The sequence below is a fragment of the Coregonus clupeaformis genome, chromosome 7 (assembly GCF_020615455.1).
Source record: "Coregonus clupeaformis isolate EN_2021a chromosome 7, ASM2061545v1, whole genome shotgun sequence".
In the NCBI taxonomy this organism is placed as follows: Eukaryota; Metazoa; Chordata; class Actinopteri; order Salmoniformes; family Salmonidae; genus Coregonus; species Coregonus clupeaformis.
Window position 1 is genome coordinate 27443486 of NC_059198.1, and position 108370 is coordinate 27551855.

At 44.6% G+C, this 108370-nt stretch overlaps 1 protein-coding gene and 1 non-coding gene across 2 annotated transcripts; one reads left to right on the forward strand and one right to left on the reverse strand.

Moving 5' to 3' along the window:
- Positions 1-21291: 21291 nt before the first annotated feature.
- Positions 21292-61816, reverse strand: LOC121569111 (protein shisa-9B-like). The gene is made up of 4 exons (XM_041879753.2): positions 60865-61816; positions 59221-59336; positions 31129-31287; positions 21292-21777 (listed from the first exon to the last, which is right to left on the reverse strand). Exons 1-4 carry the CDS (start codon positions 61383-61385, stop codon positions 21371-21373), a joined length of 1203 nt encoding a protein of 400 aa, XP_041735687.1. The 5' UTR covers positions 61386-61816; the 3' UTR covers positions 21292-21370.
- A 28252-nt stretch (positions 61817-90068) lies between these two features.
- Positions 90069-90144, forward strand: trnae-uuc. Its single transcript has one exon. It is a non-coding gene; the product is annotated as a tRNA-Glu (tRNA).
- The last annotated feature ends 18226 nt before the right edge of the window (positions 90145-108370 follow it).

A 108370-nucleotide genomic window follows, 5' to 3' on the forward strand; every position in this document is an offset into this window, starting at 1 on the left:
TAACCCTGCAGATAGCATTACTGGGTGATCTGAAAAGTCATAGTCAATCGATCAATAATATAATAATACTTTTAGCAAAAAAGTTTATTTTCAATTTACAATCTGTAGAAAGAATAAGAATAGAAAGGTTCAGAACTTTTGTAAAACATCACAGTACATTTGAAAAATATATGGCAAATAGAAATCAAATATGGATGGTGTTAAGAGATAGATGGGTGGTGTTGAATGGAGTTGAAGGATGGGACTAATAACAACTGACAACAACTAATAACAACAAGATAACTAATAATGTAAGCACACTGTGTCCGTAATAAGTATATAGGTTATATGTTGAGAGCTTTTGTGAAAGAGCACAGTTAGAAAGATATGGCATATAGAAGCAAACCGGATGGACGTCATGAAAATGATCGGAGAGGTTGAGGGTAGAGGAAGTTCAGGAGTAAAAACAAACAAAATAGAATGATTGTAAAATTGACTGTGTCCATAAAATGTATATAGTATGTATAAGCTGGAAGTAAAGGCCTAAGCATTGTTGTTCACTTGTTTACTCCAATTAGGGAAGGGGTGGTGGGGTTGGAAAGTAATAAAAGGAAATATATTTTTTTAAAGGAAATGTATATGTATGTGTATATATGTATGTATGTATGTGTATATTTTAATGAGGGAAATAAGTATTTGACCCCTCTGCAAAACATGACTTAGTACTTGGTGGCAAAACCCTTGTTGGCAATCAAAGAGGTCAGACATTTCTTGTAGTTGGCCACAAGGTTTGCACACATCTCAGGAGGGATTTTGTCCCATTCCTCTTTGCAGATCTTCTCCAAGTCATTAAGGTGTCGAGGCTGATGTTTGGCAACTCGAACCTTCAGCTCCCTCCACAGATTTTCTATGGGATTAAGGTCTGGAGACTGGCTAGGCCACTCCAGGACCTTAATGTGCTTCTTCTTGAGCCACTCCTTTGTTGCCTTGGCCGTGTGTTTTGGGTCATTGTCATGACCTGGCTGAGGGAAGGAGGTTCTCACCCAAGATTTGACGGTACATGGCCCCGTCCATTGTCCCTTTAATGCAGTGAAGTTGTCCTGTCCCCTTAGCAGAAAAACACCCCCAAAGCATAATGTTTCCACCTCCATTTTTGACGGTGGGGATGGTGTTCTTGGGGTCATAGGCAGCATTCCTCCTCCTCCAAACACGGCGAGTTGAGTTGATGCCAAAGAGCTTGATTTTGGTCTCATCTGACCACAACACTTTCACCCAGTTCTCCTCTGAATCATTCAGATGTTCATTGGCAAACTTCAGATGGGCATGTATATGTGCTTTCATGAGCAGGGGGACCTTGCGGGCACTGCAGGATTTCAGTCCTTCACTGCATAGTGTGTTACCAATTGTTTTCTTGGTGACTATGGTCCCAGCTGCCTTGAGATCATTGACAAGATCCTCCCGTGTAGTTCTGGGCTGATCCCTCACCGTTCTCATGATCATTGCAACTCCACGAGGTGAGATCTTGCATGAAGCCTCAGGCCGTGGAGATTGACAGTTATTTTGTGTTTCTTCCATTTGCGAATAATCGCACCAACTGTTGTCACCTTCTCTCCAAGCTGCTTGGCGATGGTCTTGTAGCCCATTCCAGCCTTGTGTAGGTCTACAATCTTGTCCCTGACATCCTTGGAGAGCTCTTTGGTCTTGGCCATGGTGGAGAGTTTGGAATCTGATTGATTGATTGCTTCTGTGGACAGGTGTCTTTTATACAGGTAAAAGCTGAGATTAGGAGCACTCCCTTTAAGAGTGTGCTCCTAATTTCAGCTCATTACCTGTATAAAAGACACCTGGGAGCCAGAAACCTTTGTGATTGAGAGGGGGTCAAATACTTATTTCCCTCATTAAAATGCTAATCAATTTATAACATTTTTGACATGCGTTTTTCAGGAATTTTTTTTGTTATCTGTCTCTCACTGTTCAAATAAACCTACCATTAAAATTATAGACTGATCATTTCTTTGTCAGTGGGCAAATGTACAAAATCAGCAGGGAATCAAATACTTTTTTCCCTCACTGTATATATATATATATATATATATATATATATTTGTGAGAAAAAAAAACATATAGGGGATTGGAAGTGATGCAGACAATTACATTGATGGAAGTTACAATCTATCTGCAATATTAAATCTACCCCCTAAAAAAATAAAGAGTATTTGTATATTAGTAATTGATCATTAGAAAACCCCTTTGCAATTATGTTAGCACAGCTGAAAACTGTTGTGCTGATTAAATAAGCAATAAAACTGGCCTTCTTGAGACTAGTTGAGTATATGGAGCATCAGCAATTGTGGGTTCGATTAAAGGATCAAAATGGCAAGAAACAAAGAACTTTCTTCTGAAAGTCGTCAGTCTATTCTTGTTCTGAGAAATGAAGGCTATTCCTTGTGAGAAATTGCCAAGAAACTGAAGATCTCGTACAACGCTGTGTACTACTCCCTTCACAGAACAGCGCAAACTGGCTCTAACCAGAATAGAAAGAGGAGTGGGAGGCCCTGGTGCACAACTGAGCAAGAGGACAAATACACAATACAGTGTATGAGATCTTCAGTTCAGAAACACAGGGAAAAGTGAAGGCTACAGCGGGGGAAGTAGGTGCTTCAATTGTAACAAAGGAGGGCATTTCGCCAGAGAGTGTGAGGCCCCATATAAATACTGTGGTAAGACAGGCCATAACTCTCTTCAATGCAAACCTAAAGGAAAAGGAAAGAAAGAAAAAAGAGAGAAGCCTAACAGACGTCCATTCCCCAGCTTTGAGCATGAGGAAGAGGAAGATGAGGAGTGACTAGCCCTTGAGGGAGGAAGAGTAGATTCTAGTGAGGGGGAGACTAAGGAACCCATTGATCAAAATTGTGAGGTGTTTGAATTGGCTACTATTGACTTAGCACTTCAACAGGAACAAGAACCTTATTTGACATTGACAGTAATGGGTAACAGGGGCCTGCAGGACAGCAATCTGTGCAGCAGATATACCAGAGGGAGTAAAAATTGATGGGGAGAAAATTATAGTTCGATCCGCCTCTGGTCATCAATTTGTCGAAAGGTTATCAGCCCCAATAACCCTAAAACATGACCAATCAGGAGGAGAAACAACCATACCCGTCCTGATATCTAAGCTGTGTCCGGTAAACTTACTAGGACGTGATGTAATGACAAAATTGAATGTGGCTGTCGCTCCCACTGTGAGGGGAATGAAGGCACCATGTTACTGATATAGTCAAGACTTGTTAAGGGGGGGTAACTGATATTCCCCAAACCTTAATGGAACTTGCTGATGATGTGGTACCAGGCCCCAAAATGTCCCCCGATGACCTACACTGTACTCTCTGGTGTAACCAACAACCAGGTCCAGATTCAATCTATGAGGAAGCACTATTTAAAACCACAGAAAGAACTGTAGCACTAAAATGGTTTCACTATGACAACACCCACACAGCAGTGGAAGTGGAACTAGGGCCCCAAAGTCAGAGACTGTTAAGAGAGAAATGGAACCCACATGTGTCCCTAGCAAAGGAGCCAGCAGAGGACTGGAAAGACATGGGCCAGTGGGTATCCAAGGGTAAGAGGATCACTGATTGGGTCAACATTGTGAATGGAGATCAGCACAGCCCATCCACGGATAGGTATCGTCGGAAATTGAATTGGAGAGCCAATTCAATTCCCGTGGTACATTTAGATGAGGGTAGAGATTGTAGAGGATTTCCTGTGTGAAAAAAGTAATAGAACTTGGGTGATGAGAAATGTTGATTTGCATTGGTTAAGCAAGAATGGTATTAAATTCATGCTTTCTAGTTACGTGTATGCAAATATATTATTCATTTTGGTGGTGTGTGGATAGAATCTACTAATGCTAGGATTTAGTAAACGAAGCAGAGGGTAATGTGAAATGGATGTCTGAATAGTTTGGTTATACGACAGTGAGTTATGCAGATAGTTCACGTTGAACAATGGGAGATAGTTTTTACTATTAGGCTGATGGCGTAGTAAACATTTTTCGTAAGTTCTGGATTTATTAAACAATAGGATGGCAGCCCACATAATTGTGTAACGGAATCTGAGAAACTTGTGTTGCCAAGACCGGATTTGACAGACATAGCCTTATCAGAGGAGGAAGCGAAAAAGGCAGGCCTCAAACCACAGATACCCACACAGCTACATCTGAAAGAGGAAGTAAACATCAATACAGACTTACTGACAAAGAGAGTCAGTTGAGGGCACCAATGCAATGGTGACCAAATGGGAGAAGCTAGGAGCAGTCAATCAGGAGGGGATGTGGCATAAGGATAATTTACCAATATTACCTAAGTGATTGTTTAGATATGTGGCAATATTGACACATGGGTAGAGTCATGTGTCAACAGGGGGGATGGTAGAGCAGGTTAGGAAAACTGGTAGAGCAGGTTAGGAAAAGCTTTGGTAGAGCAGGAACAGGTTAGGAAACACTTAGGAAACACTTAGGAAACACTTTGTGGCCTAGGGTATAACGAATTACAAAAAAAAAAAATGTGTTCCAGATGTGTCATCTGTGTACAGAATAATCACCAAGGTAGACAGAGAGCACCCCAGGGGGGAATATCCCCTGGCAAAATATCCAGTTCAGCAATTGGAAAGTGATTTTATAGAGTTATCACGGAGTGAAGGGAAGAAATTGGGTACAATGCCTACCAATAGTGTTGATCACCATTAGAGTAACCCCAGATAAAGATGGGTTATCCCCCTTCGAGAAAGTTTTTGGGAGACCATATAGAATTCCCGAGTTAGGTAGACTAGAACAGGCAGTCATAGAGGCAGAAGACACATTGGCAGAACATATGAGGAGACTGTTCGTTAACCAAACCCATATGTCAAAGATTTTGTGCCTCACAGGAGAACTAAAGGAGAAGGTAACCCACTCTATCCAACCAGGTGACTGGGTGTTGATCCAATCCTTAAAGAAGAAAGACTGGAAGCAGCCCCGTTTGGAAGGTCCATATCAGGTCCTGTTGGTGATGGCCTTCGCTGTAAGAATCGCCGAAAGATCCAACACACTGCAAAAAAGGTAAACCCAGCTACACCCAACGAACAAACACAGAGTTAGGAGAAAGAACCGATCACCACTAGGGCTCGGGGGTTGGCTCCTTAATGAAGATTCCCCTACCCTGTCTGATCATCCCTGTGTGAGTTCGATAGAAGGTAAAGCAATGGGTTGGCCTCTGGCGTGTGACATGTTCGCAGGGCGAGGGTGGGGATTCACAGGTCTCCTGGCGGTAGGTAGCTGTCTGATTTTGGGGGCCATACTCCTAGCACACTCAAACCCGCCCGACCCGCCAGAAGTAGTAGTTAACCTAACTCAAGTCAGTAAGGACATGCCCGAGGAAGGTAAGAGCAGGCAGAAAAGGCAGCTTGACGTGGGGAAAGGGGAAGTACTAGTTACTGTAGGAAAGGACATCACCTTTGAGGTTTTTGCGGACCAGTTGGGGAGTTGGGGACTACTGGCTGGTAATATTGTAAGGGACGGTAGGTATATATGTATGTCACCATGTACATCCTGGGATCATGTAGTTGCTCATACCGAGAGGGGAGGATATGTGAATCTCCATACGCAGTACAAGGACAGGTGGAGTATCGTGAAAGTAGGGAATTACCAGGGATGACAGTGCGACCCATACAATGGTAAGTACTGTCTGAAAGTCCGAATCACGCTAAAACAGGTAAAGGCTACTGATGTGGGTTTGTGGTATATTGGATTTGACCGCAAATGTTGTGAAGATCCATTAGTGGCTTTCCGGGTAGAGATCAACCAAGCGGATGTTACAGTCCCGACCAGTGAAATATCTCCTTCAACTGAGGTGAGTGAGACTGGGGCCGTGGTGAAGATAGTGCAAACTATAGACCTGAAGGAAGTAGTAGAAGTGGAAACTGGGTATAGGGATCCAAACCTATGGTTGGAATGGATACAGTATACGGTAAGAACTATGTCCCAAGAGGACTGTTATGCCTATGGGACAGCTAAACCTAGATTAACCACTACTCCGTTCCCCTTGACGGGCCTTAACTCTCCGTCAGGTTTATCTTGCATAGGTAAATTGTTCAAGTCACCTGGGAATGTGGTGAAGGAGTCTTGTATTAACTTGCACTATCTGTATCCCCCGGTAACGAAGTCCCCCCGACCTAGATTACCTCCGTTTGAAGTCTCAGGGGAATCTTATTATTGTTTTTCTAGGATTGACAAGATAGGATATGGGGTAGGGCATCTTAGCTCCTGCTCCCACACTGAGAATGTCACAACTAAAGAGACCATGACCAATCTCTCCTCTTTGTTGCAGCCAGAGGATTTTAGGAACCAAAATCAGGCCCGTGCTGACATCTGGTGGTTGTGTGGTGGTAACAGACTATGGCCTAACCTACATGCGAATTGGACCGGAACCTGTGCGTTGGCCCAGCTGGTAATGCCTTTCACTCTCATCAAACGATCCAACATGTCAGAAACTGGTGGGTTGTCACGTAGAAGGCGAGACCTCCTCCCAGGATCCTTTGATGAGATGATGTATATCGATGGGATAGGAGTACCTCGAGGGGTTCCAGAAGAATTCAAAGCTACGAATCAGATTGCAGCTGGTTTTGAATCAAGTATTTTCTGGTGGTCAACAATTAATAAGAATGTGGATTGGATAAACTACATCTACTATAACCAACAGAGGTTTATTAACCACACTCATGATGCAATAAAGGGATTGGCTGAGCAGACATTGGCAACTAGCTTAATGGCATGGCAGAATAGAATAGCTTTAGATATGCTTTTGGCTGAACGGGGCGGGGTTTGTGTTTTGTTTGGATCTATGTGCTGTACTTTCATGCCCAATAATACAGCACCTGACGGGTCAGTGACCAAGGCTCTCCAGGGACTCACCACGCTGGCAAACGAACTGGATGAGAACTCTGGCATTGACAACTCACTAACTGATTGGTTTGATAACATGTTTGTAAAATGGAAACAGATTGTGGCAACAGTGGTGGGGGCAGTTCTGGTGGGAATGTTCAGTTTGGTGTTATGTGGATGCTGCTTAATCCCGTGTGTGCGAGGTCTTGTGTTAAGGTCTTTGGAAAAGGCAGTATCCCTGCAGATGGTGAGGTGTGGACCTGTTCCAAACTCAGATCGATGGAATGATGACCTATATCCTCCTGCTTTGGTGAATGATGCGGAAGATTCCAAACCTGAGGAACATCAATTGAATGAGACTATTTTTAATGTCTAGTGTATTATATTTTTAATGAAGATCGTAACGAAAATCCTAACCAGAAGTGTTATGATTGGAAGAGAAAAAATTGATAGTATGTCAGACAACTGTGTGAAATGTGTTGGAATCATAAAACTGTAAACTAGTAGTGTGTGTGCGTAGGACAAAGTTAAGATTAGGACATTGTGTTACTGTTTAGCAATATGAGTAGGAGGTAGGCCAGACAATGAAGGGGAAGGAGAACTGTCTACAGACAACTTGTGATAACTAATAACAGGAAGTAGGCCCCCCCACCCAAGGAGGAAGAAAACCATTAGGCTTGGAGGAGATTAGGGAACATGTTGCAGAATATGACAATGATTTTTATGTGTACAATGGGAAAATACAGCCCGCCTAAAGCGGGGTGGGATTATTTTACTGATGACGTGTGTGTATAAAAATGAATGTGCACCCAATCAAGGGGAGAACGTTCTCATGAATAAAACCTGATGATTGTATGCTGGGCGACTTGGTCTGATTATTAGAGATTTAAAACCTCTGGGATACAGACTGAGTATTACGTTCATTTTTGAAACATTGAGATAGAATTTCTCGTGACAGCTTGGTCCTTCGAGCCGGATATCAATATCCGTCTTCTGTCGTTCCGGGGGACACCGAAAACCGTGCACGGGCGGATGATACATCCGTATAGACAAAGACCTGCCCTCTGAGATTGGGGGATCAATACAGGCCGGTGACAATCTGGAAACAACAGAAACGGTGACGATATCCAACCAAATTGAGTCCCAGCTACAAGAATAAGGTCAGTAGTCTTTATTCATGGGTTTTGGGGAAAATTATCTGAACTTGCAATAACTGTTGTAATTCTTGTAAAGGACAGAGAATGATTACCAAAATCCTCGCGGAAGTCTTGCCATCGTGTTTTTAGACGCTTATCTAGAGAAAACCCAATGCGCCAGTATTCTAGATAAGTATAAAATACGAGTGGTATAGCAAAGGGGGGAGGGGGGAGGGGGGGGAGAAATAGACTCCAGGTAGAGAGGCAATTACCAAACATAAACTAGCCTTGTGTTGAGACCATCAAGGATTGTCAAAAGTATACAAGAAGGGAGTAAACTTTAGCGTTTTTAGACGTTTATCTAGAGAAAACCCCGCGCCAGTATTCTAGATAAATAGAAAACGGGGGTGAAACTTCAAGGGAGGAGAGTGTGATAGTGAGACGGTCTGGGATCATCAATAAATATCAAGTAAACGGAATTTAAAATAGTATGTGTGAGAAATAGAATATTATAAGTCATAAACAACTGTAGATTAGCAGTAACTCTATCCGTTTCATGAAACTGTAGCCGTAATTTGTCTAAGTACAAACTCCAAGTCATGAAACTGGAGCCGTAATTTGTCTATGTACAAACTCCAAGTCATGAAATTGGAGCCGTAATTTGTCTAAGTACAAACTCCAAGTTACCGATAGTGTTAACCAATAATCTTGTGTGAGACTTAATATTTGCTCAAAAGTCACATCTAAGAATAAATCCCAAAGACAGGGACAAAAATAGGTTGTGTGAGAAAGTAAGTAATTATAATTGACTATTCTGAGGAAGAAACATATAAGAAATTAATTAAAGATCTAATAAATTATTAAAAGAAAAATTGTAAAATAATTTAATACCTAACAATTCAGTTAGAGTGATAAAATAATTATTGGAGAGTTATGGTTTTGAGGGACGTCTGGACGCAGACAAACTCGAATCCATGGTAAAACAGATGCACAAGGTGTGTAAAGGCAGAGCAGAGAGAGAGCGAGTGGAAGGGTTAGATACGGCCAGGGTGTGGCTCTCGGAGTCTCGAAAGAGAGAGGAGGGTGAGAGAAAGAAAAAGGAAGTTAAAGAGAAAGAAGCAGAAAGTCAGAAAGAGAAGGCTAAGAAAGTCATTAGAGTACTAGGGTACAATAGGGGGGTCAAGGGACCGAAGGGTGGAAGACCCAGGTCCCTGAGGAGACTTGAACCCCCCAACAAAAGTCCAGTGGGGATTCAGAGCTGAGCTCAGGAGGGAGTCAGTATGAGTCAGGAGATGAGGGAGTAGGAGGGGGCCGGCACCCAATGATAGCCTTACCCAATTCATTGGCAGGGGCTGAGGGATCCCCGGCAACCTTAGATGTATACAGGGCATGGACCCAGAGAGATGTGGTCCGAGCCGTAGAAGGGGTGGTACACCCGAAAACAGGAATAGAGGGATTCAAGAGAGATATGGAAGGGCTCACTGCAAGGTTTAAGTTAAACACGGGGGAATTGGAAAGGGCAGTGAGACAGATAGTGGTAGGAAAGGATTGGGCAGCTGTGAAGGGAGACTGGACCCCAGGAAGGGGGGACAGAGTTATTTTACAGTGGGCCGTAGACGGAGAGAATCGGGATAAACTTAATCAACTATGTAACAATCTCAGAGATTACTACATGCTGATTTTTCTAAAGCAAACAGGTAGCAGATGGGCCGTATCATCAACAATTAAAAATAGCCTTTTTAAGCGGAATGAGGCCTGAAATTTCTCAAACCATTAAAAAGACCTTGGTGGGTTGGGGAGTGACATCGCTAGCTGAGGTTAAACGATATGCAATCCATCATGAGCAGAATAACAGACAGGACAGAGCCAAGAAAGAGCAGAAAGGAGCAGAGGACCTAATGGCCACTCTTGGGGAAATAGCGGGTAAAGGTAGAAACACAGGGAAAAGTGAAGGCTACAGCGGGGGAAGTAAGTTCATTTTTGAAACATTGAGATAGAAATTCTCGTGACAATATTCCATAAATAATCAGCCGTTTCCAGCTACAATAGCCATTTACAACATTAACAATGTCTACACTGTATTTCTGATCAATTTGATGTTTTTTTATGGACAAAAAAATTGCTTTTCTTTCAAAAACAAGGACATTTATAAGTGACCCCAAACTTTTGAACGGTAGTGTATATCAACTCATACACCCTGTGCCATGGAATCGGTACATCACAAATCTCTTCCCAGCTATTTTGCAATCTGTATGGCACAGATGTCAACCTCCTGGTCCTCAAATTAAACTGGTATACTTTCCTATTTATGCTATTTGTTCCTCTGCCAGTTTTGATCCTTTATATTGGGCAGACAGACCAGTTTCCTACCTCCTCCAGCTGCCACCTGCCTCCTCCATTTTTGGGGTAATGCTGTAATCAATTGGTTGTAATCTTGGATTGAGCAGACATTCCCATACAATTCTGATAGGTCCATGAAGGACATAACTTTACCATTCCAATTTACAATATCATTTAAAAACAAAATATACAAAATACCCCTTTCAAACATATTTTCCATAAATACAGGTATTTTATCAACCAACACATTTGAGTTCAACCATAACATTTGTTGTAATATATTTTCTGGGGGATGAAATTGAAATTGTAACCAGCTCTGCAATGCTTGTTTGAAAAAGAGAGATACTTTGAACAAGGTTTCATTTATTTTCTGCACAAAGGCAAAAATGCAAAAGGGATGAGCTTTTCTTAGTAATCTACTTGAGAACCATTTTGGGTTCAAGTAAAACTTTTGTATAAGTGAAGCTTTTAGAGAGAGGTTTGGTGCTTTGATATTTAATCATCTCAGTCCACCCAGTTCATATTCATTATATAGATAGGCACACTTTATATTTTCTGGTTTAGCATCCCAGATAAAGCGAAATATGTTTTGCTCATATGATTTGAAAAACGAGGAGTGTGTTTTTTAAAGATATACACGTAATATGGTTATCTAGATTTTCAATGAGACGTTGCATGGATCTAGCTTGCGGACTTAATATAAAGCTTGAGTCATCGGCATACATGGACACCTTTGTTTTTAAGCCTTGGATTCCTAATCCTCTAATGTTGATATTTGATCTGATTTAATAGCTAGCATTTCGATGGCCATAACAAATAGATATGGTGACAGTGGATACCCCTTGTTTAACTCCTCTTGACAGTTCAAAACTCTCTGAGAAGTAGCCTCTATTTACTATTTTACACCTGGGGTTGCTATACATTACTTTAACCCATTGAATAAGAGACTCACCGAAATGGATTTATATATAAAATCCAGACTTACTTTATCAAATACCTTTTCAAAATCCGCTATGAATGCCAGGCCTGGCTTCTTAGATGTTTCATGTTGTTCTATTCTGTCTGTTTCCTAGTCGTGTTGTAAAGTTTTGACTAACTTAAGAGCAATCAGATCAGAACCAGAATATCGGTTGGATCCAGTGTATACGGTAACTTCCATTCTTTTGGATAGACTTTCTGTTACTAACAATAACTTTTGGAACTTTCCCAACTAAATGTACAAGAGTATAGTTACTCATCCAATGTGTGGCTGAGAGGGAAAAAGCCTTGTCAATAATGCATGCGTACTGACATTTCATGAAGGTAGGATGATCAAAGAAGACTGGCATCCACCAGGATGTGCGCTTGTTTAACGGAAGGTCAGCAAATCAAAGCCTTGATGATCTTCGGTAGGAAACCAATTCCATTGATCCTGAGGTGCAGTCAAGTGCACCTACACATACAATAAGCATTTTGAAGTCACTCAGGTTCAAATTCAAGCACCTGCTGTCAGAGCATCAGCTTGTGAACACATTGTCCAAGGTGAACAAAGCAGATACAGTGGGGAGAACAAGTATTTGATACACTGCCGATTTTGCAGGTTTTCCTACTTACAAAGCATGTAGAGGTCTGTAATTTTTATCATAGGTACACTTCAACTGTGAGAGACGGAATCTAAAACAAAAATCCAGAAAATCACATTGTATGATTTTTAAGTAATTCATTTGCATTTTATTGCATGACATAAGTATTTGATCACCTACCAACCAGTAAGAATTCGGCTCTCACAGACCTTTTAGTTTTTCTTTAAGAAGCCCTCCTGTTCTCCACTCATTACCTTTATTAACTGCACCTGTTTGAACTCGGTTACCTGTATAAAAGACACCTGTCCACACACTCAATCAAACAGACTCCAACCTCTCCACAATGGCCAAGACCAGAGAGCTGTGTAAGGACATCAGGGATAAAATTGTAGACCTGCACAAGGCTGGGATGGGCTACAGGACAATAGGCAAGCAGCTTGGTGAGAAGGCAACAACTGTTGGTGCAATTATTAGAAAATGGAAGAAGTTCAAGATGACGGTCAATCACCCTCGGTCTGGGGATCCATGCAAGATCTCACCTCGTGGGGCATCAATGATCATGAGGAAGGCTCTATTGTAGCCGGCCGTGACCGGGAGACCAATGGGGTGGCGCACAATTGGCCCAGCGTCGTCTAGGGTAGGGGAGGGAATGGCCGGCAGGGATGTAGCTCAGTTGGTAGAGCATGGCATTTGCAACGCCAGGGTTGTGGGTTCGATTCCCACGGGGGTATGAAAAATAAAAAATTTATGTAAGTCGCTCTGGATAAGAGCGTCTGCTAAATGACATAAATGTAAATGAAGGTGAGGGATCAGCCCAGAACTACACGGCAGGACCTGGTCAGTGACCTGAAGAGAGCTGGGACCACAGTCTCAAAGAAAACCATTAGTAACAAACTACGCCGTCATGGATTAAAATCCTGCAGTGCACGCAAGGTCCCCCTGCTCAAGCCAGCGCATGTCCAGGCCCGTCTGAAGTTTGCCAATGACCATCTGGATGATCCAGAGGAGGAATGGGAGAAGGTCATGTGGTCTGATGAGACAAAAATAGAGCTTTTTGGTCTAAACTCCACTCGCCGTGTTTGGAGGAAGAAGAAGGATGAGTACAACCCCAAGAACACCATCCCAACCGTGAAGCATGGAGGTGGAAACATCATTCTTTGGGGATGCTTTTCTGCAAAGGGGACAGGACGACTGCACCGTATTGAGGGGGAGGATGGATGGGGCCATGTATCGCGAGATCTTGGCCAACAACCTCCCCTTCCCTCAGTAAGAGCATTGAAGATGGGTCGTGGCTGGGTCTTCCAGCATGACAACGACCCGAAACACACAGCCAGGGCAACTAAGGAGTGGCTCCGTAAGAAGCATCTCAAGGTCCTGGAGTGGCCTAGCCAGTCTCCAGACCTGAACCCAATAGAACATCTTTGGAGGGAGCTGAAAGTCCATATTGCCCAGCGACAGCCCCGAAACCTGAAGGATCTGGAGAAGGTCTGTATGGAGGAGTGGGCCACAATCCCTGCTGCAGTGTGTGCAAAACTGGTCAAGACCTACAGGAAACGTATGATCTCTGTAATTGCAAACAAAGGTTTCTGTACCAAATATTAAGTTCTGCTTTTCTGATGTATCAAATACTTATGTCATGCAATAAAATGCAAATTCATTACTTAAAAATCATACAATGTGATTTTCTGGATTTTTAGATTCCATCTCTCACAGTTGAAGTGTACCTATGATAAAAATGACAGACCTCTACATGCTTTGTAAGTAGGAAAACCTGCAAAATCGGCAGTGTATCAAATACTCGTTCTCCCCACTGTATAACTACAACCGCTGCCTCATGCTGACAGACAGACGGCTCACACTCCAATGTTCACCAAGTCCAAAGCACAGTGAATCCTCAGTGTACATGATTGGACAGAACTAGCTTGCCAGGGGGATCACGCTCTCGATCTGAAAGCAACTCTTAGATGTCTCCCTGTAACCTGACCTACACTCTCCCTCAGAATCCCTGTTTGTTCCTCTCAGATACATCTTCCATTTTACTCAATTAGTCTGGATTTAGCTCTAATTGTGCAACTGCAGAAAATATTGGTTTAAAAATAGATGGATGATAATGTGGTTTTCAGAAGGGAGGAATCTGCCAATTTTAGTCAATTTCAGGAAATCCACTTCCAAGCAGCCTTTTTCTGTAAATCATCCAGATCCACAGATGAAATTGCTTCTCATTTCAGGGATTAGAATGTTCCAATCAAATTAAATCTCCAAAGGCCCTGTGTGTGAGTGAGACAATAGAAATTATATAGTTTCAAAATGGATCCCCATTAGAGTTCTTCATGGGTCCACCCGAACCCGAATACCCAAGACCCGACCAGGGACCTGGAACCCGTGCGGGTCCGGGTCGAGTCCTGTTTGATTGTCATCGGAACTCAGGTCTATAGTTGATAGACCCGAGTGGACCCAAATGGATCCGACCAAGGCTCTGCATAGCCTATAGCATATTTAATTTATGCTAATAAGGTGAATTTATTGATTTATAGAAGGCCTAGCCAACATATAAAGACCTATTCATTCTCCAGAAGAGCTACTTGGCTGCTAGACATTTTCTTTCGGGTCTGGTCTAGGGTAAAGGCCGGGTCTAGGGCTGGTTTTCATTAGGTCCATTCGGGTTCGGGACTGATTGTTCTCGGGTCCGTTTGGGTGTGGATCCCTCTTTTTGTGTGTGTGTGTGGGCGGGGGTGTCCTTTCGGACCGGGTCTGATTATCCTCGGGTCCGTTCGGGTTCAGGTCCAACTTCTTGGACCCGAGAAGACCTCTACTCCCCAACCACACAGTCCATCCCCAAGGAGGTGTCACACACATTAGTCTGCATGTTTACTCTGCTGCTATTCAACAACATCCTATCTCAGTCATCTATATTATAGCACACATCGCAAACAGGGATTTGATTTTGAAGTCTGTAATCTTAAAACGACTCATGATGGAGAATGAGTTGCAGTGTAGCATCCACTTGGACTTTCCCTCTGCGGGCTGGGCAAGTTCTCCTGGGCACTATTTGTACTTTTTGCCATAAATGTTGGAAAGTGGAGTACATTTATTTTCTTTGACAGCCTACTGGGAGAGCAAAACCTAGACCGTTAGCAGTTCTGAATTACATTGGCCTATTTAAATGAACTTTCTGTTGAATCCATCAGCACTTGGGTGCTTTGTTTGAACAGTTCTCTGTCAAAAATAGTGAGTGGCCCACTTCCTCTCACCGAAAGGTTGTCCTTTTATTAGACTGGTCGTTCTGATCTGGAATGTTGCTTAGGCCTATATACAGTACATTCAAGCATACACACACACACACACACACACGTTTGTTCTGGGTCACTATATTATTTCAAGGCTAGAAGATGAAATACAATGCTCCTTATGGAAAGCCTGGGTGTCAGCATCAGAACAGAAGCGGTACATTCTAATACAGTAACTCCTGCTTCAGTGTGGCCTTAATTACTAGAACATTAACTATAGTAACGAGGCCAAGCCCACAGCAGGTGAGACAATGGCAGTTGGAAGGTTGTCTGGTGTCGTGTCATTGTCATTGTCATTAAAGAGGGTAAGTTTAAAAATGATAACAGGCTGTCACACTGTTGATATACAATGTCTTACTGGGTTTCTAGGTAAATACTCAAGTGTCCTGCAAAATGAAACGAAAATAGCATTGCTTTAGGACAAAAATATCCTTTACCTATTGCAAACCATATTTGCGGAGAGAGACACACAGTTCTGTTTCATTTGCTTAGCTTTTGAGCAAGGTGGTTCTTTGAATGTAGTTTATTGATAAATCAGTTTTACATAATAAGAACCAATGACACAGCCTCAGTATCCTTTATTACCCTTAACACCTCTTAGAGAATTACACTTAGAACCATACAGTGGCATTAGAATGACGTTTATCAGCTGCAGACATTTGAAATAAAAGGGATGACAAACAAATGCGCCAAACTCTAAAATTGAGCATACATGTATGGACATGAGTCATGGATGCCAAAGTAGTTCTGTGAACAGTGAAGTTTCATTGCGACATGATTAATCAGATGAGCAGTCTGGATTAGTCTGAGTTGGGACTCTGTTGGCAGCATCTGTGGTCTTGCTGAGACCAGATAATGGTTCTTGAGCAGATGTCCTTGTTTCATAAGCACAGATAGCAAAAAAATGTATTCCAGATGGTCTCGGAACACAACCACTCATAGCATTAGAATGACTGTGCAACCACTTGCTAGTCTAAGCAAAAGCCTCTTCCAACATATGGGAGTTAAAGGGATATTTCAGCCAAATTATGAAATTTCATATTTTTTTCCTTACTTTGAAAGCAGGACAAGGAGGGACTGCAATCGAATCCATGCTATGGGTTCTAATAGTTACTGGGAGTCCTGTCCTGCACAATGGCATCCCATTAAAGACATGGAAGGATTTCCTTTGACTAATTGTCTCATCATGCCGTCCAGGTGCCGACTACTCAAGTCTGAAGTTCTCTTGCACTAGTCAGTCACACTCGGCTCCAGCAGTTTAAACGACTATATCATGACATCCACAGGCTCAATGTCTGCAGGGATCCTACAGTTTTAGCCAATGGTAATGACTCAATCAGGGGAGTTAACTCTGTACAACTGTTTTGGAAATCATCAGTTAAACGTCTCAAAATGTTGCTCACTATCCTCGAAAAAGTTAAAAAGTCAGAACTTTACCCAAAATAACTTTATTGTAAAAAGTCTAATTTAATCTGATTAGCTAGATAAAGTTGGTTAAAATCAGTAGAAAAAAAGAATTATCTGTATCTAAACTTACCCCACTCAATGGCCAATTTGAAGATTGAAAAGAATGAAGCTGAGTGTCCCAATAGTACCTCTAAAGTACCTGTAAAGACCTCCTGTTTGAGCAAACCTTTTCTGTGGCCCTGACACCCTAGCCTTGCTGCTGATGGATGGTGTCGAAGGAGAACAATCTCCATAGAAAGGTCAGCAGAGTTCTGTGTTAATAAAACGTCCAGGGACAGATTGGACTTTAATGAAGAGCCATCCCAACATGAAGAGAAAGGCAGGGCTCTTCTGCTGATAGATGAGCTAACAGGGCTGCTAAATGATCACGCTAGACAGCCAGGTTAACTCTCATTACAGGGAGCAAGACGGGGCATGGGGACGACTGGGGTTTTATTAGCTAAGCTGACTGCATGGGAACACAATCAGTCTACACTGAATGGCTGCTAGCGGATCCTGTTCAAAGGAATCTCTGCAAGTTTACGATGATCTATGCCGCCTACTGCATGTTCACTAGAAACGTTAACTGGATGTGTGACCGATTGGGTTCGAACCCGGGTCTGCTTTGTGCCGCGTGACACAAGTGTTAGCCCTCAAAGTTAAATCATAGTAAGATCAAGAGCAATGCAACATTCAAATAATGCAACCATGGACATACTGTACCTCACCACAAAAATCTTGAGAAGAAACAGATTTATTGTAAATATGATTTTAGATGTGTACAATACAATGGGAGTTTCCTCTTCTCAACTTGTACACACATATATGACAAGTAATATTTCATTTTGTTAGAATACAAAATCAGTTGTGCTTCACAAATAACATGATCCACTGACAGCATGACGAAAGAGCACCATCGTCTTCCCACTCCTAAAGGTTGGAACCAAGACCACTGGCTGCATCATGAATGCAATTCAGCCTCAGCCAGGAGCACAGTTTAGTTCAATCAGGGTTAGGTAGAGAATGTTTTTATTTAGATTGAGAAATTAGCAAAGTTTGGAGATAAATAGTTACACAATTTCAAAGGACATGATTTAGAATCAATGGCATTGTGTTATTACTTTACAGTATGCCATAGGTAGCATGGTGACCAGTCAACTGGAATGTTAATCTACACATGTAGTGTGCATGTCTTATGCTATATCAGTGGAAGCTATTTTAGTGAGGGAGTTACATTTTACATTTACGTCATTTAGCAGACGCTCTTATCCAGAGCGACTTACAGTTAGTGAATACATTTTTCATACTGGCCCCCCTTGGGAATCGAACCCACAACCCTGGCGTTGCAAGCACCATGCTCTACCAACTGAGCTACAGGAGTTACACTTCACTACTACACGTATAAGTGTTAGGTTCACTCCATGACTAAAATTGTGACAAAATAGCTCATTCAATGCACTGTGGACGCATACAGTACAATAGGTGCACTCTATCTACAATCAATGGAGCTGTTGACCTTTGCACACGTTTTAACACTGAGAAACCAGATACATTTTCTGGTTATTATAGTTAAAAATGAACTCTTGTTGGATATGATATTGTTATTGAGAGGGTCCTTTGAAGTGGAACAGTGATTTCATTTCATGCTATACAGTATAATATTATGCATCAATCTGTTCATAGACCACTCAGTATTTGGACAATTAAATCAGGTGCACATTTCATTTGGACACAAGGCACAGACTTATTCTATGGCCCTACCAAAACATCACCTTAACTATGTACTGTACAGCCATACTAAATATGTCTCTAGATTTTTGACCTAAAGAATCAGCCCTTTTGCAGTCAATGCAAATCAGCAGTACTTTTCCTTACCAATTTCATTGTTGGACGTTGTTTTGTATAGACAAATGTAATACACAAATATACCTTGTATTCAATTTTTTGCATCACATCATTGGCATTCTGAAGTATTCTGTCTTATTGGTGCAAATGTTGAGCTGACGTGTTGCATATATGCCAAAAACAGCATACATGACTAGTCTAGAAAATTCAACATACAAGTGGATTGTGTGATGAAACAACGATACAACGTGTTGCAGTTTGTGTGACTGTGAGTTACGTCATGCAATAGCAAAATAAAGATTGTGAGATTGTGCCTTCCTTGTTAGCATATAGCAATCTACAGTATTGGTGCATTACGTTTCACTGACAACGTGATCACACACTCAACACATATAGTTGTGTGCCTGACTATACAATACATATCTGGTTAAAATGTGGTTAAAAATACAAGCACTTATTGTATAGTAGGCCTTAGCGAATCGGTACTGATGATTGTTCCCTTAGTCTAATCTGAAAATGTCCACTTGTGGTTTTTCATACTGTACCAAAAACAATTTAAAAATACTTTTTGTCCACCTCTTATACGAAAACATTATATTGTTGTAATGCTTTCTAAAGTTCTAAAAGTAGGGAATGTGACTCACGGCTATTCTTACCAGACTTCATGTGGTGAGTGAGAGAATGAACGACAAGCTACTGTCACTCCTCCAGCCATTAGAGCCACTTTGTCACCGGCAGACAGACTAATGGACAGTGGAAAGCCATGGAAAGTTGAGAGGCATGATTAAGACATGCGGACAAAGTGTGGGCTGCTCTTGAATCGCAACACATTGCAAATTGCATCAGAAGCCCTTTATTTAAAAAGGTTTTTTTGGTAAGTGTGGCATGCTAATGCACTGTGCTGCTCATGTGAGCTCCCAAGAATGGAGTGTTGGGAGAAAAATGTCCTATTTTCATCTGATTATGCACAACTAGCCCAATGGAAAAGACAGGCACATCTTGGGGGATGTGCAGGGCATTGACCTGTGTGTTTGTACATGGGTACTCTCAGACGTTTTAGTAGGCTACTCCAGCTATTCAAAATGAACACATTTTATTTTTATATGTGTATATCTTATAAAGTTGATGCAACTGTAGAATAAAAAAAATAATTTCAAAAACATAGGAAAATGAAAAAACATCAATAATTAGTACATCATGTATTGCAATTTCTCTTTTACAAATAGTTAAAGTTTGATTTGTGCATGCAATGACATCAACTCATGGTGATTTCAGAGGATCATCTCTGTCTTAATCCAGGGCTTGATCTCATACTAAATTAAATCAATCCACTCTATTTACCAAGGCTTTACCTTTTATGGCTGTTTCAGGAACATCCACAACCCTTTACCAACTCTCTGGGTAGCCGTAAAGGAGCCCTCAGTAGTTTTCTAGTGCCACAACAGTCTGAGCTGGGGGCCTGGCTGTTGGACATGCTCTAGGCCATGGAAAGATTTGCTAGTATTGATGGAGGTGGGTAAGAAACGGGCACCCCTGCACAACATGAATCCCATACTAATCAATTTGGGAATGAGCATAAATATATAGGCAATATATTCACTCATTTATTGGCAGTGACATTACATGTATGGGAAGGATACAATTCCTTCTGTGTTTTCTCTATCATTGTTCTAAGGTACCAAGGTAAACACACACACACAATGTATTGTCGAATGGAAACAGAAATAAAGTATGTTAAATGGTAGATGTAACACACCATTTTCAACTGACAGCTGTGGACATGTTTGCAAGATGAAGACATTTAATTCAATTCCACACCTTATGCGAGGGTTTATAAGACGAGCTCTTTGATTTGAACAGTATTTCATAGTTTTCTCAGAGAAAGGCACAGCCCTAACGTCAGAGAGAGCTGAGCAGGGTGTGTATGAGGTGGTGGCTACAAAACTGGTTTGGTGCAGTCTCATCCACCTCATGCTCGGTGGGCTCTGAATGAGTCTACAGTATACTGTCCATATCTGAAATTGTCACTGTTTCCCTATAGATGTAATCATGATTCCGAGCTCAAGGTTCCGAGCATGAGCATTACCAACAAGTTCCCCCACAGTATATACACTACACAACATCTGAGGAAATGTCAATCAATGTTGAGGAGAACAATGTATCTCTTTACTAACGGCTCCTCTGCGTCTAGATCTAAACCTACTGGCTTATCCGATGTGGATTCAGTGGAAACTATATGAGATGATACACATTTTCAGGCCCTTTGAGATCTCAGTTAATACTGACAATAGGAAAAGTATATTGCCACTGGGCTTTTGTACAGTTCCAGTCTCTTCCACCACTGCATGGCTCCAGGCTCACCCTGGCTAATCCGTCCATCAGAGGTCCATCATTGCTATGCTCTGCTCATTGATGTTATTAGTCTGACTTGCAGTATATGATTAGTTTGTATTAGTTGCAATATAATCATCAATACAGTGATGACCCAAACCTTGGAGGTTTGGAGTATGTTGTTGTGGTCACTCTCCCCCCACTGGCAGGAGTCCCACACATGCCCGTCTCATGCACAGTCAGTCAGCCACACATTAGTAGACACACAGGACCCCTAGAGAGGGGCACTCAATCCAGGACCACTGTCCTACTTCAGCCTCTACAGCAACCTTCTGACCAACTCTCTCTCTCTCTCTCTCTCTCTCTCTCTTCTCTTCCCCTCCCTCTCTCTCTCTCTCTCTCTCTCTCTCTCTCTCTCTCTCTCTCTCTCTCTCTCTCTCTCTCTCTCTCTCTCTCTCTCTCTCTCTCTCTCTCTCTCTCTCAGCTGGGGTTATAGTGGTTATGGTGGTTGGGTGGGCTCTCAGATCAGACAGTCACTTCTGTCTTGCTGTTGCTGACAAAGTAGGCCTGCGGGGGCATGTAGTGCTGGCTGCGTGAGGTGCTGTGCATCTCGTTCACCTGCTCTATGGTGCAGTGTTTCTTAGTGCCGTGGCTCTGCCGGCGGCCCACCGTCTCTGTGCCGTCCCAGTTCTTCTGGATCCCTGGGTTGGCGAGGGTGTTGGAGCCATAGGCCAGGGTATGGGAGCTGCTGTGGCCCTTGGTGCTTTTGGACTTGTGTCCGTTCTGCTTTAGGGAAGGCTGTAAGGGAGGGCTGTAGGGGTTGCTGGGCTCCTGCTCCATGCGATGCATCGGGTGCATAGGGAGACTGCCCTTGGCTGCCATCTCCACCATGTGCCGCCGGTTGGTGTAGAAGTTGTCATTAACCTTCTCCGCTGGAAACAGACATACACAAGAGCAAAAAAAACATCAATGAAAAAATATTGGAATGACAGCCATTTTGTTAATGTCATGCACAGGCGATAGCAAATGTTCCGGTCTTTGCTTTGGTGAGATTTATTTAGATTGGTTGAGATGTTGAAGTATTTGAGGATTTTGGTCTGTTTACGAATCTATCTTTATCTAAATGCAATATTAATGCCATATTAATCCTAAACTGGGGTAGATTACACATTTTCATGTGGAGTGAGGAACAGTTGAGAAAATGGTTGCTAAAGGTTTTTTTAAGGATACTGAGGTGCAAATAGTTGATGAATAATTCATTTTGCCTGAGCCGTGTTGAATGTAGTTGATATGTACTGTATATCATCATGCCAGTCGAATATACTATATTTTCCAAACATTTCCATTATAATTTGAAAACATGCAGGCTTTAGCTAATAGTAAACAACCCCCTCCAGATTGGTTGGGGAGTTTGCTCTTTTCAAAGCTGGCTGTGTGCACAGTTGTATTGTAAAATGCAAATGATTATGTCCCTGAGCCTTCTGGAATGTTTACGTGATTTCTATAGTATATTTTATGCTATGTGTTTAATATATCCTTTAACTATCGGACATAATTTGCCCATAACAGCCACTAACATTGTTACATGGTGTCATTTGATATGTCCAATCTGGTGCAGACCTGGTCTGAAAACAATATCCCATCACTAATTGTGGAGCAACACCATACTCTACAGCGTTAGTCATTTCCCTGTGTGACATTTCAGACATTCTAATTGAATGTCCTGCAGGTGACCTTTAATCTGTTTTGATACCCCGGCGGGCGGAGGGAGAGGCAGACGGCCTCAGCCTCAATGTTCTGGATCGGACACCGCCACATTAGAACGAGACTCGTCTCAAACGAGGGAGGAGCAGTGCAGAGCTCCCTCTGAACAATGTGCTTTCAGAGCATACACATCAAGGGCCCACAGATTAATACACATCAGAGAATCAGAGAGGAGGGAGGGGACCACAGTGGTTCACATAGACTCAACCCAAACAGTTTAGTAAGTTTCCCCACGGGCACTCATTCCTCTGTTCTCCCTCCCATCCCCTAGTGACCGGGCAGCTCTCGTTAGATACGTTTCCTCCCAGTCTTTATATCCCCTAATGATCCGTCTGCCGCTTGACGCTTTTTCACTAGATTAGCAGCAGTCAGAGAAGTTTCAGTTGATTGTCTATGATGTCACAGAGAGAATCTGGTGAATGTTCCACATGCCAATCCACATCATCCTCTGTTTGATTGTACCTCTGCAACGCTGACAGCTCCCATCTCGTCCAGCCCCATTTATGGCCAGGGGCTTTGAAGATCCTTTAATTGAATCGGGCAGAATCAATAAAAAGACCTCTGTTTAATTTGGGTGATAAATGCTATCACACATGTCTCCATCACTTCTTTTAATTCCCCATCAGAAGCAGAGCTGGTTTCTGATGCCGTCTCTCTGGTTTATTAATCCGAGCGTTTATCAGCTCCGCTAGCTTACTCGCCTGTTTCTCTTATTGGTCTATGGAGAAAACAACTGACTGTTTGAGGGTCAATCAGTGTAAAAAACCCTTAGAGATAAAGTCAACATGCTCAGATGTTGCTTTCCTGTGTGTCTTGGTTCTTGATAAGTCTAATGAATCATTCCCTTTTTCTAAATTTGAGAGGCATTAGTTCAGCACCATGGTATTTTGCTTCAAATGGAGAGGCAAAGATAACAGGGAAAGTCTCTGACATACAGTGGGGAAAAAAAGTATTTAGTCAGCCACCAATTGTGCAAGTTCTCCCACTTAAAAAGATGAGAGAGGCCTGTAATTTTCATCATAGGTACACGTCAACTAAGACAGACAAATTGAGAAAAATAAATCTTTAATGAATTTATTTGCAAATTATGGTGGAAAATAAGTATTTGGTCACCTACAAACAAGCAAGATTTCTTGCTCTCACAGACCTGTAACTTCTTCTTTAAGAGGCTCCTCTGTCCTCCACTCGTTACCTGTATTAATGGCACCTGTTTGAACTTGTTATCAGTATAAAAGACACCTGTCCACAACCTCAAACAGTCACACTCCAAACTCCACTATGGCCAAGACCAACGAGCTGTCAAAGGACACCAGAAACAAAATTGTAGACCTGCACCAGGCTGGGAAGACTGAATCTGCTATAGGTAAGCAGTTTGGTTTGAAGAAATCAACTGTGGGAGCAATTATTAGGAAATGGAAGACATACAAGACCACTGATAATCTCCCTCGATCTGGGGCTCCACGCAAGATCTCACCCCGTGGGGTCAAAATGATCACAAGAACGGTGAGCAAAAATCCCAGAACCACACGGGGGGACCTAGTGAATGACCTGCAGAGAGCTGGGACCAAAGTAACAAAGCCTACCATCAGTAACACACTACGCCGCCAGGGACTCAAATCCTGCAGTGCAGACGTGTCCCCCTGCTTAAGCCAGTACATGTCCAGGCCCGTCTGAAGTTTGCTAGAGTGCATTTGGATGACCCAGAAGAGGATTGGGAGAATGTCATATGGTCAGATGAAACCAAAATATAACTTTTTGGTAAAAACTCAACTCGCCGTGTTTGGAGGACAAAGAATGCTGAGTTGCATCCAAAGAACACCATACCTACTGTGAAGCATGGGGGTGGAAACATCATGCTTTGCGGCTGTTTTTCCGCAAAGGGACCAGGACGACTGATCCGTGTAAAGGAAAGAATGAATGGGGCCATGTATCGTGAGATTTTGAGTGAAAACCTCCTTCCATCAGCAAGGGCATTGAAGATGAAACGTGGCTGGGTCTTTCAGCATGACAATGATCCCAAACACACCGCCCGGGCAACGAAGGAGTGGCTTCGTAAGAAGCATTTCAAGGTCCTGGAGTGGCCTAGCCAGTCTCCAGATCTCAACCCCATAGAAAATCTTTGGAGGGAGTTGAAAGTCCGTGTTTCCCAGCGACAGCCCCAAAACATCACTGCTCTAGAGGAGATCTGCATGGAGGAATGGGCCAAAATTGTTACGGTTTCGGCCGAGGCTGCTCCTCCTCCTTGCTCAGGCAGGCTTCGGCGGTCGTCGTCCCCGGAGTACTAGCTGCCACCGTTGTATGTTTCGATGTTCGTTTGTTTTTGTCTAGTTGTTGTACACCTGTTCCCTGTTAGTGTGATTATGTACCCTTTATATGTTCCATTAGTTTGTCATGTGTTGTGTGTAATTGTTTTCACCTGTCGTTTGGTGCAGTGCTGTTTGCCAGTCACTCATTTTGTACCGTCGCACTGTTGTTTTGTGCGCAGTCGGTTTTGGAGTGTTTTACGCACTGTGGCGTATTGTTCGCCTCCGGGTTGGTTAGACCCGTTTTGTTATTTTGGTTTATGCAAGTAAAGTCTGGTTTGACTTAGCTCCTGTGTCCTGCATTTGATTCACACCACATCCGCATCAGAGTTCGTGACAGAATTACACACCTTAAGATGGAATCAGCAGGAGCAACAGCAGCACCTGAGTCGCTGGAGGAGCACATCCGCGGCCAGGATGACCAGATCCGACAACTGGGGACCGCTCTGCAGGACGTCATCAACACCCTGCACTGATGGGAGTCCAGAGGGGTACCCACACCCCCACCTACCTTACCACCACCATCGGGCGGTCCGCCCGTCCCAGGCCCGGAACCCAGTGGGATTCGGCTCTCGCTCCCGAGGGCGTATGACGGCACAGCTGCCGGGTGTCAGGGGTTCCTCCTGCAGGTGGAGCTCTTCCTGGCCACTGTACACCCGGTGCCCTCGGGACACGAGAGCGTTTCCGCCTCATCTCCCTGTCTCACGGGCAAGGCGTTGGAATGGGCCAACGCCGAGTGGAGGAGGATAGACGCCACCACCATCTCCTATGCGGAGTTCTCCCGTCGCTTCAAGGCCGTGTTCGACCATCCACCTGAGGGCAAAGCGGCGGGGGAGCGTCTATACTACCTCCGACAGGGGAGGAGGAGCGCACAGGCGTTCGCACTGGAGTTCCGGACTCTAGCGGCAGATGCAGGGTGGAATGAACGGGCCCTCATCGATCATTTTCGATGTAGCCTACAGGAGGACGTTCAGCGTGAGTTGGCCTGCAGGGACACCAATTTCACCTTCGACCAGATGGTCGACATGTCCATCCGTCTGGACACCCTGCTGGCCACCCGTGGACGTCCCAGTGGGGTCCGTCCATTCCATCCTCCAGCACCTCCGAGCCGAGCCCTATGGAGCTCGGGGTGCTGGCGCTAGAGAGAGGAGGAGAAGGAGCCCGAGAGGGGGCTGTCCCCTGCACCATATGCGGCAGTGGAGGGCACACTGCGGCCAGGTGCTGGGGAGGGTCTCCAGGAGGAGGGGACAACAGGCCACGCACTGGGGAGCATTCCCAGGTGAGTAGACGCCCCACTTACCCAGAGCTCTCTGTTGTGCACTTTTGTATACCTGTTAGTTTTCCACAGGTTGCACCTAATTCCCAGCTTAAGGCGCTAGTAGATTCAGGCGCAGCTGGGAATTTTGTTGATCGGAAGTTTTGTTTAGATTTAGGGATTCCCCTCCTGCCTGTTGACGATCCTTTTCCCGTTCATGCTTTAGATAGCCGCCCGTTGGGGTCGGGGTTGATTAGGAAGTCACAGCACCACTTAGGATGTGTAAGCAGGGGGTCATGAGGAGACTATTCAGCTATATCTGATCGACTCCCCTGCGACTCCGGTGGTGCTGGGAATTCCCTGGTTAAGTACCCATAACCCTGCCATTTCGTGGCAACAGAGAGCTCTCAAGGAGTGGTCTGCTCAGTGTGAGGGGCGATGTCTGGGTGTTTCCGTGGGGGCGACCTCGGTGGAAAGTCCAAACCAAGTGCCCGCATTGCACATTCCACCTGAATATGGGGATTTGGCACTTGTGTTCAGTAAAGCGAGGGCAACGCAGCTGCCTCCTCACAGACAGGGGGATTGTGCGATAGACCTCCAGGCAGGAGCAGCGCTCCCACGGAGCCACGTGTATCCCTTGTCTCAAGAGGAGAGAAAGGCTATGGAGACTTACATAGCCGAATCCTTGAGACAGGGATACATACGGCCCTCCACTTCCCCTGCGTCCTCGAGCTTCTTTTTTGTGAAGAAAAAAGATGGAGGGTTGCGCCCGTGCATTGATTACCGTGGTATCAATCAGATTACTGTGAAGTACAGTTATCCACTCCCTCTGATTGCGACCATGACGGAGTCATTGCACGGAGCGCGGTTTTTCACAAAACTGGATCTCAGGAGCGCGTATAACTTCGGTGCGCATTAGGGAGGGCGACGAATGGAAAACAGCATTTAGTACAACTTCGGGTCATTACGAGTATCTCGTCATGCCATACGGGTTGATGAATGCTCCGTCAGTCTTCCAATCCTTCGTGGATGAGATCTTCCGGGATATGCAGGGGCAAGGGGTGGTCGTGTACATTGATGACATTCTAGTGTACTCTTCTACCCGAGCCGAGCATGTAGCCCTGGTGCGTCGTGTATTGAGGAGGCTGTTGGAGCACGACCTGTATGTCAAGGCAGAGAAATGTCTGTTTTTTCAGGAGTCAGTCTCCTTTTTGGGTTATCGGTTGTCCGCGTCAGGGGTGAAGATGGAGGTGGACCGTGTGTCAGCCGTGCGTAATTGGCAAACCCCAACCACTGTTAAAGAGGTGCAGCAGTTCTTGGGCTTTATGAATTACTACCGGAGGTTTATCCGGGGTTTTGGACAGGTGGCAGCTCCCATAACGTCCCTTCTGAAGGGTGGTCCGGTGTGCCTGCAGTGGTCAGCTGAGGCGGACAGGGCTTTGGGGAAACTGAAGGACCTGTTTACTTCGGGCCCGGTGCTGGCGCATCCGGATCCCGCCTTACCCTTTCAGGTTGAGGTGGACGCATCTGAGGCCGGTATAGGGGCCGTTCTCTCTCAACAGTCCGGCACGCCACCTAAACTCCGCCCCTGTGCTTTCTACTCTAAAAAGCTCAGCCCGGCGGAGCGAAATTATGACGTCGGGGATAGGGAGCTGTTAGCTGTGGTACAGGCCCTTAAGGTGTGGAGGCATTGGCTTGAGGGGGCTCAACACCCTTTCCTCATTTTGACTGACCATCGGAACCTGGAGTACCACCCGGAGAGCAATGGGCAGGTAGAACGAGTGAACCAGGACGTGGGTAGGTTTCTGAGGTCGTATTGCCAGGACCGGCCGGAGGAGTGGGCTAGGTACATTCCCTGGGCAGAGATGGCCCAAAACTCTCTCCGCCACTCCTCCACCAACCTAACCCCTTTCCAATGTGTGTTAGGGTACCAGCCTGTTCTGGCACCATGGCAGCAGAGCCAGATCGAGGCCCCTGCGGTGGATGAGTGGGTGAGGCGCTCGGAGGAGACGTGGAACGTTGCACACGTCCATCTGCAGCGGGCCATCCGTCGACACAAGGCGAGCGCCGATCTCCACCGCAGTGAGGGGCCGGTGTACGCACCTGGAGATCGAGTCTGGCTCTCGACCAGAAACCTGCCCCTCCGCCTGCCCTGCCGGAAGCTGGGTTGGCGGTTTGTGGGGCCTTTTAAAGTCCTGAGAAGATTGAACGAGGTGTGTTATAGGTTAAAACTGCCTATTGAGTATAAGAATATTAAACACTCATTCCATGTGTCTCTTCTCAGGCCGGTGGTAGCTGGTCCACTACAGGAAGGTGAGATAGGAGACTCCACCCCCACTGGACATCGAGGGGGCTCCGGCGTACACCGTTCGGTCCATCTTGGACTCGAGACGTCGGATGGGGGGTCTCCAGTATCTCGTGGAGTGGGAGGGGTACGGCCCGGAGGAACGGTGCTGGGTGCCGCGGAGGGACATCCTAGACCCGTCTCTCCTGTCGGAGTTCCACCAGGGGGCACCCCCGCGCCCGGCTCGGCGTCCTCCTGGTCGTCCCCCGAGGCCGGGTTGGCGCACGGCTGGAGCCGCGCGTCAAGGGGAGGTACTGTCACGGTTTCGGCCGAGGCTGCTCCTCCTCCTTGCTCGGGGCAGGCTTCGGCGGTCGTCGTCCCCAGAGTACTAGCTGCCACCGTTGTATGTTTCGATGTTCGTTTGGTTTTGTCTAGTTGTTGTACACCTGTTCCCTGTTAGTGTGATTATGTACCCTTTATATGTTCCATTAGTTTGTCATGTGTTGTGTGTAATTGTTTTCACCTGTCGTTTGGTGCAGTGCTGTTTGCCAGTCGCTCATTTTGTACCGTCGCACTGTTGTTTTGTGCGCAGTCGGTTTTGGAGTGTTTTACGCACTGTGGCGTATTGTTCGCCTCCGGGTTGGTTAGACCCGTTTTGTTATTTTGGTTTATGCAAGTAAAGTCTGGTTTGACTTAGCTCCTGTGTCCTTCATTTGATTCACACCACATCCGCATCAGAGTTCGCGACAAAAATACCAGCAACAGTGTGTGAAAACCTTGTGAAGACTTACAGAAAACATTTGACCTGTGTCATTGCCAACAAAGGGTATATAACAAAGTATTGAGAAACTTTTGTTATTGACCAAATACTTATTTTCCACCATAATTTGCAAATAAATTCATAAAAAATCCTACAATGTGATTTTCTGGATTTTCTTTTCTCATTTTGTCTGTCATAGTTGACGTGTACCTATGATGAAAATTACAGGCCTCTCTCATCTTTTTAAGTGGGAGAACTTGCACAATTGGTGGCTGACTAAATACTTTTTTTCCCCACTGTAACTACATGACGAGGAAATCAACAATATCCCCTGGCACATGACAGCCATACATAAGTTAGAATCCCAATCTAATTCACTGTCTATGGCATACACACAATACTGAAATTGCAGAGATCTTCATGTAGACTTGTATCCTAAATTAATGCATCAAAGAGAAGGCTGCTTGCAGAATTGTCATGTTCAACTCAATTATAATTACAGCTTTTTGGGGAATGGCATGAGAAATTATTAGCCTAGTGTTTACAGCCAGAAGAGCGGCAGGCAGATCCAAACTGTCTACAGACCACTCCCTGATGGGGCTCCCGCTCCTTTATAAGTTAGCCAGTTCCGATTGTGAACGTCTGTGAGAAATCCAATACTGTGACCTTACAAAATCACTGGGGGGACAGCGGGAGAGAGGAATTGAGTGCTAGATTTTGGTTTATCATTTCCCAAACCGTGGATTTAGCCCTCAGGGAATTTAGAGGTGAGGTATAAGACACATTGAAGTAAATAGTGCCTTTCCCTGGTTCAACGGGTCGGTCAAGCTGTGATGTTTACTTTATTATATGTGCCCTCTCAAAATGTTATAGAAGAATCGATTTTCCAATATAATGTTGAAGGATAATTGACGAGATTTCATGATCCTAATATTGGTTCTGTGGTCAATAAGAGCTGACTCTCAGTGTATACCTTTACTAGTTGATTTAGGTAACAGTGACTGACCAACATTTCACAAGATTCTTAATTTATGATTTGCAGCAGCACAACTATAGGTGATATAGAACACCCCTGTCTTTGAGGGTTTTCATGGGCGCCTAAGAGCAACAAAGGCAAAACAATGGATAGCCTTGAGACTTTAAAGGTTTTGAAAGACAAATCAATGACAGTAATTTTCCTAAAAGCTAGGCTATTTCCTCCCTTTCTGAAAGGCACAATTCTACATCTGTTATCCTGTCTAATTTGAAATAAACAATTTACACGGTGCAAACACTTTTGTTGAGAGCCTCTCTTTCTTTGAGCTTTTTCTTCAAACAGAAAGTGTCACATAAACATAGTGTCTCTCAGTAAGCAACCATACAGCATGCTAGGATGGAGACAGAGACCAGGCTAACTGATAATTACAGCAGGCAGCAGAACATATCTACACTAGCTGCTTGGTGTTTTTGCTCATCATTCGAGATCTCCATTGTGTTAATTAGCCAACATTTAATCGTGTCATTTGAGTGTGATTACATGGAAGTTCGACACTTCAGAGGCGTATGCTCATTTGCAATCTCGGCTGATATTCCAATCCTCACGTCCTCTTTTATGAGAAGAGATGCCTTCAATTTAACAGATGGCCAAATAAATACCATTCCCATTCATTTCAGTGGAATTGTTTCCCTTTCTCACATGGTATAGGTATGAATGACTGACGTTGATATTGCATGGCATGTATACTGTACTGTGAAATATATGCATTTAATTAGATTTGAAATGATGATTAAATTATATATTACCCCTTTTGATTAGCTGATTAAATCTGATTACGGTAGCTATTTTCATTATGAAGTTAATCAGAGAAGTAGCCCAGCGCTTATTCCCATATTCCCATATCCGCAGATCTTAGAATGAGCAATAAGTGTGTCTCTTACCCACAGCCTTGAGGGAGGCATACTTATTGAGCTCTTTCCCAGGTTGCTGTTGCTCATAGGGGCTAGTGATCTGTCCCAGGGAAGGGTAGGGGTGGGGAGGAGACCCTAAGCCTGGCATTAGTGATGATCCTGGACCCACACTGTTCATCTGGTTAGCCTCTGTAGGGTAAGAGAGAGAGAGAGAAAGATGGCAGAGAGAGAGGTGTCATTCTGGCAGAAAAATATTGATGTTCCATTTGAGGGATTGAGATTATGGGCCCATATAAATGCTACAATGAATGTGCAAGTTAGCGAATTCGATCGTGCACTGTTGTATTGTTTTCCCACTTAAGTGAGGCAATATTTTTGACCTTTTACTGCAATGGGCTAAATCAGGGTCACACAGTGTTTCTTGGTAGTCTTAAACATATCTACTTTGAAACAAAAGTACTGTATACATCTCACACACATGGTTATGGGCTTAAAAAAAAGAAGACACTTGTACCATGTCAGATATAGAGTTGAAATGTACAGTGGGGAAAAAAAGTATTTAGTCAGCCACCAATTGTGCAAGTACTCCCACTTAAAAAGATGAGAGAGGCCTGTAATTTTCATCATAGGTACACGTCAACTACGACAGACAAATTGAGAAAAAAAATTCCAGAAAATCACATTGTAGGATTTTTAATGAATTTATTTGCAAATTATGGTGGAAAATAAGTATTTGGTCACCTACAAACAAGCAAGATTTATGGCTCTCACAGACCTGTAACTTCTTATTTAAGAGGCTCCTCTGTCCTCCACTCGTTACCTGTATTAATGGCATCTGTTTGAACTTGTTATCAGTATAAAATACACCTGTCCACAACCTCAAACAGTCACACTCCAAACTCCACTATGGCCAAGACCAAAGAGCTGTCAAAGGACACCAGAAACAAAATTGTAGACCTGCACCAGGCTGGGAAGACTGAATCTGCAATAGGTAAGCAGCTTGGTTTGAAGAAATCAACTGTGGGAGCAATTATTAGGAAATGGAAGACATGCAAGACCACTGATAATCTCCCTCGATCTGGGGCTCCACGCAAGATCTCACCCCGTGGGGTCAAAATGATCACAAGAACGGTGAGCAAAAATCCCAGAACCACACGGGGGACCTAGTGAATGACCTGCAGAGAGCAGGGACCAAAGTAACAAAGCCTACCATCAGTAACACACTACGCCGCCAGGGACTCAAATCCTGCAGTGCAAGACGTGTCCCCCTGCTTAAGCCAGTACATGTCCAGGCCCGTCTGAAGTTTGCTAGAGTGCATTTGATGATCCAGAAGAGGATTGGGAGAATGTCATATGGTCAGATGAAACCAAAATATAACTTTTTGGTAAAAACTCAACTCGTCGTGTTTGGAGGACAAAGAATGCTGAGTTGCATCCAAAGAACACCATACCTACTGTGAAGCATGGGGGTGGAAACATCATGCTTTGGGGCTGTTTTTCTGCAAAGGGACCAGGACGACTGATCCGTGTAAAGGAAAGAATGAATGGGGCCATGTATCGTGAGATTTTGAGTGAAAACCTCCTTCCATCAGCAAGGGCATTGAAGATGAAACGTGGCTGGGTCTTTCAGCATGACAATGATCCCAAACACACCGCCGGGCAACGAAGGAGTGGCTTCGTAAGACGCATTTCAAGGTCCTGGAGTGGCCTAGCCAGTCTCCAGATCTCAACCCCATAGAAAATCTTTGGAGGGAGTTGAAAGTCCGTGTTGCCCAGCGACAGCCCCAAAACATCACTGCTCTAGAGGAGATCTGCATGGAGCAATGGGCCAAAATACCAGCAACAGTGTGTGAAATCCTTGTGAAGACTTACAGAAAGCGTTTGACCTGTGTCATTGCCAACAAAGGGTATATAACAAAGTATTGAGAAACTTTTGTTATTGACCAAATACTTATTTTCCACCATAATTTGCAAATAAATTCATTAAAAATCCTACAATGTGATTTTCTGGATTTTCTTTTCTCATTTTGTCTGTCATAGTTGACGTGGACCTATGATGAAAATTACAGGCCTCTCTCATCTTTTTAAGTGGGAGAACTTGCACAATTGGTGGCTGACTAAATACTTTTTTTCCCCACTGTATTACATTTTGAGTTTGCATCCCAATATTACACGTTATATAAATCACAGAAGACCATTTGACATAGAAACACCAGATTTTCGGTGGCTTTTTTGAAATAATGTTTATAGATTATGAAATTATGAAAAATATTAATAACAAAGGGCTACCAGCAGTATTTTTTAAATCAGTGATTCTTCCTTCCTGTCAGTGGTGAGATGTAAGAGCTGGTGTCTCCCAGGAAAGCTGTGGAAGTCGAGACCTGATAGTGTAACCTATCTACGTGGGGTCTATCGCATTGACCTGCCAACACAATTGTTATAGTCTCTGGTTAGTTCATCTCTTCATGTTAGCCCCGGGATACTAATCATTAACCGTCCATCGTTCCGAGCTAGATGGCTTCTCTAGCCAGCTCACTGTGCTAATCCTCTCCCAATCGAATCTCTTTGAAGTTGGTTTCCTCCAAACAAGCCTCAGCCAAAAGCAACAGCAGCATAGCTCAGCCCCCAGCTGATCTCTCTCTCAATAGGCCTGATAGAAATCAATTTGACGGATGGATGAGAATGGACAGAGGTAATTGTTTCAGATCCTTGGTAACATTGCACCTTGTGCTGGTTGGCCCTCCCTGGGGACTCAGCTGGAGAGAGAGAGTGTGATGACTGCTCTTTATAAGATGGTACTAATCCAGCATCCAGCATGCAGACATCTGCTTAATTGAGGAGTGCATGGAACCGTTGCAAATTGACTGGCCCCCTGCCTGCTGGCATGACAGAGCAACCAGATGTTGTGGGCATCATTTTCAACTGGCCCCGCAGGACCCAAAGGAGGTCAGGAGACAGCAGACTGCATCCACGCACAGGTGGCAGTTTGGGGGGATGGTGAATGCCACCTTAATAGCTCCAGCAATACTACAGAAGCTAACTACAGTAGAAAATCAATAAAGTAAAATGAACTAATAGATCAATATTGATATTGTTTGTAATAGCAGAGTTCCATACCATGCATTCCCCCAGTATGGCTGTAGCAGTTACTGATAGGTCAAGGTAATACTGTACATCCATTCAGCCCATGTTGTTGTTGTATCCGTATTCATGTTGCACATGTTAACATAACTCTCTTCCAATACTGATGTCCACAGCCCACTGTGAGGAACAATACCAGGACCTTGACAGAGTAGAATCATTGTAGTAGACATTGTAAGTGCCCATAAACTGCTGCTGTTGAGCAGTGGAATGAACCTATGACACAAAATGCTGTTAGTAACAAAAGCTTCCTATGAATGACCACATATTCAACAAGTAAAATAGAATGGTCCAGCACTGCTTGAAGGTCTGGATTAATTTGAAGGCAAGAACCACTTGTAAATAACATCTGTTAGAAAAAGGGAAGATATTGGGCAGACTTCTAATGGACCCTTTCCTACATTAGATATTCATTCAAGTCTACACACTTTAATTTCCACATCACCATCAAAAAGTAACTGTGAAATATAAAAGCAATATTAAGTAACTGTTTATTATTATTATGATTAATCAAAAGACAAGGGTCAGATTATTATTTATAGTGAACCAGTACTCATTAAAAATAGTAAATGAAAAGGAGTTACCCTGACATCTGTGTAATACTTCTGGTGAGTGTACCGTTGAGACTGAGATAAATGAAAAACTATAAATATCTGCTTTAAAAAATAGAGATGAGAACCTCCAGTTCATTACTCATCTCACAGATATGAATGTTCAGTAGTAGAAGAACTGGCAACATTTACTACAGTGTGAATGCTTTTTTAATATAGAATTGTTGTGTTCTTCCTACTATACAAACAGTAATAAATTATACTTGAAACAGAGATAACGTTGACATGACTTTATCGCTCAAACTCAAGTTCAAGCACAGCGCATTCATGCGCAGGCGCAGTACTCAATTAGTATCAATGCTCTAGGTTCCACAATACCAACATAAAATAGTGCCTTTGATAAATGCTGTATAATGGTATCACATTATATCATACTTAACAATAATTATGGCCAGAATTCAATCATATCTACAGTATGACCCCCCTCCTCCGCTTCCCCAATCATGATGATCAAAACAGGCTGTCAACTTGTATGTTACACATAATAACTGGCCGTGATTAATGGCATATTTGCGGAGGCACACTGAGGCCAATTAACAACTTAACGACTCCTTTTGCAAGTCAACATTTTCTGAGAGTAGATTTCCCTGGTAAATTTACACTTCAGTAGATTGCCAAACGGAGGATAAAAGGTGAAAAGGACATACAATCCCCATTACTTATGCCCCAATACAAACAGTGTAGCTTTTCACTCCGCAAGGCAATCAAACAGGCAAAACGTCAGTATAGAGACAAAGTGGAGTCGCAATTCAACGGCTCAGACATGAGACGTATGTGGCAGGGTCTACAGACAATCACAGACTACAAAAGGAAAACCAGCCACGTCGCCGACACCGATGTCTTGCTTCCGGACAAGCTAAACACCTTCTTCGTCCGCTTTGAGGATAAAACAGTGCCACTGACGCGGCCCACTACCAAGTACTGTGGGCTCTCCTTCTCTGTGGCCGACGTGAGTAAGACATTTAAGCGTATTAACCCTCGCAAGGCTGCCGGCCCTGACCGCATCCCTAGCCGCGTCCTCAGGGCATGCGCAGACCAGCTGGCTGGTGTGTTTATGGACATATTCAATCTCTCCCTATCCCAGTCTGCTGTCCCCACATGCTTCAAGATGGCCACCATTGTTCCTGTACCCAAGAAAGCAAAGGTAACTGAACTAAATGACTATCACCCGGTAGCACTCACCTCTGTCATCATGAAGTGCTTTGAGATCATATCACCTCTACCTTACCTGTCACCCTAGACCCACTTCAATTTGCTTACCGCCCCAATAGATCCACAGACGATGCAATCGCCATCACACTGCATAATGCCCTATCCCATCTGGACAAGAGGAATACCTATGTAAGAATGCTGTTAATTGACTATAGCTCAGCATTCAACACCATAGTATCCTCCAAGCTCATCATTAAATTGCTAAATGACTAAAATGTAAAATTAAGCTTGAGGCCCTGGGTCTGAACCCTGCCCAGTGCAACTGGGTCCAGGACTTCCTGACGGGCCGCCCCTAGGTGGTTAAGGTAGGAACAAACACCTCCACTTCGCTGATCCTCAACACTGGTGCCCCACAAGGGTGCGTGCTCAGCCCACTCCTGTACTCCCTGTTCACCCATGACTGCGTGGCCAAGCACGCCTCCAACTCAATCATCAAGTTTGCAGACGACACAACAGTAGTAGGCTTGATTAACAACAATGACGAGACAGCCTACATGGAGGAGATGAGGGCTCTGGGAGTGTGGTGCCAGGAAAATAACTTCTCACTCAACGTCAACAAAACAAAGGAGATGATTGTGGACTTCAGGAAACAGCAGAGGGTGAACCCCCCTATCCACATCGACAGGGCCACAGTGGAGAAGGTGGAAAGCTTCAAGTTCCTTGGCAAACACATCACTGACAAACTGAAATGGTCCACCCACACAGACAGTGTGGTGAAGAAGGTGCAACAGAGCCTCTTCAACCTCAGGAGGCTGAAGAAATTTGTCTTGGCACCTAAAACCCTCACAAACATTTACAGATGCACAATTGAGAGCATCCTGTCGGGTTGTATCACCGCCTGGTACGGCAACTGCACCGCCCACAACTGCAGGGCTCTCCAGAGGGTGGTGCGGTCTGCCCAACGCATTACCAGGGGCAAACTACCCGCCCTCCAGGACACTTACAGCACCCGATGTCACAGGAAGGCCAAAAAGATCATCAAGGACATCAACCACCCGAGCCACTGCCTGTTCACCCTGCTATCATCCAGAAGGCGAGGTCAGTACAGGTGCATCACAGCTGGACTGAGAGACTGAAAAACAGCTTCTATCTCAAGGCCATCAGACTGTTAAATAGCCATCACTAGCACATTAGAACTTTCAAAGTTCTTGAAATGTTCCATATTGACTGACCTTCATGTCTTAAAGTAATGATGGACTGTCATTTCTCTTTGCTTATTTGAGCTGTTCTTGCCATAATATGGACTCTGTCTTTTACCAAATAGGGCTATCTTCTGTATACCCCCCAACACAACTGATTGGCTCAAACGCATTAAGAAGGAAATAAATTCCATAAAACAAAGCTGGTTGAGAGAATGCCAAGAGTGTGCAAAGCTGTCATCAATGCAAATGGTGGCTATTTCAAGAATCTCAAATATAAAATATATTTGGATTTGTTTAACACTTTTTTGGTTACTACATGATTCCATATGTGTTATTTCATAGTTTTGATGTCTTCACTATTATTCTACAATGTAAAATATTTTACAAATAAAGAAAAACCCTTGAATGAGTAGTAGGTGTGTCCAAACTTTTGACTGGTAGTGTACATATTCTTAATTCCATTCTTTACTTAGATTTGTGTTTTTATTGGGTATATGTTGTAAAATTGTTAGATATTACTTGTTAGATATTACTGCACTGTCAGAGCTAGAAGCATAAGCATTTCGCTACACCCGCAATAACATCTGCTAAACACGTGTATGTGACCAATACAATTTGATTTGATTTGAAATCTTACCAAGCAGTTCACATAATAGGACTCACATCTTGTTTTAACTGTATGCTACTGTACACATACATCTCTCTCCTGCACTGAGGATATGAGGGGAGAATACAGACATGAGGATTACTGAGTAGTCAACATCAATGTTTGTAATGTTTGTAATGATAAAATAAAGGTTAAGTAAAATAAAATGTATTATCTGTAAGATCTGCTGCATTATAATACCTCATTTTATTGTTGCCATGCAACATCTAATCAGGCACACACACCACAGTGTTAAAAGCAAAGAGCCTCTCTTGCTTGGTTTCATGTTAGTTAGTTGATAAGGTGGTCAGTGGACGTGGAACCCTGTGTGTCAATGCTGCAACTAGTACACAATATTCCATTCTAATTAGCTCCACAACTATTATACTGAATACATGTGCATTTACAAATTTAGCGGAACACTATCATCTGCTTTGGATAGTGGACAATGAGCCGTGAAAGAAAGGGATAAAAAGAAAAGAAAATCTGGGCCAAAATGGTTCTGTCTGTGTGAAAAGACTGATGCCAAGTGGACTGAAATATATGTTCTGATTCGAAACAGGGTCTTGGTAGCAATGACCATTCGTCAGGGAAGAGATGTCAGGTATCGCTGAAATGTCACCAGAGCTTTTGTTCTCCTCGTCTTCCCGGCTGGCAGGCGATTTGATTGGATTCTAGTCCATTTTTCCCAGACAGCTACTTAATGAATATGCCAGCTTTAGTTACGCATGCTTCCTGGCTCGTGACTCAGCAGCAGCCTCTGGAAGGTTTCTCTTCTCCAGATGAACACAATCATCGCTGGATCTACAGGTCCAAAAGGCAGGAGGCAGCAGCGATGTTGGCAGCAGCAAAGATGTCTAGTCTGACAGCCGGGCCAAGAGTGCTGTAGCCAACAGCAGGTGCATTCATCCATTTTGGTTGGAGAGGAAAGAAAAAATATGTTTCATGATAAGAAAAGTTGCATGATCATTCAGAAGTTCAGAACCAACATTTAGGAACGGACTGCTTCAAATCAATTTATCCCCAGAAAAATACAGTATCAACAGCAAAAAAATAGCAGTTCAAAATCAACTTTTGTTTTGCTAAAAATGTATTATGAAGTTGGTCCTCTGTGTTTAATTTCATGCTTATCCACAGGGGAATAAATATGAAGAATGGGAAAAGTTCATAGAAACTACCCTAGCAACTTGCCCACCAGATTTGGACCTAAAGGTTCCCTGAGGGCTACTGACTATGATAATCAGAAAACTTGGAAATTCTCATGAAATACTACACAGCCTTCTATAAACAAATTCCCTCAGCTGCACAGTGGTCCCCATAGATACTCTCCAACAGGAGACGGTTCAGGAACAACAGGGGAGTAGAGCTTTCAACATACGTCAGGAGGGACCCCAGCATGAATGAATGATGATTGTTGAAACGTTTCAGTGTTTTCTGTGGGGGAAAAAAGGATTTAAAGAGGAAGAGACCACTGCACAGAACTACAATACTTTAAAGCGAGGAGATAATGCTTTTGAATGGAGAATAGGGAGGGTGTTTATTTTCCTTAGCAAGTCCAATTAATATGAAAGAGGATAATGTAGCAAGAGTTAAAAAGTGGGAGGAGGGCAGTGGGAGGATAAGGTCAGGGACAGGAGGCGTGAACCAAACATGAAACATCTGTCAGCACCACTTCAAAAGGACTACTGTACTCTCCTCTGCCACTGAAAAATAAAAGATGGTACAAGTTTATCGTTCTAACTTTTTTAACAAGTATCAACTTTTAGTAGTTGAGAGTCCACTATGCAATGGTGCAGCATCTCCATGGTAAGAAACATATATACACTGCTCAAAAAAATAAAGGGAACACTTAAACAACACAATGTAACTCCAAGTCAATCACACTTCTGTGAAATCAAACTGTCCACTTAGGAAGCAACACTGATTGACAATACATTTCACATGCTGTTGTGCAAATGGAATAGACAACAGGTGGAAATTATAGGCAATTAGCAAGACACCCGCAATAAAGAAGTGGTTCTGCAGGTGGTGACCACAGACCACTTCTCAGTTCCTATGCTTCCTGGCTGATGTTTTGGTCACTTTTGAATGCTGGCGGTGCTTTCACTCTAGTGGTAGCATGAGACGGAGTCTACAACCCACACAAGTGGCTCAGGTAGTGCAGCTCATCCAGGATGGCACATCAATGCGAGCTGTGGCAAGAAGGTTTGCTGTGTCTGTCAGCGTAGTGTCCAGACCATAGAGGCGCTACCAGGAGACAGGCCAGTACATCAGGAGACGTGGAGGAGGCCGTAGGAGGGCAACAACCCAGCAGCAGGACCGCTACCTCCGCCTTTGTGCAAGGAGGAGCAGGAGGAGCACTGCCAGAGCCCTGCAAAATGACCTCCAGCAGGCCACATGTGCATGTGTCTGCTCAAACGGTCAGAAACAGACTCCATGAGGGTGGTATGAGGGCCCGACGTCCACAAGTGGGGGTTGTGCTTACAGCCCAACACCGTGCAGGACGTTTGGCATTTGCCAGAGAACACCAAGATTGGCAAATTTGCCACTGGCGCCCTGTGCTCTTCACAGATGAAAGCAGGTTCACACTGAGCACATGTGACAGACGTGACAGAGTCTGGAGACGCCGTGGAGAACGTTCTGCTGCCTGCAACATCCTCCAGCATGACCGGTTTGGCGGTGGGTCAGTCATGGTGTGGGGTGGCATTTCTTTGGGGGCCGCACAGCCCTCCATGTGCTCACCAGAGGTAGCCTGACTGCCATTAGGTACCGAGATGAGATCCTCAGACCCCCTTGTGAGACCATATGCTGGTGCGGTTGGCCCTGGGTTCCTCCTAATGCAAGACAATGCTAGACCTCATGTGGCTGGAGTGTGTCAGCAGTTCCTGCAAGAGGAAGGCATTGATGCTATGGACTGGCCCGCCCGTTCCCCAGACCTGAATCCAATTGAGCACATCTGGGACATCATGTCTCGCTCCATCCACCAACGCCACGTTGCACCACAGACTGTCCAGGAGATGGCGGATGCTTTAGTCCAGGTCTGGGAGGAGATCCCTCAGGAGACCATCCGCCACCTCATCGGGAGCATGCCCAGGCGTTGTAGGGAGGTCATACAGGCATGTGGAGGCCACACACACACTACTGAGCCTCATTTTGACTTGTTTTAAGGACATTACATCAAAGTTGGATCAGCCTGTAGTGTGGTTTTCCACTTTAATTTTGAGGGTGACTCCAAATCCAGACCTCCATGGGTTGATAAATTTGATTTCCATTGATAATTTTTGTGTGATTTTGTTGTCAGCACATTCAACTATGTAAAGAAAAAAGTATTTAATACGATTATTTCATTCATTCAGATCTAGGATGTGTTGTTTAAGTGTTCCCTTTATTTTTTTGAGCAGTGTATAATTGTGAAATAGGCTAATTAGAAGCTAATTTCCCACCGGTCAAAGAGATGTTTCCGTGCTGTGCTAATTACTTTGTAAAGGACCCTGAAATTATCTGTGTTGTCTCATGAAAAGACATACAGGGAAGGAAGCTTTACAACTCTTTCACTACACCTGCTAGTAGCGGGTCAAGTATGGCTCTGTGACTGGGTGAAAACAGTGAGTGGTTTCAAGAATCATTGTTCTCTGAAATTACCCCTCCTCTGTAAATCTGTAAATCTGAAATACAAGCTGTTACTTTGGCATTGAGCTGCTAACTTAAGGAGTAATGCATTTGTCTATCCATTGTCTGTGTACAATGGATAAAATGCAATTTAATCTGCCAGACATTTGTCCTCTTTACACACTTGCTACTAAATTACTGGAGTCCCACTTCAATTCACTTTCCATCTGTCTGCCGCTGGTAAAAAGTTGTCCATTTGTGAAAACTTTTGTAAGGTTAAAGACTCAAAGGTTGTTGCAGGAGTGATTCAACACTACAGACACAGATACCTTCCAAGAACTCATAAAAAATGCAAGAGCATATTTTGGGAGCTGGATGCCCCAAAGGGATGGATGGTGCAATGAGAAGGCCACTCTCATTCACAGGTTTAGTTAAAGTCCTAAAACCTCCAATAACATATACAGTATCATTTATTAGCAATACTTCATAATGGGGATCCTAAGATCAATCAAACAAAACTATTTGATGCACGCTTGTAGTTTCATCAGATGTTTTGGCATTGAAATATTTCAGATTCATGTACAGAAAATAACCTAATATATCCATACTTCCATTATACCTACTGCAAGGAATGTGCTTTCAATACTTTGCACAGTTCGTCAGTATTTGATGTTGATTTTCACAAATTAATTTGTCTAGAATAGTCAGTGTGACATTTAACATTGAGCCTCTCACAGAAACCTACCTCTGCTAGACTGATTTACAGGGTATTAGACAGTGCACAAGAAGAAAGTCAGTCAGTCACTCTTATTTTCCCCGATGGAAGAAATCTATATTCCATGTAAATGTGTGTTTAGCCCCTGGCTTTTCTTCTTTATCCTTATATAGGTTGGCCAAGCTGAGAGATGAATAGTCAGGCCTTGAAGATTGATGAGGATCTTTGACTCACCAGGGTAAATCATGACTTGACAGGTCATTTTATAGGTTGAATTTCCTCAGTTGTAATTTACATAAAATAAGCATATGCAGGGATGGAACATAACCGATCTGGGTGCAGATGATGGCATGAAAACAGTATGTATCTGAATGCCTACAGACAAAGGGAAGCCATTGTCTGTGTATTCCAATCTGACAGGTAGAGCTCACTATGAGATAAAAGCAGCAGAGGAATCAATAACGCCTCCTCTCTTCTCTTCTCTCAGAGCATTGTTCACTCATTCTCTGTGCTCCACCTGCTTCCATTACCTTATATTCATACGCATTCATCAATTCACCTCTGAAATGTAGCCTACGCTTCCAGACTCTGAGTGTTATTAAGGGCGACAATTCACTTTGTAAATGTTTATGTTTATAGCTTGATTGGCAAACTAGGTGAACAGGTTTCTCTCAAGAGGCAAGTTTGACTACACCAACTAAGTAATGGAATCTCTAACTTACAATGGCTTGTCTCCATAGTTCATACATTAACCAGTTGGCAACACCCACATGAGCAACAGTTCATACTCCCATTATTTATCTGCTGAGGGAGAATAGGCTCTGCTGCGCTCACAAAAAGCCTGCATGAAATTAACATTTAATTAATTTATATGTCGGCACTGCATATATAAATCGAACGTATAAGCTTTGTCTTTTTGTATTACTGAATGAAATTGATGTTCCTCTATGCTAAGAGTACATTGGATGGACAACACAGTGATTTTGTCTTACTTATTCATTACAGTGACCCCATTGTATGTGCTTTATGAAGGGATAATTCAGTAACAGTTGGGTAGAAATACAAGCACAGAATAACGATTTGCAAAAGGTACATTCAATATAGATAAAACATATTCACTATTTCGTGCATTAAGATGTGTGTGCTGTGGTCTGTGTGAACTACTTAAAACCCTGCATGATGGTGGGTTTGTGTGCACTATTTATGAGAGTTGTTCTCTCCATGCCACCAGATGGGTAAAAGTTGTCCGTGCATGGAAGTGTGTGTTTCATGCATCTACAGCACAGACACAAATGTGACTTCTACAAAATAAATAATATGCCCATAGCAATGCAAAAGCGAATCACTATCTGCTCATCCAAGTGCTTGCATATTGCCATACTTACATACTTACTTACATACATACATACATACATACATACGTACTTACGGTACATGAAATAAATTAGTTTAGACAAGAGAGAACTTAATTTGTATGCCAGTAGTGGGAGTAAACCCTCATCTCACTTTTTCAACTTTGTATCAAGCTTCTCTTCTCAGCCTGCGAGCTTGACAAGGTGTTATCATTCATGTCAGGTACTAACAAAGATATAGACCTACAGTATTAGTATGCAGCACCAGTACTTTTAAAGGAGGTTTGGCCCTTAGGCGGAAGCTTAACTAAAGTGTCTCAAAATTATCACAGCATTACATTTTAGTCATTTAGCAGACGCTCTTATCCAGAGCGACTTACAGTTAGTGAATACAATGTTTTTTTTGTTTTTTTTTTATACTGCCCCCCCCCGTGGGAATCAAACCCACAACCCTGGCGTTGCAAACGCCATGCTCTATCAACTGAGCTACATCCCTGCCGGCCATTCCCTCCCCTACCCTGGGCCAATTGTGCGCCGCCCATGAGTCTCCCGGTCGCGGCCGGCTGCGACAGAGCCTGGATTTGAACCAGGATCTCTAGTGGCACAGTGATGCAGTGCCTTAGACCACTGCGCCACTCAGGAGCATTCTTTTGTCTAGTGCCATTCAACAAGACAGATATAAAAAGGAAGGGGAGAAACAAAATGCGATGTTAAAAAACGGCCGTGTAACTGGAAATAAAGGTGATGTTTTGTAACCGTTTTCCATTCATCATTGTAGGTAGTAGTAATCCATTTAAATACAGTTTCCTGTGACACTGTCTTGTGGGGAAATGGCCTGCCAGGCCGTCCGGCCGTATGTGTTGGCAGCAAGGGAGAACTTTCTTCTCTTCGGCTGGCTGCCTAGAGAGAAAAGAGGCCAAGTGGCCACAGGTGCCCCTTGCTCACACAGGCAGGCCTGGAGGAGAGGGACATGACAGTGCGTGTGGCCAAGATGGCCCCAGCAGCACACAGGACAGGAGTGAAGTGTAGCCTAGCCGCCAGCCAGCCACCCACCCAGAGGAGAGGGAACTAGAGGAGAGGAGAGGGAACTAGAGCACAGCCCTGTCTGTCTGAGAGGATTGGGTCATCTGTGACGGCTGACACGAGTGTGAACTCCCTCTGGACCATTTCACTCAGTGCCAATCAGGCACCCACAACCCCTGCCATAGAGGCAGTATCCATCCTAGGGAGGCAGCCCTGGCATGGGTACACTTGGCAGCGCCAGACATGGCTAGGGGACGAGGAGGGGAACAGGCGCAGGACTGTGCCCTATAGACACACCACTCTACCCCCTGCCCAGAAGTGCGTCAAAGAGACAGAAGTAAAACGCCAGGGAGAACATAACACTTTTAGTGGAGCTGTTGTGCAGTCAACATAATTGCACTGCAGTCCCCAACACATAAGATATGCGAAGGAAGCACAAAGCATTGCCTCCCAACAATGTATTCTCAAGGCTATTATCTCAGGGATATAGCAGACTATATTCTGTCTACAGTGTACAGGAATTCGTCAAATGTTTCTGAGGGCTTTTTCTATTGATTGGGAGAAAGGACACTTTGTATACTTTATATGCTAACAGGCTTTGTTGTTCTATTGTAATATCTGTCCATTGTAGCCAGTTGATCTAATGTTACAAATCCATCTGTAGTGCTTCCATTTCTCTAGTTGTTTAACAAAGGACTGCTCTGTGTTCTTGAGTCTCACAGACTACTGCAGCTGAACAAGGGGATTCATCTCCTGAACGCTTACCAACCAACTGAAGAGGGCTCAGTCACAAAGCTAATGTTGCTGTTCCTGTCGGTTCAATTCTTTACCGCTGTCCAGTTGACAAAATTTGTATCTTTGTTAATCTCGTAAAAATATAGTGTGTGTGTGTGTGTGTATGAAAGCCACACCTTGATGTCCTCTAATACATCAAAACGACCGTGACAGTGATACATTTTCCTGTGGGCGAAAACAGAGCACAACCAATTTTGTTGCAACCAGATGCAAACCTGCAAGAAATTTGAAATAACATGGGAGGTATGTTGTTGTACAACTGAGGCATTATCTACAAAGAGAGAACTACCAGAACCAGTAGAGATATAATGCTACTGTACTACAATGACTGAAGGTTGACTGAATATTACTATACTGCTCCTTTACTCAAACTGCTCCTCCTGAACTCCTGGACTCGTGGACTAATAAAGTATGGTTATTTTGAGGTTGTAAGATGCATCGTTGTGATTGTTTGGGTTTCTATTCTGACAATGACCATTTCTTTCCCAAAGCATCCATTTTCTACAAGAAACATCTGGTCACACTGTTGACATCTACTACCTCTGTCTTTGCTGAGTAATAATTACAAAAGAGTAATGGAAGAACAGTAATTCACAAACAGTATGACAAGCATTGTATGGTCAAAAACAGCAATATATTTTTCAGAGGGATTTGTTTCCTATGGTATTGTAGATCGGGGATACTATGATGCCAATGATGCACTAATCATGCTCATGATTTAACATGGGCTGTGCTTCATCTACATTTTTTATCTGTTTCTAAATGTTGATATTCGTCATTTAGCTGGGAGAAAACTTCAACACTTACCATTTAAGAGGGGCTTGCCAACACTTGCCAACGAAGAAAAGATGACCAAAGAACCCTCTTTACAGAGTAAGTGCAGAAAGCCCCCTTTGAAACTGTGACCATTCCCAGCGGACGTTAATATTAATATTACATTACATTGGATGTGTTAGAACCCCCAACAGGGCCTCTGTGTAATTTCCCAATCACCAGCCAGCATGGAAGCAGAGTATCCTGAGTGGTGTGAGGATGTTCAGAACAAGTGGTCTAAGGTATCTGCAGTAAGCCCCATGTTATTGAACTACTCAAAAATGCCATTAGGCAGTCCTAAACTAAATCCTTCTCATTGGTCATACATGAGGGCATTGGGTGTTGGGGTCTGATCGGCAGTATGGTATATGATAAACCTACAGCTTACTTTTAGATTACATTGTTGAACATGGTGTGTTGTTTTAATGTACAGGGAGGGACTCATGATAATCTTTTTTCTGATTACATTTTGCTGTAGGTCTAAATGTATCTTACTAATAGCTATACTACAACCTTGAGGCAGCCATAGGCCACAGTACTGAAGCTCCCATCCCATCGCTAGCAGCTCCTGGACCCCTGATATCCACCACCACCTACCTGTCAACACGTCGGCTGGCTGGCAATGAACTGATCATTATTCCAGGAAAGGCACGGAAGAAAAAAAAGGGGTCTCTGTTTAAAGAATGATTAATTATTCACCTGTCATGGCAGCACCTAGACCGCCTGAATTCATTAAAGTGAATAATAATAATTTCAGCTGAAGGAAAAAACTCATCTCGTAGGCGCACCTTGAGGTACAGTAGGCTTTCCGTTCAGGGTACTATATGCGTGTGACAACCAGGCAGCCATTTTCTGAAAGTTATTACCTTGTACACACATTTCCGTACTCTACTTTGGTGGGTTTAGAGGAGAAAGTGGAAGCAAAGAAAATGCTATACTTGTTCTACAGTTGATGTGTTTAAAACAAAGAACCAAGCTGCCTATTAGGAATGTTCATTCCTTATTAGTGTTTCCCGCAAAGCATGAATATTGTGACATTTAAGGGTGCCTCAAATGTCTATATGTATAGTTTTTATCAGGGGAATCTTCCTAGATAAAAGTACATGGTATATTTTTGTCAGTTCAATCTGAAGTTGAAAGGGGCAGAACAAAATCATTGTCAGCACAATTGGGTGAGATTGCCATGGATACAGGCATGCACAATCCTATAAGAGTTGACAGTGTAACTTCAAACTGCAAGTATATATTCAGGTCCTTTTGCCACTGTGGGGAAATTAATTCAAAGTCAGATATAATGCATTCTGCCTCTTAAGTTATTGTAATTTAACAACAATCACTTTTCTGCTCCTATATATTTTACCTACAAAAGCAAAAATCCATGGATAGGCCACTTGGTCATCATACCTTTGTTTCCATGGAGATGCCACCATGGAGATGCCACCATACAGTGAGGGAAAAAAGTATTTGATCCCCTGCTGATTTTGTACGTTTGCCCACTGACAAAGAAATGATCAGTCTATAATTTTTATAGTAGGTTTATTTGAACGGTGAGAGACAGAATAACAACAAAAAAATCCAGAAAAACGCATGTCAAAAATGTAATAAATTGATTATCATTTTAATGAGGGAAATAAGTATTTGACCCCCTCTCAATCAGAAAGATTTCTGGCTCCCAGGTGTCTTTAATACAGGTAACGAGCTGAGATTAGGAGCACACTCTTAAAGGGAGTGCTCCTAATCTCAGCTTGTTACCTGTATAAAAGACACCTGTCCACAGAAGTAATCAATCAGATTCCAAACTCTCCACCATGTCCAAGACAAAAGAGCTCTCCAAGGATGTCAGGGACAAGATTGCAGACCTACACAAGGCTGGAATGGGCTACAAGACCATCGCCAAGCAGCTTGGTGAGAAGGTGACAACAGTTGGTGTGATTATTCGCAAATGGAAGAAACACAAAATAACTGTCAATCTTCCTCGAACTGGGGCTCCATGCAAGATCTCACCTCGTGGAGTTGCAATGATCATGAGAACGGTGAGGAATCATCCCAGAACTACACGGGAGGATCTTGTCAATGATCTCAAGGCAGCTGGGACCATAGTCACCAAGAAAACAATTGGTAACACACTACGCCGTGAAGGACTGAAATCCTGCAGCGCCCGCAAGGTCCCCCTGCTCAAGAAAGCACATATACAGGGCCGTCTGAAGTTTGCCAATGAACATCTGAATGATTCAGAGGAGAACTGGGTGAAAGTGTTGTGGTCAGATGAGACCAAAATCGAGGTCTTTGGCATCAACTCAACTCGCTGTGTTTGGAGGAGGAGGAATGCTGCCTATGACCCCAAGAACACCCTCCACACTGTCAAACATAGAGGTGGAAACATTATGCTTTGGGGGTGTTTTTCTGCTAAGGGGACAGGACAACTTCACTGCATCAAAGGGACGATGGACGGGGCCATGTACTGTCAAATCTTGGGTGAGAACCTCCTTCCCTCAGCCAGGGCATTGAAAATGGGTCGTGGATGGGTATTCCAGCATGACAATGACCCAAAAACACACGGCCAAGGCAACAAAGGAGTGGCTCAAGAAGTAGCACATTAAGGTCCTGAAGTAGCCTAGCCAGTCTCCAGACCTTAATCCCATAGAAAATCTGTGGAGGGAGCTGAAGGTTCCCGTTGCCAAACGTCAGCCTCAAAACCTTAATGACTTGGAGAAGATCTGCAAAGAGGAGTGGAACAAAATCCCTCCTGAGATATGTGCAAACCTGGTGGCCAACTACAAGAAACGTCTGACCTCTGTGATTGCCAACAAGGGTTTTGCCACCAAGTACTAAGTCATGTTTTGCAGAGGGGTCAAATACTTATTTCCCTCATTAAAATGTATAACAGTTTTGACATGCGTTTTTCTGGATTTTTTTGTTGTTATTCTGTCTCTCACTGTTCAAATAAACCTACCATTAAAATTATAGACTGATCATGACTTTGTCAGTGGGCAAACTTACAAAATCAGCAGGGGATCAAATACTTTTCCCCCCCACTGTATGTACTAGTTCCATCATGTGACATGAGGGCATCAGAATGGAAACCACCTGAGCCATATACAGTGCCTTCAGAAAGTATTCACACCCCTTGACTTATTCCACATTTTGTTGTGTTAAAGCCTGAATTTAAAATGTATTACATTGATATTTTAATTGATATATTAATTACACTTTGTATGGTGTATCAATACAAAGATACAGGTGTCCTTCCTAACTCAGTTGCCGGAGAGGAAGGAAACTGTAATAGGAGAAGACTGAGTGTCAGAGTGGTGTGTGTAGATGAGTGGAAAGGAATCAAGCGCAGGAACCAGGATGACTTCAACCGTCTTTTATGTTACTGTTCAACACGTGAACAAAATAGTCGCCTACCCAACCGGGTGGCGCAAAACAATTACGCACAAACCAGTGCGAAAATACCCATGAAAAGCGCACGCAGTGCGAACTCTCGGGACAAGCCAACAACGAGAGAAAATAGACCATACAGAGGCAGTCTGACAACAAACAATCACGCATAACACCTGACCCAAACACACGAACTAAATAAGGGAACAATTAAGACACAAATAAGGGACAGGTGTTATGAACAGACAAAACCAAAAGAACATGAAACATAGAACGGTGGCAGCTAGTACTCCGGAGACGACGACCGCCGAAGCCTGCCCGAACAAGGAAGAGGAGCAGCCTCGGCCGAAACCGTGACAGTACCCCCCCCTTGACGCGCGGCTCCAGCCGTGCGCCGACCCGAAGCTCGGGGACGACCCGGCCGACGCGGAGCAGGGCGCGCAGGATGACCCCGATGGAAATCGGTCAGTAGGGACTGGTCTAAGACGTCCCTCCTTGGCACCCAGCACCGCTCCTCCGGGCCGTACCCCTCCCACTCCACGAGATATTGAAGACCCCCCATCCGGCGTCTAGAATCCAGGATGGACCTCACGGTGTACGCCGGAGCCCCCTCGATGTCCAACGGGGGCGGAGGAGTCTCCTCAATCTCAAAGTCCTGGAGTGGACCAGCTACCACCGGACTGAGGAGAGACACATGGAACGAGGGGTTAATATTTTTGTAATCAACAGGTAGTTCTAACCTATAACTCACCTCGTTCAATCTCCTCAGGACTTTAAATGGCCCCACAAACCGCCGACCCAGCTTCCGGCAGGGCAGGCGGAGGGGCAGGTTTCTGGTTGAGAGCCAGACTCGATCTCCAGGTGCGTACACTGGCCCCTCACTGCGGTGTAGGTCGGCGCTCGTCTTCTGTCGACGTATGGCACGCTGCAGATGGACGTGTGCAGCGTCCCACGTCTCCTCCGAGCGCCGCACCCACTCATCCACAGCGGGGGCCTCGATCTGGCTCTCATGCCATGGTGCCAGAACCGGCTGGTACCCTAACACACACTGAAAAGGGGTTAGTTGGGTGGAGGAGTGGCGAAGAGAGTTCTGTGCCATCTCGGCCCAGGGCACATATCTCGCCCACTCCTCCGGCCGGCCCTGACAGTATGACCTCAGAAACCTACCCACATCCTGGTTGACACGTTCAACCTGCCCATTACTCTCCGGGTGGTACCCCGAGGTAAGGCTTACCGAAACCCCCAACCGTTCCATAAATGCTCTCCACACTCTAGAGGTGAACTGGGGGCCTCGGTCAGACACTATATCCTCGGGTACCCCGTAATGCCGGAAGACATGGGTGAACAGAGCCTCAGCGGTCTGTAGGGCAGTGGGTAGACCCGGCATGGGAAGGAGACGACAGGCCTTAGAGAACCGATCCACAACGACCAGGATGGTAGTATTCCCCTGTGAGGGGGGGAGGTCGGTAACAAAATCCACCGAGAGGTGGGACCAGGGTCGTTGTGGAATAGGCAGGGGTTGTAACTTACCCCTGGGCAAATGTCTGGGCGCCTTACACTGGGCACACACCGAACAGGAGGAGACATAAATCCTCACATCCCTAGCTAACGTTGGCCACCAGTACTGCAGTGCTAAGGCAGTGCACTGTCCGGCCGATACCGGATGGCCAGAGGAGAGGGACGTATGAGCCCAACAAATGAGGCGATCGCGCACCTCGAGCGGAACGTACGTCCGACCCACAGGACACTGTGGAGGACTCGGGTCGGTGCGTAACGCCCGCTCGATCTCACCATCAACCTCCCACACCACCGGAGCAACCAGACAAGACTCCGGTAGTATGGGCGTGGACTCAACTGACCTCTCCTCTGCGTCATACCGCCGAGACAGAGCATCTGCCTTCCCGTTCTGGGACCCAGGGATGTATGTGATCTTAAACACAAACCGGGCTAGGAACATAGTCCAGCGAGCCTGGCGAGGATTCAGTCTCCTAGCTGCCCGGATGTACTCCAGGTTACGATGGTCAGTTAGAATGAGGAAAGGGTGTTGAGCCCCTCGAGCCAATGCCGCCACACCTTTAGGGCCTGTACCACGGCTAACAGCTCCCTGTCTCCTACGTCATAATTCCGCTCCGCCGGACTGAGCTTCTTTGAGTAGAACGCACAGGGACGGAGTTTAGGTGGAGTGCCAGAACGCTGGGAAAGAACGGCCCCTATCCCGGCCTCTGACGCGTCCACCTCTACTTGGAACGGTAAAGAGGGATCCGGATGCGCCAACACCGGCGCCGAGGTAAACAGGTCCTTTAGTCTCCCAAATGCCCTGTCCGCCTCAGCTGACCACCGCAAGCGCACCGGACCCCCCTTTAACAGAGACGTTATGGGAGCTGCCACCTGTCCAAAACCCCGGATAAACCTCCGGTAATAATTCGCAAAACCCAAGAACCGTTGCACCTCCTTCACAGTGGTTGGGGTCTGCCAATTACGCACAGCTGACACCCGGTCTACCTCCATCCTCACCCCTGACGCAGATAACTGGTAACCCAGAAAGGAGACCGACTTCTGGAAAAACAGACATTTCTCTGCCTTGACATATAGGTCATGCTCCAACAGCCTCCTCAATACTCGGCGCACCAGGGCTACATGCTCAGCACGGGTAGGACTATACACCAGAATGTCGTCGATGTACACAACTACTCCCTGTCCCTGCATGTCCCGGAAAATCTCATCGACGAAGGATTGGAAGACTGAGGGAGCATTCATCAACCCATATGGCATGACTAGATACTCGTAGTGTCCGGAAGTCGTGCTAACGCTGTCTTCCATTCATCGCCCGCTCGAATGCGTACCAAGTTATATGCGCTCCTAAGATCCAATTTTGTAAAGAACTGCGCACCGTGCAGTGACTCCGTCATAGTCGCAATCAGAGGAAGTGGATAGCTGTACTTCACTGTGATCTGATTGAGACCGCGGTAATCAATACACGGGCGCAGACCTCCATCCTTTTTCTTCACAAAAAAGAAACTTGAGGAAGCGGGTGAAACGGGAGGCCCGTATGTATCCCTGTCTAAGAGACTCAGAGATGTATGTCTCCATAGCCTTTCTCTCCTCTTGAGACAAGGGATACACATGGCTCCGCGGGAGAGCTGCTCCTGACTGGAGATCTATCGCACAATCCCCCCGTCTATGAGGCGGCAGCTGCGCCGCCCTAGTCTTACTGAACGCCAGTGCTAAATCCTCATACTCGGGGGGAATCTGCAGTGCTGGCATTAGATTCGGACTCTCCACCGAGGTCGCCCCTATGGAAACACCCAGACACCGCCCCTCACATTGAGCAGACCACCCTTTAAGAGCTTTCTCTCGCCACCTAATAATAGGGTCATGAGTCATCAACCAGGGAAGATCCAGCACTACCGGATACGCAGGAGAGTCAATCAGATAGAGCTGAATTCTCTCCTCATGACCCTCCTGCGCCGTCATCCGAATGGGTGCTGTGACCTCCCTAATCAACCCAGACCCTAACGGACGGCTATCTAGGGCATGGACGGGGAAAGGCTTATCCACTGGAAGGAGGGGAATCCCTAACTCTATACAGAACTGGCGATCTACAAAATTCCCAGCTGCGCCTGAATCTACCAGCGCCTTATGCTGGGAACGAGGTGCAACCTGTGGGAAACAAACAGGCAAGGTTAGGTGCACGACAGAAAGCTCTGGGTAAGCAGGGCGCCTACTCACCTGGGGGGACCCCCCAATGCGTGACCTGCCATCTCCCTCACTGGAGGACCCGCCCCAACACCTAGCCGCGGTGTGCCCTCCACGACCACAGTTGGTGCAAGGGCCGGGTACCCTCGGGCTCCTCCTCCTCCGTTCCCTAGCGCCAGCACCTCCGAGCTCCATAGGGCTCGGCTCGGAGGTGCTGGAGAGTGGAATGGGCGAACCCCCCCTCCCGGGACGCCCACGGGTGGCGAGCAGGGTATCCAGCCGGATGGCCATGTCGACCAGCTGGTCGAACGTCAACGACGTGTCCCTGCACGCCAACTCTCGCTGGACGCCTCCCGGAGGCTGCAGCGGAAATGGTCGATATGGGCCCGCTCATTCCACCCCTGCATCAGCCGCTAGGGTCCGAAACTCTAAGGCAAAGTCCTGGGCGCTCCTCATCCCCTGTCGGAGGTAGAATAGACGTTCCCCGCCGCCTTCCCTTCCGGTGGATGGTCGAACACAGCACGGAAGCGGCGGGAGAACTCCGCATAGTTCGTGGTAGCGGCGTCCATTCTCCTCCACTCGGCGTTGGCCCACTCCAACGCCTTGCCGGTGAGACAGGAGATGAGGGCTGAGACGCTCTCGTGTCCCGAGGGCGCCGGGTGTACGGTGGCGAGGTAGAGCTCCACCTGCAGCAGGAATCCTTGACATCCGGCAGTGGAGCCGTCGTACGCCCTCGGGAGCGAGAGCCGAATCCCACTAGGTTCCGGAGATGAGACAGGGGGGCTGACCGATGGGGCTGGTTCGGTTCTTGGAGGTGTGGGAACCCCGCTGGTCTCCCATCGGTGCAGAGTATTCATCACCCCTCCAGGGCATGACAGACCTGGTTGATGCGGTCCTCCTGACCACGAAGACGTTCAGCCATCTCGGCTGTCGGCGCGGTCGCTCCTGCTGATTCCATGGTGAAGATGCGTGATTCTGTCAGAGTGGTGTGTGTAGATGAGTGGAAAGGAATCAAGCGCAGGAACCAGGATGACTTCAACCGTCTTTTATGTTACTGTTCAACACGTGAACAAAATAGTCGCCTACCCAACCGGGTGGCGCAAAACAATTACGCACAAACCAGTGCGAAAATACCCATGAAAAGCGCACGCAGTGCGAACTCTCGGGACAAGCCAACAACGAGAGAAAATAGACCATACAGAGGCAGTCTGACAACAAACAATCACGCATAACACCTGACCCAAACACACGAACTAAATAAGGGAACAATTAAGACACAAATAAGGGACAGGTGTTATGAACAGACAAAACCAAAAGAACATGAAACATAGAACGGTGGCAGCTAGTACTCCGGAGACGACGACCGCCGAAGCCTGCCCGAACAAGGAAGAGGAGCAGCCTCGGCCGAAACCGTGACACTGAGGATGGATCAACAACATTGTAGTTACTCCACAATGCTAACCTAAATGACAGAGAGAAAAGAAGGAAGCCTGTACAGAATTTAAAAAATCCCAAACATGCATCCTGTTTACATTAAGGCACTAAAGTAAAACTGCAAGAAATGTGGCCAATAAATTAACTTTATGTCCTGAATACAAAGTGTTATGCTTGGGGCAAATCCAACACATCACTGAGTACCACTCTTCATATTTTCAAGCATGATGGAGGCTGCATCATGTTAAGGGTATGCTTGTAATCGGTAAAGACTAGGAGATTTTTGGGGATAAAAACAAACGGAATAGAAAAAAGCACAGGCAAAGTCCTAGAGGGAAACCTGATTCAGTCTGCTTTCCAACAGACACTGGGAGACAAATTCACCATTCAGCAGGACAATAACATAAAACACAAGGCAAAATATACACTGGAGTTACTTACCAAAAAGACATTGAATGTTCCTGAGCGGCCTAGTTACATTTTTGACTTTAATCTGCTTGAAAATCTATGGCAAGACTGTCTAGCCATGATGAACAACCAACTTGACAGAGCTTGAAGTATTTAAAAAGAATAATGTGCAAATATTGTACAATCCTTGAGTGCAAAGCTCTTAGAGACTTACCCAGAAAGACTCACAGCTGTAATCGCTGCCTAAGGTAATTCTAACATGTATTGTCTCAGGGGTGTGAATACCTATGTAAATATATTTCAATAAATTTGCTAACATTTCTACAAACACGTTTTCAGTTTGTCATTATGGGGTATTGTGTGTAGATGGGTGAGAAAAAATCTGTTTAATCCATTTTGAATTCAGGCTGTAACACAACAAAATGTGGAATATGTCAAGGGGTACGAATACTTTCTGAAGGCACTATATAGCATGCATGATCTGAAGCACCGGAAACCACTGACTCAATGAGCCTACTTGAATACAAGAGTGGACTTTGTATTGTAAATATCAAAGCACTTAAAAAAAAATTATAGCCATGATCTAATCATAACACAGTTCTTTCATAATCAATTAAAGGTCTGACAAGGGTTAATGAACATTTCAACATTGGTTTTTGAAACAAAGGCCTCATTACTTGAGTGTACTTGAAGTCTACGGCCATAACAATGGGAGAAAGCTTTTCCACTGGGCACAGACATCAGTGCAACATCTAGTTTTGATTTACATTTGGTTGAGTTATCGACTAACGTGACTTGAACGTGAAATCAACCAACAATGTCATCCTGTCATTGGATTCAGGTGGAAATGTAGGTGAATAAAAGACCAAATTCCCTTACGTTGATAACTTTTTGCAAATCCAATCAGTTTTCCACGTTGATTCAACATCAGCACATTTTAATTTTGGGGTTGAAATGACGTGGAAACAACATTGATTCAACCCGTTTTTGCCCAGTGGGTTGCTTAAAATGATATTGTACAATTACTAAAAAGCACAATATGCAGACAAAAAGGCCAAGGAACAACATGATTTTGAATAAATACCTTGATATTGACACAAGTAAGCCTGACAGGGCTTTCACCATGCTAATGAGTCTCTTTCAATTGAACCCTCAATGCAGCAAGTGTCCAGGGTAATATAACATCAGATTGAAAACACAGGAGGAGATGTTACTCAAACACATGCAGCCTCAAATGAACCTAATTACTTGTGCTGCCACCTCTTCAGAGCGCTACTCTCTCACAAGACACAGTTCACACACAGACAGTCCTCCTTGGCATTCAATGTATGCCATGAGGTGTCACTTATATGGACATAGATTAGCCTCAGACTAGATTAGATACCCTGCATAATTCACATCCAGTGAAATAGCCTGTCTAAGTGAGAGCTTCTGCTGGATTAGTGTGCTTATTTTACATGTGTGATAATGAGATTCATTCACCAGAATAACACTCTTCAGGCGCCTCAGCCCAAGGGGTCTCATTCCATTCCGATTCTATTGATGCTGTATTAGGCAAATCTGGAAATCAATTTGAATTAAACTATTTCCCTTGTTTTGATTGTATATTTTCCTTTTTTACACCACTATAGCAACACTGATTATGCTCTCTAGTCTAGTGGCTGAGGTTTCTTACTATTCTTGCTGAGGTACCATGCTTCCATAAAAAGCCCTGTCAATTTCCTGACTTGATGTCTGTCTACTAAACTGCACTACTGCCATGCTTTGTACCAGCCTGGCCCCAGTGGGTTACCTAATTCAAAACAATCACACACTGTGTTGCTGCCTGAGAGTATGTGCCTGCCACCAGTCAGACTCAGCACTCGCGGCTTTAAGTACTTTAATGGCATTTCAGACTGGAAAACCTCAGTAATGTAAAGTCTTTTTTAGTCTCAGTGCTCTATGAAATGGCCCTGCTCCCAGCACAGTTACACACTCCACTCTCTGGGTTAATACCCCTCAGCCTGCATGGAGATGGAGTCAGCTCTTTAGCAGCACAACACCTGGGTGTCTCCCCTCACACACCTCCCTGCACCTCTCCACATCTCCAACAGCGAGCTCACTGGCTGAGGCTGTTCACACTGATACAATAACTCATCACATCTTCTCATGAAACAGCAAGACACTGCTCTGCCTATGAGACTTTTTACAAGAGGACAGTCAGTGTGGGAATGAGTGTGAATAGCTGCTCAAAGAAACCTGTGCTATCATCCCCCTTTATTGAATAAGGGTTCTAGTTAGCATAACTAAACAACACTACCTCTATTCTAATACAGCACACAACTTAATAGTGATAAACTGCTCCTTCTGATTCCATAATGCCCACATTATGCCAAACCAATAAAGAACAGTGTGTTGACTCTAGTGGAATCGCACACTGCATTCACCCAATCCCTGGCCTTCTAAGGACACCTGAAAAGCTCTGTCACACTAAATTACACATCCCTTTCGTGAGCCGACACAGTGGAGATTGAAGAGGTCCTTGTTGCTTCAACTTGATGTGATGGACTAAAAGAGATAGTGTTGTGTTAGGAGGAGGTGGGAGGGCCACTGACAAAGGAAGAGATTACCCAGAACCCACCTCTCAACTCATCTACCCTCTCCAATCCACAGTGCTATTGTGTGAAAAGGTATGGATCCTTCCCAATACTGTGAGGAGAGACAATGCCAATGTGTATCCATGCAGCCCACCTGATTGCTGAACTGGGTATCCAATCCCTTTGGTAAATCCTACCCAAGGGACGGGAGAGAAATATGCCAGCTCTCCATGCAAATACAAGCTACAAGCTTCAATTATTGGGGGAAGCTACACTCAGCTACACTCAAGAATCAAAGTGGAGGCTCTTGACCCAGAGCTGCCTCATCCACTTCACTTTTCGACAACAACAAAAAACAACCTCTGTTGCCATATGCTGATGCCGTCAACATAAAACTAGTATTCCCATTATCATTCTCTCCAAGTCGAATTTGTCCATCTCACACAAACAAACAGCTTGTTTTTCATGTCAAATATTGACACTCCTTTTCAGCTTGAAACATGTCATTTTACGTACTCCAACAACAGAGGGCATGCATTAGAATCACTTCCAAACAAGCAAATGGGGAAAAGTCTGTCCATTGTCATTAGTGAGTAAAGCCTAGCCTGTGTGATGGCAACCGGCAGTCTGAGACATGCAATGCATAATAACATAATGAAGCCTGCATCATCCATGAGTGTTAGTGAGTGAGTGAGTGAGTGAGTGAGTGAGTGAGTGAGTGAGTGAGTGAGTGAGTGAGTGAGTGAGTGAGTGAGTGAGTGAGTGAGTGAGTGAGTGAGTGAGTGAGTGAGTGAGTGAGTGAGTGAGTGAGTGAGTGAGTGAATGAATGAGTGAGTGAGTGAATGCTTGCGGGTCTGTGTATAGATGTGTGCTTGCCTGCCTGTTCGAGAGAGACGAGAAAGAGAGAGATGAGAAAGAAAGAGCCAGTTGTAAGAGATGGAGAGCAGCGAAAGCGTTATACTACTATTAGTCAGCAGCGGTTGATGATGCTAATTATCCCAGTGTGTTAAATGATTACTGAGGCTGTGAGTAATTGCTTCAGCAGCCCACAGGACTCTCCAAAATGGACTTCTTTCACAACTGTCTTATCTGGAGCAGCTAAATCAGGCAAGCCAGGAAGGCGAAGGGTGGTGGTGAATAAGCCTTTGAATTTCACAGCTGCCTCACTACAACCACAAAGACCAATCGGAGTCTGTTGGGCATTTCAATAGGACTCCAGCATAGAACTGATGAAAATGAAAATGTCAACGTTCTCTTGCATGATAAGGTTTACTGATGGTGGCTGTTTGAAACGTGTGTATGTGTGTACAAAGGTAACGATTGTGCATGATTATTCTGATCACAGCAGTCAGACCCTCAGTCTTCTGCAGATGGCATCCTGTTTATACCATCTACAGTATGTATCTCAATCATGACCATACCCAATGCATTGCAGAGCTCCACGTAATACACCATGCACACATCTTACCACTGGTTGTACTTTCCAATGTGTATCGAATTATTGTTATAGTGGCTATTCTCTGCTATTCTCTATGAAATGAGACATTGGATGGAAGAGGCCCACTTACGGAGACTGTTAGCAGGTACCCTGTTGGCTTGCATGTTGTCATAGTGCTGTCCATGCACCCCAATGTCTTCTGAGTGTTCTCCTGGACCAGGCTGGCGCATCACCTGGGCTAGAGCCCTGACGAAACACAAACACCTCAATCAGCTGGTCCACTCAATAATAAAGCATGACATGGAAATCAAAATAGCTCCAAAATTACAGTAGCAGTAGCTCAAATGTGCAAACCTCAATATATATCTGCTATTTATCGGAAATCCTTACAAGTCTTAATGTTTGAATAATGTAGACTCAAATTCAATCTAGGCCAATTAAATCAAAGCAATTATTCTCATGCTTGCATCGTGCTTGTAGATGACCTACCAATGACCAATTATCATATGCTCAAAGGGTTTTCGTTTGATATGCACAGTACCATTTATGCTACAGTGGGTTAGTGGGATCACCTTCCTTTGGGCATTGATAATATACTGTAGGTGGGATATATGACAAATGACAGTAGGGATCCCAACGCATGTTGAGACAAAGGCAGCCCACTGGGCACAGAGGTCAGTTCAACATCTAGTTTTGATTTACATTTGGTTGAGTTGTCAACTAACACAAGTTCAATATGAAATTAACAAAAAATGTCACCATGTCATTGGATTTAGGTTAAAAGTTGGGTGAAAAAAATATGAAATTCCCTTACGTTGATGACTTTTTGCAAATCCAATCAGTTTTCCATGTTGATTCAAAGTCATCACATTGACTCTTTTTGTTGAAATGATGTGGAAACAACATTGAATCAACCCATTTTTGGGGGAAGTGAACCTTGAGTGGACGCATAACGTCAAAGAATAATGAAGCTAATTAAAATGATGAAATCTAGGGCAGTGAGATAATTAAAAACAATTGCAGGTGTAATGGAGTAAAAAAAGTGGCCTTAATGTCACCATGTGGGTGTGAGATGAAATGACATCAAGGGAGATGAGAGCATGGCTCATCACACACTACTACCTACAGCACATCTGGTTTTACCAGGACATAGTGTGCTCATTATTATTAAGTATAGCGGTCTCAATCATTCAGAATGAAAAGTATGACATTTTGATGGAATCTCAAGACACCAACGCAATTGGACAGGTATTCACAGCCACTCACAAATACAATATAGTAGGCTGCCTATGTATTGCCTATGTATTGCCTATGATTGCCAATCAAATTGTGGTCAGTAGAACTGACTGAGCATGTCCATTTATTCAATATTTTAACACTTTCCACTGGGCAAAAACAGGTTGAATCATGAATCAAGGTTGTTTCCATGTCATTCCAACTAACAAATCTATGTGATATGGGAAAACTGACTGGAGTCATCAAGGTAAGGAAATGGTAACCTAAATCATTAAGGTAACCTAAATCCAATTACATTTTTTGTTTTTTTGTTGTTGATTTCAACCAAATGTAAATCAAAACTAGAAGTGTTGATGATGTCTGTGTCCAGTGGGTTATCACCTATTTTAACAAAACAGCATCTTTAATGCATCAAAATATTTTAAGGAAACGTCTGACACCCAAATAAAAGTTACATTCCTGCATTCATTTAGGCTATCCAAAGTTGTTACTGCATTGCGCACAGCGATAGCTGGGGTTGTTTACTATGCACACACACCTTGACATGTTTTCTCTGTGTGGACGGTGCGCCTTTTCAAGTCCAAGTTTTGTGAAAATCCCAACGAGGGCCATTATGGCAACAACTCCACATATTATATACACAATTAAGTTTGTCTTATCCTTTGTGGGGTCGTGAGTGGGGTCTTTTTTCTTAGGCGGGGGTCTGCCTGTCATCATCCACGGCGGGGTGTCATAGTTTTTACAGGTGGTCTGGTCCAGCCGCGAGCTTGTAAACTCACAGCAGAATCTGAAGCCACAGGTCCCGCAGCAGTATAGGTAACTGCCCGTCTGGCACACAAACGGCGGATCCCACTGGCCCATCACATCGTAATAACCCCGGCACTTGTCCTCTGTATGCGGACTCTCGGAAACGCTATTCTCTCCGTTCAATTTTGATTCGTTGGTACCCGTTGGTACCATAATAAAGCCGTCCAGCTTCTGCCCTGGCTCCCCCTCCGCGTCGCATTCAAGAACTTTCACCAAAAAGTAGCCAAGCAACAACCCCGCGCTTCTCATCATGTGCGTCCCTTTGTTACTTTTCTTCTCCACTGTAGACAAAGGAAAGGCGATGACCAGGTATCATAACAAGCTTGTACGCATAATCCAAGAACATGAAACACAGCCATCCGCGAGGATTATCATTATTACGCACCGCAACTTCTGCGCGTAATTGTCCATCAGCGAACGATGATGTTGTATGGGAATTTGTGTAAATGTTATATCTGTTCCAATAGCTTATAAAAAAAAAAACCCTGATGAAATCTTTAACACTGATGCGATAACAACACTTTTACAGTTGCTACAGGTATCTTGAATAGTTTTAGATCATCTCTCTGCGCTGCGCCACAGACATCCTCCGTTGACAGTCGGAGCCCTTATTGGTAGTTCACTCCAGGCAGTAGGAATATTACCGAACCGATTACCGAGAGAGTGGGAGAGTGGGGAAGAAAGATGAGGTGGAGACACTTTTGGTAGGTGGGAGAGAGACAGTCAGAAAGAGAGAGAGAGATCTGATGCATGCAATCTGTTGTTTTTATACAGAACAACATGCTCGAGCTCAGATCTCAGTTTTTCATAGTAGCCTACTGCAGGCTACAGAAAAATATCTACTGTCTTCAGACAATACAATACTGTCCGACTTTTTATTTATTTATATGCAGGGTGCATTTAAAGGGTGCATTTAAAAGATAGAGTTGCAATTTTGCTCTTGTCTGTCAAGTCAAATGTGATTTTATGCATGTTGTATTTGACTGCAATTTATAGCCAATATATTGCACCTTATTTGTATCATTATGCATTGTTCAATAGGCCACACCTATGAAAATAGCCTATAGCCCAAGCAAACAAGGTGTGATTAGTATTGGTGTGACCTTTGTCATTGCAGTGCTGCAACTGTACTGTCATTTGAGGTGATAAAATATACATAATCAATACAATTCGTCTGACTACTGGGGCACAATTTTGTCAATGCATTTGATTTGTATACCTGTACATTTTGGTATTCTGAATGTATATCCCTTGATTGTACCACACACAAAAGGGCATGATCATATCATTATTTCTGTAAGACTTTTACTGTGGGTGTTGAAACCTCTAAAGCACTTGATTGTTGAGAACAACTCCCTAGTCAAAAAATCCTATAGGATTCCAACAGAAAAATCCTATTAGAATCCAAAAGTAAATCCTATCAGATTTTAGAACCTATCCTATAGGATTTTATTCCTATAGAATCCCATAGGAGTCCATTTGGACTTGTTCCAATATGTTTTTTATTTATTGGAATCCAATAGGATTTTTTGACTAGGGAGATGTTCTCAACAATCAAGTGCTGCAGAGGTTTCAGTAGTTTTTTTTTTGGTATCTGTACTTTACTTTACTATTTATATTTTTGACAACTTTTACTTTTACTTCACTACATTCCTAAATAAAATAATGTACTTTTTACTCCATACATTTTCCTTGCACCCAAAAGTATTCATTACATTTTGTATTAGGTTGGGTGGGGGACTCAGGTGCAGAGACGGACACACGGACAAAGAGGGTGGATTAGGATGTAATTTATTCAGCGTGTCTTGGCAGAGAGAAGCAGTTCAGGGTGGAGTAGCTTCAGGCCGGGGTAGGAGCTGAGTGGGGTGGAGAGCCAGTAGTCCAGAGAGCTGGATGACGAGGATATCAGACAACAGAGGAGCAGGTTGCGGCGTGGGAATGGCAGGCAGGCAGGCAGCAGGAACAGACGGGATCTGGTCGAAGGAGAGACAGGTTACAAATGTGGCAGAAACAACTATAATACTGAGAGAGTACAACTAAACTGAGATTTGCTGTACGGAGCCAAGTTACCACAGGTGGTGTAGGAACGAACTGGCGCTGGAGAGGTGTCCAGCGCGGGTAGATAACTGCTGGTTGATTGATGACAATGAGCCGCAGCTGGAAGTAACGGAGCATGAGAGAGAATGGCCACACCCCCTGACCTAGATCCTCTGACTGGGCTGCACAGCAGGGGGAGACAGACACAGACCACACACACACACAGGGGAAAAAGGAACAGGGAAACAAGCGGGAACCGGACCAACAGTGCCGAACCGTAACAGTACCCCCCCCTCAACGGGCGCCACCCGGCGACCCACCCGGCTTGTCAGGGTGGTCCCTATGGAAGTCAGCCACCAGCTGCGGATCCAGTATAAATCGTCGGGGAATCCAGGACCTCTCCTCGGGACCGTATCCCTCCCAGTCCACCAGGTACTGAAGCCCTCTACCACGCCTCCGGACGTCCAGCAGTCTCCGCACCGTGTAGGCTGGATGGTCGCCAGTCAATACGCGGTGGCGGAGGGGGATCCACAGGCGGACACAAAGGGCTGGAGGAGACCAGCTTCAGCTGGGACACGTGAAATGTAGGATGGACTCTCATGGCCTGGGGAAGCTTCAACCGAACAGCCGAAGGGTTGATGATGGAGTCGATCTCGAAAGGACCCAAATACCGGGGCGACAGCTTACGGGAGTCAGTGCGCAGGGGATGTTGCTGGAGGAGAGCCAGACTCGCTGACCAGGCTGGAACTGGGGAGCGACTACCCTGTGCCTGTCCGCCACCCTCTTGTTACGCTCTGCTGTCCGTAGAAGGGCCTCACGGGTGTCCACCCACACCTTGCGGCAGCGACGAAGGTTATCCTGAACTGACGGGACGGCTAACTCCCTTTCTTGAGACGGGAACAATGGCGGTTGATACCCCAAAGCCGCCTCAAAAGGTGAGAGGCCGGTGGCAGATGAGGTGAGGGAATTGTGGGCATATTCGACCCACGGGAGATGTTTGGCCCAGGTGGACGGGGTTCTGGGATGTCACACAGCGTAGAGCAGCCTCCAGGTCCTGATTGGTCCTCTCAGTCTGGCCATTGGATTGGGGATGGAAACCTGATGAGAGACTGACAGAGGCACCCAGAGCCGAACAAAACTCCTTCCATACCCGAGAAATGAACTGTGGACCTCTATCGGACACTATGTCCACAGGGATTCCATGGGGACGGAATACATGTAGGACAAAGAGGTCGGCTGTCTCACTGGCAGACGGTAATTTTGGTAATGCAACAAAATGGGCAGATTTAGAGAATCTGTCCACGATGGTGAGTATGGTGTCCTTACCCTCAGACATAGGAAGTCCAGTGACGAAGTCCAAGGCCACGTGAGACCAAGGACGACTCGGGACTGGGAGAGGCCGCAGCAGGCCCGAAGGAGCCCTGTGGGAAGCCTTATTTTGGGCACAGATGGAACAGGCCGCCACGTACTCCCGGACGTCAGCCTCGGCGGATGGCCACCAAAAGTGCCTCTTAAGTAGCGACAGTGTACGGTTCATACCAGGGTGGCAGGAGAATCGTGAGGTGTGGATCCAGTTGAGCACTTGCGGCCGCACGGCAGCGGGAACATAGAGAAGGTCGGGGGGCCATCGGGCCGGTCCAGGTTCCAACTCTTGTGCCGATCGGACGAGGGACTCGATTTCCCAGTGAACAGCCGCCACCAAACAGGAAGCGGGCAGAACAGGTTCAGGATTGCTGAAGTCTTCATTGTCTGTAAACTGGCGAGAGAGAGCATCAGGCTTGACATTACGTGTGCCAGGACGATATGTTAAAATAAACTTGAACCTGCTGAAGAACAGAGCCCATCTGGCCTGGCGGGAGTTCAGCCTCTTGGCTGACTGGATGTAAGCCAGGTTCTTGTGGTCTGTCCAGACTATGAAGGGTTGCTCTGCTCCGTCTAGCCAGTGCCTCCACTCCTCCAACGCCAACTTGACAGCAAGCAACTCCCGGTTACCCACGTCGTAGTTCTTCTCAGCAGGGGTCAATCTCCTGGAGAAAAAGGCCACAGGATGGAGCTTCTGGTCCGTGGGGGGAACGTTGTGACAGGACTGCCCCCACCCCCGAATCAGAGGCGTCCACTTCCACAATAAACTGCAAACTAGTGTCTGGATGAATAAGAACAGGTGAGGTGGTGAACAGTTCCTTCAATGTACTCACAGCTGACTCGGCCTCAGGCGTCCACAGGAATGGCACCTTAGGGGGAGGTGAGCTTGGTCAGGGGGCAACCACTCGGCTGAAACCCCTGATGAAGCGGCGGTAGAAGTTGGCGAAGCCCAGGAAGCGTTGTAGCTGCTTCCGAGACGTGGGTGTGGGCCACTCCACAACCGCTCTGATCTTGTCAGGGTCTGGTGACACTTGTCCCCGCTCGATAATAAAGCCCAAAAAAGGGGACGGACTGCCGGTGGAACTCACATTTTTCTGCTTTCACATACAGTTTATTTTCCATGAGGCGTTGGAGAACCAGACGGACGTGGGAGACGTGTTCATCCTGTGACTTAGAGAATATTAGAATGTCATCCAAATAGACAAACACAAAACGGTGTAGAAAATCCCTCAACACATCGTTAACCATGGCCTGAAACACTGCTGGGGCGTTAGTGAGACCGAATGGCATGACTAGGTATTCAAAGTGTCCGAGAGGGGTATTGAACCCAGTCTTCCATTCGTCTCCGGCCTGATCCTAACGAGGTGGTAAGCGTTACGTAGGTCGAGTTTGGTAAACACGGTGGCACCATGAAGGGGTTCGAATGCTGAGTTGATGAGAGGCAGGGGGTACGTATTTCTGACTGTGATGTTATTAAGTCCTCTGTAGTCAATGCAGGGGCGTAATGTTTTGTCCTTCTTCTCAACAAAAAAGAACCCAGCACCAACAGCGGAAGATGAGGGACGAATGATGCCAGAGGTTAGGGAGTCGCCTATGTAGGTTTCCATAGCTTCTCTCTCAGGACGGGACAGATTGAAAAGCCGACTGGACGGCAAAGGGGCTCCAGGCAGTAACTCAATAGCGCAATCGTATGGCCTATGAGGTGGTAGTGAGAGTGCTTTGGATTTACTGAATACCTCGGCCAGGTCCAGGTACTCCTCGGGGACTGAAGAGAGGTCTGGGGTTTTGACAGGGGAAGCAGGGGAACCTACCGAGGGCGGAATAGCCGACCCAAGGCAAACAGAATGGCAGTGAGTGCTCCAACTGTGTATTTTGTGGTTTTGCCAGTCAATATGGGGGGTTGTGAATGCTAAGCCAAGGGAAACCGAGGATAAGGGGGGAGGCCGAGGAGGAGACTACTTTAAACTGGATGGTTTCTTTGTGATTGCCGGACAGCATGAGAGAAACGGGGACAGTTTGATGGGTGATGTTGGCAAACTGATGGCCGTCAATAGCGGTTACTGTTATAGGCTTAGGCAGGGGCTTAACAGGGATCTCAGCCTGAGTGACCAGGTTAACGTCAAGGAAACTATCCTCAGCACCAGAGTCGATGAGAGCAGCTAGTGGGAGAGATAGATTCCTGAACTGGACTGTAGCTGGGATAACTAGACGGGGTGCTGTGGGCATTGAGTCAGGTGTAGCACTCGCAAGTATGCCCACTTTTACCTGCGAGCTTGGTCTTTTGGGCGAACCGGACAGTTAACCAGGAAATGAGTGCGGTCCCCACAGTACATGCACTCACCAGCCCGCATGCGCCCGTTCCTTTTCGGCAGGGGACAGACGAGCACGGCCCAGCTGCATGGGCTCGTCTAGTTCCGTGGAGGGATCCGCTGCGGTGTGGACCCGACCGCCCCTCTCCTGTCTCCTCTCCCGTAGCCTGTTGTCTATTCGTGTAGCAAGGGAAACGAGAACATGAAGGTTAGCAGGCTCATCACGAACAGCTAGTTCATTCTTAATCGTGTCACTTAGACCGTTAACAAACGCTCCCTGAAGAGCTTCGTCATTCCACTTGGAATCGGCTGCCAAGGTCCAAAAATCAATGGCGTATTCAGCCACGCTACCCGTGCCCTGTCGTAGCTTCAATAGTCTCTTTGTGGCGGTCCCGGCATGGTCCGGGTGATCAAACACAACTTTCAATTGAGAGGAAAAATCGTCAAACGACAGGCTGGCAATCTGCTGAGTAGAACAAGCCGCTTCTGCCCAAATCAAAGCTTTGCCCCTCATTAACCCCAGTGCGTAATGTACCTTTGAGGATTCCGTGGAGAAAGACAGGGGCTTCTGTTGGAACACCAAGCGGCACTGAAGCAGGAAACCACGGCATTTGTTCAGGTCCCCGGTGAAAGGTTCGGGTGAGGTTGTAGGGGGTTCCCGAAGGGCAGGAGCGGAAGCTCGAGCCTGGAGCCACTGTAGGAGGAACAGGCGGAGGAGAAGCAGAGGGAGGAAGGGTAGTGAGTGTTACCAGGTTAGCTACCTGAGAGGTGAGATGAGATACTTGATCCAACAACTGCTGGTTGTTATCCACAAGAGTCCGGATGAGTTGGTCGTGTTGTCCCAATAACATTCCCTGTGAATGGAGGGCGCGTTGTACGCCATCACCCGTTGTTTCATGTGGCATCTCTGCTGAGTCCATGTTTGGCCAGTTCGTTCTATTAGGTTGGGTGGGGGACTCAGGTGCAGAGACGGACACACGGACAAAGAGGGTGGATTAGGATGTAATTTATTCAGCGTGTCTTGGCAGAGAGAAGCAGTTCAGGGTGGAGTAGCTTCAGGCCGGGGTAGGAGCTGAGTGGGGTGGAGAGCCAGTAGTCCAGAGAGCTGGATGACGAGGATATCAGACAACAGAGGAGCAGGTTGCGGCGTGGGAATGGCAGGCAGGCAGGCAGCAGGAACAGACGGGATCTGGTCGAAGGAGAGACAGGTTACAAATGTGGCAGAAACAACTATAATACTGAGAGAGTACAACTAAACTGAGATTTGCTGTACGGAGCCAAGTTACCACAGGTGGTGTAGGAACGAACTGGCGCTGGAGAGGTGTCCAGCCCGGGTAGATAACTGCTGGTTGATTGATGACAATGAGCCGCAGCTGGAAGTAACGGAGCATGAGAGAGAATGGCCACGCCCCCTGACCTAGATCCTCTGACTGGGCTGCACAGCAGGGGGAGACAGACACAGACCACACACACACACAGGGGAAAAAGGAACAGGGAAACAAGCGGGAACCGGACCAACAGTGCCGAACCGTAACATTTTGAATGCTTAGCAGGACAGGAAAATGGTCAAATTCACGCACTTATCAAGAGAACATCCCTGGTCGTCCCTACTGCCTCTGATCTGGCGGACTCACTAAACACACATGCTTCATTTGTAAATTATGTCTGAGTGTTGGAGTGTGCCCCTGGCTATCCGTAAAAATATATATATATACACTTTTAATTTTACTTTTGATACTTAAGTATATTTGAGCAATTACATTTACTTTTGATACTTAAGTATATTTAAAACCAAATACTTTTAGACGTTTATTGAAGTACTATTTTACTGGGTGACTTTCACTTTTACTTGAGTCATTTTCTATGTATGACAATTGGGTACTTTTTCAACCACTGCCAAAATGTACAGGTATACAAATCAAATGCATTGACAAAATTGTGCCCCTATCCGATAGGATTTTATTTCAGAATCCTATATTAGTCCAATAGGACTGGTTCCAAAATCTGATAGGATTTGTTTTGGGGGGAATCCTACAGGTCAAATGTTATTTAAACATTTTTAATGTAGGAGATCAGAGTTATTTTTTTTTTTACAGGACAGATGTAAGTAGAGGTATGGAGACAGATATAGAGAAGGGTACAGAAAGTGCTTAAGGGCACAGACAGTCAGCCAAGGCTCAAACCCCTGTCGCCAACGGGGCATGTGGTCTTGAGTCGGGAGCTTAGACCGCTACACCAGATTCCAGCGCACTGATAGGATTTTTCTGTAAGATAAGGATCCTTTAGGATTTCAATGTTTTTTTCTCCTATAGGATTTCTATTAATTTTGTTGATCGCAATTGTATAGATATTTCCATTTAATTCTAAAGGATTTATCCTCAAACCTTACCTATACACTATAGTTAACTTCACTGCTTAACATAAGGAGCACTCACCCTCCAAACCTCTTAGACAAGTACCTATGAATGTGGACAGTGGACACATGTGAACTACTATATAATAACATCATAAACAACCCTGGGAGGAAGGGAGAGAGGGAGGGACGGATGGGAGGGAGTGAGGCAGGTAGGTAGGGAGAGGGGGTGGTACAACCCTGGGAGGGAAGGAGTTGGGGGGGTCTCATTATCTTTAGGTTTTTATTTTCCTCCCACTATCCCAACATAAAGAAGGTAAAGAGAACATTATCTTTTTTGTATGCATAGCTGACTATTATATATTAAATGAAAGAAATGCTAATATCTTTGTGTTACTATACCTAAAAATGTAATTTCCTTTTTATTTGCATATAAGCACTGTATAGATGCTGTGCATTCTAAGGGGACCCATTGGCTAGATCTTCGGAAGATGGACAGAAGGCCTCTGCCATTCAACACTGAGAGCGCAAGAGAAAATAATCAGTTGCGCAAGCAGTAGATTTCCTAAGCTAGTAACTTTAGCAAGCTTGTGTTGTAGTAGTGTGACAATGTTAGCTAGCTTGTGTTGTAGTAGTGTGACAATGTTAGCTAGCTTGTGTTGTAGTAGTGTGACAATGGCGAAGCACAGCCAGGCCTGTTTGATTTAATTCATAATGTCATAAAAAAGCATTGCTCCTTTTTCACTAGAACTAGAATGGTCCGACTACAGAATATATAATGTTGGGCGCATTCAGTGATGCTATGTTTTCTGATTTTTGAGTTTTATACAAGGTGTTGTAAGATTCTTGGCCTCTCTGAAGGCCTAGTTCCTGTCCTATAGTCACGGTTCACCACTGCATATTTCTTAAACTTGAATAAATGATTGATGTAAGGTTGTAACACCAAACTTACTACTTATTGTTGGTTCAATCGTCAATGTACTCTAATTCCCCATTTGTAAAAAATAACATTAATAAAAGATCAGTTGCAAATGTGACCATCTGGGTTCATATCCTGGTCTTACCACAATACGTTTTACTGTTGGGCTGAAGCCTATTGTCATTAGCTTGGGGAGCTAGCACAAGGCTTCAGCTCTCAGGCTCATCTCACATGTGTTCACCGAACCATCTGTTTAACAGTCTTGAGCTAATGTAGTAACAGTAGTCAATGTAATTAATGACATGCATATTTAAACATAAAATAATAATTGAAAAAGCATTTAATAAAACATTTTTATAATGGCTTATAAAAAGGATTTTACGAAGATTAGACCATTTCCTATTGCTAGTTGTATTTTCTAATAATACTATGTTCCAAATTTCAGGTGAAATGAATCTTTCTTCTGCATCATGTTACAAATCCATTATGTTTTGCAACTCATTGAACAACAATGGCACAACCTGAACTATGACTGATCAGGGGCCTCATTTATAAACATTGCCTAAGTACAAAATATACCCCAAAACATGCGTGCGCCAGTTTTCCTGCAAAGTTGGCATTTATAAAAACTGAACTTGGAGTGAGAATGTGCTTAGCTCCAAGCAAACTTTAGACAATGTGTGCACATATTTTCTAGTGGTTAAAGTATTGTATTGCAAGCAGTGGCGGCTCATCCATTAGGGTATTAGGGGCAGTGCCCCACTTGAGATTGGTCAAAAGGATTATGTTTAAAATGTCCATAAAAGTGTGGTTAATTTGTGTACATTTTACTGTTTCAAAAATATATTGTTCAAAACAAGCTGCTCAGTTACCTACTGCTCCGCCATCAGACAGCAGCTTCGGGCGTTTGGCCTGCCGCCCAGCACTTGGACTACATTGCCAACTACAGTATACAGTGCTTGCCATTGGGGGGGACTGCAGCAATGAGATTGCAGGATTTCATTACATGGTTTTCACAGCACTAAGTAAATGGACCGTCTTGGGTCGTTGAAATGAATGCCCAGGTTCTGGGTCTGTTCTATCAGATACTGAACAGATGGTGCTAAAGAGCAAATTGCAATGACTTGTTAATAAATAATCATGACAGTCATTGGGAGCCTGGGATTTGAACCGGACATCCACATCCATCAACAGTCGAAGGACAGAGGGATACACTATCTAGAACCTTCTTGTGGATCTGGTAGGACAAAAAAAACATGGCTCTGTGGCTGTGCCCAATTCACAACGCTGTTTTTTGTTTCCCCTGCCATTAGATGCTAGTTAGTGGACACTACAGTTGTGGACAAAAATATTGGCACCCTTGCACTTTTTTCAAGTAACTCACAATTTTCCAAGTATGTGGTCTCCAAATTTTTTTATTTTACTGTTAATATTACAGAACCTTTGTTTTTGATTCAGAACTTAATATATCCATTCAAATCAGAAACGGCATTGACAAAATTATTGACACCCTATAATTAATATTTGGTAGCACAGCCTTTGGTCAAAATAACTGCAAGCCATCGACAAGCGTCCTGCACCTCTATACTGTCAGATTGGCCCACTCCTCGTGTGCGAACTTCTCCAGTTCTCCCATATTTGAAGGGTGCCTTCTCCCAACTGCTGTTTTCAGATCTCTCCACAAGTTTTCAATGGGATTTAGATCTGGACTCATTAGTCCGGTGTTTTGTCTTGAACCATTCCTGGGTGCTTTTTAAAGTGTGTTTGGGGTCATTGTCCTGCCGAAAGACCCATGACCTTCGACGGAGACCCAGCTTTCTGACACTGGGTCCGAAATTGCGCTCCAAAATGCCTTGATATTCTCCTGATTTCATGATGCCATGCACACGTTCAAGGCACCCAGTGCCAGTGCCAGAGGCAGCAAAGCAACCCCAAAACATCACTGAACCTCCTCCATGTTTGACAGTAGGGAAGATGTTATTTTCTTTGAAGGCTTCATTTTGTTTTCTGTAAACATAGAGATGGTGTGCTTTACCAAAAAGCTCTAATTTGGTCTCATCTGTCCACAGGACATTCTCCCAGAAGGATTTTGGCATGTTCAGGTGTGTTTTGGCAAATTGCAGTCAGTCTCTCGCTCAGCAGTGGGGTCCTCCTGGGTCTCCTACCATATAACCCCCTTTCATTTTTTTGTGGGGTTCAACTGCATAACCAAAGACATACATATGTGGATACCAAAATATATTTTTATTTCAACAGTTTTCTGGATTATTAGAAAAAGTCGTAAGGGTGCCAATATTTTTGGCCACGACTGCTACTGGCAAGCTAGCTGTCTACCGGTAGCTAGCTCACATCGGCATGCCAATTTCAAGTCTAACAAACGTTACTGGTGAGCTCATCATGCTTGTGACATTATGTTAGCTAGCTATCCCCAGTTAGCTTGTTAATTGGTTTTCACTTGTCGCATCTGTGCTTGTCACATCGACAGGGCTGTAGTGGAGTGGGTTGAGAGCTTCAAGTTCCTCGGTGTCCACATCACTAAGGACATATTATGATACAAACACACCAACACTGTCGAAAAGAGGGCACGACAATGCCTCTTCCCCATCAGGAGGCTGAAAAGATTTGGCATGGGCCTTCAGATCCTCAAAAGGTTCTACAGCTGCACCATTGAGAGCATCTTGACCGGCTGCATCACCGCTTGGAATGGCAACTGCTTGGGATCCAACCGCAAGGCGCTACAGAAGTAGTGCGTACGGCCCAGTACATCACTGGGGCCGAGATCCCTGCCATCCAGGACCCCTATACAAGGTGGTGCCAGAAGAAGGCCCTAAAAATTGTCAAAGATTCCAGTCACCCAAGTCATAAACTGTTCTCTCTGCTACCGCACGGCAAGCAGTACCGGAGCACCAAGTCTGGGACCAAAAGGCTTCTGAACAGCTTCTACCCCCAAGCCATAAGACTGCTGAACAGTTAGTTAATCAAATGGCTACACATGCTATTTTTATTGACCCCTTTTTTTGTACTGACTCTTCTGCACTGGCTCTATGCACACTCACTGGACTCTACCCACACACTCACACATACTACACTGACACTCCAACACACACATTCACACACACTACATACGCTCACACAAACAAAACACACACACATGCATATTGACGCCACACGCACACTCACACATACACACTTTCACACTGTTTCACATACGCTGCTGCTACTCTGTTTATTATCTATCCAGATTGCCTAGACACTTTTACCCCTACCTACATGTACATATTACCTCAACTAACTCAAATCCCTGCACATTGACTCGGTACCGGTAGTCCTTGTGTATAGCCTCGTTGTTATTTAATTGTGTTTGTGTAATTTTTCTTACTTTTTAACTCTGCATTGTTGGGAAAGGGCTCGTAAGTAAGCATTTCACGGTAAAGTCTACACCTGTTGTATTCGGCGCATATGTTATATTATTTTATTTGATGTGTTGTCCCTTTGCTTGTGTATGTCACCGATGCACTGATGAGCTGGCTAGCTGCTCTCTGCTTGTTATAAATATAGAACACATTGGCAGCATGGGCAGATGTGGTGATTCCGTTTACATGCAAAAGTGAAATATACTATATATACAAAAGTATGTGGACACCCCTCAAATTAGTGGATTCGGCTATTTCAGCTACAACCGTTGCTGACAGGTGTATAAAATCGAACACACAGCCATGCAATCTCCATAGACAAACATTGGAAGTAGAATGGCCCATACTGAAGAGCTCAGTGACTTTCAATGTGGCACCATCATAGGATGCCACCTTTCCAACAAGTCAGTTCGTCAAATTTCTGCCCTGCTAAAGCTGCCCCGGTCAACTGTAAGTGTTGTTATTATGAAGTGGAAACATCGAGAGCAACAGTGGCTCAGCCGTGAAGTGGTAGGCCACACAAGCTCACAGAACGGGACTGCCGAGTGCTGAAGTGCGTAGTGCGTAAAAATCGTCTGTCCTCTGTTGCAACACTCACCACCGAGTTCCAAACTGCCTCTGAAAGCAACATCAGCACAAATACTGTTAGTCAGGAGCTTCATAAAATGGGTTTCCATGGCCAAGCAGCTGCGCACTAGCCTAAGATCACCATGTGCAATGCCAAGCATTGGCTTGAGTGGTGTAAGGCTCGCCGCCATTGGACTCTGGAGCAGTGGAAACGCGTTCTCTGTAGTGATGAATCACGCTTCACCATCTGGCAGTCCGACTGACGAATCTGGGTTTGGCGGATGCCAGGAGTACGCTACCTGCCCCAATGCATAGTGCCAACTGTAAAGTTTGGTGGAGGAGGAATAATGGTCTGGGGCTGTTTTTCATGGTTCGGGCCAGGCCGCTTAGTTCCAGTGAAGGGAAATCTTAATGCTACAGCATACAATGACATTCTAGACGATTCTGTGCTTCCAACTTTGTGGCAACAGTTTGGGGAAGGCCCTTTCTTGTTTCAGCATGACAATGTCCCCATGCACAAAGCTAGGTCCATACAGAAATGGTTTGTCGAGATTGGTGTGGAAGAACTTGACTGGCCTGCACTGAGCCCGGACTTCAACCCCATCGAACACCTTTGGGAAGAATTGGAACGCCGACTGCAAGCCTGGCCTAATCGCCCAACATCAGTGCCCAACCTCACTAATGCTCTTGTGGTTGAATGGAATCAAGTCCCCGCAGCAATGTTCCAACATCTAGTGGAAAGCCTTCCCAGAAGAGTGGAGGCTGTTATAGCAGCAAAGGGGGGACCAACTCCATATTAATGGCCATGATTTTGGAATGAGATGTTCGACAAGCAGGTGTTCAAATGCACAGATCACTTTATATATCTTCCCAAAAAAACAACCGGTAATTTGAAAATTTGCCACAATAATTCCATCATGCTTTGTTGACAATATGACAACCCGCCCGCCAATTACGAGCTGCCACTGATTGCAAGCTTTGCAGGCAAGTAAGTATTTTGTGCAAATGGGGGATATGATGACATGCTTAGTCATAAAAAAAAACACAACAAAAACAGAACACATAACAAGATGCAGCCATTTGCTGTTAGTGAGAAGAGCGAAAATCTAGGCCTATGTGTTTAATTTTTGGAATCTAAAATAATTAGACATGGGAATCTATATCCTATTTATTTTATTTTCATAACCATTGTAGAATAAATTCCACACATTTTCTGGCCTTGATGGGTTCATATTCCTGAAGTAGCCACACAAAAAATGTCAATGCACATCTCTCATTTAATTGGGCCTAGTAGCATAGTAAATAGGCTATGTATTTCAAGTTTTGCTGTATGCGATCCCATAGAGCGCGGTTTATAACACACAGTCAAATTTAACAGGTGAACAGACAGTTGATATTGTAGCGACCCGCACAGACAGCTGTGTGTTATGTGTTAGGCTAGTAGATGGTTGTGTTGTACCTACCAGTACCCAGTGTTCGCGGGGTCCGACATGTCAATCAACCTGCTATCTGCCAATCACGGGAATGCCTGGAATGTTCTGATGCCGGGCATCCTGGCGGTTGGCGGAGTGGCGTGGAGGGGGGTTGGGCAGGGGATGGAGCATTGGAAGTTAAGACCAGGTTTAGCCTTTGTTCTCTCTCTTTTTACGTCTGGGCTTCACAAGAGAAGGTCACGATTGGCTTGTGGGTTATCTTTCATTTATTTGGCGTGGGCTACGGCCAAACAGTAGCCTGTGTAAAGTTGGTTTAATAAACCGTCCATTCGTAAACTCAATCCTCTGTCTGGACAGTTGTTCTTTTATGATCTAGTCAGGTCATTACATTGGTGTCAGAAGTAAAAACGTTGATAAAAGTTAGCCAGCTAGCTAGCTGACTTCTGTGGCTAGCTACCGTAGGTGAGAACGGGGGTTGAAGATGCTTCGAGGGAATCCGAAAGTGAAGGTGGAGGTAGGGGGACGATTATGGCCAAGGAGGTGCGTGTGCATGGACGTCGGGGGGTTCTGGCTGAGGAGATCGCCAGGGCATCGGAGCCCAGAGGCCGCTTGAGGGAGGACGTTAGAGTGATGGCGGCTGAAGCGGGCATGAGTGCTTCGTCGACTGTGTTTCGCGCGGATTCTGGTGGGCGGACCGAAGGGGTGACGTCGACGCGGCGGGACGAGGAATCTGGGGCTCAGGATGTAAACAAACATGGCGGCGCCCAGTTCCCGTCCGCGTCCGTATCTGTTAAGACCACGAAGTATTCCGGTAAGGCGGATTGGGAAGCTTTTCATGCTCAGTTTGAACTGTTAGCTCATTTTAGGGGGTGGTCGGATGAAGATAGGGCACTGCAGTTGGCTTTATGCCTTACGGATGAAGCTCTGGCCTGTTTGATATTGATTAGCCCCGAGGACAGACGTGATTATGGTGCTTTAGTGGGAGCACTGAGGAGGTGCTATGGACAGTGTGTACAGCCCGGGCTACTGCGCTCCGAACTGAGTAATAGACGCAGGCAGCCTGGAGAGCCTCTACGGGTGCTAGCTAATGACATTGAGAGCCTCTCTCGGCGGGCATATGCTCACATGCCCCCCTCCGTGCAGAGCGAGCTAGCACGGGACCAGTTCATACAGGCGCTCTCTCCTACGGAGCTGCGCATACAGACCCAGCTGGCTCATCCTGAGTCATTGCAGGTAGCCTTGGAGATGGCTTTGGAGAGGGAGCTGGTGTGGGCTGGGGCTTCAGCTGGGGCTTTGGTGGGGGTGCAGGGAGACAGACCCTCTGTGCGAGCTGGGGGCAGAGCAGCCCGGAGCCAGAAAAGCCTGCATGGGTGGCTGAAATGACAGAACTCATTCGTGCTGTGTCGCTACAGGCGGCACGAAACACACGCCCTGGTCCCAGGGTCTGCTGGGGTTGTGGCCAGCCAGGCCATCTGCGCCGAGATTGCCCCATGTCCCCCAGAGCTCAGGGAAACGGCTCGGGGTCCGCATAGACCGGGTAGTGCGGACCCCTGGCTTTCTATCCCAACCACCATCTTCTTCAGGAGGAGCCCACCGGCACAGACGGGGAAGCAAGGCTCCACTTCCCCAGAAGCAGACGAGGGCAAGCGGATGGAGCCTGTTGTTGTGGTGGGCCGGACCTGTGTTGGGGACTTTTGTCATGTCCCTGTCACTGTGGAGGGGGTGCCCTGCTCCGCCCTGGTGGACACTGGGTCCACAGTAACCCTGGTGAGGCCAGATATTGTGCCAGGTTGGACTCAGTGTGAGCCTACAACTGTGCAGCTCCCCACAGTCACAGGTGAGCTGGCACCCATGAAAGGGAAGGGAATAATGACTCTGACAGTAGGGGGCAGGACTGTGCGTCATCCTGTGTGGGTGGCGGCTGTGCAGGACCCTTGTATCCTGGGGTTGGACTTTCTTAGGAGCACAGGCTGCCAGTTAGACCTAAATAGGGGCACACTGAGCTTCCAGGGAGGGCCGGAGGTCACCATGGCCCCTAATGTCACATTCACTCAACCCAACAAACCTTTTACTCCAACAGTTAAAGCAGCAGAGACTCATGGCTGCCCCCCCTCCCCCACATCTGGGTGTGACTTTTCCCCAGCCCCCCTGTCACCTACGGCGTTGCGTTACATTCCCCCAGCTACCTCCACGACACAGTCCTCTGTGAGCCCGGGCCGCGCCCCCCCAGCCCAGCTACCCCAGATGGGAGGGGAGAGGACACTGTCTGCAGTGAGGGAGATATGGGGGAGGAACTGTGTTGGTCTTGACCCCGAGCAGCAGGAACGGTTGAGGCAGTTGCTATTTGAATTCAGAGACAGCTTTGCGCTGAGTGAGGAAGAGGTGGGTCAGACTCATCTGGTGCAGCATGAGATCGACACAGGTGATGCTCGACCTATCAAGATGCGTCCCCGCCGTATCCCGCTGGCACGCCAGGAGGCGGCAGACAAGGCTGTGTTGGAGATGCAGCGTGCAGACTTCATTGAGCCCTCAGACAGCCCCTGGGCGGCGCCAGTCGTCATGGTTCCGAAGAAGGGGGGCAAGCTGAGGTTCTGTGCGGACTACAGGCGGCTGAATGAGGTAACCAGGAAGGACTCATACCCCATACTACGTATCGATGAGTCGCTGGACCTGGTTAGGGGGTCCTCCTGGTTCTCCTCACTAGACCTCCGCAGTGGCTACTGGCAGGTGCCCCTCTCCCCAGAGGCCAGAGCCAAAACTGCGTTCTCCACTAACAGAGGACACTGGCAGTTCAAGGTCCTGTGCTTTAGCCTGTGCAACGCTCCAGCTACTTTTGAGCGTTTGATGGACAGGGTGCTGGATGGCATCCCCGACAGCAGTGTCTGGTATACCTCGATGACATCCTGGCCCATGGCAGCTCCTTCCAGTCAGCCCTGGGGGGCGCTACGGTGTGTGCTGGAGAGGGTGGCTGCCGCAGGTCTGAAGCTCCACCCCGAGAAGTGCCACTTCATGAGGAGAGAGGTGTCCTTCTTGGGCCACCGAGTGGGGAAGGAGGGGATCAGCACCATGGAGGACAAGGTAGCGGCTGTCAGCGACTGGCCCACCCCCACCGACCAGCGTCAGCTGAAGAGCTTCCTGGGCCTGGCCTCGTACTACAGGAGGTTTGTACGGGGCTTCTCAAGCGTTGCTGCTCCACTGAACCGCCTGCTGCCGAAGGACAAGGCTTTCACTTGGACAGTGGAGTGTGAGGAGGCGTTCAACACCCTCAAACGTGCACTGATCGAGGCCCCCGTGCTCGCCCCCCCCTGACCTCACATTGCCCTTTATCCTGGACACAGACGCGAGCAATGTGGGCATGGGTGGGATGCTGGCCCAGGTGGGGCCAGAGGGGGAGAGAGCGGTGGCGTACTTCAGCAAAACATTTGACAAACATGAGCGCCGCTACTGTGTCACCCGGCGGGAGCTCTTGGCTGTTGTGGCTTCCGTCAAACACTTCAAGTACTACCTGGGTGGTCTGCCCTTTACTGTAAGGACTGACCACTCTGCTCTCCAGTGGCTCATGTCTTTCAGAGAGCCAGAGGGGCAGGTGGCACGCTGGTTGGAGGAGCTTCAGCCGTATGACTTCACGGTGGTGCACAGGGCAGGGGCACGCCACTCCAACGCCGACGCCATGTCCCGTCGGCCCTGTACTGCAGACGGCTGCCGCCACTGTGAACGGAGAGAGGGACGGGAGAGAGAGCTGTGTGCAGAGGAGGGGGTCTGTGCCACAGTGTGTCGGGCGAGCGGGCCTGTCTGCTGTGAGCTGCAGACTGTCGACGTGGCTGAATGGGGGCAGCAGCAGGGACGGGACACAGACCTACAGCCAGTGCTACAGTGGGTAGAGGCGCAGGTGAGGCCACCATGGGAAGAGGTGACAGCGCTCTCACTCGCGACCAAAGGGTTGTGGTCAAAGTTTGAGCGACTGCGGCTGGCTGATGGCGTGTTACAGCGGGCATGGAAGGAGTCAGCTACGGGGGAGGAGAGGTGGCAGGTGGTGGTCCCAAAAGCATTGCGGGAGGCTGTGCTCCAGAGTACTCATGGGGGGGTGGGGACTGGACACTTTGGGGTCACAAAAACACTGCGCCGCCTCCGTCAGGGCTTTTACTGGGGGGCAGCACAAGAGGGATGTGGAAGACTTTTGCCGCCGCTGTGACAACTGCACAGCGAGAAAGGGCCCCCCAGGCCGCTCTCATGCTCAGCTCCAACAGTTCCCAGTGGGGGCTCCCATTGAGAGGGTGGGAGTGGATGTAGTTGGGCCGTTCCCCACCACAGACAGTGGAAACCGCTGGGTGCTCAAGGCCATGGACTATTTCACAAAGTGGCCCGAGGCCTATGCTCTGCCTGACCAGGAGGCAGAGACCATCGTCGACGCCCTGACAGCGGGGATATTCAGCAGGTTTGGAGCTGCAGAGTCCATCCACAGCGACCAAGGCAGAAACTTTGAGTCCCGTGTGTTCGCCACCATGTGTGAGAGGCTGGGTATGCACAAGACCCGCACTACTCCTCTCCATCCTCAAAGTGATGGCCTTGTGGAGCGCTTCAACAAAACGCTTGGACAGCAGCTGGCCATCGTCTCTTCCAAACACCAGCGTGACTGGGACAAGCACCTGCCTATGGTCCTCATGGCATGCCGCTCCGCTGTCCAAGACTCCACCTCCTGCACGCCTGCCCTCCTCATGCTGGGGAGAGAGATCCGTACCCCTGCGGAGATGGCGTTTGGTCGGCCCCTGGATAGCCCTCATGTTTCCCCGGGGCCGGAGTATGCCGGAGACTCCAGGACCGCCTGGAGACAGCCCACACCTTCGCCAGAGAGCAGCTGCTGAATGCAGGTGTGAGGCAGAAGAGGAACTATGACGTGCACACCCGGGGAAGGCACTTTGTGGCTGGGGAGCTGGTCTGGGTCTACAGCCCGCTAAGAAAAAAAGGCAGATGCCCCAAGTTGGACAGTCACTGGGTGGGACCCTGCAGTGTCCTGGAGAGGGTAGGGGAGGTTGTTTACCGGGTGCAGCTTCCTCCCAGGGGGGAGAAAGGTGACACTGCACCGGGACAGGTTAGCCCCATATAGAGGGGCCTCTTCTCCCCAAACCCCAGGAACCCCCACAATTCCCCTCTCTGGCAATGACATTCTCCAGGCACCCACCCCCAGGTGCCGCAGACAAGGCTCCAGACAGCCCACTCCCCCTGTGTCACCGCGTGGTTCCCCAGAGCCACGGACTGTAACTACCCGTTCCCGCTTCCTTGTCCCCCATGTCCTTGCCTTCATCCCCTGGTTCCCAGAGGGGCACTCTGCGGCCATCACAGCCACGCAGGCAAAGGAGACCTCCGGGTCGCTTCAGAGACTTTGTTTGTTCCCTCGGGGACGAGGGACTTTGTGGTGGGGGGGCTGTGTAGCGACCCGCACAGACAGCTGTGTGTTATGTGTTAGGCTAGTAGATGGTTGTGTTGTACCTACCAGTACCCAGTGTTCGCGGGGTCCGACATGTCAATCAACCTGCTATCTGCCAATCACGGGAATGCCTGGAATGTTCTGATGCCGGGCATCCTGGCGGTTGAGCGGAGTGGCGTGGAGGGGGGTTGGGCAGGGGGATGGAGCATTGGAAGTTAAGACCAGGTTTAGCCTTTGTTCTCTCTCTTTTTACATCTGGGCTTCACAAGAGAAGGTCACGATTGGCTTGTGGGTTATCTTTCATTTATTTGGCGTGGGCTACGGCCAAACAGTAGCCTGTGTAAAGTTGGTTTAATAAACCGTCCATTCGTAAACTCAATCCTCTGTCTGGACAGTTGTTCTTTTATGATCTAGTCAGGTCATTACAATATTTTACATTGAAGTACTGTAATTTCAAAATTTTTGGAGTAGCTTAGACAATGTTTCAGAATTTGCGGCCAGTCCACCATATTTAGGTTGGGGGAAAAGTCAATGTAAAACATTGAATTCAAATGCTCATTCTTTTAGAAAGTGCTGTGGCCTAATTCCAATAGTTCCAAATTATACAGCGTTATTGTCACCATGAAAGGTGAATGGAGGACGTTTTCCGGGCGGAGTGACGATGCTCTTTCACACGCGCACAGTTTTACAACAGGTCTGATTAATAACGGGAAACATACGTATGTGTCGCATGCGCAAAGTTTATCATTCTCAATATTTGTATACTAACGTAGGCTATTTATTTTCAGAAATGGCACATGCAGATATTTAGTGGTAAATTTAAGCAACGGTTATAAATGAGGTCCCTGGCGTGTAGTGTCGATAACTTAATTGAGTCAAACTCAGAAAATGCTTTGAATAGCATTAAAAGTTTCCCCTTACATTTTTGGTAATCATATTCAGAGCAGCTTGAACTGCTGTTTTTCCTCTCTCTGTGTGGTAAATATATGCATCCTTAACAACTAATTACTCCTCTCTTTAGTCTTTTATTACCAAGAAATTATAATGAAGGGGTCTTGTCGAGCATGAATTTGCGAAAAAGTTATGGATTTAATAATTAATTTTTAGTGAGGCTGCTTTAATTTAAGATTATGATCAGCCTTGTTTGAAAGTACCATCTGCCACCTGAGAAATCTCACTCATTTGATGTTTGAAGTCGGTTTGTCCAAGGCACCGAAAACCTACTTTTATTTACAATTGGCTATCATGGGAATATGGACTGCTGCTCTTGTCTATTCCTATATTTAAAGTTGCCTGTAAATAGTTCAGCCGCTCCCCAGGGATGTTACTTTTAAAGTTTGTTTAGACTCTAAACTTTAGAGTAACAAACTGCAGCTTTATTCAAGCCTCATAGACACAGCTGGCGACTCCTCATCACAATGAAAGATTGTTAAGTAACAAGACATGTGACTGCAAGGTTAGGAATAACACTGTACTCTAGTGATTCAATTTGGATACAAGTGCATTACCCATCTTTCACGGGCCCACACCTGTTGATAGGTGGTTCATTAATGAACCTTCTACTGAACAGTAAAAAGCATGTACAAATGAATTACAAATGAATTGTGTAGCAAATGGCAAGTAGTACAGTCTTCTATTTCCATGGCACAGAATTTGTACTTTTGAACAACCACCACTGTCTGTCTTCCCTCTGTGCCACCTCTCTTTTCTTTCTTTCCATGTGATGGAGAGATCTACCATACACCATTTTATTCATTTGGTTCATGTTTAACATTCAAGAGGCAGATGATGAAGGGGTTCCCTGGGGAGAACGTAAAGGAGGTCTCATCATCGAGCCTGAGGAAGGAATGAGTAATTCAGTATGCTGCTTGCTCCATCCACTCTCTGTTTCTCCAAACTCAAATGAGAGGCGCACTAGTGGCCCATTAGCAAACAACCAGGGAAATGTAGTCAGATCCCATCACATTTTAATGGAAAATTCACGACAAGACACTGTGACAGATACAGGATTACAGAAACACTGTCTGTATACTGGAATGTTTGGTTCTTAATTAGAATGAAGTTGTGACAAATTCACTCCTTGGAAGGATTGCATGGTGCAAAAAACCTGTCGCTACATCAACTTCAACTTTACTAGTACAATGCATGAAAATACAGGATATTAGAAAACAATTTCACTACACAAATCTCCACTCTATGGAATCCATTTACAAACCTCCACCCTCACATGAACATACAAAGCCAAGACACATCTTAACCCCCATCAAAAGCACCATAATAGACATAGAAATGTTTCCTCGTTAGCTTCTTCTTCCATCAGTCTTAGTGCCCACCCACTAGGCACACCACGTCATTTCAAGGTGGAAAATTGGGTAATATTTGGTTGAGACGTTAATCAGTGAGATTTCAACCTTTATTCACCCACTCAAAAAGACAGCCAGAAGTTTGTTGAATTCCCAATGTGTTATCACTGTACTCTCAACCATCTAAAAGCACAAGCAAATTACAATGGAAAAACAATGTCAGATTTTTGATTTAGTTGTCATCTGAATGTGTAATCACTGCACGTTCAACTATTTAAAAGCACAAAAAAGTTGAAATGTGAATTCAGTGTCAGATATTTTGTATTTATATAACAACTTAATGTGTTATCACTGTGTTTCATCTAATAGCACAACCAAAAAACCTGAATTGCAGTTGTCTAACAAGATGGCGCCGGAGGAGATGGCTGCTGTTTTACGGCCCCCTAACCAATTGTGCTATTAAGTGTGTTTTTTCGCGTTATTTGTAATTTATTCTGTACATAATGTTTCTGCCACCGTCTCTTATGACCAGAAAGAGCTTCTGGATATCAGGACAGCAATTACTCACCTCGTATTGGACAAATATTTTTTCTTCAACGAGTCGGACACGAAGGATATTCTACAGACACCCAACAAGGCCCAAATCCCCTTCATTCGCATGAGAAAGAAAAGGAGATATCGTGGACGTAGGTCGGGGTGCATTGTAAAGGTCCGACTGCGTGCAAGTAATCTTCCTCTTCCATCAGTCATATTAGCCAACGTACAATCATTGGAAAACAAAATGGACGACTTAAGATCAAGGATATCTTACCAACGGGAGATTAAAAACTGTAAAATCTTATGTTTCACGAGTCGTGGCTGAATGACGTCATGGATACCATACAGCTGGCAGGATATACGCTACATCGGCAGGATAGAACGGCTGACTCCGGTAAGACAAGGGGTGACGGTCTGTGTATATTTGTAAACAACAGCTGCTGCATGAAATCTAATACTAAGGAAGTCTCTAGGTTTTGCTCGCCTGAGGTAGAGTATCTCATGATAAGCTGTGGACCACACTATTCACCAAGAGAGTTTTCTTCTATATTTTTCGTAGCTGTCTATTTGCCACCACAAACCGATACTGGCACTAAGATTGCACTCAATGAGCTGTATAAGGCCATAAGCAAACAGAAAAACGCTCATCCAGAGGCAGCGCTCCTAGTGGCCGGGGACTTCAATGCAGGGAAACTTAAATCCATTCTACCTAATTTCTACCAGCATGTTAAATGTGCAACCAGAGGAAAAAACAAATCTAGACCACCTTAACTCCACACACAGAGAAGCGTACAAAGCTCTCCCTCGCCCTCCATTTGGCAAATCTGACCATAATTCAATCCTCCTGATTCCTGCTTATGAGCAAAAACTAAAGCAAGAAGCACCAGTGACTCGGTTAATAAGGAAGTGGTCAGATGACGCAGATGCTAAGCTACAGGACTGTTTTGCTAGCACAGACTGGAATATTCTGGGATTCATCCGATGGCATTGAGGAGTACACCACATAAGTCACTGGCTTCATCAATAAGTGCATTGATGACGTCGTCCCCACAGTGACCGTACGTACATACCCCAACCAGAAGCCATGGATTACAGGCAACATCCACACTGGGCTAAAGGGTAGAGCTTCCGCTTTCAAGGAACGGGACTCTAAACCGGACGCTTATAAGAAATCCCACTATGCCCTCCGACGAACCATGAAACAGGCAAAGAGTCAATACAGGACTAAGATTGAATCATACTACACCGGCTCCGGCGCTCGTCGGATATGGCAGGGCATGCAAACTATTACAGACTACAAAGGGAAGCACAGCCGCAAGCTGCCCAGTGACACGAGCCTACCAGATGAGCTAAATCACTTCTATGCTCGCTTCGAGGCAAGCAACACTGAAGCATGCATGAGAGCATCAACTGTTCCGGATGACTATGTGATCACGCTCTCCGTAGCCAATGTGAGTGAGACTTCTAAGCAGGTGAACATTCACAAGGCCGCAGGGCCAGACGGATTACCAGGACATGTACTCTGAGCATGCGCTGACCAACTGGCAAGTGTCTTCACTGACATTTTCAACATGTTCCTGACTGAGTCTGTAATACCAACATGTTTCAAGCAGACCACCATAGTCCCTGTGCCCAAGAACACTAAGATAACCTGCCTAAATGACTACCGACCCGTAGCACTCACGTCTGTAGCCATGAAGTGCTTTAAAAGGCTGGTCATGGCTTACATCAACACCATTATCCCAGAAACCCTCACTCCAATTTGCATACCGCCCCAACAGATCCACGGATGATGCAATCTGCATTGCACTCCACACTGCCCTTTCCCACCTGGACAAGAGGAACACCTATGTGAGAATGCTATTCATTGACTACAGCTCAGCGTTCAACACCATAGTTCCCTCAAAACTCATCACTAAGCTAAGGACCCTGAGACTAAACACCTCCCTCTGCAACTGGATCCTGGACTTCCTGACGGACCGCACCCAGGTGGTAAGGGTAGGTAACAACACATCTGCCAGGCTGATCCTCAACACGGGGGCTCCTCAGGGGTGTGTGCTCATTCCCCTCCTGTACTCCCTGTTCACCCATGACTGCATGGCCAGGCACGACTCCAACACCATCATTAAGTTTGCAGACAACACACAAGTGGTAGGCCTGATCACCAACGATGAGACAGCCTATAGGGAAGAGGTCAGAGACCTGGCCGTGTGGTGCCAGGATAACAACATCTCCCTCAATGTGATCAAGACAAATGAGATGATTGTGGACTACAGGGAAAAAAAGAGGACTGAACACGCCCCCATTCTCATCGACGGGGCTGTAGTGGAACAGGTTGAGAGCTTCAAGTTCCTTGGTGTCCACACCAACAAACTATCATGGTCCAAACACACCAAGACAGTTGTGAAGAGGGTACAACAAAGCATATTCCCCCTCAGGAAATTGTCAAAGACTCCAGCCACCCTAGTCATAGACTGTTCTCTCTGCTACCGCACGGTAAACGGTACCGGAGCGCCAAGTCTAGGTCCAAAAGGCTTCTTAACAGCTTATACCCCAAAGCCAGCTAATCATGGCTACCCAGACTCTTTTACTATGCTGCTACTCTCTTTATTATCTATGCATAGTCACTTTAACTCTACCCACATGTACATATTACCTCAATTACCTTGACTAACCAGTGCCCCCGCACATTGACTCTGTGCCGGTACCCCCTGTATATAGCCTCCCTACTGTTATTTTATTTTACTGCTGCTCTATAATCATTTGTTATTTGTATATATTTTTTACTTAACACTTTTTTTCTTAAGACTGCATTGTTGGTTAAGGGCTTGTAAGTAAGCATTTCACTGTAAGGTTTACACCTGTTGTATTCGGCGCATGTGGCAAATACAATTTGATTTGATTTGATTTGAGATAACATTAAAAGTACATAGTACAAGTAATCAATGCTGGTCGAGATTCTGCTCAGATTATTATAGCAAATGTGAAGATCTCCACAGACCTGTGGCCTTTGCATGCTATTTTGAACATGCACTCTTTCTATGATTACATAAGAAGACATTTATAGTTACAGTAGGCTAACCTCAAAATGTGGCCATGGATGTGTTACTCATTTTAAGGTTGAATAAATACTGTTACATTAGTTTGTAAGAGCCTTAACTTTAGGCTATTTACTGTATTACAAAGTATTGAAATGTGTTTGGTTCACAATGCAACCAAATATCAACACTTAAAGTATATATCTAATGCTTGGTTGAGTTAGAGATGTGAATCTAACATACACTACATGACCAAAAGTATGTGGACATCTGCTCAGCGAAAATCTCATTCCAAAATCATGGGCATTAATATAGAGTTGGTCCCCCCTTTGCTGCTATAACAGCCTCCACTCTTCTGGGAAGGCTTTCCACTAGATGTTGGAACATTGCTGCGGGATCTTGCTTCCATTCAGCCACAAGAGCATTAGTGAGGTCGAGCACTGATGTTGGATGATTAGGCCTGGCTCGCAGTCGGCATTCCAATTCATCCCAAAGGTGTTCGATGGGGTTGAGGTCAGGGCTCTGTGCAGGCCAGTCAAGTTTTCCACACCGATCTCAACAAACCATTTCTGTATGGACCTCGCTTTTTGCACAGGGGCATTGTCATGCTGAAACAGGAAAGGGCCTTCCCCAAATTGTTGCCACAAAGCCCCAGACAATTATTCCTCCTCCAACAAACATTACAGTTGGCACTATGCATTCGAGCAGGTAGCGTTCTCCTAGCATCCACCAAGCCCAGATTCGTCAGTCGGACTGACAGATGGTGAAGCCTGATTCATCACTCCAGAGAATGCGTTTCCACTGCTCCAGAGTCCAATGGCGGCAAGCTTTACACCATTCCAGCCGACGCTTGGCATTGCGCATGGTGATTGTGTGCAGCTGCTTGGCCATGGATACCCATTTCATGAAGCTCCCAAGGAACAGTTCTTGTGCTGACGTTGCTTCCAGAGGCAGTTTGGAACTCAGTAGTGAGTGTTGCAACCGAGGACAGACGATTTTTATGCGCTATGCGCTTCAGCACTCGGCGGTCCCGTTCTGTGAGCTTGTGTGGCTTACCACTTCGCAGCTGAGTCGTTGTTCTCCAAGACGTTTCCACTTCACAATAACAGCACTTACAGTTGACCATAGCAGCTGTAGAAGGGCAGAAATTTTACGAACTGACTTGTTGGAAAAGTGCCATCCTATGACAGTGTCACGTTGAAAGTCACTGAGCTCTTCTGTAAGGCCATTTTACTGCTAATGTTTGTCTGTGGAGATTGCATGGCGGTGTGCTTGATTTTATACACCTGTCAGCAACGGGTGTGGCTGAAATAGCCGAATCCACTAATTTGAAGGGGTGTCCACATACTTTTGCATATATATTGTATCATTTGTTTACTTGTCGACAACTTAATAGGCAATTTACTATATTACAAAAGTGATATTGAATTGTTTTTGGTTGTCAACGCAACCAAATATCAACAGTGAAGGAGATGTATCTTTTGTGCCACTGACTTCTGGCTTTAATTCCAGTTTGTCTACAAATTAAGAATTGATATGTTGGATTCACGTCTCCATCTCCACCAAAAATCTAAGTTAAAGAATAGGACTAAATCAAATCAAACTTTATTTAAAGTGCATTTAAAAATTGATTTGATTTAGTCCTATTCTTTACTTAGATTTTTGGTTGAGATGGAGATGTGAATCAAACATATACATTGAGTGTACAGAACATTAGGAACACCTTCCTAATATTGAGTTGCACCCCCTTTGCCCTCAGAATGATGGATATTTTTTAGTGGACTATGAGATAAAACTGGGGTAATCACGAACATAGAGTTAGAAATCTTTGTTGCTGGGCCAGGAACTCAATTGAGTCATTTCACTGTGTGTGTGTGGGTAAAGTGGGAATCTGACCTAGGGTCGAATTGCTCGCGCTTACTTAAATCCATGGCTGTCCTACTTTATGAGAGACTGAAACCAGATTGTGGCCTTTTGCTTCTCTCCTCAAACAAAGTGGAATAAGTGGCCAGGGTTGAGCAGAGTTCAGGCTAAACCTTTGTCTCTCCTTGGCTATCTTCTTGATTGATTACAGCAGTATGGGGTGGGGTTTGTGTATGTTTGAAAGATTTAAGTATGGACCTGTCATGTCCAACAATCAGTCTTCAGGTCAAGCCCGGGAGAGCCGGGGTTGAACAGAGTTTAAACTAAACATGAGTGTTTTTGCAAGATAAGGGATTGATTGATTGTATTACTATTGATTCTGAACTGAATGAAAGTTGAATTTACCCGCCATCATAGACAAAGGAAGTGGGCGGAGCGATAACGAGCGGGAAACTGAAGAGGGAGGGATTTTAAGCTAGGGTGTGGGTGAAGGAGACTATATAGCTAGGGAAGCGAGAGAGAGAGCCCCTGATCTGCAGATTAGCCTGGTTTTGTTGAAATTGTAATAAAGTCATTCTTGATTCTACAAAAACTCTGAAAGAACTTTGATTTTTAATCAAGTCTAGTGATTCTTTTCCACAACAAGAACAGCCTCAATTCATCGGTGCATGGACTTTTTACAAGGTGTTGAAAGCGTTCCACAGGGATGCTGGCCCATGTTGACTCCAATGCTTCCCACAGTTGTGTTAAGTGCTTCTCAAGTCCGGGACAAGGATTGACGAGTTGTACTCGTCGAGATGCCGTTCTACACACAACTGTTGTACTGCGCTGTTATTTGTCTGTTGCGGCCCGCCTGTTAGCTTGCACGATTTTTGCCATTCTCCTTCGACCTCTCTCATCAATGAGCTGTTTTCGCTCACAGGACTGCCGCTGACTGGATGTTTTTTGTTTGACACACCATTGTCGGGAAACCCTAGACACTGTCGTGCGTGAAAAGCCCAGCAGGGCGGCCGTTTCTGAGATACTGGCTCCAGCGCACCTGGCACCGACTATTATACCGCGCTCAAAGTCGCTTAAGTCTCTCCTTTTGCCCATTCTAATGTTCAATCGAACAGTAACTGAATGCTTTAATGCCTGTTTGCCTGCTTTATATAGCAAGCCAGGGCCACGTGACTCACTGTCTGTAGGAGTGATCCGTTTTCGTGAACGGGGGGTGTACCTAATAAACTGACCAGTGAGTGTAGATACATTCTATTATGGTTTTCGTGGTTGTAAATTGAACTGTACGTATTGGACACGTGTTTATGGTAGGCTGGCATTACTTAATTGATTACGTGGGTCGAATTTGATCCACAGAAGTATATTGTGTCATATCAGGCCTCCTGTAGCTCAATTGGTAGAGCATGGCACTTTCAATGCCAGGGTTGTGGGTTCGATTCCCACGGGGGGCCAGTATGAAAAATGCATGCATTCACTAACTGTAAGTTGCTCTGGATAAGAGCTTCTGCTAAATGACTAAAATGTAAATCGCAACTTGTTACTGTACTCTTGAGCAGCATGGTTTTCCATGTTTGAAGTGGGCCTATAGGCCTATTTGTTTGGCAAGACAGCTGTGCATGGCTGTTTTGGTTATTTGGATCTCCATTCACCTTTTGTTTACTGCATTTGTTTACTGTTAATGTAACTAGCCTAAATATAGATTGTGTCATGCCTTTATCGATCTGATATTTTGTTTACTAGGCCTACTTGGTATCGTTGTTTTGTTCTGTTCGCATTCATTCTTTCGCATTTGCAGTTGTGTCTGTATTCTAAGCCAAAATGCTATTCAGTATTTTTGTTTGCATGCATGAATAACTAGACTACACCTTTCAGCATTTAGTTTGCATTCTTTTGGTAAGGCAGCTGTGTGTACGGCTTCATGCAAATAGGTTGTTTGTAATAGGTGAATTACCCTCTCTATCTCGTAGCCTGAGTGGCGCAGTGGTCTAAGGCACTGCATCGCAGTGCTAACTGTGCCACTAGAGATCCTGGTTCGAATCCAGGCTCGGCTGCGACCGGGAGACTCATGGGCGGCGCACAATTGGCCCAGGGTAGGGGAGGGAATGGCCGGCAGGGATGTAGCTCAGTTGATAGAGCATGGCGTTTGCAACGCCAGGGATGTGGGTTCGATTCCCTTGGGGGGCCAGTATAATAAAAAATAATGTATTCACTAACTGTAAGTCGCTCTGGATAAGAGCGTCTGCTAAATGACTAAAATGTAAATGTAGCCTATATTCATTACCAAAACGGCCTTGCTTTAGTGTGTAGGGCGCTGTCAATTGCGCTGATACAGTGCCAACCTCTGCACCGGTACCCCCCTGTATATATAGCCTCCCTACTGTTATTTTATTTTACTTCTGCTCTTTTTTTCTCAACACTTTTTCTGTTGTTGTTTTATTTTTAAAAATAAATGCACTGTTGGTTAAGGGCTGTAAGTAAGCATTTCACTGTAATGTCTGCACCTGTTGTATTCGGCGCATGTGACCAATAAAATTTGATTTGATTTGATTTGAACCTGTCACTTCAACATGGCCTCGGAGTCTCTACATTTGAACTTCATGTTTATTTTGGTGTAGCATGATAAGCAGAATTCAATATAATTCCAATGCAAGAAACCCCAAAAATGGTGCCCCATCACCGATTTCAACTGCCCCCTTATCCACTTTATCCTGGCACCGAGTCTGGTTCTACCTGGAACCAAAAAGGGTTATCCTATGGGGACAGCCAAAGAACCCTTTTGGAGTGTTGGCCTAAATAGTATCATTGATGATATATGACTATAAAGTATGGTTACATTTCATTTGCTCTGTTAATCCTACCCTTTGGAATGACTTCGATAGCAACAGTGAATATAAGAGATCACTCAATATTCATTCTCAAGATAGCACATTGGTAGTAGTCAGTGACAACTATCAAAACTAAGCAGGGCTGAGCCTGTTTAAAACCCTGGATGGGAGACCAAATTAACAGCTGTAGAAAAATCAGCTCTCCAGTAGGTGGTGTTCCCCAGATAGTTTTTTTCTTCTGATAGTGGATATAATGTTAAAGATCTGACGTTCTTTCAAAGCTACAAATTCAAAATATTTTATATAAGGTTTGTCTATGTTGAAAATTGGTTACAATGATCACATAACCCTGTGGTTGAAATGTTCACCCTCAAAACAGTTGACGTTTTTTCAAATCCAATGTATTTTCCATGTAGATTCCACATCACACTACAGTTTGCACTTACAGTTTAGACATTTAGCAGACGATCTTATATAGAGCGACTTACAGGCGCAATTAGGGTTAAGTGCCTTGCTCAAGGGCACATCAACAGATTTCTCACCTTGTCGGCTACCTGCCGACCCTGAATACGTTGACAAATTACGATGAAGCAATGTTGATTCAACCAGTTTATGCCCAGTGGGCACTGAGCTCTGCTATTACTCAATCCTGAATCAGAGCATCCTTCTAGAATGGCCTCTAATATGCATGCAGAGTATGAGGCGGAAGCCGCCCGCTGTACACTTGTTGCCATCAAGCGTAACAAGAGAGTTGTTAGGTAGGACACACGTCAGGTAAGAGCCTTCTGGTGTAGACAAGAGAGTAAAGCAACAGCATAGAACTGAGAAACAACACAAAATGTGACAGCAGCTAAACTCCAGAGGTGGGACAAAGTCATTGTTATGCAAGTCACAAGTAAGTCTCAAGTCTTTGCCCTCGAGTCCCGAGTCAAGTCGAGTCAAAGATGAGGCAAGTCCCAAGTCGAGTCAAAAGTCAAAGCCATCAAGTCTCAAGTCGAGTCCAAAGTCCTACATTTTAGTTTCGAGTCATTTCAAGTCCTCTTAGCAAGCCTTTGCAAGTCATTACAAGTCCTCGTAGCAAGTCTTCTCGAGTCATAAGGCGCAAGTCCAAGTCAAGTCACGAGTCATTGATGTTAAAGTCCAAGTCGAGTTGCAAGTCTTTGTACATTTTGTCGAGTCGAGTCTGAAGTCATCAAATTCATGACTCGAGTCTGACTCGAGTCCAAGTCACATGACTCGAGTCCACACCTCTGCTAAACTCCCCAAAAATGTATTGTAAAATGTTATATATGAAACTAGTTTTACCAATGTCGAGTAGAAAATACATACTGTAGCCTACACTGTCTTCCTATGGTCACAATTTCCCATTTACAGTGAGAGATCTTGTCGGTTCCAGCTAATTTCAAGGCTTCTCTGCTCAAGCTTTAACCCGTTTCCCACTGGGCAAAAACTGGTTCTCAACGTTGTTTCCACGTCATTTCAACCAAAGAAATCGATGTGATGACGTTCAATCAACGTGGAAAACTGATTGGATTTGCAAAAAGTAATCAACGTAAGGGCATTTCACTTTTAACCTAAATTCAATAACATGGTGACACTATTTGTTGATTTCCCATTGAATTTACATTAGTTGACAACTCAACCAAATCTAAATCTAAAAATCTAAATCAAAACTGTGCCATGTCTGATGCCATCTCCCTGATTTTGATTGCGTTTTTATATTGCAGTACACACAATCTTAAATGCTTTTTATGGTTAACCTGGCAAAGCTATGGAACTAGTGACATGTATTCAAATGTTGTTTTTAAATGAATAATTTCTATGGTGAGTGCACCATGCATGTGCCTGCCTCATTCAAAAGTGAGGGATTTTGTGAAGGGAAATAAATCTACAAATTGCATTTTTTCCTCAATTCCCCTATGCACCGTTGCTATACCATCTGGTGTTTCAAGATATAACAAACAATATTATGTGATTTCAAAGAGCTTAGGATGCACTTCCAGGACTCCAGTAACATCACCTAGCCATTCCTCCTCACAGGCTACCAGCACTTTGTACAGCATATGAATTCCAACAATGCCTGTGTTGTGTGTTAACATCTATTTGTATGACCTTGAGGATTGAGAATGGCAGACAGAGCAAACACAGATGCAGGGAGCATACACAAGTTTTCTGATTTAAGTGTCTTCCTCAATAAATATTCCATGAGTGAAATTATGCTGTAAGCGAACTGACCCTAGCACGCTATAGTTCCCACCCGGGCTTTAGCTTTAACCTTTACCTTCATCTCTCAGTCAGAATTATCATTCTGCTCATTGTCTGATTATGCCATGTTTTTCGATGGGGGGAACCTGACAAAAACCCTTTACAGAGAGCAGAAGGACAATGGCTGCATGTCTGAATGATGGAGAGACTAAACATGGCTGATGGTGGGTAGGGTACTATACAAATCAACTAACACCCTAAGACAATGCATCGATAAACAATAACAATGCATGTTGCAAATGCCGTCCGTTAGTAATACCGAACCTCGCTCGGTGTTAATGCTTTCCCAGTACTTGTAGTACAGCCATGGGTGATTGGCAGCACAATGCAGTTGAAGTGATGACAATTCAGACGTTTTCAGGTGCTCCCCATAGGCATCAGGAAGAGGGAGTTCCATGAGTCACCTCTCTCTCTCTCTCTCTCTCTCTCTCTCTCTCTCTCTCTCTCTCTCTCTCTCTCTCTCTCTACTCTGTTACCAATGATATATATTTTTTTGCTTTCCATTCCCCCAGCATAACCACAGATAACATTAGGGCAGCCATTACGATGTGTTTAATCTGGCATGCAGGCAGCCTGAGCTCCCTCCCCTCCTCCAAACATTCTGTGATTGAGCTGGAAACCACATTATCAGAACTGGCACTCCACTCACCAGGGCTGACCTACCTGCCTGAGTGCTGCCTGCTGGGTAATTGAAAAAGGAAATGTGATTCGTGGTCTGCAAAGAGTCCAGCTGATGGGGATCACTATTGACTAGTCCAGGACTAATAAAGATATCAGGATGTTCCCTGTGTGGATGAAACTTGAGGTAGAATCATGTAGAGGCACACCATCACACACTCAGGGTGAGAACAAGTGATCCGTTATGCACACGGGTTCAAAGACAGTGTGAAATAGGTCACACTGGGAGATTGTTGTGAATGGACAATTCCACGATAACGGAATTGCGCTGAGACTCAGATTTCTCACTTAAAATGTCTGCCAAACAAAAACCATTGATTTCAAAGTTTAAAAAACCATACAACTCTATGCACAAGGACTACTTTTAAAGATGCACTATGCAGAAATGGCTCCACCATTTCCTTGCTGCTAAAATTCGAATAGTTCACCTAATTTCAGTTTATGTGACAAAACAAGCAAGTATAGTGTAGAAAATCATTGTACCATCTAAACCTCTGTGAAATATATTTTCTATAACCAATAATATTGTATTTTCAGCTGTTTGAAGCTGGTGTATAAAACCGAAAGTAAAAGATGCAAAAACTAAACTTAAGAACAGGAAGCATAGAAATAGCGCACATAGAACAGCACTACCACTTCATAGACTTGCTTTCAACGAGAATGACAGATCTATAACTCTAATTTCTATGTGAATTTGGTTGGGTCGCCCAAAAAGTTACATATTGTAGCTTTAAGAATTTACTCCAAACATTTTACAAACATTTTTACTGGGAGAGCTGTTTTTACACCTGATAACATAATTGCGGTAAAAGGAAATCCATTATGGGTCTTTGATCTGTACTACACAGAAATGCATAATTATGGATGCGTATTTGGGTATTATTTACACACTGGCTATTATTTTTAATGAGCGCCGCCTCCAAACAAGACTTCATTTGATTGGTCCGGACCGGACCAAATCTCAACCAATCATAGACATCTACAGTTGAAGTCGGAAGTTTACATACACCTTAGCCAAATACATTTAAACTCAGTTTTTCACAATTCCTGACATTTAATCCTAGTAAAAATTCCCTGTCTTAGGTCAGTTAGGATCACCACTTTATTTTAAGAATGTGAAATGTCAGAATAATAGTAGAGAGAATGATTTCTTTCAGCTTTTATTTCTAAACTGGTTGAATCAACAATCACGCACAACACCATGAGGAAACCAGAGGGTAAAATAGGGAAACAAATTAACATGATGGGAATCAGGTGTGTGCAATCAAGACAAAACAAGTGGAACACAGAAACATAGATCGGTGGCAGCTAGTACTCCGGCAAGGAGAAGGGGCAGCCTCGGCTGAAATCGTGACAGGGATTGACTTGCACTTTTCGCACCAAAGTACGTTTATCTCTAGGAGACAGAACACGTCTCCTTCCTGAGCAGTATGACAGCTGCATGGTCCCATGGTGTTTATACTTGCGTACAATTGTTTGTACAGATGAACATGGTAACTTCAGGCGTTTGGAAATTGCTCCCAAGGATGAACCAGACTTGTGGAGGTCTACAACAAATGTTCTGAGGTCTTGGCTGATTTCTTTTGATTTTCCCATGATGTCAAGCACTGAGTTTGAAGGTAGGCCTTGAAATACATCCACAGGTACACCTCCAATTGACTCAATGATGTCAATTAGCCTATCAGAAATCAGAAGCTTCTAAAGCCATGACATCATTTTCTGGAATTTTCCAAGCTGTTTAAAGGCACAGTCAACTTATTGTATGTAAACTTCTGACCCACTGGAATTGTCATACAGTGAATTATAAGTGAAATAATCTGTCTCTAAACAATTGTTGGAAAAATTACTTGTGTCATGCACAAAGTAGATGTCCTAACCGACTTGCAAAAACTATAGTTTGTTAACAAGAAATTTGTGGAGTGGTTGAAAAACGAGTTTTAATGACTCCAACCTAGGTGTATGTAAACTTCCGACTAACTGTATGTTTCACAAGTTTGGACATCAAAGCACAGCACAGTAGAGAACGGTACAGTACAGCAGAGTACATTTCAGTACAGTCGAATTCAGTAGTGTACTGAACTATACTGTACTCTACTTTTCTTTCTGTACTGCAGTGGTTCCCAAACTCAGTCGGGCTTTCAACTTACTCTTGAGTTGTAATAGCAGAGTGCACAGGTGCAACTTTTAAATTAGGTCGTTTTCCTCTTGTCAAATCAGTCATTGCAGACCTTAGAGAGTTATTGATAGCTTGTCACAAATGTTCAGATCAACTAGCCCATGTCAGCTAACATTTGTTATCTAGGTTTGTGGTCAAATTTTATTTGGACAGTCCGGATGTGTCATCTGCAGATGCTCTATAGATGGTCATACTATTGACAAACTGCTTGCTAAGGTTATGGTTAGGGTTAGTTTTAGAATAAGGGTTAGGGTAAAGGTTAAGGTTAGGGTTAGGGATAGGGCTAAGTTTAGGGTTAGGATAAGGGATAAGGTTAGGGTTAGAACTAGGGTTAGGGTTAGTAGATAGTTAGTTGAAATGTTACTGATAGTCAGTAGATAGTCTGTAGAGCATCTAAAGATGGACTATCCAAATAAAGTGTTACAAGGTTTTTTAGCCCATTGATTTTGTTGTAATGTTTGAGTCACTCATAAATCACATGAACAACACATATAAGAAGAAGTGAAAAAGTTTGGGAACCACTGCTGTACTGTACTGAATGATACTCTACTTTACTGTACTGTACTCTACTGTGCTCTACTGTACTGTAATGTACTATAATGTGCTGTTCAAACTTGTGAAACATAGACGTCTATGATTGGTTCAGATTTGGCCGGTCCAGACGTCTGTGGACATTGAAATCAAGGCCGACTGACCAAATTTCAACTACTTTTCAACGTCTATGGATGTCCAGTGTTGGTCGGTGCTGCTCAGTGGGTGAGGATGCTGGTTACAGTAAATAGAAAGAGAGGGGGCTCATGGGTAGGTGTCAGTAAGAGCTGGAAGAGGTGACATTAATTGGAGAGAGAGAAGAGAAAGAGTGAGAGAGAAAGGGAGGGGTTGTCCAGACATTTCACACTCGCTTTGACTACCAGACAACAGAAAGAGAAAGAAAACAGTATGAGCTGAACATAACAGTATGCCAGTGGGAGGGAGGACAGTAGCAGGTGACCCAACTGTGGTTTGTGACTACTATGATTTCCCATTTGTAGCCAATTAAATCGCAGAAATTATCTTACTGATTTGATAACACTTAATAATTGATAAACTAAATGTATATCAGTAAAAACACTATAACTAATTGATAGGTCTACCTTGTTACTTCTGTGAACTTTCATTATCCTCCCTCCTCATGAGGGAGCAATATTAGAAAATATCTTCAAGATATGTGGGTTTTTGGTAACAAAATTTCAAGGCACAAGGCAATGTTTCTTAAACTTACAGAAGGCAGAAGAAATGATCCTAAACTAAATGTTGATATTAGTGGCTGTACTTCATCATTATTGGGTTTCGATGTATTTCTAACACCTTTTAAGACTTTTTCTGGTAGATGTTTTCTAAGACCCCTTTTCCATCTGTTTGACAAGAAATCAAAGCTTATTCAATGTTTTTGGGATGGAAAATGGTTAAATGTACATATGCCTTGATTTCTCAAAATATAGACTCTTAGCTTTAATTTGACACCCAAATTGACACACATATTGGTGCTCACGGGTCCTTTTACATGCAAATTAGTATACAACAAAGTTCTCAGAAGTGTTGGGGGAGAACCTAGTAGTGACACATGTCCACACAGCTGTATGAATCATTGTTAGCTGGCTGCATGGATTCAAACGTGTTGACTTCAAAGTGAGACACATGAACTGGTGATTGGAGCTGTGGCCTCATTTATGTGAACGGTTCATTGGTGGAGGTTAGAGACATTGTGGTGAATAAATGTTTTTACTAGGGACACAGGCAGGTACCATACTATACAGTGCCTTCAGAAATTATTCACACCTATTGACTTTTTTCACATTTTGTTGTGTTACAGATTTTTGGGTCACTGGCCTACACACAATATTCCATAATGTCAAAGTGGAATTATGTTTTAGGAAATGTGTACAAATTAATTAAAAATGAAAAGTATTCAACCCCTTTGTTATGGCAAGTCTAAATAAGTTCAGGAGTAAAACAATTCTTATCAATTCACATAAGTTGCATGGACTCACTCTGTGTGCAATAATAGTGTTTAACATGATTTTTGAATGACTACGTCATCTCTGTACCCCACACATACAATTATCTGTAAGGTCCCTCAGTCGAGCAGTGAATTTCAAACACAGATTCAACCACAAAGACCAGGGAGGTTTTCCAATGCCCCGCAAAGAAGGGCATCTGTTGGTAGATGGGGAAAAAAAGAAAAAAAAACAGACATTGAAGATCCCTTTGAGCATGGTGAATTTATTAATTACACTTTGGATGGTGTATCAATACACCCAGTCACAACAGATACAGGCGTCCTTCCAGTTGCCGGAGAGGGAGGAGACCGCTCAGGGATTTCATGAGGCCAATGGTGACTTTAAAACAGTTACAGAGTTGAATGGCTGTGATAGGAGAAAACTGAGGATGGATCAACAACATTGTAGTTACTCTTCAATACTAACCTAATTGACAGCGTGAAAAGAAGGAAGCCCCTCATTCTGGTCAGTGCACTGTACCTTTTGGAGCGTGTGTATGTTTGTTTGTGCTTGTGTGCATGAGTGGCATGCTTGGGGAGATGGGTTTATGCTAAATTACTATGCACATTTCTATAAGGGCTCCAGGTGTGAGACTAATTGCATATTATTTTCCACATGAAGACATGAACACTAGAACCAATTGGCCTTTTAGCATGTAAGTATCTGCTAGAGAATATTGTCAGCTGTCTTGCATCAGATTAATCTACTGTGTTGTCAACCTAAATAAATACCATCAAAAAATAAACGTATTGAATGAATGTAGTCATGTTTTAAGAATATTTAGTTTATTTTCAAATATTTTGAAGTACATAAATGACATGTAAGGATAAGGAATATGCTACTGCAACACCTAGCCCTTGCCTATTTTAGTTTCTCTTCAAATAAAAACATTACAGTGTAATACATTTGATTGATCTTATTTGATTAGTGCCAGAGTTATAGTAAGTAATATAGTTCAGTTACAGCTTATTTTGACAAAAGTAGAAACTAAAAAGAGATCATCAACCAGCAAGGCGCGCAGGTCAAATGATTTGCCAAAAGGTAGGCCTAAGCACCAACGTTTTATAAATAGCCCAGAGCATAAACAATTGTATGCATAAACAACAAGTTGAGTAGAGTTATAGTAAGTAATACAGTCCAGTTAGAGCGTTTTTTTGAAAAATGTAGAAATTAAAAGGAGGCGCAGGTCAAATGTGCTCTCGTCGCTCTTTCCTACCCAAACCGTGCCATCCCTCCCAGACTCTGTGCTCACCGTGTTGGGATCACCGTCTCACTTGGCCCTGTTCTGGTTTTTCTGCGGCGAGGCTCAGGCATCGGAGGTGGAGGCTCGAAGTCAACATCAGAATCAGATGAGACCCATTGTCATGAGCAATGTAGATTTCAGGCTCAATATCCGATCCTCCATCTGACTCCAGCTCATCTAAATTCTGCAGCATCTGCAATGCTGTCAGTGCGTCCATTCGTTTGGTTCGGTTTGCCATTGTGAAATACACACGTTGTACTGACTGTCTGATTTGACTCTCACTGAGGGGAGATTATACAATTTCCAGCCTTTCATAATAAAATAATTAGACCACCCACAAATAAATATTTGTGAAAATATAAAAACAGATAGTCAAGGAAGGTTTTGTATTTCATTTCTCTTTGTCACGCCCTGACATAGAGATCTCTAGTTGGTTTGGTCAGGGTGTGAATATCTATGTGTAGATTCTAGTTTATCTAGTTCTATGTTGGCCGGGTGTGGTTCCCAATCAGAGGCAGCTGTCTATCATTGTCTCTGATTGGGGATCATACTTAGGCAGCCAATTTGCCTACCTTTAGTTGTGGGATCTTGTTTCTGTTTGGCTTGTTGGATGTTTAGCCTTTTGAACTTCACGTTCAGTTGTTTTGTTATTTTGTCAAGTGTTTATTATTATAATTAAACGACTATGTACGCATACCACGCTGCACCTTGGTCCAATCCTTTACTCAACGAACGTGACACTCTTACAATAAAAACATTACAGTGTAATACATTTGATACATTATATTTGTAGATTCGATTAGTACTAGAATTATAGTAAGTAATACAGTCCAGTTACAGCTTCTTCTGACAAAGTATGACATTTTTCCCAGGGTCGAGGAGGAGCAGGATGCAGAGCAGGACTCACTACTGCCACAATTCTTACACTGTTGTTCTAAATTCATTCACCCTCTTTACGCTCCTCTTCATCCTCATAATTCAGTTCATTCAAATTCAGTCATGAAGTCATGTGCACAATGATCAGTTTCTATCTGGTTTCTCTCACCCATTCATCCATTGACATCATTAATTCAATTAGAAGAGAGACACATTAGCACCTGGGTCTCAACTCCTTATGACACATTTGTCTTGGCCCCTTAAGGATAAAAAAAAAGGTAAATAGCCTCTTAATATTTTTCTGCTTGTGATTTCAAAATTCTGACAACTGAGCAATGTAAAATACAAATATTTAGGAAAAGTCAGGGAAGGCGCAGGACATAGCGTTTTTTTTGCCACGTTGTTTTTATTTACTAAATCAAACGTCAATGGCCGTTGGCCTATGGCGGTTCTAGTGCTAAACATTAGGTATTGGGAAATGGAAAATAAAACCAACTCTTCATATAAAAATACATCTTAGCAGACCTTATCATGCGAATACCAATGAGTGCTGACCTTGCTAACCCTCAGTGAAATGTAATGGTCCAGCAGCAGTGCAGACGTCATGGAATTATTATGGCATTATCCTCCCTCTGATAGGGGTCACAACCTCTTAGACTCGGGGGGAATAGCAGCCTTTCATAGACCATTGTTCTCATGACAGATAGTCAGAGTAGCAGTGTGTATGAGAAAATAAGGCTGTTGAGTGGTACTTTAGATAGGGCAATATGCCTTTTAGTCAGAAAGTTACAGACGCACATACACTACCAGTCAAAAGTTTGGACACACCTACTCATTCAAGGGTTTTTCTTTATTTTTACTATTTTCTACATTGTAGAATAATAGTGAAGACATCAAAACTATGAAATAACACATATGGAATCATGTAGTAACCAACAAAGTGTTAAACAAATCAAAATATATTTTATATTTGAGATTCTTCAAATAGCCACCCTTTGCCTTGATGACAGATTTGCACACTCTTGGCATTCTCTCAACCAGCTTCATGAGGTAGTCACCTGGAATGCATTTCAATTAACAGGTGTGCCTTCTTAAAAGTTAATTTGTGGAATTTATTTTCTTCTTAATATGTTTGAGCCAATCAGTTGTGTTGTGTAAAAGTCCATATTATGGCAAGAATAGCTCAAATAAGCAAAGAGAAATGACAGTCCATCATTACTTTAAGACATGAAGGTCAGTCAATATGGAACATTTCAAGAACTTTGAAAGTTTCTTGAAGTGCAGTCGCAAAAACCATCAAGCGCTATGATGAAACTGGCTCTCATGAGGACCGCCACAGGAATGGAAGACCCAGAGTTACCTCTGCTGCAGAGGATAAGTTCATTCAGTTACCAGCCTCAGAAATTGCAGCCCAAATAAATGCTTCACAGAGTTCAAGTCACAGACACATCTCAACATCAACTGTTCAGAGGGGACTGTGTGAATCAGGCCTTCATGGTTGAATTGCTGCAAAGAAACCACTACTAAAGGACACCAATAAAAAGAAGAGACCTACTTGGGCAAAGGAACATGAGCAATGAACATTAGACCAGTGGAAATGTGTCCTTTGGTCTGGAGTCCAAATTTGAGATTTTTGGTTCCAACCGCCGTGTCTTTGTGAGAACGGTGAACGGATGATCTCCGCATGTGTAGTTCCCTACCGTAAAGCATGGAGGAGGAGGTGTTATGGTGTGGGGGTGCTTTGCTGGTGACACTGTATGTGATTTATTTAGAATTCAAGGCACACTTAACCAGCATGGCTACCACAGCATTCTATAGCGATACGCCATCCCATCTGGTTTGGGCTTAGTGGGATTATCATTTGTTTTTCAACACGACAATGACCCAACACACCTCCAGGCTGTGTAAGGGCTATTTGACCAAGAAGGAGAGTGATGGAGTGCTGCATCAGATTACCTGGCCTCCACAATCACCCGACCTCAACCCTATTGAGATGGTTTGGGATGAGTTGGACGGCAGAGTGAAGGAAAAGCAGCCAACAAGTGCTCAGCATATGTGGGAACTCCTTCAAGACTGTTGGGAAAGCATTTCAGGTGAAGCTGGTTGAGAGAATGCCAAGAGTGTGCAAAGCTGTCATCAAGGCAAAGGGTGGCTATTTGAAGAATCTCAAATATAAAATATATTTTGATTTGTTTAACACTTTTTTGGTTACTACATGATTCCATATGTGTTAATTCATAGTTTTGATGTCTTCACTATTATTCTACAATGTAGAAAATAGAAAAATAAAGAAAAACCCTTGAATGAGTAGGTGTGTCCAATCTTTTGACTGGTACTGTATATCATACCCCCCGAGAAATGCTAACCTCCCCTGTTATTTTAATGGTGAGAGGTTAGCATGTCTTGGGAGTATGATATTTGTGTGTCTGTAACTTTCGCACTCATCATTATTCATGATTCATTGAGGACTATCCATAATCATGGTAGCATCCAGATTAATGTAGAAGTGTTTAGAAACATATTATATTCTTATTTACAATAAAAGTGACTCCAAAATTACACAATACGTGATTTACCGTTCATTTCTATTGGGCACAAGATAATCTGAAACAAAACCAAAACAAACAGCAAATGCATCCAACAAGTTTGTAGAGTCACAAGCTTGATGTAGTCATTGCGTGCAAGGGATATGGGACCAAATAGTAAACCTTTGATTATTTTAATACACATATACAGTGGGGAGAACAAGTATTTGATACACTGCTGATTTTGCAGGTTTTCCTACTTACAAAGCATGTAGAGGTCTGTAATTTTTATCATAGGTACACTTCAACTGTGAGAGACGGAATCTAAAACAAAAATCCAGAAAATCACATTGTATGATTTTTAAGTAATTAATTTGCATTTTTTTGCATGACATAAGTATTTGATACATCAGAAAAGCAGAACTTAATATTTGGTACAGAAACCTTTGTTTGCAATTACAGAGATCATACGTTTCCTGTAGGTCTTGACCAGGTTTGCACACACTGCAGCAGGGATTTTGGCCCACTCCTCCATACAGACCTTCTCCAGATCCTTCAGGTTTCGGGGCTGTCGCTGGACAATACGGACTTTCAGCTCCCTCCAAAGATGTTCTATTGGGTTCAGGTCTGGAGACTGGCTAGGCCACTCCAGGACCTTGAGATGCTTCTTATGGAGCCACTCCTTAGTTGCCATGGCTGTGTGTTTCGGGTCGTTGTCATGCTGGAAGACCCAGCCACGACCCATCTTCAATGCTCTTACTGAGGGAAGGAGGTTGTTGGCCAAGATCTCGCGATACATGGCCCCATCCATCCTCCCCTCAATACGGTGCAGTCGTCCTGTCCCCTTTGCAGAAAAGCATCCCCAAAGAATTATGTTTCCACCTTCATGCTTCACGGTTGGGATGGTGTTCTTGGGGTTGTACTCATCCTTCTTCTTCCTCCAAACACAGCGAGTGGAGTTTAGACCAAAAAGCTCTATTTTTGTCTCATCAGACCACATGACCTTCTCCCATTCCTCCTCTGGATCATCCAGATGGTCATTGGCAAACTTCAGACGGGCCTGGACATGCGCTGGCTTGAGCAGGGGGACCTTGCGTGCGCTGCAGGATTTTAATCCATGACGGCGTAGGGTGTTACTAATGGTTTTCTTTGAGACTGTGGTCCCAGCTCTCTTCAGGTCATTGACCAGGTCCTGCCGTGTAGTTCTGGGCTGACCCCTCACCTTCCTCATGATCATTGATGCCCCACAAGGTGAGATCTTGCATGGAGCCCCAGACCGAAGATGATTGACCGTCATCTTGAACTTCTTCCATTTTCTAATAATTGCGCCAACAGTTGTTGCCTGCTCACCAAGCTGCTTGCCTATTGTCCTGTAGCCCATCCCAGCCTTGTGCAGGTCTACAATTTTATCCCTGATGTCCTTACACAGCTCTCTGGTCTTGGCCATTGTGGAGAGGTTGGAGTCTGTTTGATTGAGTGTGTGGACAGGTGTCTTTTATACAGGTAACAAGTTCAAACAGGTGCAGTTAATACAGGTAATGAGTGGAGAACAGGAGGGCTTCTTAAAGAAAAACTAACAGGTCTGTGAGAGACGGAATTCTTACTGGTTGGTAGGTGATCAAATACTTATGTCATGCAATAAAATGCAAATTAATTACTTAAAAATCATACAATGTGATTTTCTGGATTTTTGTTTTAGATTCCGTCTCTCACAGTTGAAGTGTACCTATGATAAAAATTACAGACCTCTACATGCTTTGTAAGTAGGAAAACCTGCAAAATCGGCAGTGTATCAAATACTTGTTCTCCCCACTGTAAGTGAATTTGTCCTAATACTTTTGGTCCTCTAAAATGAAGGGAATATGTTCAAAAAGTTTAATTTCTAAATGGTTCACCCGATATGGATGAAAATACCCTCTAATTAAAGCTGACAGTCTGCACTTTAACCTCAGCCATTGTATCATTTCAAATCCAAAGGGCTGGAGTACAGAGCCAAAACAACAACAAATGTGTCACTGTCCCAATACTTTTGGAGCTCACTGTATCTACAGAGGGGGTTAGGTGCTCTGTTGGCTTCCCTTTGCTGTCTCTGGAATAATGCCAAGTGATGTGTCAATAAGCTGACTTTTGAGGGCTGCAAACAGACATGGTGATGGATACCTTTTTCAAGGAGCATGTTGTAAAACTGTTCAATCCGGCGTAATTGCTTTTGCTCCCGTTCTGCTTAATATCCACTCCGACTGCTTGTCTTCTTCTTTTCCCCTCGCCTGTGCTCTGCCGTGGTCTTGGTGTTGGGAAATGTGAAGCGAGGGATGATGAAGGAGTGTAGGCATGGCAGCTGGGCCTCCACAGAGGTCTATGGTGTCACGGCTTGCCATCATCTGTACACTCATCAAATTATCTCAAAACAACAGCTGAGCACAGAGGGCCGACCACAGCGCTTTCAACACCTAACGCTTGATCTTTGATCAGGTGACGTGTTCTCTATTCCCTCTCTTCTTTTGTATTTTTCCCCATATAGAGAGAAGAGGAGTGGAGCCTGGAGGAGGAATGGTGGCTGCTGTCCAATTATATGTGCTGTTTCATTAACACCCATGCAAGAGGCTTGAGATGCATCAAACAAGTTATTCAATTAAAGTCATAAAAGTGAGGATTGAGGGAAAATAGCATGGAAGAAAGGGTTGGCAATCTTGGCACTGAGTGTGCCAGTGAAAAGCCTTTGTTTGAAGTCCTGGAAACAATGAATGGTTGAATTGAGCACATGATCAGTAAAGACAAATATCCCTACTCCCAGCTGTGGTATAGAGGAGTCAGGCTGCCTCTGAAAACCATCTGTGCCCCGAGCGCCAACCAATCCACAGCTATCCCAGGTAAACACAAACACTCTAGATGGATGGATGGATGTGACATATGAGTATTTGGTCATGGATGTAAACTGCTGGACATGAGTAAATGAACACACATGTGGGCCAGGGGAGATAAGCATGCCTTGGCAGATACAGGCCAATGAGGCCATGCTGGACAAAATGGAATACCCCTAGAGGTACGTATGGAAACTGGAGATTACAGCTAGAGCTACAGTATACAGATGTAGGATCTTAATTTGAGCCAGTTTTCTACAGCAGGAAAATAATCCTGCAGCAACAAGAAATTTGAATAATTATGTGGAATATAGTTAATGGACATTTTTGTAGGGGTTGATACAGTGGGAAATTACAAACTTCGGAAGCCTTTTTAAACCACAAATATAGTACAAATTAAAAATGACCTGCATTGCAGGAAAGTTCTCCTGCAACAGGGTGATCAAAATAATATCCTACATCTGTATGATGCCTCCTGCTGTTGAACTATGCATCCAGTCTGGGAAGAATGAGGAATGTTCAACCATGAATGCTAAGTGAAGGCATCCCTGTAATCTCTAAGGTTCAGTGACCCCTTTAATAAATGGTGTTTACATGTATACACCGATAAATCATGCAATCCTTGAGGTTTTACACTTTTCATTAATATTTTACATTCAGAGGTAAACCCCAATTTATTTTGAAGAATGTAGCATACTACAATGGGCCTTATCATAAACCAAAAACCCCTGTTGAAAGGAGTGATTTTTAAACCATCATAATAAAGTTTAGTCCTAGAACTGTGATGTTTGGCCTTTAAATTCATGTATCATTTCTGTGTTCCATTGAAAATTCAGCTCCTCATGTTAGAAGCTGACATTTGTCCCGGGGGGAAATGGTCAGCAGAACTAAGACTTCTTTCCCGATGCTTGAAACTCGCTCCCCAACAAGATGAAAGAGGGATCAGAATCTTAGGGCACCAGCTCTGGACCATGCAGATGTGTGGAGCTGACTAATGTTCAGTACCTTTTGCAAAATTGGTTGATGAGAGTCATGATCCCGATGCTGAATACTGATGAGAAGATTCTGTTTAACATTTGATCTCTGATGTTTTTGAATTTAGAATTTTAGTTAGTATGCATGGCCTACCTATTGTAATGTGTGTTTAACATGTTAAAAAGGAATTGGTTTGCATAATGTACACCCACACGAGATCTCCACAAACTTGATTGATGACGCACAGTCACATAACTGAGTTTCACCTTCACAGACATAAATTATGTTTGATTGTAGAGGTGATCTTGGGAACAGACGCCTTGAGGGAACAGACTGGATTGATCAACACTTTTGGACACCATTCATTTAACAGAGTTAAGCAGAGGCCATTAAACTTTGGAAAAAGGTCTGTCTGGTGGAACTGGACTCCTTTCCACACATTCATGTCCATTATCCTTGGATTTGGAGTGAAGAAGGTTGTTTTTCCCATCACACATGTTTCCACTGTGGAGTATATTCATAGTCGTGGTAAGTAGGGGTGCTGAGGGTGCTGCAGTACCGCCTGTAAAATCAGAATACAAAATATATACGAATAAATAAATAAAATAAAATAAATTCTTACAAATGTAGTGCACTGGGCCTTTACTATTCCTGTATTAGCGGAACGATATAGCCATCTGTAGCGCGGGGAAAAATATATATTTTTAGATCGAACTGAAAACTTGTCAAACACAACTGTTTCTGTATTGTAGTCTGTGTTTTCACTGATATCACCACTTATCGGAGTCAAGTCCACACTCCAACCATATTTCATCTATCTTGCCTGTGAGCCAGTAATGTTGATGGATGACTTGTTTTCATAAGCAGGATAGACCGTGTCGCACTGTTGAATTATTGAGGTATCACAAGGTGAAATATAAACTTGACTGAGAGGAAAAGAGTAACAACGCTCCCAGACTCAACGTCTCTGTCACACCCTGTCTGAAGTCACGGTTTTATCCTCCTCTATTTTGCTTCTCTGTCACTTACCATTACCTCAATGTATCAGCCACACACAACCTCATTTCCACCTTCCCACAGAACTGGAGACCCGATGTGCTGCAGAATTATAGGACTTGCCTGTGAAATTACAAGCCCATTATATGTGATTCTGAATTTATGCCGCCTCAGCCAAATTGGCTCATGCATTAGAGATGTCTCTTCTTCTGATGACTG

Bases quoted from the DNA above. Each gene is read 5' to 3' on its own strand.
- LOC121569111 (XM_041879753.2), bottom strand. From the start codon at position 61,385: ATGATGAGAAGCGCGGGGTTGTTGCTTGGCTACTTTTTGGTGAAAGTT. The intron at 59,337-60,864 runs GTGTGTGTGCAT...GTGTTTCGTCAG, and splicing joins CACAGAGAAAACATGTCAAG to GGCTCTAGCCCAGGTGATGC. The intron at 21,778-31,128 runs GTAAGAGACACA...GTCTGTTTCCAG, and splicing joins TGCCTCCCTCAAGGCTGTGG to CGGAGAAGGTTAATGACAAC.